Below are 121,896 nucleotides of genomic sequence, written 5' to 3' on the forward strand. Positions count from 1 at the left end.
GTCTGTAGCTCTTTGGGTAATCTAGAGAGATGTAGCAAAAAAAAATTAAAAAAACCCAAAACCAACACAACCCTCCTCAGTACCACTGTCATGGAGACTGGGCGGGCAGCTGTAACAGCTACATCCAATGCTGTCTCTAGGACCAGTCTGGCTATTAACTGATCATCTCTAAGAATGGTCTGAATCTGTTCTTTTTGTGTTTCCCAGTAATGTTCCAGAAACACATTGGGTTTCCCATAATTAATAAAATTGTATTTGGTCATGACAGTTTGGTGATTTATGACTCTAAACAGTAATGTTGTCTATGATTACGTCATCTTGCCAAGCCTGATCATACGGAGTTGACTTGGCATCATGTTGCTTGCTTCGTGCATTAACCACATCCACTATGATGGAGTTGGGTTGCGGATGTTGAAAACAAAGTCTGCCTCTTTGGGTAGAGATGTAGGGGTTGGGTTTTTTGGGTTTTTTTATGTTTTGTTTTGTTTTTACACTCTGTTGCTGGATGGTGCGATGGAGGCTGGTGTCTGCCAGATGACTTTGGTAGGATCTAGAATTGCCTCATTAATTGGGAGGATAATTCTGGATGAGAATGTGGTATGCAGAATTTCCACTAACTTGTGATGTGAATCTGCCACCTCCTGTAGGGGAATCTGCAGCTCGTCTGCCACCCTCTTGGTAAGATGCAGAAAGTTCTTAAAATCTTCACCTAGTGATGAGGGGTGGGCAGCACAGCCTCATCTGGGAGAGATGAGGAGAAGTGTGCTGGAGGAGTAGCTCAGGTGCTCTGGACAGCCAGGCTGTAACAAACCATCTGGCGGACTCTCCCTGAGAGACACCGGGGATAGTCACGACATGTGTGTGTACGTCGCCCAAGAATTACAATATGACCTTGGGGGGGGAGGGAGGAAGGCGGGTATGGGCAGTGGGCTTACCTCAGGGGGCCTATACCGCGATTGTAGGTTGGATTGATGGAATTTGGGAGGACCCTTGTAGTGTGACAGTGGGCCACAATGAGGGCTGGGGAAATGATCTCCTGGCCAGTGTCAGATTCGTCAGTGGGTAAGGGTGGTGCTGACTGGGGTATTGGCAGTATACAGCCCACTGCCAAGAGCGATTCTGGGTGCTGGGATGTGCTTGATACCGGGGTCCTGGTACCAAGTAATGGGGGTTGTGGTTCTTCCCCAATCATCAGGTCTCCAGGGTACCAGAGCTCATGCAGTACCATGGGTTCATTTGGTACCACAGAGGAGTGTCTGTGGTACATTGTCAGTACCGATAGCTGGGCAGAGCACTCCCTAAATGAGAGTTTTGTTGTGCAGAAAGTTTGTTGGTGCCACTATTTTAGAGATGGTATGGTAATTGGCTCTCCCTGGGTAATGAGGCCACAGGTCTCCAGAGTACCAGAGCAGGTGTGTTACCATGGGCTCAGGTGGTACCACAGAGGAGTGTCTGTAGTACGCTGTCAGTGTCGAAGGTTGGGAAGGTGCAGAACACTTCCTAGGTGGGAGTTTTGTTGCACCTGGTACCAAAGGGTTTTTCTGTGCCACTCTCCTTAGGGGGCGGTATCGTTGCCTGAGAGCCTGACTGTGGAAGCCCCTCGGTGCTGTGGGGACGGTGCGGCAGCAGAGCTCACAGCAGGGGGCCCCTTGTCAGTGCTTCAGAGCTGCCGGGGTCGTCCTACCGAGGTGGCCGCACTGGGGAACCCCCACTGGCTGGCCAGCTACTCGGAGCCCATGTGTGGGGATCGGTGCCGACATGGCCGCACTGGGGAACCCCTCTGGCTGGCCAGCTACTCGGAGGAACTCTTTTTACAAGCCTTTCTGGGGGGGTGGGGGTCTGCTGTTTTCTCACCCCCCCCCCAAAACACACACACACACAAACTCACTCTCCTGCTGGTAATAGCTTATCCAAAGTGACCACTCTCCCTACAATGTGCATGATAACCAAAATGGCCCACCTTGATTATCATGCACATTGTAGGGAGAGTGGTCACTTTGGATAAGCTATTACCAGCAGGAGAGTGAGTTTGTGTGTGTGGTTTTTGGAGGGGGGGGGTGAGAGAACCTGGATTTGTGCTGGAAATGGCCCACCTTGCTTATCATACACATTGTAAGGAGAGTGGTCACTTTAGATAAGCTATTACCAGCAGGAGAGTGGGGTGGGAGGGGGTATTGTTTCATGGTCTCTGTGTATATAATGTCTTCTGCAGTTTCCACAGTATGCATCCGATGAAGTGAGCTGTCGGTCACGAAAGCTTATGCTCAAATAAATTGGTTAGTCTCTAAGGTGCCACAAGTACTCCTTTTCTTTTAGCCTAACTACTTTTAAGGAGAGCAAAGGTAACAAAACAAACAGTACTTATGCTAATGACACAGATAAGGAAGGGACAACTGCTCCTTCTGTCTGAGGCCAAAGGCTGTAGAGAAGGAAGTGAGGGGGGTTCGCCCTAGCCTGGAGGCTGACCAGGAGGGAGGGTGGGCACATGCGCAGGCTCAATGGGACACTGCTACCAAAAATCTCCAATTAGAGGCATAGGGACACACCTACACTACACTAGTCGAAGAAGAACAGGATTTTTTTCACCACTATACAATCATAAATTAGTATGTATTTGTTCCCTTACTAAAGGCTTTACTTTTCGGCATTTTATAATTTCTTCTGAAATTACATTAGTTTGTGCACGAAAACCTATTACATATTAAATAAATGTTCCATCAGTAGACAGTGAAACTGTCCAATCCTCCTGGTAGTTCAGAGTATTTCAAAATACCCAGAACTAAATTTTCTTCATCTGTAATGATAGCGCTGTTTTTCTTACTCAATATCTTCTCTGAAACTTTTGAATTTTGAACTAAAGGAATATTTCTAATTTTTTTCAGGTGTCTCAGTTTACAGACAGATTTGAATATATGTTGACTATTATCTAGGTTGGTTTCTCCTTCCACATCTACAACATTCTTTCATATGCTCACATATTTTAACTTTCACTGGTTTCCTCTATAGATTTGTTTTTTAGTTTTTCTTATTAAGTTCATATTCACATCAGTTTGTTTTCTTTCTAAAATGTACAGTTGTTGTTGATTAAGTTCAGCAGATTGACAAATTCTTACTTTTTTGTCCCGGATTTAGATCTAGTTCTTCTAACAAAGTCTTTTTCTTACTCTGATATCTTTTTATACCCATCCCAATTTGATCTCTTATCGTTGACTCAGATTTTGGAAATTACGTGTCTGACTTCTTATCTTTAGAGCTGAAAAATTATTCAAAAGTCTCTTGATCCATTTGATTTCTGGAGTGAAACTGAAATATTTCCAATGTTTCATGTTTCATATTCCTCAAAATGTTTAGAGAGAAACACATTGTCAGCTTTTTCTATAACAATTAAGCTCAAATGACTTATATAATAAAATTGCTATTTTAAAAAAATATTGCAGGTACTGAAGCAATCTTTTGTTCAACTTCCTCCTGAGTAGATCCTGATGCCCTCAAAATAAATCAAATTCTTGTTTAAACCTTTTCCAATTTTCTGCGGCATTTCTCGGCATTTTTAGAAGTGGAGGAACTCTTAATTGATCCATCTTATTCCATTCAAACTTGTTTTTCACTTCTGAGTAACTTTCACCTCAAGGTTTTTTGTTTTTAACTTCTGGTTCTTTTTATCACTTACCCTAGTTCTGGTACCATGTGTTGTTTTAATATGCAAGTAATTCATTGCTAGTAACTTAACCGTCTTTATTAACATATATACAGAGCATCTTAACTATCAGTTCAACCTAAAAGCAACCGCCTCCTCCCACTGTCAGCTCCCACACTCTGGAGATTCTATTCATTCTCTTAGAGCCACAGTAGCACCATAAAAAAGCACTACACTTGGGAGGGAAAAAAGGGGGCATGTTTAGTCTTGAGAAAAGAAGATTGACTGACATGAAAACAGTCTTTAAATAAGTTAAGGGCTCCTAGAAAGAGGTTGGCGATCAATTATCCTCTATGTCCACTGAATCTATGACAAGAATAAGGGAGATTTAGATTAGCTATTTGGAAAAACTTTCTAACTACAAAAGGTAGTTAAGTGCTGAAACAAGGGAGGGTGTGGAATCCTCATCATTGGAGGCGTTTAAGAACAGGTTGGACAAACACCTGTCAGGAATGGCCTAGATATATTTGGTTCTACCTCAGTGCAGGGGGTTGGACTTGATGACTTCTTTAGGGCACTTCCAACCCTATATTTCTCTGATTCCATAGGACATATTTATTCTAGTTAAAATAGAAGTGTATTTCTCCCATTACCTACAGCAGTGTCTCTTAACCTTTCCATAATATTGTACCCCTTTCAAGAGTCTGATTTGTCTTGTGTACCCCCAAGTTTCACCTCACTTAAAAACTTACAAAATCAGACACAAAAGTCTCACAGCACACTATTACTGGAAAATTGTTTACTTTTTCATTTCTACCATAAAATTATAAAATAATTCAATTGGAATATAAATATTGTACTTACATTTCAGTGTATAGTATACAGAGCAGTATAAATAACTCATTGCCTATGAAACTTTAGTTTGTATTGACTTGACTAGTGCTTTTTATGTAGCCTGTTGTAAACTATGAAAATATCTAGATGAGTTGATGTAGCCCTTGGAAGAATTCTTAGTATCTCCAAGGGTACACATACCCCTGGTTGAGAACCACTGGCCTACAGGCTTACTCAAAAGGCATTCTCTTCTGTCTGTTTTATGCTTTCTTCAGATTAGTTGTAGGGAAACAAAGGATCATATTTTCAAAAATAGCCTCTAATTTTTCATACTTAATAATTGACATGTGCAGCCACAAATCAAATACATACGCATCAGAATTCTATTATTTAAGCATGGAAAACTACCAGAAGAAATCTAGTTGTGGCTTAACAGGCCAACAGTGAGGGATACTACTTAAAAAAATATTGGATTAGCATTTGCATTGGGTTGAGGAAAATTCGGTCATGGGATTTTTCTCTCTAGCCTGTCAAAAGCATTGATGTTCACACTGATCTTGTGTCAAGAGCTGGTGCAGCTGAGCATTGAGGGAAGGAGATTATTGGCATGCCTAAAGACTGAAAAATGGAAAAGGATAAAGGACTAATTTGATCCCAAGGTGAACTGTGTTTTCCTAAGGTGATATTCAAGCTTCTTTCTGGTAAATTTTGGCAGGGAAGAGAGCTGGCCTACTTGTTCTCTTTAGCACTGGTTGAAAAACTGAGATTGGGGAACCTTATTTAGCAATCTGAAGGTATGTTATTTACAGCGGTTTGGAAGACAAATGGTTTTTTTTTGTACACTTGTAATTTTTCATGAACATTACAAATTTTTTAACTCTAAGTTTTTTTCACTGTTGCTATTTCTCAATTTCCCTGCCTTTCCCTCTGTTTTGCCTCCATTTTTTCCTTTTTTTATTTTGCCACAAAAAAGGAGGGGGGAGGGGAGGAGACAAGGGGGAAAACAATGAAAAATGGAAAATGGTGAAGAAACTTGGAGTAGAACTAGTTGTTTTCCTTCTTATCCTCTATCTTGGTGACCATTTTGTTCCTTTGGTGCCACCCAGGCACCACCAGTGTTTCAGAGACTTATTCTGGCTTGGTGAATGTCCCCTTTTGTGCCACTGTGCATACAATGGGAGAACAAGAATAGGTGTAAATATTTACTCATTGAACTACCCCCCTAAACTAATGATTAAATGTGTGTAAAAATTAACCACTTAACTTTTAGCTTACAGGTGAAAGGGTTCTTAGCTGCTTGTTAAAGAATAGGGGGGCTAGATTCTCCTTTTCACTTTGGTAAGCAAAGCAGAACTGAACTAAATGGAATGTGATTGGCATGAGGTAGGTTAAAGGCCATCTGGCTCTGTGGCACGCTTCCTTGCACTCTGGGATGCTGTTGAAACCCCATGCCAGGGCTCCATAGGGTCCAGCCAAGGATGCCCATTCAGGAGCCTGCAGGCCTATGACAGAATCATAATCAAAAAGATTTGCAACATGCAATGGTGTCAAATCCCAGCTACATCCAAAGTTGTGTCATGGCACAAAAGGGCAGGAGTAAACAAGTACATAGCACACAGCATTAGCCTCCAGCATCTGACAAGCCTTTGGTGCCTCTGAAAACTGAGTATAGCAGAACTAGAGTTTCTTTTGCGTGCTGTATTAATTATAGCAATGTAACTGAAAGGAAACCTGGCTAAAAGCACTGCAGCCACATTGGACTCGATCTTGACAATGCTAAACTGTCTTCACTCAGTGTTTAGCACATCTAAATAATTGTAGCTGTTGTACTAATTTTAAGGCATTGCATAGAGGGATCTTGTGTTCCCAACACAGCTTAGATTTTTTTTGTGGCGAATGATAAAACACCCAGCATTATTTTAGACTTAAAACACAAGCAGTTCAACGATACTCCTGATAAACAAAGATAAGAAGTTCCTAGGGGGAGTCCTGTAGAGAAGAAGTGACCTTATTTGCATTTTCTCATCTAGTTGCTGTCAGGACAGGGAGAGAAAGTTCCTCTGGAAGAACATGGAAATATCACTCTGCTAACTAGCTAGGCTTAATCTAGAATTGCTTCCCTTGCTCATGGGCAATGCAATGCAATCCAATCATTACTAAATAATCATAGAATATCAGGGTTGGAAGGGACCTAAGGAGGTCATCTAGTCCAACCCCCTGCTCAAAGCAGGACCAGTCCCCTCAAGGATTGAACTCACAACCCTGGGTTTAGCAGGCCAATGCTCAAACCACTGAGCTATCCCTCCCCCCAAAACAATGCTACCACCTGCCCGAAATGTAACCTTTGCCATGTGATGTTTAATTTAAAGACACTAGGCCACAAAATACCATGAATGAGAATTAGACTTGGTCAAAATTTTTCAAAAGAAACATGTTTTGGAAGGGAGGGGGAGAGCCATGTTAGCTTGTATCTACAAAAACAACAAGGAGTCCAGTGGCACCTTAAAGACTAAGATTTATTTGGGCATAAGATTTTGTGGGGGGTTTTTTACCCACGAAAGCTTATGCCCAAATAAATCTGTTAGTCTTTAAGCTGCCACCAGACTCCTTGTTATGTATGTGTTTGGAAGTTGCCTCCACCCTCTCAAATAAGTTCCATGTTCTGATAAAATTGTAAAATAAAGTCATTTTCCTCCTAGTGTTTTTTTTTTTTAAGTAAAAAGGTGAGGGGGAGAAGGCCATTGGAAAAGGGGGGAAATTAATTTAAAAAAAAAACCAACAGGAGCATGTTAAGACTCCAAAGCAGGGTTATGGTACACTCATAATGAAGCCAGCAGCAGCCTCGCTGTAGGCCTTGCTGGACTAGGATTAATTGGGGAAGTGCACCTTTGTCAGGGAAGGGAGTATATGCACCAGCTTTGAAGCAACTGTTTTTCAGAGACCCAGGCAATGGAGAAAAGCCAGGCCTGGGGTTAATCTTCTCCTGCTTCCAGTTTGGGGAGAGAGGTAGCTGCCAGGCCTCTGTGCATCCCAGACAGCATTTTAACATAAAGCTCATGATAGATTTCAGAGTAACAGCCGTGTTAGTCTGTATCCGCAAAAAGAACAGGAGTACTTGTGGCACCTTAGAGACTAACTAAATACATTTGTTAGTGTCTAAGGTGCCACAAGTACTCCTGTTCTTTTTGCTCATGATAGAATGCTTCATTCCATTACAAATGGCTTTCCCTTTGAAAATACACACAACGAGGATTGCATAGTAATCACAAGGGTTTAGCTTTTCAAAGCTGCCTAATTTTAGTGGAGCTTGGTTGTCTAAAGCAGCTTTGAAAATCTCAGTCAATATGTATATATTTAAGGCTTTTCCACAGTTTTTACTTGTGTGGCTTTTTATAAATGCCTAAACAAGACTGATGCACTCAAACTGCTTTTTTTCACTGCCACGTTTTTCATTTGGATTTTTTTTTTCTCCCCCATGTTTCAACTTCCTAATGGATCAGCACCCACCATGAGTATTTTGTTGTTGGTTCATTGTCATCTCTGATGTGGTAAACTCCTGAAATGTTGTTGAAATTCACTGCTGCATCACAACTGGGAGCAATACATTGCTTTTTGTCAGCATCATAAAACATGATTTGGGTATTTTATTGCTTGGCAATGGAATAGTGTTTTATTTACAAAGAGGATCGGGTAATGCAAAACTGATTCTTACTTTGGTGAATAACTCTTATACAAGTATGTACCTTGGGCCAGATTCTCCATTGCCCTGTATTGTCTGTTGCTTAGGCCTTTATACAGCGAAACATGTGTTAAAGTCCCTCCCTAATCAGCAAAGCACTTCATCCCATTGCCTTCAGTGCTTTGCTGAATCAATGTCTTATGCCTGTCCACTGTGGATACAAAATGCTTCCTATACAAGTTGCAAGGCAGTGGGGATCAGGCCAACTACATTCCCTGAGAATACTTGGGGAAGGGTTATTTATGGTAGTGAGGATTCCACAACTGGTTTCTACTAACTACCAGTAAGGTCAGTTCAGATGATATACTTGAACGTCAATTTGTGTGGTTAGCTGTTGAGTATTAACTTAAAGTATTTATTCCAAATAAAAACCAATAATGGGGACAGTTGCGTGCTACTGCTGCTGAAAGAGACCTGAGATAAACGATTGGTTTGGGAGGGGTTATACAACACCTTTACTGCAAGCCTTGGTTATTGTGTAATTACAGGCAAATTATTGACTAATTTATAATTGCGCCAGACTGATGGATAAATACACATATACAGAATGTGGTAACACTAATTTCTTAAAAGTTTGGAATTTGCTTCATGAGATAAGAAAATAAAGGGACCTGAACAAAACTTGTTTTCACCTAGTGCAGGATATAAAAACAGCACATCATTTAATGTATAATATAGCCTTTATTTTTTTTCTAAACTCTTGGAAAGTTACATAACAACCGTGCTTTAATTATGACACCAAGTATAGACATTTAAAATGCATCTTAATTTATAAATATTTTACATTTGGTCCATAGAACAGGTTGCAATTTACTAAATAATACTGTACTCTTTTAAACAGGCTCTGTATATATTTTAGAATATGTATATATTACATATATATTTTTATATAGAGATAGATTTGCTTGGTGTTCAGAGAATTCCTTATTGCAAAAACATATATGATCATACAATAATTTTTCTTCTTTAGGGTAAATACTACAAAAAGATACAGCTATTCACAGTTTACACACAGTAGTTCTACAACACTATTTTTTGTGCTATACGAGATAATAGTTTGTACAGAGCTCTGCTAAAGAGCAGGTCTGCCAAACATCTGTCAAAATTGTTTACAATCAAACATTAAATACTGCATTTTTCTTAGAACAACATGGGACTTGATTACATTAAAGAGAAAGTTGGAATTTTTATCCTTTGTCTAATGAAAATCACAATTATCATGTGTATGTATGATGTATGGGGTTTTTTTCCCCCTAAACCCTGAAAACTTACAAGACTTTTGCATTTAGGTATGAATTCAGCTATAGACATTTAGAATGTATCTTAGATTTCAGAATATTTTTACAGTTGACCTACTGTATGAAACAGTTTAGAAGTTACTAAACAATACTTTGTGATTTTATGACATAAGTTGAAATATATGTATATATATATTTTCTACAATTATGTGCTTGACATTCTGAGAATAATACCTTATTGCAAGAACATATGTTTGTCACCTTCAGACAAAAACAACAAAAAACCCAACGTTCACAGTTAGTTAATATGTTTTTCACATAGTAGTTCTACATAAATTGTGTGCTATCTAACATTGTACGTTGCACAAAAGTTTGCTGAAAAAGCATGTTTCATTGCACAGTTCTGTCGCAGTCATTTACAATCAATCATCAAATACTGCATTTTCCATAACTCTTGCCATCCTCCTTTTATAGCTGCCAAATAAGAAACACTGAATAGGGCCTGATCTTGCATTCTCTACACAGGAAGAACTTTTATTAGCTTCAGTGGGAGTTTCAGCTGTGTGGGAAATTCAGAGTAAGGGAGCTTTTTGTATTATAGCAATAACCTTGTGCCATCATCATCACCACGAATAATATATATATCAATGAAAAAAATCAAGAAAATAAAAAAATTGTCTTCAAAGTGCTAGAGCGGTCCACAACCTATAATTTACTTGTTAGTTACAAACTGTGTTGAAAGACCTTTAAACAGACTGAATACCACAGTCCATGATCTAAAGCCCTAAATTAGAATTATAGGGAGATGGTTCAATATTTAAACTATTGTTTTGGTTTCTATTTTGGTGGCAATACGATATTCTTGTTAATGGTGTAATATAAACAGAAACACTACCTGGCTTCAACTGTGACTAGTCTGTACTGCTTTAACCTGGGAATCTTAGTAAGAGCTCATAATAGTTTCATATTATTATGTATTTTGCTAAAACATTATAATGAAACATTGTGCTTCTACAATGTGTATCTGAAATTTATAAATATAAAAATAAAATGTTTTTAAAAGATACAGTATAGTTCACTATAAGACTATATTATGAGTTTGTGGAAGTAAATGCAGAAAGCTGAAGTGTAGATAATGTATTTAGCTAGTATGTAAGAAATTGTTTATACTGTATTTCTATAAATATTAATCGAACATGTATCAGGAATGGTTTATAACATACCTAAACTTAAGTTGCCTGAAAAATAATTATAAGAACCAAAAAAAGAATAGTGTTTGCTAATACGAATTTCAGGGGCGAACTTTTCATTGGAAATCTATCTGTGTACAAAATTATTTGTCTTTAAAAAACAGCTTTCAAATTTAATTGTACTTCCTGCAAAGTCAGAAATAACAGTCTTGGGATTCCGCTGTAAGAAATATTATCATTAAACTACTAAAAATCATCAGCACAAAACATCAAATTGTTATGCCAAAAGATAGATTAAAAATATCCTGCACGTTAGTTTACAAATTCCAAGATAGTTAACTCTTATTGTGAAAGGATAAAAACATTAACAGTCTGTGGATTGCCAGAAAACATAACACTTCCAACATCTGAGCCCCCCAAATGGTTTGATCGTACCCCCATCAATTCCATTATAGTGGTGATGGTCTTTTTTTTTTCTTTTGGCCACTAGAGGTAGGTAATTATATTCTCAGACATAAATTTGTGGTCATATTCAACCATTTTGTTTTTTGTTTTTCCAGAGTAGCATGTGTACCTTTCCAATTCAGAAATTTAGATATATGCCTCTTTGTTTGCGGAGTTGCTTTGCTGGGCCTGGTCCGGACCATTTTCAGGATGAGTAATGTCTTCACTTGGCTGAATCATTACTTGGATGCGCTATTTAAAAAAAAAAAGTGAGAAGAAGTCATTGAATATTTCTAAACATCTTTCTCTGGCCATTGCTGTTGAGAGACAATCCTGTCCATTCTCCCTGCTAATGCAAAGGTTTAAATATCTATGCAGTCACATTTGCTAAACATCTTAGTAACTGTCAAGGTTCCTCCCCCACTCTGAACTCTAGGGTACAGATGTGGGGACCTGCATGAAAAACCTCCTAAGCTTATCTTTACCAGCTTAGGTCAAAACTTCCCCAAGGTACAAAATATTACCCCTTGGACAGGCCGCTACCACCACCAAACTAATACTGGTTACTGGAGAAGAGCTGTTTGGACGCGTCCTTCCCCCCAAAATACTTCCCAAAACCTTGCACCCCACTTCCTGGACAAGGTTTGGTAAAAAGCCTCACCAATTTGTCTAGGTGACTACAGACCCAGACCCTTGGATCTTAAGAACAATGAACAATCCTCCCAACACTTGCACCCCCCCTTTCCTGGGAAATGTTGGATAAAAAGCCTCACCAATTTGCATAGGTGACCACAAACCCAAACCCTTGGATCTGAGAACAATGAAAAAGCATTCAGTGTTTTACAAGAAGACTTTTAATAAAAAATAGAAGTAAATAGAAATAAAGAAATCCCCCCTGTAAAATCAGGATGGTATATATCTTACAGGGTAATTAGATTCAAAAACATAGAGAACCCCTCTAGGCAAAACCTTAAGTTACAAAAAAGATACACAGACAGAAATAGTTATTCTATTCAGCACAATTCTTTTCTCAGCCATTTAAAGAAATCATAATCTAACACATACCTAGCTAGATTACTTACTAAAAGTTCTAAGACTCCATTCCTGTTCTGTCCCTGGCCAAGACGACTACAGACAGACACAGACCCTTTGTTTTTCTCCCTCCTCCCAGCTTTTGAAAGTATCTTGTCTCCTCATTGGTCATTTTGGTCAGGTGCCAGCGAGGTTACCTTTAGCTTCTTAACCCTTTACAGGTGAGAGGAGCTTTCCCCTGGCCAGGAGGGATTTCAAAGGGGTTTACCCTTCCCTTTATATTTATGACAGTAACAAACACCATTAAAAGTGAGTTTTTGGTCTCCTGTTAATCATGACAGGAATGGGAATTATTTGTAAATGGAATAAGGTGCATTAACACAAAAACTGAAGCACTCAGTTAAGGATCCTTCACTAAAGTGCTTTAGTGGAATTTGGCTTTATCAAGATGAAAAGGGTTTCTGCTACGCAAATCATACTTTTTTGGAAACAAATCTTGTTCCAATTATTGCATAAGATGCAGCCAGACATCAACGTACTTTGATGGTTTTGATTAGCTTTTGACATTGTGTTAAAGAAAACAATGTTTAATGTAGGTACGTGACAATGAAGATTTTATTCCCCCTGCCACAATGTATGGCTTTAGACCTAACTGAGCTTTAAACAATTTGTAACTTTAAACAATTTGGCTTACATTGTAGATGATTACTATACTTTTTTCCTCCCTTCATGTTTTTATTACTCATGACATATATAAAAAATAAGGTGTCAGATCCTCAGTCACTTCCTGTTGCTCACTTGAAATCATAATCCTGCACTGGTAATGTCAAAGGTCCTGAGTGAGAGTTCTTTAGCAAAAGCCTTGCAGGATTGAATCTGTGATCAGCAAGTAATTTTTAGAGCTGGTCAGAAAATGGAATTTCCATTCTGTGGGAAATCCCAACATTTAAACATTTGTTTTCGTTCTGCAAAAAAGTGAAAAATCTTGACTAGAAAATGTTGACCCTCTACAGAAGTTCACTTAGAGTTTCGGAGAAAGGTTAACATAGTTATAACTTTATCTGCATTGTTTGCCTATCTATAGTTAGCAGTCACACTCTATATTCAGTTACTACTTATAGTTTATAAAGGGTTAATAAATGTTTTAAAAATAGCTAATCAAATGTTATAGATTGTTTGTTTGAGTCCAATTTATAACTACATACAGTCTACTGCTATTCCTTTAAACATCTATAATGTCATGTCTGTAATCATTTATCAATCCTTTCTAAATAGAATTTTAAGATAAAGGGTAACCAAGTTGGTGAACTTCTGTCATGGTATCCTATAGCATGGCCGAAAAGCAGATCTGCTCCTAAGGTTCTATTTCTATGTACATATCCCAGTACTAATACTAATTAGGGAAGAGAGATTCCAAAAATATGACACACCACCATCACAGACTCAAAAAATAGAAAGTTTTTCATAGTCTTCCATGAAACATCAGTGAGGCTTTAAGGCTAAGTAAAGTCAAGTGTTTGGGCAGCAGATTTGAGCAATGTGTGAGTCATCACTAGTCAATTGAGCTTAGGGTCATCTGTCTTCTTGCAAGGATTGCTGTTTATAAACTGATTTAAGGAATATTCTAGAAAATCTGACATGAATCTGGTAAATTTTGGCCCCTACAGTCATGAGGGGAGGAAACATATATTCCTGCAATTTTGCTGAAGAAATCTTTCTCTGAAACAAGAATCACAATAAGAAAAGGAGGACTTGTGGCACCTTAGAGACTAACCAATTTATTAGAGCATAAGCTTTCGTGAGCTACAGAATGTGTCTCAGCACAGGAAGATGTAAAGTATGTGCTCAGATAAAATCTATTTGGTGATGACGTTAATAGTTATATAATGAAATATATAACATTTTGCCGTTCTATAGCAGCATCTGTCTAATGATCTCAAACAGCTTTAGAAACATTAATGGCATAAGCCTCTCAACACCTCTGTTAAACTGGAAGTGCAGTGGTTAAGAATACACTTGCAGAATGGAAAAAAAGACCTTTATTCAAGTTGTTTAATTGAAAGACTAAACAGTGGTAAAGCATAATTGTATACAATGGTCCTGATTTGGGGGGCTATTTCCCTGCTGCCAGAATAACACTGTGGGGCACTGGGCAGACAAGCATAAATTAAAGCCGCCTCCAGGCTGCTCTAACTATGTCAGGGGCCAGAACAGCTCCAAGACTGGGAGAACAAAAAAATGGACTAAGGCTTCCTTTGCTGCCACCCCTGCCCCCGCACCTCCCATCCTACACCACAGCTTATCCACACCACTGGATCTGGGACAGTATGTATGGGGATACTTTTGGGTGGTCTCAAGACAGATTTCTCTCTCTCAGGTTCAGAGATTCAGGCCAAAAGGGACCATTATGATCATCTGATTTCCTTCATGGCACAAATGATGAAACCTCACCCAGTGATTTTTGCATCAAGCCCATAACTTCTGATTGAGCTATTGCATATCATTTAGAAAAATCTCCCATCTTGAGTTAAAAATCTTCAAGTGACTGAGAATCCATCACATCCCTAGGTCTTCACTTTCCTCACTGCTGGAGGATTTTGGCAAGATCTTTCAGGGTGCAAATAATGATATTGCACAAAGCTTCTCTCCCTCCCCTAGGGAGGGGCCCACTTCAAGAGGCAGAGCTGTCACTCAGATCATGGCCTCGTGTGACATCACTATCCCAGGGAAGTTAGGAGCCTATATATCTTTTGAAGATCTAGGCCTTTCTAAATACACATTTATGATGTCACCTTCATACATGCTAAAGAAGCTGGGACGGGCAAAACCAAACACTTTGCATTGGCTTATATGTCGCCGTTCAGTGACTTGCTCAAGACAGCAGGAACAGATCCCAGACCTCCTGGCGAGGGGTCCTGTGCAGCATGCACTGGCCTATCCTGTAGCCTTTGCTCATGAGAGTAGTCTCACAAAAATAATAGGGCTACAGCATGTGGACTCCAGTTACACCATGCGGGATTTCCAGTCTCATCAAGAGCAGGGATATAGGTAGGAGTGAGCAATTTTTAATTCCTTGTGGGAATCATTATCTGTATCAACTTCTGGGGTTTTTATGTTCTTCAGCAGCAGCCAAGTCCTTCATGCATTACACAGGGAGAATTCTTATTCAACCTCACTGGGAATTTCGCCTGAGGAGGGTCTGCAAGATAAGGCAGCAGAGCCCAGATTTTCCAGTCTGCTAAGGCCACTTTGTGCTATTACATCAATGGGGCAGGAGGGAAGGAGGTGGTGGGTTGGGGTGGGCTGGGGGCTGAGTGAAGCTGAGCTCCACTGCTGTAAGGGCCGTTATGCCAGCACCACAAGTTAGAGCAGGATCCTGCTCTACATTGTGCTGAGGGCAGGCAGCCACAACCATCTCGCTGTAGCCCAGAGCAGGTTGGATGCAGTGGAGAATTTGGGCCCAGGTCTTCAGTAACGTCACAGCCAGAGCCTCAGATGGTGTCCATTTGTCTAAAGCCACTAGAGTCAAGGGAGCTATACTGAATTGCTGCTGTGGATCTGGCCCCCCAGATCCCTAGAACTACGTCAGCCTTATCACTGACATATTGTGCTGCAGCTGCCTACCGTGTTAGGAGTAAATTGCACTTATTGGGCTAACGCTCAGCCATTTTGTTTGCCATCCTCGTACTTCGTAGCTGGCAGGCTTTCAGAGCCGACATTGTTATGGTAGCAAGCTATGTTAATATCTGATGTCTTCAGAAAGCCTAAACTCTGGACAGGAAGAGTAATCATGTTTTCCACGTTCTTCCATTTGCCGCAAAAGGACTGAGCTAAGACAACTGATGCCAAAGCAACTAAGGTCACCAGTCGCATGTCAAGTATCACGGCATGTATAGCTTATAAAATATAATCATGCACACATAAATAAAAAAGACTTACCTGTTTTAAGGAGCCTTTTAAGGTAAGAAACATGTATGCCATGTAACCTGGAATCAGCACCATAGACGAGAGAGCCATGAACCAGCCAACCCCTTGGCCCCATTTTGGGAAAACATAATTGCCCATCTTGAGAGGAGTCATTTGCACAGCACTGAAGATAAACACTCCCTGAAAAAAAAATGGAAAAAAATAGTGAGACGTCTCTGTGATCTACAGTTGTCTCTGTGTTTTCCAAACCACTCTGCTGGACTTACTGGGCTCAATCCTGAGCCTGCCTCCACCCTCATGGAGAGGAGAGGAAAGCAAGGTCGGCAAAAAGTGTCCCCTTACTTCCTGCATGAGCTGCCCGCATCACCAGACCCTGCTTGGGGATGGGGGCCAGAAGCCACTGCTGCAAGGTGGAAGAACCTTGGCTCGGCCTTCTCCACCCCACCCTGTGCCAGCCAGCACTGCTGAGCCACTGCAGAAGGGGCAGTGAACCGAGGCAGGGGAACAGCTGGCATAAGTCACTTCTCCCGTAGAGGTAGGGAGAATTAGGAACTGCATTCTGGCTGAGTCCCATTTTTGGCCCTGCTCTGTGCTTACTGGGGTTAGATTACAAAACTCCAGTCCACCCCTGTGAGATGCCAAGAAGAATTAGTTTGAGGAATGGGAGGCATTTAACTGCTTTAGACTTTTTACTGTAATACCCTGGAAAATGTTAAACAGTGTAACAGTTACTAAAAGAGATGTGAATCTGCGATGTCCATAGTGGCTGCATTGGGCCAAAGTTTGACTTGTGATGACTACTAGCTCATGCCAGAAAACCAACAGCCACCTGTAGCAAGCTGATGCGGAAGTTGTCTGTCTTTGTTTAGTGTCCCTTCAAAAAACCTCCCAGGCAGGGTCCAAAGATGCTCCATGACCAGAGACCATGTTCTGGCCTAGGGGTTCAGCTTTGGTCTGCATGTTTCTGTGCGTAAATTCCTTGACCTTTTAGCATCCTCAATGCATATTCCCTAGGCAGGTTCTCTCTACTCTTAGGAATAGATCCTGGAAGGTATGCATGTGTGGAACTTAGCCAGAAGACAGAACAATGCTTTTGCAGTGTATATGATGATATAATTTAAGAGCAAGGTGTTCTTTCTCTCAAATTTTATTAGGCCTTTTTCAAAGCACCTGTCAGAATTTGGCCTATAGGGTTTTAATTAAACACACTTGTTAAAAGAACAGAGCATCCTACAATTAAACAGCTTTGGCACATATTACAGCTGTCAGCCAGGTCAGCTATAACCATTCACTCAGGTCTAAAGCATGGTAGGTAGCATCTTAGTATACCTTCATTTTGGGGCTATGTTGACAGAAACTAACTGAAAAAGAACCAGAGCTTTGGGCCAGCTACTCGCTAGTATAAAATTTCATTGCTCCATTTAAGTTGACAGAGCTACACTGATTTATACCCACTGAGGATCTGGCCACTTATTGAAGCTATAATTGCCCATACAAAGAAAACAGGTTAGATTTTTCACAAGTATGGCCAAATTTTGGTGTTTGTGCCTGCAGGGAACTGCTCCTTCCCTCTTTTGAAAATTTGTCCCTAGTTCGTTCTTATTTCAGTTGCTATCTATTGTATGCATTGGATTTAGGGGATAGATATATTGCATGGGATTCTTGTCAAGATCTTACTCCTGTTCCGTTACAAGAACTGAGGCAAGAGAACGCAGAGAGAAGAGATTGTGAGTGTGTGTGTGGCAGTTTGGGTGAATGTGCCAACTCAAAAATGTTTTGAAAGATACCATTTCAACATTTTGGCAATAGAAAGTTTGGGGTTTTTTTTGAGTTGCAATAACTTAGTCTAACTTTCTTTTAATCCTCTGTTTGTTTAAACAGGTCAAAATCAAAGCAAAAACATGTCAATTGACCTGAATTGAATGCTTTTTTGGTTTAGTGGTTCACAACAGTGACATTTTGACTCTCCATCCTAATTTGGGATGAGAGAATTTTTGAAATCTCCACTTCTCACTGGATGGGAAAACAGTTTTCTGTCCAGTTCTAGTAGGAGCACAATCTACTGCCACTTGAGGCTAAAGTGGAGTTGTTGCAGATTTTTGTCTATATCACAGAGCAAAGCATGGAATGGAAGGCCAGTACCTCCATTCACCAGGTACAATAGAACTGACTTTTGTTGGTAAGCCAGAGAAAATTTTTCAATATACTGTGTGTGGAATACCATTTGCTTTGTACCACCCTAATGCCATCTTGTACTAATTGAACTTGCACTATCAAGTGATGTCCATATAATCCCCCATTCATCTTGTTGAAAAAAATACCTTTTGATATTTAATGTAGTCATTTTTCTATAAATTCACCAAACACAAAGTCCTTTCTTTCCTAGCCTGCTGCAAGTGGCTAACACAGCATACCTCAGGGGCAACCTTGTTAACTGAATCAAGAAAGAAAGCAAAGCTCACTTTGCTCACAAGTTCAACCTTTATTTGCAAAGGCCACATGTAGAAAGTTTTACCAAAGAGGGAAATGTAAGCTGGCAGCTTTTAGATCACATTATCATCACCTGTGAACTCAACATGAATAATGGATTCCCAGAAATAAAGATTTTTACAATAAAAAGCAATTATGCTCCCCTCACTCCTTCCATTGCAATTTTTACAGTTTCCCAAACAATGTTTCTTTAATAATTATTTTCAGAGAATTGAGAAGTGGGTCACTGCATTTGGGGAATGGGTGAGTGCAAGGAACACTCAAAGTACTGTGTCAGTTCTCTTTAGTATTGTTGATTTGTTTGGCTGTGGCCTTCAGCTATTACAAATGATTGCTCATTAATCCTTTAATGAGAAAGGCACAAACTTTAACTGTACGCATGCCTTTATATATGATTCCAGAATCTGAATGCATGCATCTATATGTGTGCTGTGTCTTGCGCACAACCAAGAGCCAGTTTCGGATTCCCTCACTCACGGTGAGTGGTATCTAAGTAATCCCCCTGGTTTCAAATAGGACCACTGGTGAAGTAAGGTGTTTTTATTTCAATGTAAGGATAGCAGAATCTCCCTCTGAATATGTAATAAAGATCTTCTTTCTAAATAGGTTGTGTCCCTGTAGTGGTGGGGTCACCCGCTCCTGCCTGGAAGGGCTTAAAACAGCCCTGGGAGAGGGCTGGGGCAGGGGCAAAACCAGGCTGATTGGGAGGCAGCCTCAGCTGGGGCCATGTCCCAAACAGACCCAGCTGGCCCTATAAAAGCCAGGGAAGCCAGGAGCAGAAGGACTGTCTCTCCAGCCTGTTGAGAGGGAGGGACCTGACTGGTGGGAGCATGCCAAGGTACCTGAGGTGGAGCAGGGCTGGGGGAAGCCTAGAGGAGCTGGGGAGCTCCAGCCCGGAAACCCCCTAGGCTTCAGGCCTACTGGAAGGCCAAATAGGTACTGGGGTTGAAGAGGGCAGCCCAAGGGGTAGGCAGAGGCATCAAGTCCAAAGCCCCCCTTGCCTATGATGAGTGGTGCTTACACTGCAGTCGGCCCCAGGGAACGGGGGCTAGGTGATGACTGGCCGTGGCCATAGACTGAGGCAAGGTGGGGGTAGAGGGTTGGGGGCCCCCAGAGAGGGGAGACCCAGAGCTGTGCAGGGTACTACAGATGGCATCACCCTGGTGTGAAAGGGGGCACCGGGGACCAGGAGGGACTCGGGGCCCAGCGGCAAGCAGGACACCAGCCTGCAGAGGGCGCTCCGGAGGCTGGAACGCTAATTCCCCAGACAACCAGCAGGAGGTGCTGCAGGGGTGAGTCCCGCCCCGCCACACATGGTGGAGAATGCGGGCATAGTCGATCCGCCCCTGATACAAGGGGAAAGTGCAAGGACGGCAGGACTATTGCCCGGACATTAACAGTTGAAACAGGGGATGATGGATCCCGTATACACCAGGGTGTTCTATGGTGAGACCCCAGGTACTATCCCCTGGTGTCAGCCCCCTGGAGGAAGGGGGCTGATGACCTGCGGGGGGCCGGGATACTCAGAACAGACTATGAGAGGTGCAATGGGCTCTCCAGCAACTGATGGCCCAGCTCGCGGAGGAACAGCGGGCCTTGGTAAAGCTCCTCTGGAAGGAGTTCAGGAGGAACTGCTGAGGGAGGAGGCCAGTGCCGGGGTCAGGAGGCCTGGCACAGAACAAAGGGCTTGTTACGGCTGTGCCAGGCATAGACATATAAGACAGGACGGTCCCTACTGGGTTGGGGGCAGGGTGCCTCATCCAGACATGGGACCGCGGCAAGTCCCTCAGGCAGTCCGCTGGGTGAGGGAACCCAGGCGGCTGCGGGCCTGTGGGCTGAGGGGGCACCTATGGCGGGAGTGCTCTGCCCCAAGGAATACAGCCCAGGGCAACCCAGGGAGGGCTGGCCCAGTGAGGGACAAACCAAAGAAGCCGGGGCCTGGGGCAGGAAAGGGGCGGCAAGCCTGCCGGGAACCGGGCCACACGAAGAAGAACTGCCCCCTTGGAGGAGGGCAAACTCAGCTAGAGGCGGACGAGAGAGTGACTGACCAGCCAGTGGGCCACCCACGAGAAGTAGCAAAGGTCGCAGCCTGGATGGAAGGGACCCCACAGGAGGGCGGGACCCAGACCATCACCAGGGAGGTCTTCACTCAGGAAACCCAGACAGACTGGGCCAGGACCCAGCTGGGGGTAGAGTAGGTGGCAGCGGGAACCCAGACCTGAAGGAAGAGGGCCTGGGGGACCCTAACCTGCGTGCATGACTGGAGGCTGTGGCGGAGGCCCGAGCCTGGGAGGCCTTGGAGAAAAAGTGTGCGAGCCTGGAGGGGTGACCCTGGAGGGCTAATTTTGGGGAGCCAAGGCCAAGAGGCCCCCCTTATCCCCAGGTGTGGGGGTTTTGGGGGGGGGTGTAGTGGGGTGGTCACCCACTCCTGCCTGGAAGGGCTTAAAACAGCCCTGGGAGGGGGCTGGAGCAGGAGAAAAGCTGGGCTGATTGAGAGGCAGCCGCAGCTGGGGCCATGCCCCAAACAGACCCAGCTGGCCCTATAAAAGGCAGGGAAGCCAGGAGCAGAAGGACTGTCTCTCTAGCGAGGGAGGGACCTGGCTGCTGGGAGCATGCCAAGGTACCTGAGGTGGAGCAGGGCTGGGGGGAGGCTAGAGGAACTGGGGAGCTCCAGCCCGGAAACCCCCAGGCTGCAGGCCTACTGGAAGGCCAAATAGGTACTGCGGTTGCAGAGGGCAGCCCAGGGGGTAGTCAGAGGCAGCAGGTCCAAACCCCCCTTGCCTATGATGAGTGGTGCTTACACTGCAGTTGGCCCAGGGAATGGGGGCTAGGTGATGACTGGCTGTGGCCACAGCCTGAGGCGAGGTGGGGGGTAGAGGATTCCCCGGGGAGGAGAGACCCAGATCTGTGCAGGGTACTGCAAGTGGCAGCACCCCAGTGTGAAAGGGGGCACTGGGATCCAGGGCCCAGCAGCAAGCGGGACACTACCTTGCAGAGGGTGCTCCGGAGGCTGGAACGCTAATTCCCTGGACGACCAGCAGGAGGCACCACAGTCCCATAACCTCCAATTTATACAAGAAAACCAGATAGCAACATGTTTGTACAACAGGCATGGACTCCAATAGCAAACCATTAGCCTCCCAATTTGTAGACTTATTTCTCCATCTAGGCCTTTGATCCAGCTTCTGTGCACATACAGCCAAACACTTTATATTAAAGAATGACGTTAACATGACGCTATGCTGAAGCTTAAACCCCTCAGCCACCGGGAAATCCCATTTATTTGAAAAGTAACTTTAACTTCATCTTTTGTATTTATGCATTATGCAGTTGTTCACTACATGTTTACATAACATTGACCAATGTGAGCTAGAAGGCTTAAAAGTCTGATTTATATGTTTTTGTAATGAGTATAGTGACTTGTTATGAGCAAGCTAATGAAAAATCCTTTTGTAACTTGTAAAACTTTCAGTTTAATTGTTTTTATAACAATTGAAATGAAATGTAAATACATTTAAAATTAGTTTACTGTTTCTCCCTACTAAATATAATATATGATGCAATACAATTACATTTTTAGCTGTTATTAATAAAGTATTCGATAATTTTGTTAACATATTGGCCATAATCATAAACAAAAGTCATTAATTTGACCGGTAGAAAGGATTTTCTGAACTAAGTGAGACTGTTCCATCAAGTCTGCTTTTATCACTGGCTTCCATGCAGATTCACATTAGTATAACATCTAGCAGAATTTGGACCATTAACTTCAAATGGGACTTCCTGCATGATTCATGTGAAAATGATGTGACATTTGATTAACTATTTTTGCATCTCTACACATTCAACTCAAATTTTTAAATGTTCAGTAAGATACTCAAGCATGTGTCTGATTTTAAGCATGAGAGTAGTTTCAATAAAGTCACAAGCTTAACCTCGGATACATGCTTCCATATCTTGCTGAAATGGAGGTCTAGGCATTTATTAGAGCTGATCAGAAAACATTTCCTTCCCTTACCTATGAGAAACATCGATAGAAACAAAATTATTTAAGTCAAAACTCTCAGCAGAAATTTTAAACTTTTCATTAAAAGAAGAAAACCCCTAATGCTGAAAGCTTTTGTTTTTTAGCTTTTTGGGTTTCTAATGAAAAATTCCTAAGAAAGTGGACACTCTTTGTCTAAAATTTTCATTTTAGTCAAAACCCCAATCTTCCATTGACCAGCCCTACTGATCATGCCAGGAAAGGTGATGATCATACACTCATACACACACAAGTGGGCAATGTTTCAAGGTTTTTCTGCCTTATTTTCATGGGTTCAAATCTCAAATTTAACACTGCATCAACATTATCATTGTGTTGAGTGCCCACAGAGACAATGAGCTTGGAGATGGGAAGGTTGAGCGAGGAACAGAAAAATGGAGGGCTGAGACACTTCTGATGTAAGGAGACACAGCAATGTTCTTTACATGTTTTCTCCTCAACGTAGCCCTCTATTTCCTCCAATTTGGTTTACTGAAACTCCTTCTAGTTAAAGAAATGCTGCAGTTTGCCTCTCTCTGTTTATGTATTTCTCTGAGAGAAACAAATATGGTTCAAGCTACATCTATAGTACATGATGCACAGAAACTTGTCTGGATTTGTCAGCAAAGCAGATACCAGCAGCTGATGACACAATCTGGTGGCACAGTCATCAGAGTTCCATGAAGGAAGTGACTCCGGCTTGCAGCACTTACACATTCTGTTGTCTCTACTTGTAACGCCCGTGAAGGAATATAGTTTACAGGAAGTGGGCACTTTTGGGGCATTCTAGACTTGGAACAGGACAGCTGTATCATGTTTAACTTTACAGGATTTGCCATCTCCACCATCAAGCTACTCACCACTTCTGAAAGCATAAACCCTAGAATTCTGCAAGTCATTCGTTTCTTAGACCAATTCCAAAAGATTGGCATTCCAATTGGCATTCCAATTCCAGATTCTCCTGTCTGTCTCCTCTCTCTTACATTAGTCTTAACTGTCAGGATTTGCATAAATGTGCTAAGATAGCATGACTATATTCTAGCACATATTGAAGTCATTTATATCCTTCATATCACAGTATAACAATTTTGTTCCTTACTGCCACAATGATAGGAGTAAAGAAAGACCAGCAAAGTTTCCACCAGATGCAGGGTCTGTATCCCACCATCTCCTGGATGTTGTCATAAAATCTGTTAACGCCTAGAACATAGAAATAAAAAGAAGAAAGAAATTTTTGTCTGACAGATGACGAAAGCACAACTGGTCTGAGATAATAAAGACCCTTTTAATGCACATTCAGTAATGTGGTCAAGGAGCATTTCTCTCAAAGTCTATATAGACTATGGCAAAACTTTGCAATTAACGGAACAGGAGAAAAAATGCATGCAAATGCCATGAAAAACAGGACTTTTATATATCGTTCTCATTGCACCACATTGAGAAAGGAGGCTATGGGTCAAATCAGTGATGTTGTACCCGTTGCTGCCAGCAGTCAATTTAGCTCCATGAGTATGTTGAAAAGTTCCTTAACATCATTAGGTTGCAATGACAACACTATCATTCAGGTTAGCAAAAACTCTTCAAGCTTTGTTAGAATATAAGAGATTTAGTCTGAGATTTTCTAAAGAAGCCTTCATAATCCCAGCCTCAACTAGTAGGAGAGGGAATGAGAGGGTTCTTTAATGCCTTGTACAGATGCATTAATTGCAAACAGCAGTTTTTGTTTACATGTATGATCTACCACTATTCTGTCATCCTTCAAAAAGTGCAAACCTGCAGACCTGCACATTGTCCACATCTGGGATACCTAGTGTTACATTTCTTTCTTATTCATATGCTGGATTCATATGGTGCATTGTTCCTTTCCATCCAAACATGGTTTATTCCTATTAAAGACCTCATCCAAAGCTCATTACAAGCAATGGAAAGTCTCCCACTGACTTCTGCGGGTTTTTGATCAAGCCCACAATGCAAATCAAAGTTGCTAAATTGTTCCTGTCTGACACAGAAATGATGACTGTTGCCGTTCTGGCTTGGACATGAGGCATACGGTAGTCAGCAAAGCCCTTACATCAAGATTCATATATGGACATGACCATGCTTGGCATAAGCATGGAACTGGGGCCACAACCCAATATCAAGCTCGCAAACACCCTGGGCAGACTAGGGTGTACATTTTGTTGCCTTGCTTATGCACGGGCAGCAACTTTTTTTCGGCAAGGCTTTTAATCTTCAAAAGAAAAAAAATTGGGCCAATCTGTTCTGCATTCCTGTGTATCACTCCAGCAACGAAGAAGCAATTAGAGCTGGATCGGAAGAAAACTTCTTCATTCTAACACAGGATTACAAATAAATATGAAGACACACATGTAACACTTTCCTTCCCACAACTGCTGATATTATTCTCTGGGGTGTTTTAGAGAGTCATACACCATAGACCAAATTCTACACTAAGATGTGCATAACCTTCCGTGCCGTAAGGAGGTTGTACTCATGCAAATGAAAGCAAAATCTGGCCCCATATTTAGATAAACAGATTACTGAACAAAATGGGTCTTAATAAGTGAAACTGGCCCCTCTTTTTCACAAAATTTATAGTCTCACTACCCCATGCAGCATAAAGAGACGAACATATCACATACCATAGCACCAGGATATAGAGATACACTCAAAGAATACAAGAAACAATAGGCTCATTCCACTTGCAGAGTAGTAATCAAACAGCTTGAACACATAAATTCCACCCTATGAGATACAAGAAACAAATGACTGAAGTGAGCACATTTCACCTGATATTTGTTTTGAAGACAGGTTAAGATTTCTCATTAATATTTTTGTAGCTCTCTATTATTATTGGTTTATTTTTATTATGATTACTTTAAAATTGTAGTTTAATTTTCTGAAAAGCTATATAACGCTTAAGATTGTATTGATTGCCTTTTAAGAGATCAGTAGTTATTGAGAACTAGAATAATGTTAACCAATTAGCTTGCATATGTAAATTACAAACTCCTGATTGGCTATGCATTCAGTAATTTTTCTGAACTAATTTGCAACCAGTAAATTCATAATAATAATGATGATGATAATAATAATAATACATTTTTGTTTCATAGTGTTGTCACTTAAGGATTTCAAAGAGCCTTAGGAGCCTTGGGTGAGATTCCCAACTGCGGAAAATCAGCATAGCTCTATTGACTTCAATGTACTAATCTTTGCATCTTGAGCAAATCTTCAGAGGGTAATGATAGTTTTTGTCCAGCTCCACTTTCTGCCCTCTTTAGTATATTTCCTTATAAATATATTAACCTTATAGCCACAGTGGAGGGTTTTTTCCATTCTTCAGCTTCTTAGTGAACTTGAACAAAATGATAAACATTGTAGGTAAGCTTTCAAAATAAAAATCCCTTTATATAAAACTTACCTGAGTAATATTGGACAGTCCTATCAGATAGGAAACAACGCACACAATAGCAATGAAGATTTCTCTTCGATTGCGTAATAACTTTGGAAATTCATCCACCAAAGCTGTTATGAATCCTTCCACAGTACAGAACTGCAAGTAGAGTTACAGGTTACACACAACACAATGAAGCTGCAGTGTTAGATTTAAAGCAACATTTTCAAAAGCATTCAGTGCTGCCCCCATTGATGTCAATGGAAAATTCAGTAGGTGCAACCATAGGCCGATGCTGAACACTTCTGAAAATCCCTTTTACTGGTTATTAAAATCTATGCAAAAAAATTATCCTTTTGGCACAACTCTTACAAATTACCATATGCTCCATTATGATCAAGTGTTGTTTCTTTTGTGATGGAAGAAGAAGTGCATACAGCCTAAGCAAACAATTGTGCATGTGCTTGATTGGCATTTCTTACATGAAGAACATTAAATATATGCATAAAAGCTTGCCAGACTGGGCACCTCAACTGGAAGGTGAAAAACTCAGGGTTGGATCCTTATTTGGTGTATATCACCGTAGCTCCATTCAGTCAATGGAATAATGCCAATCTACACCAGCTGAGGATCTGAAACCCCATGGGGAAACTTAAGAAAAATTACCAACAGAAAGTTATTTCCATGATGACAACTGAAATCATGCAAGCCTGCTGTATGTGCAGTTACAGTCATTTTTAGAAGTGAAATCATGACTTAGCCAATATTTGCAGTTCTTCTTATAGTGCATGAAATGTTTCATTAATAACTGATGGAGCAGTTAGACAGAAAAAAGAAGAAAGCCTGACAGCCTGTAGACATATCTTGTTTGTAATAATATTAGAGTATCTTCCTCAGCTGTTAAAATAGCCTAGAGACAAGCTCTCTCAAGAATATTTTTGACCCAATTAATTTCACAGTAGTTCCCCAGAGTGAATGTTGTGGTTTATAGTTTTTCAATGAACTCCAGGCTTGACAAAGGAAATAGCAAAAATAAGAATCTTTGGTTTCTTTTCATATCTCTTGGCAAAATGCCTTGCTTTTCTTTTTTGTTTTTTAAACACTTCTTGGCAAGGGCTGCAATCAATCAGTTTGGCTATCAGAAAAACACAGAATTTTGTTCTAATTAATTAAAGACTATTGCAGTACTAGTCATATGTAAGCAGTCCCACAGGTTATGTACCATCAATGCCATATGATTTAGTAATCAAATGGAGAATTGTTGTTTGCAAAGGTCCCTTACGCTGCAACTGTGTGTATGGATCCCTGCATCGATGATGAACCTCAGAATGGCTTTATACAGGACTCTTCATGCTCATGACCAGTGGCAGAATCATGGTCTACAAAGGTATTTTGTAAATTAATGGAATTTATAGAAAATGAAAATACTATCACTCCTTTGGCAATTAAAATATAAACCACCTAGTCCCTTTCTGTGATGGAAATATGTTCTTGAGGCTGTATGAAGTTTTCCAGTCTTTTTAAGCACTCCAAGTCCAGAAAAGATTTTCGCCAAAGTGATTCTTTCGCATCTTGTTTTTCAGTGCGGCAGACTGGCAGAACAGCTAAGCTCTATACTGACTATTCATTCCCAGGTGAAATTCAAGATTAAGGTTAACATGTATAAAGTTCTTCCTGGTTTAAGCCTCAGTATCTCAGAGACCTGCTTCCTTTCCACACGCTACCATGACAACTATGCTAGGCTGTCTCTCTTCTGTTTGTCCCTCAGGTGCCAGAAACAAGGTTTCTCAGTAGTAGCCATTTGCCTCTTGAATTCGCACCTATGGGTTATACTTCCAATCCTGCAATTTACTACATTTAGAATGAGATGCAAGATGGCCTCTTGGTCCATGCCTTCTGCTAGTTGTAGGTTCTCGAGTCTCCTTGCACTTGGTCTACTAGCTAGACTTTTCCAGTTATCAATTTAGCTGTTAAGTCAGGCGCTGCGGGGAGTCATAGCGTATATGATTCCTTTGTCAGGAAATATTTGTTGTGTCTAAACCTTTAAACTGTGTCCAAATATTGCCACAGTGATGGACACCTCAGAAATGTTTATAATCAACAATATAAAATTGTTATTAATTAAGGGGGAGGCCCTTTTGTTTGCAGAGTACACATCCTGCATACTGTACCTACTTTTGTTGCAGCCGCTGACTCTGAGGTTTGGAACTAGCAGTTCCTGTGGAAAGGAAAGTGGCTCAGTACCAGTTGCTGGCCTTCAGAAAATCCCAAACCCTTAGGTCCCCTCCCACAGCTGTCTACCCCATTCCACTAGAAGTGGTCCTGTACTCAATGATAGCTTACAGTGTGAAATGCACAGAAAGAGATACTGTGTGTCATTAGAAAGACAAGGTGAATCACCAATAAAAGATATTTACCTCACTCACCTTGCCTCTCCAATATCCTGGCGCCAACATGGCTACAACAACACTGCATGCTGTGTGTCATGTCATACATATGACAGAAAATAATTAGCCTTCCTTAGTAAGTATTTTAAAAGAATCAACAGTAAGCAACATTACCTGGCTGTCAATTCCAAGCATAAGCAACATGGAGAAGAACAGAATTGCCCACAATGGAGAGATAGGTAACTGTGTCACGGCTTCTGGATAAGCTAAAAATGCCAGTCCAGGACCTGGTAACAGAAACAAGAGATGGGTTATTAATTGTATATCTTTATTTTAGCTTTGATACAATGCAACAGGATGGTCAGGGTATTTGCACTCTATGGTACTTCTGTTTTAGATTTGTTTGCCAGTCTGAAGACTAATGAGGTGCAACTTGGGGTGGGATAGTGAGATCAGGGAAATAATAGAGAGAAAATAGACTCCTCTATAGAGAAAGAAGTAAGTGGTACCTCAGGTTCAAACGTTTTAAATTAGATGTAATTCAAAATGCTGCTCCTAAAAGGCTGCCTTTATGAGTTTCAATACTGCAAATATGCTTGCCTCTCTGGGATAGAATTTGCATCTTCAGTCTCCTTGTGAACTCTCTCTGCCTTGAACCTACACTCAAACAGCTGGTGATAGCTGCAACAGCCAGAACAGTCCTTAGGAAATGTGGAGACACTTCCCCTCTGATGTATGCAGAACAATAGATAAAAGGAATATAAAAGATAGCTCTGATGGAGATGCAGATTCACTTTCCAGTATTAAGAATAGGACCATTTGCTATTTCATGGAATGATTTCTATTGCAATATACATTACTCTAACATAAGAAGTGTCTTCTGACAGTCATCAGGGCCAGATACTTCAGAGAGAATGAACAGAACAGGGCAATTTTGAATGATCCATCCCGTCGTCCAGCACCAGCTTCTGGCAGTTGGAGGTTTAGGGGCACCCGGAGCACAAGGTTGCATTCCTGGCCATGTGGGTAATAGCCACTGATGGACCTATCCTATATGAATTTATCTAATTATTGTTTGAACTCAGTTCACAACATCCCCTGGCAACGAGTTTCACAGGATGACTTCGCACTATGTGAATAAGTACTTCCTTTTGTTAGTTTTAAACCTTCTGCCTATTAATTTTATCTAGTGATGACTAGTTCTTGTGTTATATGAAGGGGTAAGTAGCATTTTCCTATTCACTTTCTCCAAACCATTCATGATTTTATCAACCTCTACCATATTCCCTCTTAAACATCGCTTTTCTAAGATGAATAGTCTGAGTCTTTTTAATCTTTCCTCATGTGGAAGGTGCTCCATGCCCCTTATCATTTTCTTTGACCTTCTCTGTACCTTTTCCAATTCTAATATATCTTTTTTGAGAGGAAGCAACCAGAACTGCACACTGTATTCAAGGTGTGGGCATACATTGGATTTATATAGTGGCATTAAGATATTTTCTGTTTTATTATCTATTCCTTTCCTAATGGTTCCGAACATTCTGCTCGCTTTTTTGACTGCTGCTGTACATTGAGCAGATGTATTCAGGGAACTATCCACGATCACTCAAAGATCTTCTTGAGTGGTAACAGCTAATTTAGAACCCACAATTTTGTATTTGTAGTTGTGATAATTGTTTCCAATGTGCATTACTTTGCATTTTTCAGCATTGAATTTCAGCTGCTCTTTTGTTGCCCAGTCACCTAGTTTAGGGAGATCCTTCTGTAATGTTTCACTTTCAGCTTTGGACTTAACTATCTTGAGTAATTTTGTGTCAACTGCAAATTTTGCCACGTCACTGTTCACTCCTTTGTCCAGATCATTTATGAATACGTAGAACAGCACTGGTCCCAGTATGCTTGGTCTTTTTACTATGAAACACAAGAAGTGGAAGGTGACGGGGGAAATGACCCTTATTAAAAAAGGAAAGAGTGTGTTTTTGTTGTCTCAGCACATTGGGAACTAGCTGTTCATAGGCTGATGGAGAAACTCATAGTAGTCTAAAGTAATCATAGAAATAAAATTGGAGTGCCTCTTCCTCAAGTGGACATCCTAGTTATTAACTGTAAATTCAATATAATCCTTATTCAGTTTTCACAGAAAATAACTACATTTGTGATAACTGGCAGGGACATACTGTAGCTTTTCGAACAGCGAAGCAGCAAACATTAGATATCTGAATGTTATCATCTTCCAAGATGCTTACCTTCCAATGTCCTCATTGCATATACTTCGACCTTTGCTGATCAGCATTATTAAATATGATTGGAATGCCTCCCACATGGCAAAAATCCCAGAAAGAGAAATATGCCCTTGCTTTTGCTGTGTTCATGTGCATCAATCAAACACAAAGCAAAGGTTGTGATGGTAGTGTCTTTAAAACTCTCACTTCATACTACTTTTTACAAAATGAAACTGGAGCATTTAGAGAAAATGATGTCAGGAATAAATATATCAAGACTCAAAGAGCAAATATTTCAGATGGCAATTTGCAACCCCGTCAAAAAAGATGTGATGAATTATCAAGCCTACATGTTTAAAAAGAATATTAGAGGTGGGCCCAACCCAATACAGCAGATCTGAATTGCTCCATAATTTTGGGTTGTGGATTCTGAACTAGGATCTGCATCCACATTTGGGGGTTGGTTCCTATCTCTGGACCAGACCAAAAATCCCAGCTTGAACTAATGCGCTTATAATTACTGTGTATGAAATCCACATGTGGACCCAAGCTCCTTTCTAATAATGATGATGCTCTATACCTAACAAAAGGGAGCAAATATTATTCATAGCTTAATCCAAATCACAGTCTGATTATATATATAAAGGAGGATATGAACCACATTTTTTCCAGTGTTGCTTCATGAGTTGAGGAGCAAAACAGAGTCTGCTTCCAAAATCAAATCCCAGCAGGAACATGGAACTGCCAAACCAGATCTGGCTATTGCACAGCATCTGTAGTGTAATTGTCAAATGAAATATACATAATATTCCAAAAGCCAGAGCCATAGCAAATATCATAAGATGCCTTTCCCAATTTATGTAGCCTATCTCCTGTTCGTAAAATCTAAGGAATGCCATCTGGCTGGTATTTTTCATTACTATTTGCATATTCTATTATACCAACAACACTGAGAGAAGTAGCATTACAGCACTATACAAACCACAGAGTCATGTGCTCTCTGATTCTACAGAAAGGCTCTTTACAAGAGCAGCTGCTGATAATATTGACTAAAATCGAAGTCCAAAGACAGCCATATCATAGTTTCATGATACTGCATATTACTTTTTTAGAATCAAGGAGATGTGAAGCTCTGAATATGTGGAAGAAATTTTTTTGACAAATAATACATGGTACCTGTTTTGGATTTTAAGGACTATATCAACATTAGAAGAGTTTACTTCAAGATTAGAAACCAACACAGCTCTCTGAACTAGTTCACTTCTGCCTTAACTCTCTCTCCACTGTCCATACATCACTGGGTAAAGTAGTATTTTGGACCAAAAAAAAAAAAACCCAAACATAATTATGACACAAAACAAACATTACTAGCCCAGTCATAATCTCTTAGCAGATTAACTGTGATTTACTTAACATAGAGTCCTTTCTTTGTAAACTGGGCTGAAAGGGGGGGGGGGGGGAGGGGGCTAAATACAGGAAGGTCATTTAATAATTTCCCTGTAAGTGTACTGCTGTCATAACTACTCTGTAATTGTGGGTCACTCTGGTATTTGCCTGATATTTTAAAAATGTAAGAACCAAACTGTAAAGAGAGAATGACCCACTCTGAAACATTCTTGCTGTTTCTGTTTCCTTTCTGCTCATCTCACATCGTAAGGAAGAGCCCACGAGATTTTGCCAAGAGTTGCTAAGTGCACCTGTAAGAATACATATAGTAGCAGATGCACACTCCTATTTTTCAGCATGAAGCAGCTACAGCTGTTAGTTTATCAATCAAAACTTACTTTAATAAGTTAAAGTGACTAATTATCCTATATAATAAAATTGATGTAATATATATATTGGACATATATGCATATTTGAGTCTACTGAACAAAAAGAATGGGCGAGCAGAAGTCAAAGAACATCATTGCTATTAGAGTTGTGCTCGTCTGGCTGCTTTTGCTTCCTAAAGGTATGAGAGAGCATTTTTGGTTTTAAGTCCTATGGATGTGTAACTTCCAAGTTTTGCTTTGAGATTGTTTGAATTCTTGAACCCATGTCTGTCAAAGCAAAGATCTCAGAAAGTGCACACACACACAAAGGTGAATACTGTAGTCAATTTTAACAGCTGCAGCTACTCAATGAACTGCTTCACTATTTTTTTTAAACCTTCAAGAACCTGACAATTTCAAAGCAAAATTCACTTGATTTTGAGTCAAAACTATGGAAAAACTGACTCATGCAGTTTCAGTACAAACCCATGAACTGACCCAGGTTTATTCCATAGAGCATCCAAGTCCACTTGAAACTGACAACTACATTCTTACGATCCTCAAAGAGCCTCTGAATTAACAGGGAGCTTGTGTGGCAAATTACTTATTACAAGAAAATTATTATTGAACTGGTGTTACGGCATACGCTCAGTACCACCTCTGAAGATACTACAGTTTGGACTAGGAGTGTGTGAATTGCAGTGTGCACCAAAATGCTGCAGAGTGTGAATGCTGTGAACATGAACTGTTTGAAGAGGAGTATGCTAATGCGAACTAGGAACCTTACAGTCACACCTGCAGTCTCCACATGCGGGAGTTAAAGTGCAGAGCTTTGTTGGACATGGCTTTTCACACCCCCATATTCCAAACTGTGGGGCACAGCAGACAAGCCCGAGGACTGCTCTTATTTTGCACTCGCAGTTTCTCTTTTCTATATCTCTGCATCAGAGATTTTTTCACACACACACACACACACTCACTAACCTCAAGCCAACCAAGTTTCATGAGGTTCCAGGTTTCCTTTCAAACATTTCACAGATATCTGAACAGTATGAGACAAAGCTGGTATTTCTGTTTAAAATAATTCAGTGCATATTAATTAGTATCCCCCCCAAAATAAAAAAATAAATAAAAAGCTAGATAGTAAACCATTTAACTTTGTATTAAAGTTTGATTTAGAAATGGTTTATAATGGGTTAATAAATGACTAATAGATTTTCTGAGCATGTTACAGACATGAATACTTTGTGTTACAGATCGCTATAAGCACATCAATAGAAGGTGTTAGTAATAAGCCATCTATTGACCTATTGGACTGTATGATGACGGATTAGCAATGTATTAAAACATCTATTAACCCTTTGTAAACTATAAATGGAAGTTGACTGCACAGCTTAACACATTAAACTCTCTTACATTTCCTTGACTGTAGAAATGGTAGCCATTTGAACAAAGCCTGGAAATTCAGCTGGCTATCATTTCCTGCTTCAATATTCTATATGTAATATCCATGCCAAATGGATCTGATCAGTGTTTTTCTTATCCCTCGTCTATAAAACCATTCTGTGATATTCCCAGAAGGGACAATTATAGGTGGAATAATCAGAACAGAAACAGTCTTCTCCTGTTATATTGTCTGAACTTCCTGCTGACACACCAACCCAGCCTCCTTTCAGGCTGCACTTAATAGAGTCATTGTTAGCTAGCAGCGGGAGTGCAGGAAAAGGATTATTGTGGACATCTTCGAACTCAGAGTCTGGTCTTCAGGTGCACTGAAAGCTGGTGTCTAACTTCACTCCTAAAACCCAGGTCTCTGGCATGGTAGCACCATGCACTGCTTCTGGACCACTCTGATAGCTATTACCAGAGTCCCAGAGCACATCTGCATAAATCAAGTCATGCTCTGCCAATTTGTCTTCAGCACATTATTAGCATTTTGATATAAACCATTACCTCAGTGAGCAAATTTTACAGTTTTCTCTACTATTTGTAAATGGTAACTTTAAACTAGGATGTTTCAAGTAATGGTCCAATAGGCTTAGTGAGAACAAGCAAAAATTCACATGGATTTTAGTGTGCAAAGGAGTTTCTCTTGCTATACCAAGCAGAAGGAAAGATATATTAACACTACGTGTGTGTGTCAGAGCTATGTTCATGTATTTAAAGATGACTTAGAAGATACTTCAAAGGGCTTCTCATAAAATGAGCTCTATGGACCCATGGTGTCAAATACAGTTATGGGGAGAGTTAAGGTCACTGGGCTCTGGATTTTTCTCCCCCTGGAACACCAAGTCCAATATCATGGTAAGTTCCAGTCCAAGACCATTTCTGTTGCCAGAATTACATGAACAGCAGTAAAGTCATTTTTCAGAGTAGCAGCCATGTTAGTCTGTATCCGCAAAAAGAAAAGGAGGACTTGTGGCACCTTAGAGACTAACAAATTTATTTTGAGCATAAGCTTTCGTGAGCTACAGCTCACTTCATCAGATGCAAATCATTGCAATCCTATAATGACAAGGATGTGAAGACCAGATGACCATCTTCAGTTTCTAAGATTCTCTGGAAGGATACGGAAATAATACTGTGTTTGAAGAATTATCGAAAAAAGACATTTACAAACTTTAAAATTCCACCAATTGACATAAAGGCCTAAAGGTCAGCAAACCTAAATTACAATGTAAAAGAGATTGCAAGACAATACGTTGTTTTAGGATAGCTAAAAATCTAAGGAAAGTGCATTTTATATAAGTATTTATTTACTAGCTTGCTATGGACAAGCTAGGGTAATTACAATTAAGTTATTAAAGTAAATCCATATTTAGAGACCTAAATAAAATTGGCCTGTTTTTTAAATGCACTTAGGAACTGCAGCTACCACTGAAATGAATGACAGCAGCCGGTGCTGAGCACCTGTGAATAATCAAGCTATTTATTTAGGCCTGGATTCACAAAGGGACTTTAAGCATTGCAATGCTCAGTGTCACAATTTTTAGGTGTCTAGAAAACACAGGAACAACACTGCAATTCACAAAGCCTGAGTTAGACACCTAGGCTCCCTATACAATACATTGGGGGAGAGACATTTAAGCATGGTAGGTGGGTAACTACCTAAGTTAGCCAGTGGGAGATGCTGATGACAGGGGTATGTCTTAAGCCCTGCCCCCCTCATGGAGATCATAGAATCATAGAATCATAGAATATCAGGGTTGGAAGGGACCCCTGAAGGTCATCTAGTCCAACCCCCTGCTCGAAGCAGGACCAATTCCCAGTTAAATAAGTGCCAAGAAGCACTTATCTCTGTTTGCAATCCATGAACTCCTCCCCTGGAGTCAGGTGGCTTAGGCCTGTAAGCAGTTTCTTGTGAAAGTGGGTCAGGTCCCTGCCACGCTCCACAGAGAACAGCCAGAGGAGGTGGGGGTGATGCTGCCCATCTTAGAACCTTTAGTATAGTATTAATAGGACTCACCTGAGATTTGGGAGACTAAAGTTGAGTTCTCTCCACTACCTGAGGGGGAGAAAGGATTTGAACAGAGGTCTCCCACACCCCTAACAGAATGTTCTAACCACTGAGCCATGGGGATCTTCTGATGGAAAGTCATTGGAGTTGCGGGGACTGGATCCTGGGTCTTCCAAGGTGGGTGACCCAACCACCAGGCTTCACAGTGATGCTCACACACTCTCTAGCCCAAGGACAATTTAATTATTTATCCACAGTGGAACAGCTTCAACAGGAGAGTTTGAGAGAGCCCCTCCTAGCACAATGGGTAGAGCACTCACCTGAGAAAAAGACCCCTGTTCAAATCCTCTTGCCTCCTCAGACAGGGGAGAATTAAACCTGAGTCTCCCACATCCCAAGGCAGTGCTCTAACCACTGGGATAACAGTTATAAGCAGGATATGGCCACCACTACCTCTGGCCTGATTTTGAACAGGACCCGATCCAGTAGGTGGTGACTGAGCGTGAGTATTGGATCAGGCCCTGCACATGAGCGAGGCGGACAAATGCCTGTCTTCCCCTGCTCTGTGGATTGCTCTGGGACTTAGGCATGAGACAGACGACTGGGTGCCTAGAGTGAGGCAGCAGTGCAGTTGCCCAAACACAGGAAGGAAGTCTTACTGCAAACACATAGGCACCAAGTGAGTTTAGAGATCTATACTGTTCATGGCAGCCTAGCAGGACTTTTGTGGACCACAGTGGAGCCTAAAATGTGGACTTGAGTGCCTACAGACCTTTGTGCTCTGAGCCTGAGGTGCCTTAGAATGCATTTAGGAGCCTAATGTTTGGCACCCAGGTTTGGAATCGTTGGCAACTGTTCACAGGCGCCACTGGAAAACTTTACTCAGTCACATAGAAATCAAGTGCACAACTCAAGAAGGTTATTTCTCACACCACTGACTTTCACAGCCATCACATGGGAACTTTACATGTCCTTACAGGTTTCTGGCTTATTCCTCTGTACTTATATTCTGCTTAAGACAGTTAATGTTCTTGGGATTCAAGTTCTATTCATTAGAAGACCAGAAGGTATTTATAATTGGGTTATTCATAATAACATGGTAAGACATACTACTCTGGTGTCCCTCAACCAGTGACTTATAGTTATCAGCATGTTCCTCCTTGAGGTTACAGTTACTGTTTATCTGTATGGATATCTGGCATGGCAACTGAGTCATGGCAAGCATCAGCTCTAGTAAGCTAAGCTTTTTCACTTGAGGTCAAGTCAGTGAATTTCAAGCAAAATACAACAGATTCCTGCTAACCAGGATTCCCAGCTTATTATCCTAATAAAACAACTGTCCGGATAAGGGGCCCAATCCTGTTCCCACTGCTAATAGAAGTTTTGCCATTGACTTGGAGAGGCACAGGGTCGTGTCCCTAGAAAATAAGTCAGTAAGGAAAAACTAATGCTGGATTGGAAAGTCTGACAATAAAATAATGAATGAATGAGTAAAAACAGACAAATGGAACTGATTGTCACTGCATTTTCATCTGTATTTATTCTACTTTGGGAACCACCTCAGCAAAGGGTTGTTGCTCAGATTTTCACACCTGTTTAACACCCAGTTAAGCACCAGACTGCCTGAACGTGTCCCCATTTGTTAATACTGTCTCCTGTAAGTAGCAGTCCCTGTCATCCATTCTCCTTAGCACAAGCTGAATCCCTAGTAGGTGCCCTAAGAGCTGGGTTTGCTAGTAAGCGACTCAGTTAGGCAGTCATCCCATTCAATGTTAACTGCTTTAGGGGCCTATACTGGACTGGACTGCCTTGAGAGACTTGAAACAATTCATATTCATCTCTCTCTCTCTGTATAAGGTGCAACTGAGTTAACAAGGAGCTGAAGGGCCTAATGGGGAAATATTAAATATGTTGATAATCATTTGTGATCAAAAATTTGTCAATAATCAGTAACAAATTAATAAATAACCAATAATCAATAGAATTTTTCATTGCAATTACAAGTTCAATGAGTAACATTCCCTCAAGTTCAGATTTGTTCAACAACAACTGACTTTGATTAATACATCCAATGAAAGCTGACTTATCCCAACAGTTAGTAAGACAGCACATGCACAGAGAGGCACATAATTAATAAAAGCTATGGAAGAACATCCCTGTAGTTTTTCATACAGAATCATAGAATATTAGGGTTGGAAGAGACCTCAGGAGGTCATCTAGTCCAATCCCCTGCTCAAAGCAGGACCAACACCAACTAAATCATCCCAGCCAGGGCTTTGTCACGCCAGGCCTTAAAAACCTCAAAGGATGGAGATTCCACCACCTCCCTAGGTAGGCCATTCCAGTGCTTCACCACCCCCCTAGTGAAACAGTGTTTCCTAATATCCAAACTAGACCTCCCCCACTGAAGCTTGAGACCATTGCTTCTTGTTCTGTCATTTGCCACCAGTGAGAACAACCTAGCTCCATCCTCTTTGGAACTCCCCTTCAGGTAGTTGAAGGCTGCTGTCAAATCCCCCCTCACTCTTCTCTTCTGCATACTAAATAACCCCAGTTCCCTCAGCCTCCCCTCATAAGTCATGTGCCCCAGCCTCCTAATAATTTTCACTGCCCTCCGTTGACTCTCTCCAATTTGTCCAAATCCCTTCTGTAGTGGGAGGTGGGGCGCAAAACTGGATGCAATACTCCAGGTGTGGCCTCACCAGTGCCGAATAGAGGGGAATAATCATTTCCCTCGATCCGCTGGCAATGCTCCTACTAATGCAGCCCAATATGCCGTTAGCCTTCCTGGCAACAAGGGGTCACTGCTGACTCATATCCAGCTTCTCATCCACTGTAATCGCCAGGTCCTTTTCTGCAGCATTGCTGCTTAGCCAGTCAGTCCCCAGCCTGTAGCAGTGCATGGGATTCTTCCTTCCTAAGTGCACAACTATGCACTTGTCCTTGTTGAATCTCATCAGATTTCTTTTGGCCCAATCCTCCAATTTGTCTAGGTCACTCTGGACCCTATCCCTACCCTCAAGCTTATCTACCTCTCCCCCCAGTTTATTGTCATCTGCAAACTTGCTGAGGGTGCAATTAATCCCATCATCCAGATCATTAATAAAGATGAAGAAAACCAGCCCCAGGATCAACCACTGGGACATTCCGCTTGATACTGGTGCCAACTAGACATCGAGCTCTTGATCACTACCCGTTGAGCCTGACAATTGAGCCAGCTTTCTATCCACCTTATAGTCCATTCATCCAATCCATACTTGTTTAACTTGCTGGCAAGAATACTGTGGGACACTATCAAAAGCTTTGCTAAAGTCAAGATATATCACATCCACTGCTTTCCCCATATCCACAGAGCCAGTTATCTCATCATAGACGGTAATCAGGTTGGTCAGGCATGACTTGTCCTTGGTGAATCCATGTTGACTGTTCTTGATCACCTTCCTCTCCTCCAAGTGCTTCAAAATGGATTCCTTGAGGACCTGCTCCATGATTTTGCTGAGGACTGAAGTGAGGCTGACCGGTCTTTCTTCCCTTTTTAAAATATGGGCATTATATTTTCCTTTTTCCAATCATCCGGGACCTCCCCCAATCGCCACAAATTTTTAGAGATAATGGCCAATGGCTCTGCAATCACATCAGCCAACTTCCTCAGCACCCTTGCATTCATTAGCTCTGGACCAGCTTTTCTAAATAGTCCTTAACTGGTTCTTTCACCACTGAGGGCTGCTCACCTCCTCCCCATACTGTGTTGCCCGGTGCAGCAGTCTGGGAGCTGACCTTGTCTGTGAAGACCAAGGCAAAAAAAGCATTGAGTACTTCAGCTTTTTCCACATCATGTGTCACTAGGTTGCCTCCCCCATTCAGTAAGGGTCCCATACTTTCCCTGACCTTCTTCTTGTTGCTAACATACCTGTCAAAACCCTTCTTGTTACCCTTCACATCCCTTGCTAGCTGCAACTCCAATCGTTCCTTGGCCTTCCTGCTTACACCACTGCATGCTTGAGCAATATTTTTATACTCCTCCCTAGTCATTTGTCCATATTTCCACATATTGTAAGCTTCCTTTTTGAGTTTAAGCTCACCGAAGATTTCACTGTTAAGCCAAGTTGGTCGCCTCCCATATTTGCTATTCTTTCTGCACATCAGGATGGTTTGTTCCTGCACCCTCAATAAGGCTTCTTTAAAATACAGCCAGCTCTCCTGGACTCCTTTCCCTCTCATGTTAGCCTCCTTGGGGATCCTGCCCATCAGTTCCCTAAGAGAGTCAAAGTCTGCTTTTCTGAAGTTCGGGGTCTGTATTTTGCTACTCTCCTTTCTTCCTTTTGTGAGGAACCTGAACTCAACCATCTCATCGTCACTGCTCCCTAGGTTGCCACCCACTTCTACTTCTCCTACCAATTCTTCCTGGTTGTAAGCAGCAGGTCAAGAGGAGCATGGCCCCTAGTTGGTTCCTCCAGCATTTGTACCAGGAAGTTGTCCCCAGCACTCTCCAAAAACTTCCTGGATTGTCTGTGCATTGCTGTATTGCTCTCCCAGCAGATGTCAGGGTGATTGAAGTCCCCCATTAGAACCAGGGCCTGTGATCTGGAAACTTCAGTTAGTTGTCCAAAGAAAGCCTCGTCTACCTCATCCTTCTGAAACGGTGGTCTATAGCACACGCCCACCATGACATCACTCTTGTTGTACTCGCCTCTAAACTTAACCCAAAGACTCTCAACAAGCTTTTCTCCAGTTTCATACTGGAGCTCTGAGCAATCATACCGCTCTCTTACATAGAATGCAACTCCTCCACTTTTCCTCCCATATCTGTCCTTCCTGAACAGTTTATATCCACAGCACACGTCCAGTCTGAAGGATGGTCTTTCTTCCTAATAATTTCTTGGGAGTAATTATATCCTTGTTGCCCTTCATTCTTTATTATTCTGGCCAGGGCCATTGTTAGGCATATGCAGCATACGCCACTGCTAGGGCACCCAAAAATTTAGGGCACCCTTGGGTCTTAGTGTCCACCCACCCACCTGTTCCTATCCCTGTTCTGACCCTTCCTGCAGGCTCCCAACACAGCTGGCTGCTGCAGCCTGTTGAGTCTTCCTCCAGAGGGGATCTAGTACTTAAAAGGGAAAAAGCCTTCCAGCCTGCAAGACCTATTAGCACAACATTGAAAGTTTTCAGAGGAACAGCCGTGTTAGTCTGTATTCGCAAAAAGAAAAGGAGTACTTGTGGCACCTTAGAGACTAACCAATTTATTTGAGCATGAGCTTTCCTGAGCTACATTGAAAGTGTTAAAGGGCCATTCAAGTGGTAATGAAGCCCTTTAGCGGGCATTTGCCAACCCCCAGGTAGATACTGTCAGTTTCTTAATTTACTGACAAAAACAGTTGTGCATTACTGCAATATTTACTTTACTCAGAACATGTTAGTCTACAGGACCTTCGTTTAAAATTTGCTTTAAAAATATTTCATTAGTGTGTTGCTGAAGATTATAAAATCACATCTGTAAAAAATCCTTGCATAGATGTTTAGATGCCCAATCTAAGTATTCATCTTTAGCCTTAAATGCTTGGACCGTCAGACATAGTTTTTAAAATAAATCCTTTAAAAGACCACCCTTATCTAAAATACACATAGGAGCCCGGGTTGCCGTCGGGCATAGGGGCACCGGTTTAATAATACTGCATAGGGCACCATAAATCCTAAGGATGACCCTGATTCTGGCCCCTGATGATTGCCTCTTTTGGTACACACAGGTTGTGCAAATGTTTGGAACAAAAATGGTGAAACCAGCCTGATTTTGTTGGAAACTCAAAGTAGGATTGTGGAAAACTTTCTCAATATCACAAGTTTTCTGAGTGAACCTGAGATGATTCGTGGTTTAGCTCCAAACCAGGTGGAAACATGAATATTTCAACTAATCTTCACTTTTATTTTTAGTTCATTGAAATAAACTAAGCAAAATCTCAAAGGTATTTCCAAAGTTCCCTGTTCCATTGCAACTTTCCAACTGTCTCAACACCTGCTAGTTAGTCCTTTCATATGGCCTTTACTGGATAATGTAATCCGTTATAAATCTTGGTGTTAGTACATTGTAAAATTACATTTCAAAATAGGTTAAGGGTTACTACACAATGAAATTCCATTCTTCATTAATAACATCAGCCACACTATCAGAGGCTCGTTCACCTGCACATCCACCAATGTGATATATGCCATCATGTGCCAGCAATGCCCCTCTGCCATATACATTGGTCAAACTGGACAGTCTCTACGTAAAAGAATAAATGGACACAAATCAGATGTCAAGAATTATAACATTCATAAACCAGTCGGAGAACACTTCAATCTCTCTGGTCACGCAATCACAGACATGAAGGTCGCTATCTTAAAACAAAAAAACTTCAAATCCAGACTCCAGCGAGAAACTGCTGAATTGGAATTCATTTGCAAATTGGATACTATTAATTTAGGCTTAAATAGAGACTGGGAGTGGCTAAGTCATTATGCAAGGTAGCCTGTTTCCTCTTGTTTTTTCCTACCCCCCCCCCCCAGATGTTCTGGTTTAACTTGGATTTAAAGTTGAAGAGTGGTCAGTTTGGATGAACTATTACCAGCAGGAGAGTGAGTTTGTGTGTGTATGGGGGTGGGGGGGATGTGAGAAAACCTGGATTTGTGCAGGAAATAGCCCAACTTGATTGTCATGCACATTGTGTAAAGAGTTGTCACTTTGGATGGGCTATCACCAGCAGGAGAGTGAATTTGTGTGGGGGGGTGGAGGGTGAGAAAACCTGGATTTGTGCTAGAAATGGCCCACCTGATGATCACTTTAGATAAGCTATTACCAGCAGGACAGTGGGGTGGGAGTAGGTATTGTTTCATATTCTCTGTGTATATATAAAGCCTGCTGCAGTTTCCACGATATGCATCTGAGGAAGTGAGCTGTAGCTCACGAAAGCTTATGCTCTAATAAATTGGTTAGTCTCTAAGGTGCCACAAGTCCTCCTTTTCATTCTTCATTAGACATCTTTATCTTAACTGCAAAGCAGCATGGGAGTCTTGCGCTCCAGCAAGCCCTATAATCTTTCTTGGACTATCTTAAATGTGAACAAATAATTAAATGGAATTATTGGATAAAATATATATTGCTGCAAACAGACTAATGGATGCCACTGAATTGCTTAAAGAAATAGGTTGCCTACCTGATGCTGCAACATCTTCAAGAGGCCTCTTTGTGACATTAGCCATGAATCCAACAATAGAGAAGATGACAAAGCCAGCAAACATACTTGTGCATGAATTTATGCAGCACACTATGATGGAATCCCTGAAACAAAGAAAGAGGTACATTAGACTAATAAACAAAGTAATATTGATTACCTTCCAGGATTTCTATTATCCTCATTGAGAGATGGTCTTATGGTTAAGGCACTTGACTGGGGACTCAGCACTTCTGGATTCAGTTTTTTGACATACTTTCTCTGTGACCTTGGACAAGTCACATAATTTCTCTGGGTCTCAATTCCCTATTAGTAAAATGGGGATATTACTACTTTGGTCTTTTCTATTTAGATTCTTTGATCTTAGGACCCAGAAATGTTTCTTGCTACGTATTTGTACAGCCCCCAGCACAGTAAGGCCCTGATCTCAGTAGGGATGTCTAAGTCCTACTATAATACATATAACAATACATTTACCTGTAAACATTGTTGTGGAAAGGGTTGTAACTTCCAAGAGCAATCAGTGAACCAAGACCCAAACCATAGGAGAAAAAAATCTGAGTGGCAGCATCGAGCCAGACCTAATTGGAGAAAGCAAATTTTTTTACTATGTGTAGATGTACACTTTGGTGGCTGCTTAGGTACTTTGTTAATGGTGAGCAATTAGCATGGAACTTTGGTTTACAAGGATTAAATGTTTACCTCAGAATCAGAAAGCTTACTGAAGTTAGGAGTGATATAGAATAAAATGCCTTCCTTTGCCCCAGGCAGTGTCACTCCACGGAAGAACAGGATTACCAGCATGATGTATGGATAAGTAGCAGAGAAATATACCACCTAATAGAAAGAAACAAGGAATTGTAAGCATGGAGTTAGAATGGGCTCTTTGCATTAACTTTCAGTAGCTTTAGCTATTTGCTTCACAAAAATACAGTGATAGGAACCCAGATTTGTTTTTCAATCTGCAATACTAGGCAAGGGTCAAATTTGGTGGGGAAGTGACGGTATACTGCTCTTTATTCCCATACACCAGGTCCAGAATCCTCTACTTACCAAATGTAAATAACATCCCCCTCCAACTGCTCTGCCACCTGCTCTTAGGGCCAGAGGCTGGGGAGAGGTCAGGGTTGCCCCTGAGGCACTGGTTCACACTGCTCTTGTCCTCATTGCTGGCAGTGTGAGCACCAGCACTGTCATGCAGAGCTCTGCCTGGAGGAGAGCACCATATGCCTCTGTTCTTCCCATCCCGTGAGCTCTATCCCTACATCAGGCAGAGGGGAGAGGTGGAAGACATTTGTTGGTGACAGAATTGCCCTGCAGTGGATCTTGACACCATCTGGCTTCCAAAAGCCCTGGGATAGATTGTTGGGAAGACAGGCCACAAAAATGGATTAGCTGCCTCCTTGGAAAGTATGAAAGGAGGAGGAGAAGGGAAATTCTGGATTGCAGCCATTTTCTTTGAACAAGCTAAATCCAACTATCAGCTTAACCTGAAAGTGGAGCATGGCTCTTACTGACCAGTAAGAAGGCCTTCAGTTGGCCACATCAAAGTTTATGTGCGAAGTTCACTTAAGTGCAGTATGGTAACATCACTAGAGTGGAGTCTGAATCTGACAACTATACTATGGCTATGTCTTCACTACCGCTGGATCAATGCACCAGGGGTTGATTTAGCAGGTCTAGCGAACACCCGCTAAATTGATGGCAGAGCGCTCTCCAGTCAACCCCGGTACTCCATCTAGAACAAGAAGAGTAAGGTAAGTCAATGGGAGAGTGTCTCCCGTTGACCCAGCGCTGTGTAGACACTGCAGTAAGTCAACCTAAGCTACGTCGACCTAGGTTGACTTACCACAGTAGCGTAGACATAGCCTTAGTTCTCTCTTCAGATAAGTGACAAATCGTCTGCATGTTGTCATCAGTCTATATGAAGGGAGCAGACATACACTTAGCAGTCACTAAATTGGCTCCTTTCAGTTATGTGTATTTTGCTGCCTAATGATAGTGTTTTATATCTTGTTGGTGTGCCAAATCCTGGTCCCCTGCAATGTCCAATGTGGGGACTGATGGTGTAGAATCCTGCACCCCAACCCAGCAGTAGGCTGCAGCTGCTCCTACAGACAATGAGCTGCAGCAGCACATACCTCCATGGCATTTCTTCCCAGGACTTGCTAATTTGGGGAGATGTTTTTTAGTCACAGAAGAGGTAGTGGGCACAACATAAGAACACGGTGAAGCCCAAGGGTCTATGTTAAATGCTGTTCCCAGTCCCAGGTCATCCCCAGGGAAGTAGGGAGGGAGTAGTCCTTACCTTCCCTGAAGCGCAATGACAGCAATTTTGACTGGCCCCAGCAAGGGCTGTGCAAGGGGGAAAGGCTCTTTGTACCTCTTCCAACCCAGCGTGCAGCTGCATAAAGGCCAGGCCTCAGAATTATACTGTAGCTACATTTCAAATTCATGTAGTTAATGTACAGTGAATGTAGTTTTTGGTAAATACACTGAAATTATATTACTATCACCAGCGGATATTCATAGTATAGGTACATAGTAATGAGAATACAGGAGTGTTGGAAAGTGTAAGTCCTTGTGGCAGAGTTAAGGTTTAACATAAGGCCTTAATTGTCTAGTATGGGATTTATAGGTATTAATGGTCACAGAAGACCCTGAATGAGAATTTCAAAACTGTTGCATGTTTCAGGGGGTTTTTTTTTGCCTGATTCTCATGTATTCTAAGGCTGTTTTAGCTTGCCCTGGCAGGCTAAAGGGGCCTCAAACTGGATGTTACCAACCTGCTCCCCTTTAAACTGCCATTGTGGTGCAAGGAAGCCTTAGGGTAGCTAAGAATCAAGTCCTTAAACTATAACCTCCCCCCCACACACACACACACAGCTGCTTCATTAAGCAGGCACTTACTTGTTGATCCAAAGTATGAAGTTGTGAATTTCTTCTTATGCACAGGATTTTATGCAAAGTACAGGTGACAGGTACAGGTAGATTACTAAACATATTGGGCCAGATTCACCAACTGTGGTGCAGGGAGGTGTACATCACATCTACATCCATTTTACATGGTTTTAAATTGACGCATTTTTCGTGAAGCTTTCCATTATTTTTGTATGGACATTTTTAGTCATTGTTTGCAGTGTTGTAGCTGTGTTGGTTCCAGGAGATGAGTGGGCAACTGCCCACTTCATTTTAAGTGGAGTTCTACAACGTGTGTGAACTCTTATGCTGAACAGTCTGTCCCATTTTGTATTTAGCTGGGACACTCTAATTGCCTTCTCCAGAGCTGAGGAAGAGCTCTGTGAAGCTTGAAAGCTTGCCCCTTTCACCAATAGAGGTTGATGCTACAAAAGACATTCCCTCACCCATCTGGTGTCTCTCTCTCATTGTTAGTAATTATCAAGTAATTTTTGAATAATTATCAAAACCCTTCATACCCTGTTACAAAGAGATCCAAGGGTGAAAAAATAGAAGATTTTATACTTTATAGTAACGCAGCATTCAATATCTCAGAGGGATTTTCCAGCAAGTGGGCTGTCACTAGTACATCTTACCTTATGAATTTTCAGAATACTTGGTTGAGCAAACTAGGCACAGTTTCAGTGTAAGAGCGTGTACAACAGTTCTAAATCTTACCTTTCCTGTCCAGCCTACCCCCTTCCAGATGCAAAAATACACTAGAATCCAGGCAATTGCCAGTGTAATCGCTAATGGCCATCGGATTTGCCCTGGCTTTTCCAGTCCATCTGTCATTTGGTGCATGTTGCGTCTAGAATCAGCAAAAAGAATGGTGCATTTGACAACTGCTTATTCCAAAGTGAGTATGTATATGTATTATAACAAGCTGAACTATGCATATGCACACAAATGATGTATAGAGATTCTGCTCTGCTTACTCCCAAAATTCGACCACAGCACTTGTCATGTTGGTGGTATTTGCTATGCTGTAATTGGAGAAACAGCACTCTGTGTTCCATGAGTTTCCACAGTGTCTCCAAGGAAGAGTCTATTTAAAAAGAAAAAATATGAGTCAAACTACTGACAATGTTTTACAAGTAAGAATTACCTCAGTGATATCCTCTGACTAGGAATGACAGCTGACTCGAAAACTAATGTAGGTTGAGTTCTGCACTGCACGTATGTCCCTGGGAGAATGCCTGCCATAAAAGTTATTTTTCTTCTCTATTATATGAATCAAATGTAAAAATGTTTCCTCCTTTCTTCACCATATCAGCCAAAAATGTTTCAGAATCAGCTATGCCTCTCACAATGTGAGAGTGTATTGACAGTTCTTTAAGCTATGGCTGCCCTGGAGAGGACCTCAAGAGTCATTGTTACATTAAAGGTAATGAAATGTGACTATTGTTGAGCACGCCATTTCCAAAGGTTTCAGTTTTCCTCTCAGACTGAGGAGGAGAGATGTTTACAGGAACTTGAACTACAGCTGATATTTTCCAGTGGTATTTTATACAACAGTGTTCATTACTTTAAGAATTGATGTTTTGATAAAAACCAGAATCCAGTGACTGAATATCTATGCAAGTAATTTTGGACAATGTTGATCTCAATAAAATATATACCCTGTTGATAGTCATACTTTTGGAAGCCAGTGATTTTATATATTATTGCAGACTACTGCACATGTTACAGCATACAGAGTGACAGGTTTCAGAGTAACAGCCGTGTTAGTCTGTATTCGCAAAAAGAAAAGGAGTACTTGTGGCACCTTAGAGACTAACCAATTTATTTGAGCATGAGCTTTCGTGAGCTACAGCTCACTTCATCGGATGCATACCGTGGAAACTGCATACAGAGTGAGTTTTTCAGAGACTTCACGAGAATTGAAAATCAAAATACTCCAATTTAGACCCCAATCCTACACTCCCAGCATATACCAGACTACCAACAACTTTGTCTTATGAAGAACATGTTATGTAAAATCCAGAAAATGTTATGTGCAAATAGAATATAGTCACAAACAAATAAACTTGGTTCTTTATGAGGGCCAATTGCCCAGAGCTGAAAGCAATCTTGAGCAGAATTGAGTGGGAGGAAAAAATAAAAGTGTGAATGATACTTGGGAATTGTTTAAGAACGCTTTAAGAAAATGTTTAAGAAAGCTGAAAGGTATCAATGACAAAAAAAAAATCTATGGCCAGTAAGGTTAAGGAAAATAGGAAGAAATTCTTTAAATGCATCATCAACAAACAAAATCCTAACATTGGTATTGAATCATAGTCTCAGAGAACCATAGGGTTAAAAGTGACCGCAAGGGTCATCTAGTCTAACCCCCTGCCAAGACATAGGATTTGTTGTGTCTAAACCATCCAAGACAGATGGCTATCCAGCCTCCTTTTGAAAACCTCCAGTGAAGGAACTTCCATGACTTCCCTAGACAGTCTGTTCCATTGTCGTATTGGTTTTACAGTTAGGAAGTTTTTCCTGAGATTTAATCTAAATCTACAATGCTATAATTTGAACCCATTGCCTCTTGTCCTGCCCTCTGTAGTAAGAGAGAACAATTTTTCTCCATCTTTCTAATGGCAGCCTTTCAAGTATATTAAGATTGCTATCATGTCCCCTCTTAATCTCTTTTCCAAACTAACCATACCCAGTTCCTCCAGCCTTTGCCCATATGGCTTGCATTCCATCATTTTGATCATACTTGTCACTCACCTCTGGATCCTTTCCAGTTTCTCTAAGTCTTTTTTATACAGCGGTGGCCAAAACTGGACACACTACTCCAGCTGAGGCCTAACCAGCGCCAAGTAGAGTGGTACTATCACCTCTGGTGACTTGAATGTTATGCCTCTGTCACTGCAACCCAAAATTGCATTTGATTTTTTTTTGCCACAGCATTGCACTGATGACTCATGTTGAGGTTGTGACCTACCACAACTTCCAGTTATCCCACATTCTGTATTTGTGTATTTGGTTTATCTTCCCTAAGTGTAGCACCTGACATTTGTCTTTGTTGAATTTCATTTTGTTGTTTATAGCCCAGTTCTCCAATTTATCAAGATCCCTTTCAATTTTATTTCTATCCTCCAAAACGTTTGCAACCTCCCCTAGCTTTGTGCCATTTGCAAATTTGATCAGTATACTCTCTATTCCTACATCCAGGTCATTAATAAAGATGTTAAATAATACTGGACCCAGAACAGATCTCTGCGGAACCCCACTTGAGACCTCCCTCCTATCTGACATCATTCCATTAATAGTTACTCTTTGTTTGTAGCTGTATAACCAATTATGTATCCACTTAATGGTAGTTCCACTGAGCCCCCATTTCTTCAGCTTACTTATGAGAATGTCACGTGGGACTGTGGCAAAAGTCTTGCTAAAGTCCAGGTATATTATGTCCACTGCATTCCCCCTATCACCAAACCAGTTACCTTGTCAAAGAAGGCAATCAAGCTGATTTGGCATGATTTGTTCTTGTTAAATCTATGCTGGCTGCTAGTGATCACCCCTTCATCCTCCAAGTGTTTGCAAATGGAATCTTTTATACATTGCTCTAGTAGGTTCCCAGGTATCAAGGTCAATATTATATTTGTTCAATATTAGATAATGATGGTACAATTGTCAATCATGAGTGAAAAAAGCAGAAGTTTTCAATAAATATTTACGTTCTGTATTTGTAAAGAAGCAGGATGATGTATTCATATCTTACAGCGATAAGGAAATACTTTCTATTCCATTAATAACTGGGAAGGACGTTAAACAGAAACTGTTAAAGTCAAACCTTTTAAAATCAACAGGACACCCACGAGTATTAAAAGAATTGGCTGAGGGGCTCTCTGAATCACTAAAATTGATTGTTAATAAATCTTGGAACACTGGGAAAGTTCCAGAGGACTGGAAAAAAACTTCATGTTGCACAAATATTTTAAAAGAGTTAATGGGATGACCTAGGACATTATAGGCTGGTTGGCCTGATATAAATGCTGGGCAAGATCATGAAAAGACTGATATGGGATGCAAGCAGTAAAGAAATAAAGGATGGTGAAGAAACAAATTTGATGCCTTTTTGAGATTACAGTTTTGATTGATAAAGGCTGCTGTATTGACTTAACAGACTTAGACTTTTGTGAAGCATTTGACTTAGTCCCATAAAAAATCAGCACTACACAAAATCAGTATAGTGCAAATTAAATTGCTCAACAACTGGTTAGCTAATAAAAAGAACAGGAGCATAAGCTTTCTTGGGCTACAGCCCACTTCATCGGATTCATAGAATGGAACATGTACTAAGATATACATATTCCATTCTATGCATCCGATGAAGTGGGCTGTAGCCCACAAAAGCTTGTGCTCTAATAAATTGGTTAGTCTCTAAGGTGCCACAAGTACTCCTGTTCTTTTTGCGGATACAGACTAACACGGCTGCTACTCTGAAACCTGGTTAGCTGATATATCTCAAAGTAATTACTGTATAAATAAATGGGGAATTATCCTATGGAGTGTTTCTAGTGGGATTCTACAGGAACCTGTTCTTGACTCAATGCTATTCAATATCTTTATCAATAATCTGGAAGAAAATATAAAATCATTTCTAGTAAAATTTGCAGATCACACAAAAAATGGTGGAGAGGTAAATAATGATGAGGACAGGTCAGTTACACATGCTGATCTGGACTGTTTGGTCAAGTACACCTTTGTCTGAAAAATGTGCACTTTAATACAGCTAAATGCCAGTCTTATATCTAGCAACAAAGAACTTGCGTCACACTTACAGGATGGGAGACAATATTCTGAAATGGAGTGACACTGAAAAGAACTTAGGGATAATGGTAGATAGCCAACTGGACAAGTAGGTAAGAGAACACACACAATCTCTGGATGCATAAGAGGAGGAATTTCAAGTAGGAGTAGAGAGGTCGTATTATCTCTGTATACAGCGTTACCAAGGTCATTACTGAAATATCGTGTCCAGTTCTTAAGTCCCTATTTCAAAAATAATGTTGAAAAACTGGAAAGGGTTCAACAAAAGAGCTGCAAGAATTATTCAAGGTCTGGAAAATATGCCTCATAGTGAGACACTCAAGAACCTCATTTTATTTAGTTTATCCAAGAGAAGTTTAAGAGGTAATTTGATTATGGTCTACACGTACCTACATGGGGAAGACATTTCTGATATTAGATACAACAGAAAAAGCCTAACAAGATCCAGTGGTTGGAAGCTGAAGCTAGACCAATTCAGACTAATAATAAGGCCCAATTTTTTTTTTTAGTGGTGAGGGTAACTGACCATTGGAACAACTCACTTAGGAATGCTCAAATAAATTGGTTAGTCTCTAAGGTGCCACAAGGACTCCTTTTCTTTTTGGTGGATTCTCTGTCACTTGCAGTCTTTAAATCAAGACAAAAAGATATGATATAGCTGAAACAGACATTATGAGTTTGATGCAGAAATTACTGAGTGACGTTCTATGGCCTGTGTTATACGGGAGCTCAGATTAGATGACCATAATTGTCCCATCTGGCCTTAAATCTATGAATCATGAAAACACCTTAAGTCCCTAACTAACGAGGTTGTCCAGAAACAAGATGCAAGTTCTGATGGAGTCTGTATTCATTTCAATTTAGTATGTTTGGAAAGTGGCTTTACCAAATTGTATTTTCTACCCATTTTTTAAAATTTATAGAAAACAAAAGTTTCTTAAATATGAACTATAGAAAATAATGAGAAGCAAAGTAAAGCTTCCTTAGAAAAGCCAAGTCAAAAGAGACTAATGAAAGCTGCATTCAGAATTTCCATTGTGGCATGCACAATACTGAACAACACCACAACAACCTGAGCCAGATTCTTGGCTCTGCCATGGCCCCTTTCAGACACTTCAGTGGCACAAATTAGTCATACAGCTGGTCTAACTGATCTCCTTAAGTTTCCCCCTATATAGATGATTCCTGGGTAGTACAGAACCATGCTTCCTGGGCCTCCGCATTGGTGGGGGGCATGGTTGGAGTACCACTGCACTTTGGCAATCCGTGGCTTCCAAAAGACCTCTCTGGAGTTACAAACTGCCTTGAGGCTGCTCTAAAGTGCACTGAGGGGAACTGAACCAGTCTCAGGATTGGAGAACCACAAAGGTGCAGAGAAGCTATCTTTGTCCTCCCCCACCCAGTTTTCTGCTGAACAGAGCTTGGCCAGCCCAGAGAATCTGGGCCTCTATCTTATAACAACATGGCAGCATAGAGAAAAATATTTCTAAAGAGGAGTTGTTGTTCTGTGCTGACCAAGTGCTACATTGTTGTTTGTATCTTTCTTTCTGTTTGGGGGAGGAGGGTGGAACATCTTTGTAAATAAGGAACACAAGATCAGACTTGTTTTACCCATACTTGCTCTCATGAGAACTAAATGGAAGGCATCTCATACAATCTATAGATCACACATATGGGTGAAATACCACTTGAATTTCTATGAAATTCCATTCAGCATATAGTGGAAGAGAATGAAGATTGATTTAGACTGCGCTCTACAAGAAGTATGTTATCCTCAGGCAAAACTCTCATTCATTTTAATAGGAGTTTTTATTGGGTAATAACTTCATAAAAACTGCCTGATTGGGTCCAGTTGTACAGCAATGGTGCTTAATACATTATTAATAATAAATATGAAATTAATAAGTCCAAAATGTCAATGTGCCAACTGTAGTTCCAGTTATAATAGACTTTTATTTTAGTGATATTGTTTGTTGACAAAAACAACACTCAACTTTAGAGCTCATTTAAATTTTTCAACTGCAATATTTTTCTGATGAAAAATAGGGTTTCGTTGAACACAATATTTTGACAACATTTTTGGTCTCTAGACAGCATTTTGACAACACTTTTGAAATTTTGAAATGAAACAAAAACTTATGTCAAACTGAAATTTGTTTTGTTTCAGTTTTTGAAAACCAAAAACATTTTGAATTTCCTTTTCCCCGATTTTTCTGCCTTCTTTTTCCCCACTAAGTGCAACAAAATGAATAATGTCTAAAGTTTTTTTCTCCATCACTTTTTCCACTGTATCTTTTCAAAACTTTGTTAACATTGGAAAAGTTACAGAATGGCAAAAGGAAAAATGAAACAATGCAACATTGTCACTTTAACTTTTCCAAAATGTGAGAAGTTTTGAGAAATTACAGAATAAAAAAGGAGAAAAGGGAAGAGAAAAAAAGAGGTGGGTGTCTAAGGGACGCTAGACTTCATTCATTCCATACAATCATGATTGAAAATAGAGAGAAAAAATCTAAAATTCCCATATTTTGGAAATTTTTGGCTTTTATTAAAACTGAATCCAAATGAAATTTTCACCGAGTTTCATTTTGTAATTTTTTTGAATGAAAAACTGTGAATAAATTTTTTTCATTCTAAATTTTTTTGGGGAAAAAGGGAGTTTTTGTGTACTTTGTTTATGTTTTTTAAACTTTCTCTACTTAAATAAAAGAGGTTCCATTCAATTTAGTTCTCAAAAAGATTATTTTTTAAATCCACAATGATGTTTACAAGGAGGTGGATTGGATTAAGCAGCTATCAGCTATCAGCAACAAGTTTTTGCTTCTTCTATTAAAACAAAAGTAAACACACACTTACAGTAGTAAATGAATTATATAGGTAATATATGGCCCAAGAAATAATCACAATGTAGTAAATATTTAGCCAAAAGGACAGGACAGCAGCTGCTAACCCCACACCTGCAGGAAAACAAAACAAAACACAGTGAATATTAAAGATTTTTCTACTATTCTTGGCAATGTTTTTAACAACATCAGCACTAATACAAATGGTGGCATACAAAGGGGAAACATCATACGCAGAACAATTACATTGTATTGATTTATTGATCATGCACCCAGTTGAAACTCTAGAATTAACATTATAACAAGTGGACACTAATTTTGGGTGATTCATGTTTTGGGTGCCCAAACTGAGACACCTGATTCCTGATTTTGTGACATGATAAACACTTGCAGCTTCTATTGACTTCCACTGGAGTTGTGGTGCTTAGCACTTCTGAAAATAACGAAAACAAACATCTCCTAGGTGCCTCTAATTGGCACCCAAAACTAGTGGGTAATTTTGAAAAAATGAGGCCTAGTTGTATGTGCAGTACTATGTTTCAGTACATATGAACAGACTTCCAACCCACAACCCCACACACTCTATCACACTGCTTCCTCAAGTAAGTCACCACACCTCAACCCTGGTACCTCAGAAAATGCCTGTGGACATAGAATGAGTATCCCGCAGTAGCCAGCAAACTCAGGCTATGTCGGACCAAAGGCAGGGAGCAGAGTTGTGGGCTATCCACTGAGAATGCCCCACCCTCAGCTCCCCACGGGAACCCCTTGAGGGACTGTATGACATTCAAGCTGATCTCAGAGGTACATGGGACCCAAAGCATAAAAGACAGTTGACCAAAGTCAGTACTTTGAATTGTGCCTGGAGAAGATCTGGTGTACACTGTAGAGCACAGATGTAATGTGTTATCTGGGAAAGACCATTATGTAAGCTGTAACCTGCATCACCTGAATTTTCCAAGATGCTCTCCGGCTGTAGTCCTATTGCAGTAATCCAGACAAGAGGGGGACAAGGTGGGAGTAAGTACGGGGAAAGTCACACACATAGATGGCAATGCAGGAAAGCTAAAATGTATACTGTAGTGTGGAGCAGAACTAACTTTTGAATACATATTTGAAACTTGTTTCATTTCAGGTTTCACTACTAACCCAAAGCCTTCGCTCTGGGTGCTGTGGTTTCATTTACAACCAAGACAAAACTCACAGTTTCTCATTGTTGGCATCTCAAACCAGGAAAAACTAAGAAGTTTGGACTAAGTTTTGCTCTGAGGTTCAAACTTAAAGTTATTCTATTGGGGCCTCTAGGCATTATTGTAATGCAAGTAATAATATTAATAAATAATAGGGGCTGAAAACCCATATGAACCAGGATAAAAGGAGGTTGTCTGACACGGCTATGAACTGAAACCATTATGTTTTATACCTCCTCCACACAGTACTATTCAAAACAATCTTTACTATTCTATATTTTGTCAGAAATATAAAATTTATAAGACTAAGTAAAACATTTATTCTGAGATTTTCAGAACTACTCAAGAAATTTCGATGCCCAACTTCTATTAATTTTACTGGAATCAGTGTCTAAATCCTTTAGATGACTTTGAAAGTTTCAGCCCCACTTCAGAAAATCAGATGTTTCTTTAAAAAAATGAGCAAAGTAAAAATGAAGGAACATTGTATCTGCTCTGTAAGTGCTTTGAACAGCTTCTGTGACCTAGAAGTATCAGAACGGTAGATATTAATACAAATCTCATATTGTACCTTTAAACATTGGAGCAAGCTTCCAGACTCCAAGGCCTCCTACAGATGTGAACTGACCAAGGGAACATTCCAAAAGGAATAGTGGAACTCCAGCAAAAATTAAAGTAAGGAAATATGGAATCAGGAATGCTCCTAAAAGGAATACAGTAAGTGGTCCATTACAGTGAAAAGTCATCTTAAATCTACATTTTTATGAAGAGTCCAATACTTCCATAGCTATTATACAGCAGATTTTTTTTCATTTTTATTTTGATTATTCAAAATTGCTAACATGCATGAATGCCTTTCTGAACAACTAGTAGCCCAAAGAGGTAGAAAGCCAAGGAGAAAAGGACTTCACCTAATATAATTTGGATTGCTTGCTTTTAAAATAGTTCAGGTGGCACAAAGGGGAAGGAAAGTAGCTGGATCTGGCTGGATGAGAGTTACCCTGCCATGGGGAAGCTCACAGTTGGTGTAGCCAGCCCTCGCACCATCTCCCCACAAATTCAGCCCAGGTGTAGTGGCTGAGGAGGCGGCACTGCAATGTGCTCCAGCTCTGATTAATTAAAGTTGCTGGGCCCCAGGCTGCTCTGACCTCCACAGGCCCCACAGCAGTGAAATCCACCCTGAGAATCAAGGAGCTATAACCAGTTCCTTGATGGCACCCTTCCTGCAACACCAAGCAAACAATTAATTTTCTTATTTTTATTGATGGAAAAAAGATTAGCAGCAACTTATACTTTAATGTTAAAATGAACATTTTGTGGGGCATTTTAGTCTAAATAGATACTGCAGGCTACAAGCATAAAATAAAATGTGTACCTCCACCATTCTTGCCACAAAGGTATGGAAATCGCCACACATTCCCCAAGCCAATGGCATAACCCACACAGGACATAAGAAAGTCAAATCTTCCTTTCCAGGTGTCTCGGTCTGGAATATCTGTTTTCTTCTTCTGTACTTTCACTACCAAGGTTTTAGGCTTGTCATTGGTGATGGAAGCATCACTAAGTTCAGTGGAGATTTGTCCATCTGCAACTTTCGTTCCATTCGTTGCCATGTCTCTGGGTTTAGCTGGAGAGGCTCTGGGAGGCAGACGAGAAATTTCAGCACCAGTCCACGTGGACAGCAGCTTTGCGGCTTTTGATTACCCAACTAGGGGGGTAAGAGTTTGGCAAAATAAAAAAATGCTGGAATAGTTTGTGATCCAATCAAAAATCCCAGAATCAGCTTCTTTATTAATCTGTAAGACATAAGATCAAAACAGAATTCAGAGGTGCTTCTACTGTAACCTCTTGTTTGAAGCCTGATCCAAAGCTGATGAGACGATGTCCATTGATTTAATAGCCTTTAAATTGAGGCCTTTCCTTATGAAAGCTACTTTTGCTGTATGTTTTATCTAAGGGCTTGATCCTGCCTTATGGGAGGTTTGGTGTTGACTCAATGGTAGCAGGATCAAAGGTAAAATAGTGAGAGAGAAAACGTGAAACTACATAGTCAGCTTCAGATCTCATGCTTCTCTAAACATGCATTAAACAATTCCAATAGCACAGCATAACATTTTTTCAGAAAGTGGTGGTACACACTGACTTTATCTTATGCTCCAAGAAAAGCAGCAGAGTGGTGGCAACAGTCATGAAAATTAAACAAAGGCTCTTCACACATCCCAAGTAATGCCCATGCTTTAATAAAGATTAGGAATATTTTTGTCAGCTAGAATTTGGAGCAGTTTCACCTGCAGAAAATAGGAGTTTAACATCAATTTACAGGTTGGTCAGGGACCCAGCATTTCCATATTCCAGTGCATAATTTTGCTCATAGGCATGACGTGTCAATAATGAAATTGCTGCTTTAAGAGTTTAAAAGAGGAATGTTTTCATTGTTCAAATTTTAACAAATCAGTGACATTGTACATTTACATGTTAAAGATTTATTCCCATGATAATTGCAGGTTCTCTTTATTTGCAGGGAGCCATCATGACTATCCCAGTGTTATTTTCTACAGATAATTGCGGCCCTCTTATTATTAAGACGATGCATTTATAACAGCACCTTTGATCCAGGAGACTCCCAAAGGAATTTGCAAATAGTAGGCTACATTGAACCACAAGGCTCAACCCTTAAAGGCTGAAGTAAAGTAAGGCACACACTTACATATTCTTACAATTAACGGCTAGCATACAGAGCGCAGATGATTCACTCCACCTTGTAATTTAAGGTAACTGGCTATAATGATCACACTATCCTTGCCCTGTATTTTCTGGTATGGGTTACACCCTTGGGCCTTTTAAACAGCATTTGCTAGTATTGAATTAATCATTTTGCACAGCTTTACCATGTCCATGTTACTCTTTTGTGGCCTCGGTACACACAAGACAAGCAGCAGAAAATAGGCATGACTGTACTATAAATAACTTGTGACATCTTCTGCAAAGTGCTAAGCATCTGCAATTCCTATTGACTTCAATGCACCAGTCTCCATTCATTTTCCATCCAGGTTCCCCCCCAGCCAACCCATGGCTTGGACCTTACCACCCACCCCCCTCGTAAGAGGGTTAAGGTGAGCTATAAGAATGAGGTGGGATTGGCTCTCTGCCATACCAATCATAGGTGTCCCCAACCCAGCTCCTCTGTTCCATTCCTTTATCCAGCACCTCCTTTTAAGTCCTTTACCAGGCTATTTATCTGGTCACTGGATGCCTTCCCTATGAAGTACCTGCACTGGACTTCCGCCCCACATTTACAAAATAAGTTGTGACATATAGCCTACCACCTTTTCTTTTTACCAGAAAAGGTCCTTCCTGACACCAGCTGTGGGGAAGGTGAAAAAACCTCACTCCACCGCAGCCAATCTGGTGGTGTGAGAAAAATTCCTTCCCAGCCCCACCTAAAAAGGAGCGACTAGTACAATGCCCACAGGAGGTCCTAACCCAACCTGGTATTCACCACCTCTAGGGGAGGGAGGGTGGGTGCTGCCTTGCCTGCGTGCGGAAAAAGGGGCTTCCAACACCCAGGGCTTGCACCTTTATAGCCTTCTGACCTCACATTCCTGGGGGGTGGGGGGGAGGGGAAGTCAGCGCTGCAAAGCTGACCACCATTCACCTTTTGCAGCAGTTTCTGATCTCATTTCTCTCCTCTCCCCCCACACACACCATAAAGCAATGCTGCCTTCCCTTGACAAGCCCAGATAACGTTCCCCCCTCTTTAAGTGTCGTGGGCCATTTCTTCCATCACAAATTCACACAACTTTATCATTGCAGAATGACTGCTTGGGAGTGCGTGGCTTCTCAGATTCATTCTTTATGGTTTCCATGCACATGGTTTTTTGGGTTTTATTATCCACATATAGAAAGAAGAAAACTGCCTGTGCCAGTCAATAGAAAAAAAATCAGAAGAGACATTTTGGGCTTATCAACCTGAACATTTGTTTTAAAACTTTCACTTTAAAATAGCAATATCTGTGCTGTGGATACAATGGTCCAAATTCCCCCTTCGACAGCTCAAGTGAAGTCAGGGGAGTGATTCATTTGGCCCAGTATTCCCTGATTCTGGCAAAAAAGAATTGTTGGGGGCTAGTTAAATACACACAAATGGTAAAATATTCACCCTACTCCATTATTTTGTAGGATTAAGGTTGAGATTTTCCCAGGAGCCTTTATGGAGACAGGTGTCCAAATCTGTGCCCATCTCCCTTAGGCTGAAATTTTCAAAGGAACTCAAGTGAGTTGGAAAGTCTGTCTCAGGACAATGGGATGGTTTTCTGAATATGGGTGTGATTCTTATGACAATAAGGAATCAAAGCTCCAACTACAGTCAACCACAGTGTGGGAAGATGCTAAGCAACCTTAAGCTGAGCAAGCTTGGGAACCCAGTTCAACCAATGCACTTCAGTCCTGACCTATAACAACTTGTGTCATTGTTCCAGTCTGCGACCACAATGGCTGAGATGGGTGTGATTTGCCTTTTGTGCCCCCTCAAACAGTTCTTTGGATGCTATTTGAACGACCTGCATTGTGACCACATTCCTGAAGCATGGCTATTAGAGAGTTTAGCACAAACTGCAGCCAAGGTAATGTAAATAAATCGGGGAGGGGAGGGACAGGAAAGAGGGAGTGCACTATTTTGCCACTTAATTAACAAAGGCATTAAATCCCCTTCTCCAAAGCTGCAAAGAGCTGTATTTCAAGGGTGCAAGAACTGGCCTCATACAACTCAAGCACACAGTGATATCAGCAACATCTGTTACAAATAGTACCCAAAATCTAGACGGTAGGATATGGAACCAATATGCTCTAGGAATTATTTTGAGGAAGATCTGTAGCCGGTGTTATACAAGAATCAGATCAGATTATCACAATGGTTCCTTTTGACCTTGGAATCTATGAAACTGAAACACATACACTAGCATATAAAAAACCAAAACTTCCTTTTAATGAACGAGCCCTCTATGTCAAGGATTCCATTAGCTTCACCCCATACTGTCCACTGTGTCCCTCCCTGGAGTGTAACAGCTCCTAGGTCCCGGCTCAAGGCCATGTTCTAGCAGCTTAGCTCTATGAAATTCTAAAGAAACATTGCCTTACACACACGCATGCACACAGTTGGCCTGATCTAACTTTCATTGCCTCTTTCCATTGACTTGAGTGGTAGCCGAATTAAGCCTATTGTGAAAGCTTTTGCTAGAATTCTATTTCTACTGGTGAACTATGTTCAAAGGATAGGTTTCAGAGTAGCAGCACACCATGTGTAAGCAACATACCAAAGTAGACTTGGTGCATGAAACTGGGATTGCTGAATCTATTCAAATTGGTCACCTCCCATACCGTGATATCCACAAGCAAGCTCCTCTTAGGGCCAAAATATCATAGCATCATTTACTGCCTGCATAAGTGACCTCTTTACTATGCAATACACATATGCAAAATATGATGCTATACTGCATGTACTATTTTACCACACACATTCATTTGGGCCAGATTTTGAAAGGTCCTTAGGTGCCTAAAGATGAAGATAGGGACCTAGTGGGATTTTCAGGAGTCCTCGACTCCTATCAATAAGATAAGTAATAAGATAATAAGATAATAAGAAGTAAAACTAAGGTCCTGGGTGCTTATTGCATTATAAATCCCATGGAATGTTTCTGGTAGGGGTGATAACTTGGTACCCTAGCTCCACTTCAGTTGCCTAATTACTTTGTGCTTACCTAAAATTCCCCCTGCAGTTTCAGTTGGAGAACAGTCATGTGTTTAGTGTTTTGGATATCCTGATACTGAAACAAGCTTACATATAGGTCAGTCATTTTTATTTCTCTGATGATGCCAATGGCCATAGCTGCCTTATACATTTCTTTTTAGAATATGGCTTTTGCAAGCTCGTTGCCTGGTTCAGGAAGGCCCCTGCTTTAGTCATTGCAACCAGTGACTGCTGGAGGATAGAAGTGCTCTGTCCCAGGGGCAGTTCCTGGAAGGATTCTGGCTGACCCCACAGAGGCATATGCACTCATCCACCCACACAGCAGCAGACAGTACCCAAAAGCACAGCAAGCCCACTCTGCTAGGCAGACAGAAAGGGAGAGATGGCCCGAAGGCTCCAGCAGCAGCACCTCCAGTGGATGGAGGGAGAGGGAGCCCAGAGGACATCAGAGCAGCTGCTGTGCTGATCAGGGAGAGGCTGAGGAGAGAGAACCCCTAAGGCTTGGAAAGGAGAAGCTTCAAGCAAAGACTCCTTGCAGAATCAGAGTAGTTAGGGCAATTCCTGCAAGCCACTAGAGAGGGATTTGCTATACGGAGCTAGACTGCTGCATGCCAGCACTCCCTTTTGTTGAGTCCTTTTTTGAGTCTGCAGGGAGCCTGCAGTCTTCACAGCCTAGCAGATACAAGATGGGAAAGAACTGACCCATCCTGCAGCCTCTGTGGGAAACCAGCCCACCAGGCCATTGCCCTGTAGCTCAGTCTGGTACTGTAACAGTGATCACATTACAGCAATGAATGAGCTTAGAGTCACAATGCTAATAAAAACTGTGCACCATCTACTGCTGTGTGTGAATCTCCTAAATCCCGGATATAAAATACTGCCTTAAATTAAACTGAGATATAAAACACTCTGCCTCCTTTTCTCACAACACACTGATCAGACCTCCAGGTTTTTGGTTTGTTTGAGATCTAGGAGCGTTCCTCATTTGCCAAAGTGTAAAATTATTCTTTTTGCATCAGTTTATTGCTTTAGACAATAACCAGAATAATTAAAAAGACTGACTATTGTGTATCACTTATTTCTTTGATATAGTGTACTGTGTACAGTATATCACTGATGGATATGTTTTACATTGGAAAATGAACTGCTAGCAATTATCAATATTTTATGGAATGTAAGTTATTTTAGTGAAGATGATAAATTACTTGTATAAACAAGAATTCCTTTACCATTAATTACTACTTTTAATTACAAAAGAGTTGAAATTCTGAACACGCATATTATTTATAGGCAGGTTCGTAGGACCACCTATTAAGGTTTCCTGACAATTCCCATTATAAGACACTGTTTTCATTTGCTTATAATTTTGTTGATTTTAACCACTTAAGATGACTTTTTCTCCATACTAGGTGTCTGCTTGACTCCCTGTTCTCAGTGACAGTGCCTGGCTTAGAGCAGCTGAGATCAGCCATTATAAGGAAAGTCCTTCTGACTCTTTGTAGCCCCGAGCAGTTGCTCTGTGGGGATGGTGCATGTGTTTGTCTGGACTCACAAAGGAGCTGTGAGGGGACGGAGCATGCTCAATTGCTCTATGGAATGGCTTATGTGTAATCCCACCACACATAGTAGCTATGAGAGGATGGTCAGGTCAGCACTAGGGGCCGTGAGAGCCACAAGCATGCTCAGTGAGGACAGAATCTTCTGAGATTTTAGTTGCTAAGCTCCAACACATCTCTACTGAATTGCAACTTTTAAAAGGCTTCTGACTTGGCCAAATGTGGGCAGATTTTCATGGGCATGGCAAAAGGCACATCCCTGATACAAAGGCCACCTTCCTGCCAAATTTCAGCTCCCTTCTCCTGAGCACAGGGATGACAAAAGTCACCAGAATTTTTTATCATAGGCAAAATAATGTAATTTTTATTAGCCTCCTTCTTAGAAACATTTTAACTTAAATATTCCAAACAAATTTCATCTGCGCTCTCACTGACTCCTTTGCTAGCACCTCAGGGAGGAAGAGGAGGAAGCTGCCTGATTTGACTGCAGAGGGGACAGAAGCCAGACATGGGGAGGAGGAAAAGGAGTAGATTGGGACAAGAAGTCTGGTGAGATTGGAACTGAGATTGGGAGAGCAAGGGGAGATTGGGAGTCAGTTGGCTGAGAAGAGGGAAACACTGAAGTCTAATGAGGAGGTGGAGGGGGGAGACTGGAACTGGCCGGACAAGGAGACTGGGACTAGGAACCAGTGGGAAGGGAACAGGGGTAGTGGGAGAAGGATTTGACAAGGAGTTTGGGTGCAGGGAGACAACAGTGGGTGGCTTGGCAAAGAGAATGGGACAAGGAGACAGCAAGGTGGGAGACTGGGACATGGTGCTGGGAAGGGAGTGAAGGGGGCAGGAGACTGAGATTAGACAAGGAGCCCAGGGAGGGAGACTATGACTGGAAGCCAGTGTAGGGGAATAGAGAGACATTTTGCATGATGATCCCGGGGCGGGGAAACTGGGGCTAATTAGGTGAGGATACTGGCGGTAGGTATGGAGAGGGAGAGATTGGGACTCTGGCAACAATCCCAGAAGGGAAAACTAGGACTGGAACTGGGGTGAGAAGTCTGAAGAAGTGGAGACTGGGACTAGGTAGGCAAGGAGCATGGGATTGAGACAGGGAGCCTGGGGTGGCGAAGAGACAGGACTGACTCAGGAACAGGTTGGAGGGGATGGGACAGAGGGGTCAAGCTTGTGAGGAACAGGCAGAAGAATGTATGCTCACTAGAGCACACTCCCCTCTAGAACCTGGAATGGAACCATTCCTCTGTGCCAACCAAGTTGTGACACTCCCTGTCAAAGTGTCTCTCTCATCCCCCTCTGATGCTCGTCTACATAGAGGATGACAACCTACTACTGCTGTCAGTTACTCCGTTAGCTCAAGTGGCAGAATTCGGTGCAGTGGATCTAAAGAGTCCAGCTAGAGTTGGTTGGAAAAATTCCAACTAAAGATTTTTACATCAAACTTTGGTGATTTGTTAAAAATCGAAAGTGTTTCATGGAGATGGTTGGATTTTGACAAAGTTCTCACAGAAACTAGGCATTTTTCAAAACATACCTATCAGGTAGAAGATTGCGTAGTTACCTACCAGCTCACCCACCTGGATCCTTGGCATTATGTGTCTGCCTCTGAGTCAGGGACTGTAGGGCTTAAATGGTTTGTGGCAGCCTGCAAGGTGGACTGTCCCAGACCCATGGCTCCATTCCCTTTCACAAAGAATTTTGAAATTTGTAGTTTTTATTCCAAATCAGAATGAAACCACATCCCAAAATATTGAAATTCTCCACCAAACCAAATTACCATTCTCCACCCAGCTCTAGTTCCAACCCTGCTGATGAGTGTCATTATGATGAAATTTGTTTTTTTCTGTTTGCTTTTTTAGAAACCAAGGAAATCACACACACACAAAACTTATGTTAAAAGAACATTGTTAAGGTTGCAAAGGCAAGCACAAAAAGTTAGGAAATGCCAGAATTAAGGTTGCCTGTGCAATCTTAATTCAGCCCTCTTGCTCTTATGCACTGTGACAGAGTCTTTAATTGCATTGTCACATACTATTTTTTCCACTGGGCCCCTACCACATTCAGTGCATGGAATGGAACTGCTATGGGGAATCAATCCAGGCTGCGTAGTAAAGGAAGTTGTTGCCCTGTAGTATCCCTGCCTCATTTGGTGCAAAAGTTGGAAGGTGTATGGTGAATGAGGCAGGGGACTGCAAGAAGCAAAAGGACAGTCTAATGGTTAAGGCATGTGAATGCTGCCCTGGAGAACTGGATTCTACCCCTGCCTCTAGCACAGAGTTCCTATGTGATGCTAGGCGAGTCACTTAAGCGTAGGTGCTGGAACTAGGGGTGCTGCCGCACCCGCAGTCTTGAAGCGGTTTCCATCATATACAGGGTTTACAGTTTGGTTCAATGGCTCTCAGCACCCCTGCACTTAAGCCAACATTTTCACAGCTGGTCACTGACTGCATGTTCCTCATTGCCTGGGTGATCAGTCTGATACCCTGAAGTGTGATGAGCTCAGTATTCTCGACTGTACCTGAAGACAGTGGGAGCTGGGCTCTGAACATGTGAAGTGCTATATAATGGTAAGTTCTCTGAAAAATCAGTCATAAGCATCTCAAGTTGGGCACCCAAAATTAGTGTGAACTTTTTACTGACGTGAGTTCTGCACCTGTAAAATGGGAATAATACCACCCTTCCCCTCATAGAGGTGTTGTGAAGATAAGGTAATTAACATTTGTGAAGCACTTGGAGACTGAGTGATGAGCACCATAGAAAAGCCCATGAGATAATGAATTCTGTCTTCCTAGTAGAGTGTGAATGGTGTGCAGTAAATAAGCTCTAGGGCCACACATCGAACAATGAGGACAGTACAAAATATTGAATAGCTGTTCATTTAGTGAGCACCATGCACCCTGTGTACTGAATGAAGCAGGGTGTTTGTGAAAAAATAGTATGTGATCACATAATTAAAGACTAATGCATACACAGGGCTGTGGGGGTATATTAAGGTTGCACATGCAACCTTAATTCTGGAACTTCCAGATCATGGCCTGGCCTGCATTTTGGCATAAGGGAGCGAAGGTGGTATAAGGTGAATGTGCAGAGAAACAGGCTCTGCAGAGCCACGATATTGTTGCATCATGGAAGTGAGTGAAAGGGGGCAGGAAGGGGTGGAGCCCTGCCTCCATCCCACCCCACCCAATGCACCTACTAGCAAAGTTATGCCATTGCATCAGCATCACATTGTATCAGCGTATGCAGAGATGGATATAGACCTGGTCACACTTTGCTCCCTCCCCAGAGCAGCTGAGAGATGAGGAGATTCTGACTTCCCGAGCAGCAGAACAACGCTAATTGGTGACCCAACCCTTCATTTTTATCTAGTCAATGTATTTCTTTTTAACGTACTGTAGCAGGGTAGACACCCGCTCCTGCCCTGAGGGGCTTAGAACAGCCCAGGAGAGGGCTGTGGCTGGGGCAAGCAGCCCAGGCTGAGTAGGGAAGTAGGCCCTCCTTACCAGTGATGAGTGGCTTTTACACTGTAGTCTGCCCCAGTGAGTGGGGGCTAGTTGGTGACTGGCAGTAGCCTTACACTGAGGCAAGGTGGGGATAGTGGGTGTAGGGTGGACCCGGAGAGACAGTGGATGTACTGCCAGGGGGCAGTCACCCAGGAGACAAGGGGCACTGGGTCTGGGAGGGACGCGGGGCCAGCGGTAAGGCAGACCGCCGGCCTGCAGAGGGTGCTCCAGAGCCTTGTAAGCTAATTCCCAACGCAGACCAGCAGGAGGCGCCGCAGGGGTGAGTCCACTCCCTTACATGTAGCTATCAGACTACTTTGCAGAGCTGTGTTCTGGATATGATTAGCAGGTCTTTAAGCATGAGCAGAGCTATAAAGCTGACAAGTTTTCACAGAGTAGTGCCAAAATGAAAATATATAGCACCATACCAATTCAATAACCTCCATCCTTCTAAATGCAATTCTGTTGTGTCAGAAGCACTTTGCAGAAACTGTCACTTTTCAGTGACTTACAGCTCTATGAATAAAATGTATTTTGTGCTGAAACTTGATGTTGTGCATCATTGCAAGGAGCAGCACATCCCGCTAATGGTGTAGCAGCAGTGGCTGCTATACATGCTCCTCTAGCACTCAAAGCCACAAGCTAGCCCTAGGGTTGCCAAGCATCCAGTTTTCAACTGGAATGGCAGGTCAAAAAGGGACCCTGGTGGCTCCGATTGGCACTGCCAACTGGGCCGTTAAAAGTGTGGTTGGTGGCACAGCAAGGGCCCGGGGCTGAGGCAGGCTCCCTGCCTGCCCTAGCTCCGCACGGCTCCTGGAAGCGGCCACCTGATCCCTGTGGCCCTTAGGTGCATGGGCAGCTCTGCACACTGCCCATGCCCCAAGTGCCGGCTCCGCAGCTCCCATTGGCCAGGAACCGCAACCTGTGTCCGCTTGCAGACACGAGGGCAGCCACAGCCTGCAGAGCCTCAGTGATGCCCTCCGCATCCCAACCCTCTGCCACATCCCAACCCCCTGCCCCAGCCCAGAGCCCCCTCCTGTACCCCAAAACCTTCATCCCTGGCCCTACCCCAGAGCCCACAGCCCCAGCTAGAACCCTCATCCCCCTGCACACTAACCCCCTGTCCGGAGCCCTCTCCTGTACCCTGAACCCCTCATTTGTGGTCCCACACGGAGCCTGCACTTCCAGCCCAGAGCCCATAGCCCCCTGAACCCCAGCCTCATGCCTCAACCTCAGAGAAAGGGTGGGGCCTCATGGAAGGGGCGGGGCAGGTGTGTTCATTTTTGTGTGATTAGGAAATTGTCAATCCTATCTAGCCCATAGGATCTCATTCAAACTATTGTGCCCAACGGAAAATTCACAAGGTTCTCCCTGTGTGTCATCCTGTAAAAACTATGAATTACATTGAAATTACATGGGCCGAATTCAGACAGGTACAAGTGGACATAATGCAAATTTGGTGCTATATTTTCAGTATTGCCAATCCAGAGTTTAAAAATGAGTCAGGATTCAAAAATATCACGAGACTGACCTAAAAATTATGAGATTTTTTAAAACGGTATTTTGGGTTTTTACTTGCCTTCCCATTGTTGAGCCTTTAGGACCCACTTGGGCTACGTTTTCAAGATTCTCTGTAACTAGGAGGGCTAGAAACATACTTTTTCTAAAAACCTAAAGCTGAGCTTTTCCCTAATCACAGCACAGGAGTTCAGGCTTCAAGGAAAATACCAAATATCATGAGAACTGGCAATACTGCACTTCTGAGCCAAATGATGGGAGTAGCCATCTTGCTGAATGGTGTTATTATTTACAAGTTGAGATTCTGGCTGCACATTCATGCCTCCCTGGCCATTTCCAACTTTTAAACGTGGAGATATTTGGTTTTATAATTTTAATCTAAGAGAGTGGCCTCAGATCACTTAAGGGAGAATGTTACCTTCATCATCGATTCCTTATTCATAAATATGCAGGTTTTCAGCCTCGTAATAACAGGGGTGGTATCAAATAGAACCTAACAACCTACTGCTGTCATCTGCTCAAAAGCCCTGGAAACACTATGGGCCCAAATCTTGCTACCATGCAGTTGAGTAACTTTTACTCCCCCATGAGCACTGATAGGGGAAGGATAGGCTAGTGGTTAGGGACCTAGCGTGGGAGAGCAGCTTTCAATTCCCTGTTCTGCCACAGACTTCCCATGTGACTTTGGGCAAGCCATTTAGTTTCACTGTGCCTCAGTTCCCATGTGCTAAATGGGAATAACAGCACTGCCCTACCTCATGGAGGTGTTAGGATAAATATATTAAAGTCTCCTGTGCTCAGATACTGTGGTAATGGAGTCTATACAATACAATAGATAGATTGCAGGAAATCCATGCTTAGCAGTATATGGAATAAGGTCATTTTCCTTGCAGAAAATATTTTGCCAGTAACACACTGCTAACTGTTACTGAACATGCACTTGTTCAAAATAAAACTGCCTTCAAGTAAATTCACTGTCTCTTAGTTGACAGGATCTAAAATTGTTTACAATGTGGTTGTAGCCATGCTGGTCCCAGATATTAGAGAGACAAAAGGGGGGTGAGGTAATATCTTTTCTTGTACCAATGTCTGTCGGCCAAAGAGACAAGCTTTCGAGCTTCACAGAGGTCACCTGGTCTCTCTCAGAATCTAACATTAGAATTTACATAATTACTTACCCTGATAAACATATCCGTGCACATTTTCTTGGCTAACATTTGAACTCTCAAGCACAGATGACCAGAGTTTCCCCACACCAGAGGCCCCATACTGAACATGACTGGTTTGTGGAAGAAATTAACACAAACATATCTAACTTTTACCCCACAATACACATGTAAAGGAACATGAAAATGAACGCATTGCTTAGTCAGCGAGCAACCAGCTATGCACATCTATTTTAGGTTATTTGATAAAGGCCCTGATCCAGCAAAGTATGTAAGTATAGGAGTAGTGACACTAAGTCAAAAGTTAAGCATGTGCTTGAGTGTTTTGCTGGACCAGTGCTGTTAAGGCTAGAGGGTCGTATGCTCAGCAGGTAAAACTGGAGTAGCTCCGTGAATTTCAACTGAGCTACATCAAATTACACCAACTGAAGATTTGGGCCATGAGTGATTTTATAATATAAAAAAGAGACAGCATGTGAAGAATGAAGACAAAAATCAAAAGGACTGGACAGGAGCAGAAAGTTCAAGGTTTACAGCTATCAAACTGTGCATTTGGTACAATGGTTTTGTACTTGCATTTTGGTTTGATTTTGTTCTTTGCATGTTTTTATTAAAAAGGGCTTTCCTGATTCAGTGGGGTGCAAATTGTGCATTCAATACCCAGAAACATAATTTTGTTCCTTAATATTAAGTGATATAGCTGGTAGGATTGAATGTGGTTTTTCAAGTTTGTGGCCCTGGTTCTGCAATGAGTTCTGTGGGGCTCCATCTGGGTGCAGGAGTCTGCTCATGCAGGGCTCCTTGCAAGAACAGGGTCCATCTCATTAGGTGCCGCCCACTGCTGGGTGAAAAGAATGGCAACCCTAGGAACAGACAAGTGGAAGAACCTTGTGGCCTATTGGGAAAAAGCTAATGTACTCAATGCTTTTTTTGCCTCTGTTTTCACTAACAAGGTCAGCTCCCAGACTGCTGCGCTGGGCATCACAAAATGCGGAAGAGATGGCCAGCCCTCTGTGGAGATAGAGGCGGTTAGGGACTATTTAGAAAAGCTGGACGTGCACAAGTCCATGGGGCCGGACGAGTTGCATCCGAGAGTGCTGAAGGAATTGGCGGCTGTGATTGCAGAGCCACTGGCCATTATCTTTGAAAACTCGTGGCGAACCGGGGAAGTCCCGGATGACTGGAAAAAGGCTAATGTAGTGCCAATCTTTAAAAAAGGGAAGAAGGAAGATCCTGGGAACTACAGGCCAGTCAGCCTCACCTCAGTCCCTGGAAAAATCATGGAGCAGGTCCTCAAAGAATCAATTCTGAAGCACTTCCATGAGAGGAAAGTGATCAGGAACAGCCAGCATGGATTCACCAAGGGAAGGTCATGCCTGACTAATCTAATCGCCTTTTATGATGAGATTACTGGTTCTGTGGATGAAGGGAAAGCAGTGGATGTATTGTTTCTTGACTTTAGCAAAGCTTTTGACACGGTCTCCCATAGTATTCTTGTCAGCAAGTTAAGGAAGTATGGGCTAGATGAATGCACTATAAGGTAGGTAGAAAGCTGGCTAGATTGTCGGGCTCAACGGGTAGTGATCAATGGCTCCATGTCTAGTTGGCAGCCGGTATCAAGTGGAGTGCCCCAAGGGTCGGTCCTGGGGCCGGTTTTATTCAATATCTTCATAAATGATCTGGAGGATGGTGTGGATTGCACTCTCAGCAAATTTGCGGATGATACTAAACTGGGAGGAGTGGTAGATACGCTGGAGGGGAGGGATAGGATACAGAAGGACCTAGACCAATTGGAAGATTGGGCCAAAAGGAATCTGATGAGGTTCAATAAGGATAAGTGCAGGGTCCTGCACTTAGGACGGAAGAACCCAATGCACAGCTACAGACTAGGGACCGAATGGCTAGGCAGCAGTTCTGCGGAAAAGGACCTAGGGGTGACAGTGGACGAGAAGCTGGATATGAGTCAGCAGTGTGCCCTTGTTGCCAAGAAGGCCAATGGCATTTTGGGATGTATAAGTAGGGGCACAGCGAGCAGATCGAGGGACGTGATCGTTCCCCTCTATTCGACATTGGTGAGGCCTCATCTGGAGTACTGTGTCCAGTTTTGGGCCCCACACTTCAAGAAGGATGTGGATAAATTGGAGAGAGTCCAGCGAAGGGCAACAAAAATGATTAGGGGACTGGAACACATGAGTTATGAGGAGAGGCTGAGGGAGCTGGGATTGTTTAGCCTGCAGAAGAGAAGAATGAGGGGGGATTTGATAGCTGCTTTCAACTACCTGAAAGGGGGTTCCAAAGAGGATGGCTCTAGACTGTTCTCAATGGTAGCAGATGACAGAACGAGGAGTAATGGTCTCAAGTTGCAGTGGGGGAGGTTTAGATTGGATATTAGGAAAAACTTTTTCACTAAGAGGGTGGTGAAACACTGGAATGCGTTACCTAGGGAGGTGGTAGAATCTCCTTCGTTAGAGGTTTTTAAGGTCAGGCTTGACAAAGCCCTGGCTGGGATGATTTAACTGGGAATTGGTCCTGCTTTGAGCAGGGGGTTGGACTAGATGACCTTCTGGGGTCCCTTCCAACCCTGATATTCTATGATTCTATGATTCTATGATTTGGGCACAGTAATAATTCAAACCAGTCTATTTCTATGTGGTTTTCACATCTGCCAGCAGACGGCAGACAACAAAAGTGGTGATGAAATGGAGATTATGTACCATGAAAATGGGTACAGGTGAGTCACATCATATACGCATTTAACTTACGTGAATTCAACTACATGCACCCGGCACAAAAAAAAAAGAAAAATAACAAGATACCCGTAAATAGTGTGGGCTATTCCATCCACCATTCCACTCAATGAGCGTATGCCCCAGAGTGAGCGCGAGATAGAAAACATGAATCTGCTGTTCCCTCAGTCGGTCTCAGTTCCTGCGTGCCTCTCATAGTGTGAGCATCTCACTGTGCTGAGTGTGATTCTAGTGTTTAAAGAGACGTATTTTGTGTTCAACATGGCCTCTAAACGCAAGCCAACTACTTCATCTGGTGCTCAACCAAAGAAACAGCGATCTGTTCCAACGCTGGAGGAAAAAGTGGCTGTGTTGGACTTACTGAGAGATGGTATGTCGGTCTCCAACGTGGAACGTAAATATGGCCGCAATGAATCTAGCATCTGTGCCATCAAGATTCAAGAGAGAGAAATTCATCAAGCCGTGGCATCAAGTGCTCCAATAACTGCGAAGGTGATGAGGCAAGTGCGTGATAAGACTTTAGTGAAGACTGAAAAGGCATTAAACTTATGGCTGGAAGACATGAACCGTAAACATATGCCTATCGATGGCAACACGTTGTGGGAAAAGGCTCTGAGCCTCTACGCGCTGTTCAAACCTCCCACTGAAGAGGGACAGCCTTCTGATGAGAAGGAATTCAAAGCCAGCCAAGGTTGGCTTAACAGTGTTAGGAACCGCTTCAACCTCAAAAATGTGCAGACTACTGGTGAAGCTGCATCTGCCAATGAAGAATGATTTAATTTCTGAATACGATCCCCCTATGGAACGAAGCCTCAAAATCACACGTAGTATTACGGACGATTTGAGACCATATCAAGAAGTGTTTGAGCAGCTCAGGAGCCAACAGCAACAGTTGCCGATCACCATGTTTTTCAAGGAAAAACAACCAGTAGCAGATGAGCCTACGCAATCAACTTCTCAAGCTGAACCAGAAACAACCACTTCGTCTACGACTCGCTCTCCATCACCCAAGCTCTCCGTCACCTCCGTCTCCTGGATCGACATCAAGCCCTGACGACACCCTGTAATTACCCCCCTGTAATTAAAAATACAATACTGTAAAATTATATTTTGCATATGTACTCTTTATTATATACTGTATATTATTGTATACATTATACATTTATACGTTTATACATTTTACTGTACAGGGTTGTATACACAAAACCATGTACAGTATACTGTACTTTATGGGCGATTTAAGGGATTTTCAAGTGTAATTTTGACTATACATGATATTAGCATTACGCAATGACTTTAGAACCTAGCCCCTGCGTAAGATGAGACTTTTTAAAGACTGCCCACATTCCACCATGAACTCAATGGAGAGATCAAAGTGCAAATGCATCTCATACATCTCTATCATCCTACAGGGTGTTCTGCCCCTTCCACTTCTTACTCAAACTTCTCCCTTGTACCTTTTTAGGCTCTAAGCTTGTGGGCACAAAGGCAATGTCCTCCTCTCTACTTATACAGTGCCTAGCACACAGGAACCCCCCCCCCATTCTTGACTGGAGACTTTGGGTGCTACCAATATAAATAAGAAACAGTCTATATAAATGTTGAAACATTAATGTGTTTTAGCTGCCTGTAATTTATCTTTCATGCAATTGTGAGAGTCTGTTTCTGACCTTCCATCCATTCTTTACTGAGATGTGATTATCTGACGTTTTCCCCTTTCATTTAAACCACCACTTAGAAGAAATCCAGAACAGCTGAAATAATGATAGCATACTGTCAAGTCATTTTGGTTTCCATTTGACTCACTTCTACAGCTACTACTAACTACAACGTAAAAATCAATTGCAATGATTCATAAACAGGGATGCACTGGAATGGAGGCTTACAGGCCCAGTTCTGCAAAAATCTGTGTTCCCTCAACTCCCACTGAATTCAGTGTGCACTGGGTCAGCCCCTATGGGAGGAATGAATTTTCCTGGACAGGAAGTGGTAGTTCTCAACAGCTTTGGGGCTTGGTCCTATAATCCTTTTTTCAAGCCAGGCTTCCATTGGCTTTAGTGGGAGTTGAGGTAAGGGCTGGGCTTCGAGTTTGAGAAATGACATAGATTAAAAAGACTCCTTTTCTAATTTTATATGTCATATGGATGCAGATCGAAACTTCCTTGAAGCTGACAGATCGAAACTTCCCTGAAGCTGACAGCATTTAGAAAGGAGGGGGTGGGGTAGGCTTGGTTGATGATAATCTCTATTTCCTAGTCTATCAACTGACACCAGCTGCTGTTAAAGTAGTTTGTTCCAAATGCTTCTAATGTGTTATTTGGCATGTATAAATTTTAGATCCCAGCTTATCATTTTAAATAGCCCTATTTGCTGAACATTACGAAGACCAAGCCTTTGCATTATGCTCTCATGCTTCATCCACGTCATTATGTTTTATATTCCATATAAAAAGCAGGTTATAGGCACATATTACCACATATGGCTTCTTTTGGAGAAACCAGAAGGGATATGCCCTCAAACAAAATAAATTTTGATGGTTACCTTTTCAGCTACTACTTCAAGTTAAAGTCAAATTTTTTTCTATTTTATTTTCTTTGATCCTCAGGCTTCAATCCAGACCTCCAGCTTTAAATGGGATTTCGTTTTGAAATGAAAGCAGTTTAACTGGGAGCAAGAAATTCCCCATCCCCTGTCAAATCATGAATTTAAAACTACGTGCTACTGAAGTGTCTAGAAATCTATAAAACTTTCTGGCTTGAAGTGATAAGGACAAACAATCAGTAAGCTTGTTCTGGAAGTAAGAGATAAACTGAACAATTTACTTTCTTCTTGCTTCAGAAAGTAGAAGCTCAAGATAAGTTTACAAATTTTGAAAGTGGTCAATAGGTGAAAAGTGGTCATCTTTTTCTTTGAGTGGTGCCTGAATTTCATTACTCTATGGACAAAGCAAGGTATGTGTTTCTCCTCTTCTCAGTTATTAAAAGCCGGCAGCATACTTCTTGTGAAAGAAATTATGGGCCAAATTCTACTCTCAGTTACACCACTGTCACTCCAAAGTGACATTACATTACTGAGTATTTTATTGGGTGGCAGTACAGTCTGTATTATATCTCTTAAAGGAGATTATCTATCTCAGGTCAATTCCTCGAGGTGTTGCTCAGTTATTATTTGGGCAAACCTGCCATCGATATCAGTTTCATAGCTGTACAGTAGCCTCAGCAAAGTTTTTGTTAGTTGGGGCATCAAATACTCCCCACCCCCAAAGTAATTTGTCATTTTCATTAAGCAAAGAGTGTGGTGACTCCTTTAGTAAAAAGAACAAAGAATTGCTGACATACTACTTAGAATAAAAAGCAGTAATCTACAATATTTGCAAAATAAAATAAAACCACTTCATTTACTATTCTGTAGCTAGCGGGTAAAAGTTTTCCATCGTATGAGGGTATGAATGAAAAGTTATTTTATATATTTAATTTTATTTATTTTATACATTCCTTTATAAAATACCTCTGTGCAAATACAAGAATTAATATCATCACACATGGCAAACAGATATGGCCATAAAGTCCAATAACTCCAACTCCCACTTTTCCTTCTAAACCATCAATGAAACTGGTAGCAACAAAGAAACAAAGATAAGGACTTTATCCAGTGAGCACTGACACATCCATGAGAACACAACAGTTCTGAGCTGATGGCTTGAATGCGGCAACTCAATCGGCCACATTTTGTCAATTTAACTTGAATAAGCAACACTTGTTTGCATCCTGGTAGCCTCTGCAGCAGCCATACAAGTGCAGCTAGAGGCTGCATCCCCAAAACTAATCCCACACTTGCTGAGCACAGTCCCCAAACCCCAAGCTGGTGATGCTGCTCAGTACCATGTAGACCCAATGCCCACTTTGGGGGAAGATAATTTAGGCCCACAAACAGTCTATGGGGGTCAAAGTCAAAGGCTCATAACCCTAGGAAAACTAGATGTACTATCTGGGCAAGTGAAGTGTCAGGTTTCCTGTTCACCAGACCAGGCCAACAAGGTTAACTGAATGACAATCATAGCAGCTTGAGTGGTCTCAGTGGTAAGTGGAGAAGGCCTGAGCACAGCACTGGAATGGAAATGCGATTCAGATGGGAAGGGGCAGGACAAGGGGAAGGGCCTAGGTCTGACTGAGGTCAGCTACATAAACAATGGCTTGGAGAAGATGGTGGGACTGGGGAGAAGTGCACTACAAAGCTTCAGTTTCAATGCACTATCCATCTGTGCTCTGATCTCAGGTCTGTCCATTCAAAGGCAGTATTTTTTGCCAGTAAGGTAAGCAGATGCTCCAAGAAACATTTTGATTTTTAAGAGGCAGAGTAATATTTGCAATTTACAGGCCAAAGTAGATGGTTTGAAGCAAGAGGGAGAAGGCTTTGTTTGGCCTTTTCTACATGGAAAAGGTTTTTTTGTATAATCCAGGGTATTAAGTTGAACCAACATAGTTATATTGGTATAATCCCTTTTGGCGCATTTTGATTCTAGTATAAGGCCAAGCCTACATGAAAAACTTTTGCTGGTATATCAACATTCGTTAGGGGTGTAATTTTTGTCACTTCTATACTGGAAAAAGCTCTAGTGTAGACACATAGCATAAAGTGCTTTTGATGGTATAGTTTACTGTATAAACTATGCTGGCAAAAATCACATTTTTGGCAGTACAAGCGTCATTGACACAAAGAGTGTGTCAGCATAGCCATGCCAGCAAACCTTTTCTAGCATAGACCTGGCCTAAGAGTCCCTTATAGTTTAGCTAATGTTGGTTGCTTTAAGCTAGCCCACAAAATAACCTCTCATGTCCATGCATCCCCACTGACTTTAGCCTGTAACTTGCAAAGAGTTATCTCGGTATTACTATATTGGTATAACTGGTAAAACTTTGCTGTGTAGACAAATCCTCACTTGCAGTTGTTGCATAACACAGTTTGATTTCATTTTGGGAAAGAGATGGCCTCTTCTTTGCTACTTTTTAACAACCTTGTAGTTGCAAGGTTAGCTGTGTTTGCCAAGGGCCAGGAAGTTTAATTTGCTAATTTGTCCTTGATTGGCAAGCTAACCATTTTAAATGCAGGTGTATGAAAACTACTCAAAAATATTTGAAAAATATCTGGAACACAGGGCACCCAGTTGGGTTTTCTGGATTAAAAATAAATAAATATATCCATCATCCTGAATCAAATGAAGTCTGATGAAATCAAATGATGGGGAAGTCTGCACATGTGTAGAGTCAAAAGCTGATCCCCTTCCGAGAGCGTGACTTTAATAACAATTAAATTAACAATAACAAAATACATCTCCTATCATCTCCCCAAGCAGAGGGTTCTTGACAACCACTCAGCCCACACCCTAGATGCTCTTTCTTTAGATAGCTGCTCCAATTTCCCTTACATCTAGGTGGGGCTATAAACCACCCACCTCTGAATCAGCAGAACCTACTTAGCCCTTTTCCAGAAGGATCAATACCTGTCAGGGGTTACCTCTAAAATTACTCTTAAGTATCATGAAATCCACAACAAATGAGACTACAAATGTGGGTGGAATTTTCAGGAGAGCTTAGGTGACTTTCAGTGGGACTTGTGCTCCCAAATCACATAGGCACTTTTGAAAATCCCACCCTTAACCACCAGTGCATCTGCCTTTCAGGGTATGTTGCTCATGGTGGAAATACTATTCTCGTTATCCTTAGCACTGCAGTGGTACCAAGTGGATCTTAATCAAAACAAGCCCATGCCAATTTATATAGCAAAGCACACTCCAGGAGCTGGTGAAGAGGTATATGAGTGGTCCAAATGCAGATGCTTTCCATCCTTAATTAGCGCCTTGAAATGTGACCAAGGACATGTTTGGGAACACAGTCCCTTAGGAACCAGCAGCAACAGCAGGCAGCACTTAATTGACGATTGCTCTAGTGCTGCTTTGTAGGATTAGACTGAGGCTTCCGACCAGACGGCCATTATCCATAATGTTGCTCAGGTATTAGAATTTTCGCTTACATCTGAAATAAGTTATGACAGTCTCGATTCTGACTCACCCTCTCCGACTGGTGGCATTAGTGGCATTGTCATTTATATTAAACTAAATGGGCGATGGACGTACTGAAAAGAAGAGAATACAACTGAGAAACACTGGCACAATAATCTGTAACAGAACAAATGGAATGCCGAGAAATAAACGTCCTCAGGCAACCATGAAAGCAACAATATTCCATTTTAATTTACTTGAGAAAATGAGATCACAGTCTGGAAAGTGGGACAACCACATTTTCTTGCCAGGCAACCACATTTGTATTCTTAGCTGCCTGTGGATATTAGATGAGAAATATTATTCCTCAGCCTCCCTCCAGCACCTCAAAGTTATTTAACCTGTGGTTGCAGCTATTTCTCCTGCCCTCCTCCTGGCCAATCACAGCTTGATTTGGAGACATTCAAACACATTGTTAATTGAATCCTTCTGCAAGAGTGACTCATGACAAAATGCTACTAGTAATAGTTCACCCAGCAGGCTAGTGGCAAAGCCAAGAACGGAACCCAGTTCTTTTGAGTCTCAGGCCAGCACTCTATTCACTAGGCAATGTGGGTCTGCCTACCTTCAAGTAAAACTTCTTGATTGATTCTATTGGAAGTTTTGCCTAAGGACTACAGAACTGGGCCCTTTGCTTGCATCTGATGAGCTAGTGTATAATTGTGTTCAAGTACCTTACCTCTTCCTATTGCTTTATAAAATTACACGTGTTGTGTTGCTGGAAGATTAAACAATAATTCTGTTAAAGGGCTGGTTTTCTATCTGTGTACAAGTTGCATGTGTATTTATTATGTGCTATTAAGTCTGATGTTATTAAAAAGGTATAAAAATGTCATTTATGATGTACACTCTACAACCTTTGAGATTATTCATCTTTTCCTGCCAAATTAATATGTTTTGTCAATGGCTCATTTCATTTGTAGGGAACTAGCTCAGGGATCTGATCTTTAGACTTGGGATAATTCTGAAGAATTCAAGATCTCTGTGAAAGCCAAACAACTTGAACATCCCTCTTTTTATGAGCTTTCAGTTTTTGCCCAATGAAGGGCTACATAATTGCCTGCAATTGCAGTTCCAACTACAGCGAACCATATGCAGCAGCTCTCCCATGGAAACATTTAGAGCTAAAACTTAATTAGCCTCCCTGATTAAATGGCAGTTCATAACCATTACTTCTTTCAACTATGGAGTGCAGTTTCCCTTGAATACTCTTCTTTCCAGGATAAATGAAGACCATTCATCACGAAGAAGTTAGAAGAACAGATTCCCAGCCTCATTTAAAATCTTCTGCACAGAACTTCCATTCCTGAGCTTTGTCTCACTGACTCTCTGCAAGACAGTATACTACAGATCACAAACATCACTGTTATACCTTAATAGGGAACTTCAGTACTTGAAAAGGGCTCCCACAGACAACGCAATTTCAAATGGCTATTATGTAAAAAAATGAGTAACTAAACCCCAAAGTGTCTATGTTCCTGAAACCCAATGTACTCCCACTGTTTCCTATGCTTGCTTAGTACTGCTAAAATAATCATGACAAAGAAGATTATCTCTTTATTGGAACAACTGGGATTATGGCAGCCCTCAGGAACTCTGAATTGGAAGGATGAAGTTAAGCAAAAGTAGCAGTAACCTTAAGGGGTAAGACCAGATTTTTAAAAGTTTTTAGGCACTTAAAGATGCAAATAGGTGCCTTGTGCAATTTTTCAAAAGCATGTAAGCAGTTACCTCCCACCAGTGGGACCTCTCTGGAATACTTAACTCATAATGAGTTGGTGCTTTTGAAAATCCCACTAGGCATTTATCTGCATCTTTAGCATTTAAATACCTTTAAAGTTGGACCCAAAATCACCACTGCAAGGTTTTTGTTTGTGCCTTTATGACTCTTAAAGGGTATACAGATTAATTCTAATTTAGTATTAAGTGGATCATTCCAATAGCTAACCCTTATGGATATGGTGATAGCACTTTTCTAGATAATGCCTCTTCATGCGGTTTAACTGTTCTTATTTTCTAATTTAGCATTAAAATGTGAATTTTAATTTAAAATAAAAATATAGAAGGATTAATCTATGATCGCATGAGTGAATACTGTAAATGTGAACAAAATTTAAACTAAAAATCACTAACAGTAAAGCAATGGATAGGACATCACAACCTATTCAGTTCCATGATGCCATATTCCAGCTGGTGACACAAGAACATAAGAACAGCCATACTGTGTCAGACCAAAGGTCCATCTAGCCCAATATCCTGTCTTCCAATAGTGGCCAATGCCAGCTGTCCCAGAGGCAATGAACGGAACAGTAATCATCAAGTGATCCATTCTCTGTCGCCCATTCCCAGCTTCTGGCAAACAGAGGATAGGGACACCACCCCATCCATCCTGGCTAACAGCCTATCGTCCATGAATTTATCTAGTTCTTTTTTGAACCCTGTTATAGTCTTGGCCTTCACATCATCCTGTGGCAAACAGTTCCACAGGTTGACTGTGCATTGTGTGAAGAAATACTTCCTTTTGTTTGTTTTAAACCTGATGCCTATTAATTTCATTTGGTGACCTCTAGTTCTTATGTTATGAGGAGTAAAAACACTTCCTTATTTACTTTCTTCACATCAGTCATGATTTTATAGACCTCAATCATATCTCCCCTTAGTGGTCTCTTTACCAAGCTAAAAAGTCCCAGTCTTATTAATCTCTCCTCATATGGCAACTGTTCTATACCCCTAATAGTTTTTGTTGCCCTTTTCTGAACCTTTTCCAATTCCAATACATCTTTTTTGAGATGTGGCGACCACAACTGCATGCAGTGTTCAAGATGTGGGCATACCATGGATTTATATAGCGGCAATACGATATTGTCTGTATTATCATCTATCCCTTTCTTAATGATTCCCAACGTTCTGTTAGCTTTTTTGTCTGCCGCTGCACATTGAGTGGATGTTTTCAGAGAACTATCCACAATGACTCCAAGATCTCTTTCTTGAGTGGTAACAGCTAATTTAGACCCCACCATTTTATATATACCGTATATCATATGTACCTGCCAGCAAACCTTTAGACAGAGCTGCAATGTGGGCAGCAGCTCTCCTGATTTTAATCACCTACAGAAAGGCTGCTAAGCATTACAGTCCCATTCACATAGCTTGTTTGGAGTCCACAGATCTGATTGGCACTTTTAGAATCTCAGGTAGTGCAAACAGAACAATGATGACAGAAGGAATCCCCAAGAATAGTTGACAACTCTCATGATATTTCGTGTTTTTCTTAAAACTTCAGCTCCTGTGATGACATTCAGCGGGGGGAAAAGGTAAGTTTCTAGCCATCATGGCTGCGGAGAAAAGCTTGGGGAATCATAAACCTTAAAGCTCCCATTTGAGAGAGCAAGTTTCTCAAACTCCTCTCCCCAACAGTAGGCGAGAGTAAATCTTGCTCAGAAGAGGGGGAAGGAGGAACAAAGAGAGTGGGACGAATGTGGTGCATCCACACAGAATTCCCCAGCAACAGTAAGACATCATCACATTCATAAGCAACATTCTGGTGAATCCTGGTGGGACGGGTTGTTGCGGAGGTCTTGGGGGCACAGGAGGAGAGGAGTACTGAGGGGGGGGTTGGAAGAAGGTGTTTATTTCTGAGGACATGTTGGAAGTTCAGAGGAGCCAAGGGGTTGGGGACAGGAAGAGGAATGAGCGTGTTATGGGGGACGAGGAAACATTCTGGCAGCTAGAGGAGGAACAGTTCTATAAGGACACAGTGCAGGAGGGCTATTACACAGTATACTGGGGCCAAACAGGAGTGTGCCAGGATATATGATAGAGGAGGAGGTATTATAGGAGGAGTGGGAGTTTTTTGGGGGGGCATAATGAAGCAGAGGGGCTCGTGAAGGATAGTTTTGTAGGGGGAGTTAAAGGATTTTTGGACAGCCAAGCAGAACGGCTACCTCTGTAGCTAGCTAGTGACTGGGACACCAGCTCAGGACAATTAAGTCCTTATGCATTTAAACTTTTAAGCACTCCATCAACTTAGCTCTGAGCTGCCTTCCCAGCCCCTGGCCAGGCACTGAATAAGCATCTCTGTCCAGGCTCCAAATTACAGCCAAGCAACAGAGCCTCAGTGGGGGACTCCAGGAGAGAGTTTCCCTGCCTTCTCCAGCCCACCAAGGCTTCCTATGTCTTTCTGGAGGGGAATGTTGAGAGCCAGAGAGGATTAGAGACTGCAGCAGGATCTCCCTTGCCTAGGAACAAGGCTGTACTTGAGGGCTGCAGCCTGGTCTATGAGGAAGAGGGAACCCCTATGCTATGCCAGAAGTCCAGCTGCAGTACAACTCTTTCAGTTTACACTACTTGAACTCCCCTCCTCCCTGCAGCCCCAACTCCTTCCTGATCTCAATTCTGCTAGTCAGCCCTTGTTCCCTATTGGGGAAGGGAGGTTCCAGGGAGAAGGAGATGAGGCATCTGGGTGTGTCAAGGAGGGAGCAGGAGAAGGCAGCAGAATCAGATGCATCTCTCAACATTCACACATTTGCCCTCCTCTCCCAGCCCATCATGCCTGCCCTCATCCCCACTGGACTCTCAAGAACAAGGGGTGTCACACATGCAGCTCTGCAAACCTTGACATCTCTGCGGCCGGATGGACTGAGGTGGGAGGCAGTGGAAGTGTTGTGGACAGCAGGGACAGAGGGTGTAGAGGAGATGGCAGGATATAAGAGGATTTAGGGGAGGAGCCAAATGCCCATGAGCAGGTGTCAAAGGGGAATCAGCTTTAGGGGTTGGTGGAAGTCTTCAAGTGTCAAGACCACACAGCTGACTCCTTAGCTTGCCTGCCCGCCCGCCCATGCAAGTGAATATCATTCAGTTTTCAAATCCTGATACCATAAGGAATTTTTGGTTTTGAAGTACAAGGCCGGGGGCGGGGGGGAGGTGTGTGTGTGTGTGTGTGTGTGGATTGGCCGTACAACAGGATTCTGGCTGCCACCCTAATAAGTGCAGCACATCTTTGAGTTTGCAGGCTTTTTGCTAACACAAAACAACAAAGGAAAATTATACTACGGCAATATTCTTTCATCATGCTGAAATATTATCCTGGGAGAAGTGAAATATCTGTGTGCCAAGGATGAATACTTCTTAATTTGACAATAGTCTAGAATACTAGCCAGAATGCTAGAATAGTGTCAGATGGGATGTAAAGGAGAGATAATTATGAAATTTAGCATTTAAAATCCCATCTGGATGGATTTTACAGTCAAAATGTCTTCTGGGATTTGGCCAGGCCTGCCCACATTGGGCCCGTAAAAGCCTGCAGGTCAAATTTACATAAGTGCAATTGCTTATTTACATAAATTTGAATATTCACTGCCTGTTGGGAACCAAAGTACTTTTTTTCTCCACATCTTCAGGGGCAGATGGCCTGTTTCCCCTGCAGCAACTTCACAGCTAGCTCTGCTCCCTTCCCCACTCCCTCTCTTCCTCTTAGAGTCCCCATCACCGTCTCTCACCCCATTTCTCTCGCTGTTCCTCCTCCCCTGAGATCTCTGAGCCTCACTCAAAGCTCCCACTTGTGTCCCACTGTATTATATAAACAATCAAGAACAATGTGCTTCCTTACTATATTACTCTGAACAGCAGGGGGAGTCTCCTCTTCATAGCCTACATGAACAGGACTCATCTCTCTATTGCTCCCATTCTATTCAATGTCACTGTTTCTATTTGCATCCCTGAAGTCCTGATATTTTTTGGAGGGAGGCCTAAGGTATCTCACAAGAGCCTGAGGTTAAGAATGTGTGTGTTTGGATAGAAAATGTGCAATGCCTCATTTATGATTTTAGTATAATTTCAGCTACTTGGCAGTGGCACACAGGACTGCTTGCTTGATATTAGAACCTCTGGGACAACATAAAGTACTCATTACATAGCCTCATTGTTGATCAACTCTTTTGATTTTCAGACATAATTTATCCAAACTGCTTCAAAGCCAAACTGTCTAATATATTTCTCCCTAGGAATTCCTGCACACGCATTATTACACATAGATACTGCTTTATACGCTGGGTGGATTCTTTCTATGACCATATTCCTCACAAAAAGTCCATCTTTTGGATGAGATCCAAAAGTAACATCAGAATAATCTGTGGCCATAAAAGATCCCTTGGCATTTTTCTAGAGTTAACCCCAGACCCCTGGTTAATTCCAACTCAGGTAATTATATTCTGTCTACTTAAATTTACCCTGTGCTGTTAAGCAGCTGTTGTAATCTCAAGATATGACTGCTGTTGTATCCTGATTACTGGAAGCTCCTAAATCAAAGCACTGAGACTTAATATTGAGTAACATAACTATGAGCTTTATTGCTCATGTCTACACTACATAGGTATTCACAAAGCTCTTACTAAACTCTTTTCTGGCATCAGCTGGCTGGGTCTAGTAGAAATCATGGGATGAATTCTCTACAGCCACACTTTCCCCCCAAAACCTTGATCAGGAACCTTCAGGGCATGTCAGTAGTACATTACAATTGGCTTTCAGTGCTGCATAAAATCATCCTTATCTCCCTCTCTCACAAGGGTGTAGAATATTTAGTTACTATAGAAGTCCACGACAATAAACATATTTTATTACAAGAAATAATTCCAAAGAGAGGTAATTGTTCCAAACCAGGTAAGAATTTATTTTTTCTTTTCTTTTGTTTTCTGGTTCTATTGGGAAGTGGGTCACCACATTTGGGGGCAAAGGAAAAGCAAAATATTGAACTACACCAGAGATCAGGCTGCTTAGTTCTGCTTCATTACAAAGCAGCTTATTTTGCAAAGAAACAAACAAGAGAAATAAGGATCGACGACTACAAAGACAACTAGAAAATGTTTTGCAGATGACAAAATCATTCTGCATTTGTCTCACTACCCACTAACTCCATGCAGCTTGGAAATGAGGGATGCATTTATGCTTTGAAAAGTGACTCTAAAAATGGCATCTGGGATTCCATTTTCATTGTGCCTGATTTGCCTTTGCTCAGTTTACCAGTAAAAAAGAATGGTTTTCATACCATCAGCCTTGCAAATGCATCCTGGGATCTGAAAACAAAGCTGTGTTCATTCTGGCTCACGTATCCTCATCAAGGCTAGGAATCTGTTATACTGTCTGCATTTGTCATGGACTTTTGTGATTTTTGCAATTTAAAAGCAGATTGATGGATGTTCCATAGTGTGTAGAACTGCATTAGCTCACTTAAAAAAAAAAGTTTCCAGCCTATACGGCTATTTAGACAATCTTTCAAACATGAATCAAGTGTAAGTGATACAATGCTGTCTTCCCAAGTCCTACCAGTCTGCAAAGCTTCAGCAGAGCATTCCATAGTCTATGTGAAGTATGGATTTTCCCAATATGAATGAAGGTTTGTGCTAATTTTTATTAATTCTGAAACACAATTTTGTTTCTGATGCAGCAAAATACTTAAGCCCTAATTCAGGAAAGTGGCTAAGCACTTCTTTAAGTTAATTAAATTCGATTAGTCTTTGACTTAAAGTCAGCTTTGATTTAAACCAATAGGATTTAAGCACATTCTTAAAGTTCAGTAAATGCTTCAGGTTTTACTTTACTGAATGGGCCCAGACACCAGATGGCTGCTCTGGTGATTAAGGCACTGGACAGTGTCTCAAAACATCTTGGTTCAACAGATCTCCCTGTCACAGGCCTCCAAGCAGAGACTTGCTTTCTGGGCAGGTCACCATTTCTGTATCTGAGTTGCCATTTGTAAAATGGGGATAATAATTCGTCTTTATTATTTCTGGTACTGTAACCCCTAGGATCCTCAGCCATAGACCAGGACCCCACTGTACTAGGCACTGTATAAACACAAAGGCAATCATTGCTTCCCACCACCCTTTGTTGGTCTTATTTATAAGATACAAATACTGTAATAATATATATTTTTAATGCCCTGTGATTTGTTTTGTTCGGCTATGATTCTGATTTTTCCCAACTTTCTGCTATGACGCTGCTGTGCATCTTCCAATACTTTGACATGACAAACCACCTTATGTGTAATAATGGCACTGAAACCATGAAAGTCATAGGTTTGAAGCTGGGTTAGTTAATGATTCTGCAAATGATGTTCCAATCAAAAAATAATCCAGCTCACTCTCCCACATTTATATTAGCTCTGTAGTGAAAACAGGAGTAAAATAGTCAATAAAGCAAGCAATGTTGTTGTAGCTGTGTAGGTCCCAGGATATTAGCAGGACAAGATGGGTGAGGTAATATCTTTTATTGGACCAACTTTGGTTGGTGAAAGAGACAAGCTTTTGAGCTACACAGAGCTCTTCTTCAGGTAAAGCAAGCAGGCATGGTTCAGAATTCCCATGGGAAGCTGATCTGGTCAGTAGGAAAAGATCCTTTTTAAATCAGTTGCTTTTCTACCCATATTTTAACCATAGCTGCACTACAAAAAAGAAATATATATGAAAAAGGAAAAGCACACATGCTGTGCAATAAATGGACCTAGACTGAATCAGAACCCTCAACCTTCAGATTCCTCCCTTCTCTCTAATGGAGGGAACTAGATTAGCCCAGGAGCCTGGCAAAATCAAGAAATTGCTTAATTTCTGTGTGTGTGTAGTGGGGGGTGTTTAAAGGGTGATATTATAGAAGATCTCTAGCAGAATCATACATATTCAGAAACCAGAAATCAATTTAAAGGAAGAGACAGAGACTAGAAGGAGCAGTGTTCTGGTTACCTTCATAGTAAGTTGCACAAAGTTCTGAGGTGTTACAGTAACAATGAGTAGTCAGTGACAACATTTATGTCACAGTTTCATGTTAATTGCACATGTTTTCACCTTCCGTGGTCCACTAACACTCACTTAAAGAATTCCAGCTCCCAGATGTCACCTCTTCTGGACAGAGATCAATGTCACTCCCTTCTGACCAGGATCTTAAGGCTGCTCAGCTCCCTGGATTTACGCTCTGATATCCCCAGCAAGCCAGACTGCCTAAACAGGCCAGTACCTGCACTTTGTTAGCTCTTTGAAGCCTAGGACCAGTGTACTGCCTGCAATTACACATAACCACAAGTTTCTTCTAAACAAGCACATTTATTCTTAAGCATTACAGAGAAACATATTAAAACAATACAAATTCCTACACACATGCTATAAAGCTCACTAAAGGTCACCCTAACTCTAGCCTAGGGCTCTGGTAGGTGTTAGTCGTTCAAAACTTGTTTTATCCCTGTGGTTACAAGTCCATCTGTCTTAGATCCAGAATGAGAACACAGGCTGAGCAGATCAGTCATTTCTTTAATCAGCTTGGGCCTTTGATCTTGGCCTTCTGCAGGTAACCAGCAGACAATGACCATCTCCCCAAGGCATAGCTTCAAAAGGCTGGGTTTTCACATAACCAGAGGTGAGGAATTTTCATTAACCACTCCCTAGGGAATCTTCTGGAAATCCATTTAACATTTATTATCCCCCAAATCCATCTTGTCTGGCACATTTTCAATATAGTCTTTTGAAATCCCAGTTCTAACATTAGTCTCCTGTCCCCACCCCACCGAAAGATTGCCTACAATCCTAGCCCACAATAATACATAAACTTAACAAAATACGATCTTTCAATGATACTGCAGGAAATTGCCATATCGATCACATTATGGTAGCAATAAGCAGATCAGTGATAACATTTCCTGACAAAATCCCAGCACCCAGATACAACTAGGACAGGTGGCCCTACTTGGCATGCCTCAATTGAATTTTTATGAGTGTGAGGGCAGAAAGAGGATAGCTTATGTTCCAGCCCCAAAGAACTTACACTCTGAGCATTAGATGGGATGCTAGTGAGGGGAACAGGGGTGTAGCGATGAGTTGAGGAAGGATAAAGATTACAGAAATATGATGACATAGAAACTCAGTATATGCACATGCACATCTTCATGGGTCAGTAAATTTTGTTTGTTTTATAAAAATTATGAGAACAAAACTGTAATATAGTGAACATAATTGACTCACATATTGTGGGTATTTAATTAAGCCTTATAACAACACAGTGACGCAAGCAAGATAGCATTATTCTGTCTATATAATTGGAAAAATGAGAAACAGATTTTAAGTGATCTGACCAAAGACACACAGCAAGGCAATGTCAGAACCACCATAGTGCTTAAGTTTCCTGGTTTCCACAATTAAGGTAAACCCACTGGACCTACTCAAGAATCTTAATTCAATAGGTTTTTAAACCAACAAAAGCCATGACATTCAGTATTAAGCTATGATCCTGGCAGTCCAAGTGCCAGCTCATGCCAAGGCCCTGGGCCTTACTGAACACTGACCAATGCATAGCTGGAAACCACTCTAGTTCACATGTGTTAGTATTGGTGAAATAGATATTAGAGTTATAAGAACATATTTAATGTGTAGACTTTATGGAACGCTTATAGGATGCTGCATATATTAATCCTACTTATAATATCTGTATCCTGGGTTATAAAGTAGTGTTTAAATGTTTGCTCTGTAACTATAAAAATATTTGCTAAGAGTGTAAATTCCCCATAGTCAGGGGAAAAGCATTACCAAGTGTGAGATGCTAGTTTACAAGAGGTGTTGTCTCCTCCCCAACAAAAGAAGCTCTACAGACATCAGATCAGCCATTGTGGACAAAAGACTTTTCTGATTGCTTCTCCCACACTCCTGAAGAAAGTAAGTGCGCAAGCCCATGTCCCCTCACAGCTTGAATGCTGAGGGAAGGGAACAAAAATGTCTGTTAAGGGGAAATTGTTATCTTTATGCTGTCTGCACTCTGAGGAGCAAAGATTCCTAAACATAAACAAGAGATTCCCAAGCTGCTTGGCTTGAGTTAGCCATAAAGGACATAAAACTTGCTTATTATAGAAGCTTCTATTACCTTTTGAACGTAAGATTGTAACTCACTTCTGTGTATGTTTACTTGCTTTAACCATGCAAATAACTTCTCATTTCTTTTTCCTAGTTAATAAACCTTTAGTTAGTTTGTCACAGGGCTGGTTACAAGTGCTGTCTTTGGTCTGAGATCAGAGTACAATTGACCTGGGGTAAGTAACTGGTCCTTTGGGACTGGGAGTAACCTGAATAATATTGTCATTTTTGGTGTGAGGAACCATCTATCACAGAGGCAGGCTTGCCTGGGTGGCATGATAGATCAGAGTACCCCAGGGAAATGTCTGTGGCTTCCTATTAAGGCTGCTATGGTGCTTTAGGAGTTCACATTTGTTACTTGGTTGGTGAAATCTAAGTATAGAACACACAACCAGTTTGTGGTTCATGCTGTGTTTCTTGACCGTCCGCCCTGAGGTTGGCACTCATGGTCATGAGCCACTCCAGACCGCGTGACATAAGGTTTCCAGCAAGATTTTACCCCTCCCACATATATATTACACATACACTGAAGCCTAAATTCATGTGTTAGTGTACAACCCAGCACAGAAACAGAGGGGAGGTGGCTAGCAACTCTGATCCTGGAGTTGCTGTATAATAGCCAGGGCATAGGAATGCCCTATAAATGCCACCTTCTATTCCCTTCTATCCTTGGCATGCCCCCTGCATGAGATGTGGGCAGAGAACCAGACAGCAGGCAGAAGTATTCCTCTTTAGGGCCATTTTGCATCCATTATTCCAGTGCAGAGGTGAATTCCTCCCGTACAGCAAAACTAGAAATGTTCCACTTAATAGAGAAAGTGATAACCTAGACTCAGGAAGCCTGGATTCTGCTCTCAGTTATATATCCACATCCTCAATTCATACTGATGGCCTAACCAATGATTCTGGATGCCTTGCATGGACTAACCAAGGGAAAAATTTAGTCCAGTGAGTCTGTAATTTATAAAGTGACCTATTCTGAATCCCAGTATTGCTCCTGCAAATCCTCCAGCCCAAGCCATCTGAAGGAAATATGATTTCTTCTTTGGAAGTGAAATTAACGCTGGAAGGGAAAGGATTTTTAAGCCTAATACTTGTCCCAAGATGACAATGTCCCACACTAAAGTGCTGGGCCCATGTTCATTGGTGGCATGAGCAGATGCAACTCCTTTGATTTCAATGAAGAGACTCAACACCACAGATACCAATGGAATTACACCTGCTTATGCCACTGGGAAGCTTGGCTCCTTGCCAAACAATTAACGTTTTAAAAGCAATTGCTGCACCTGCGCATCCCTGTGAATATAGGACATAAAAGATAAAAAGGAATCCATTTCTTCCTTTCATTTTCTTTGGTCTTTTCCTCATTCCAATCTCAAGGTTGATCCAAGCTACAGAATTAAGAATGTTACATTGATACCTATTTATCTGTATTTACTTTTTCACCAGTGATTTACTTTCTGAAATATATCCTTCCCCACACCCAAGTAAAAATTCTACTTCTGAACATCTGTTTGGTTGTGATTGATTTCCTGTGTCTTCTCTTCAGAGGGAAGCTCTTATCACACTGTAAAATATTGCAAGCAGGAAAGATACATTAGCTTTTACGAGGCAGTGCCTTCCCAAGACAGCAAACATTAAGCCTGAGATAAAGATACCCTTGAATTAATGCATAGAAAGCATTATATAAAAGTGGTCCCAAATGGCTATACATGGTAAAAAATATAAATGGAGAAAACAAGCAGATTTGCTTGGCTAATGCGTATCAGCTACTTTGTGTGCAGTGCATGTTACACATCTTATATGACTGTTCTTTCCTTCCCTAATTTATCATCTGACTAAAGCCATCAATCAGTATAACAGAACCAGCGAAGATTCACTACCATCCATTAAAATTAATTGTGCAAATTAAGGGCCTGATCCTATTAAGGGCAGTGCATCCACAAATTCCATTGAGGGCACTCAGCACGTTGCAAGATTGACTTGGAACGGACACTGACTGATCAGAACAAGTTTTTATAAAACCTAAGACCAAAGGAAATGTTTCCGTGATAGATCTACTTATTTAAATCCATTAAAAATGTAAACAAGTAATGTACTCCTGACAGAATTCTGCACACACAAAAATAAAAAATTGTGCACATGATATTTAAAAATTCTGCAAAATTCTGCATATTTTATTCGTCAATAAATAAACATGGAAAAGCAGGCAAATAATAAAATCAGCTCAGGCATTACTTGTAACAGAGGGGCTCATGCTGCCCTCCACTTCTCTGAATGGAGTGTAGCAAAACAGTGCTGATGTATCCTGAGGAGAAGGGACAAGGGCCAGGCACACTGCATGCTCTCTCCTTCTCTCTACCTCACAATAGCCCTTACATCTTTACTTAATGACAGGTTTCAGAGTAGCCGCCATGTTAGTCTGTATCCGCAAAAAGAACAGGAGTACTTGTGGCACCTTGTGGATACAGACTAACACGGCTGCTACTCGGAAACGTGTCATTCTGCAAGGCACTGAATTTAGCTGTATGGAATGGAAATCCATCAACTTCATGAAAATACTTGTACAGATACAGACAAACATCATCTTCCTTTCCAAATGCAAACAGACGGACATCATACCAAAAGGACTAAAGGTATAAATTTGTTAGTCTCTAAGGTGCCACAAGTTCTCCTGTTCTTTTTATCCTTACTTAAGTAGTTTTAACAGTCCTAGAATGACAAGGGAAGAAGCCACTGTCAGCAGTTTTGTGCCCTTCCCCCGGTGTCTCCAGGCAATGGCTAGCACAGTAGTTATCTATGCCTACTTCACTACTGGCTGAACAAGTAGTAATTCAAGACCTAACTTACATTGTCCCCATTCTGAAGGGAACTTTGCTCAGGTATAAGGTGTCAGGAGAGAGCAGTGGCCAGAGGAGGCCAAGTGGGGATGAGGATTCTCCTCCCAGTGGATTCCCATGATATATGGTGTGGGGAAGCCGTACACCCTGTTTCTTTTGCATTCTCAATAGTCCCTCTCACCTGAAGGGATTTCAAGGGAACTATGATGTGTGTTATGGAGTTTGAGCCCCCCAAACCTTCTCCCATGGGTATAATCTGGCCATGGCTAAGTGAATCTGTTGTTCACATCTGTGTGTTTTAACCTGACACTCTCTCTGGGAATTTCTTTAGTGCACCTTAGGCTTTAGTAACCAGTGCCATCTTGGGGAGAGGTGTGGGACATGCACTGGTGCAAGTGGTTGGAGATATTCTGCCCAAATGCTTCCTGGTCCCTAAAAAGGTTGTAAGCCAGTGGGCAAAATCACCAGTTAGAAAAGTAGAACAAAGCTCCCAGCTCAAGACCCTTTCCTCCACAGTGGCTTTATTTTCCAACACAGGAGTTCCATAATAAGAGCAAATAAATGGAAAATAACCACCTATGGTTTTCCAAGCTTCCACTAGCTGGAAGACGAGAGACCCACACTACACATTGCCGACTAGGGACCTCTGCTACCACTGCCTCAGAAGCAGAAAACCTTGTATCTAGTTTCCTGCAGTGTATGTGATTAGGCGACCTACGACTACAGCTCCCAGTTTAAAGGGCCCAAGGGCCATTAACAGGTGCACTGGCATATGTGTATTTCCCACCCAGCCCCCCAAAAAATCAAATGCCCTGTTACCAGAGTATGTGCAAGAGCAGAATCTGCTACACACTTTAACAAGGTCTAGGTTGACTCCCCGCAGTATCAGCCTAAGACTACTGGTTAGTATAGAAGATTATGAGGCGAGGGGCTCATCCAGCCACACTCCCTCCAGTATTCCTTGTAGTGCTGGTACTCCCACAACTTTCTCTCAGGGAGCTCACTCAGGGACTCTGGCTGTTTTCTGCACAGCTGCCCCTACTCCTCCCTGATGCAACCAAGCAAAACAAGTAAAAATATGGCCTTCTGTAGGATTGTACTACATAGGGAGAGCCCAGTGCTGCATTCTTTGCACACACAAACAACCAAAGAATTTTCAGCTATGATGGGGACTCAGGTCCATTAAGAAAATAATTGCAAGCAGTAACTCATATCACAAAGGCCAATGAGCTTCCATCACGTGGTGGTAAATCAGGATCAGACAGGAATCAGTAACTACACATGAAAAGGTTCTATCTCCCATTACCAATCCTTGAAAACAGTCTCTCTCTTCTCGGATTTTAAAAACAAATCCCCGCGTCTTGTCTGCTTGGTCTCAGGAAATTTTCAAGAGTGACATCTCTCGTTTAGACACACGACAACTTTTCAGATCCTGAGTTTGAACAGGGCCTCAACTTGACCTCCAGTTTTGCACCTTCCATTTTGCAGATACAAACGACAGACACAGATTTGTGTCTGCAGTTTTATGAATGCTTAAGTGAAGCCTTTTGGATATAACTACTTGACTGTTCCTCCACAGAGATGCTGGGGCAACCAGGTAGTTTCAAAAAACAAAACAAAACAAAAAAGCCCTAAAAGTGAAAAACATAAATTTTACTGAAAGTGTCACAGTGCTGAAAAATATAAATTTAATGCCAAGTAATGTTCTTTTTGCTCACGATTAACTCTTTGTTTGAGAAAGTCACCCATCAACATTTCTGATGAATTCCCAATACATTCTACAGCAGTACTAGGTGTTGAGAAAACCCTACTCATTGCACTACAGACCTATAAAGGCCTACCTACTTATATGGATCCCCATTCTACCTTGATCTCGGTTTTATCATGTTGTTGGAAAAGGACACTCATTACTAAGCAATATTCCTCTGTGAGGACACTAACATTAGTGCAATGATCCTCCCACTTTATGTTGAGGATTTTCTGAAGAAAGAGCTGGTGCTGGTGTTCCAAGTTTTTCAGGTATTTTCTGTGTGTCACCCAAGTCTCACAACCATAGAGGAGAGTTGGGATTACCACCGCTTTATAAACTAAAAGTCTAATATGTGTTCTGATATTGTGGTTGTTGAACACCCGGTGAGACAGTCTGCCAAAGCCAAGGCTAGCACAGCAAATTCTGTGCTGGATTTCAACCTCTATGTCTCCCCTCTGTGAAAGATGACTGCCAAGACAGGCAAAGTGTTCTACATTTTCCAGTTCTTTTTTGTTGATGTAGATCTTCCTTGCTGGGTCTGATGATTGCCTGGGGACTGGCTGGTGGAGAACTTTTGTTTTGCCGATTTTCAGAGTTAGCCCTAGGCTTTTGTAAGCTTCAGAGAAGCAATTACGGGATCTTTGTAGATCCTCCTTTGAGTGTGCAACTACAGCACAATCATCTGCATATTGAAGTTCAGTTATTGTTGCCGATATTAATATCTGCTGTCATACACAACCTCCTTCACAAACAGATGTAGGATGGAAATCTGAGCCTCAATTTTAAATACTAAGGAAGAGAAAGAAGGAGCTCTGTAATATGTTCCATTAGCCATGTCTCAGCCTCCTCTTCCTGTTCTGGGAACAAATCAGATAATTGAAAGGTCTGAAGGTTTGTCTAAATTGTGTTTCAATTTTGTCCGTGTATCTCCAAATATTTTTTATTTATGTCAAACCAGACGTCCACTGAGATTGTGATCATTTATCATTTGTTAAGTCCCTCTGAATCCCTCTTCGATTGTTTTGTAAACTTAATTCCACTCTGGAATCTCTCGTGTAAAATAATCTTCAATAGTCTTCATGGTAAGTGCAAATTTTAATATACTTGTAGTAATCAAAAGCAAAGACACAGCCTTCCTTTAGAGTTCCACTGAGGCCACTGTAAAGCGAAGCAATAATCCTCTTTCAGTCAACCAACCAAGAAGAGAAGATGAAGTTCCACTAGGTGCTCTGCACACTCTCTAAATCCCAAGGAGAAAGCAACAATACCTAACACACTCAGATACCAGGGGCCTTAGATTATTGACCTAAGTAGTATTCTTAGCTCTTCCTTTCATTTATGTTTGAGAAAATGGCAAAACAAAACAAACAAAAAACCATGACACACCTGACATACTTTTTGACTGTATTTTTAGATGGCTTCTTCAGTAACTTGGACACAGTGGCCCAGATTCTCAGCTGGTGAAAATCAGTGTTGCTCCATTGATTTGCGTGGAACAATGCTACCTTACAGCAGCTAAGAATCTGGCCTACTGTTCTGTGGTTTTCTCTTCAGATGGATGAATGCATTTTTCCATGTTTGGTTGTTTGTACCTATTGTCAGGTCATTCTTTTGTGTGCAACCAACAGTTTTGCTTCTGATTCTCTTCATTCTTTCTTTAATTTTCCTTCAACTCCATCATTTGGAGCATCCAGCAGTGGAACTGCAAGTTTAAATCTGTCTGGGAACAATGTCAATCATTTCTTTAAATTGCTCATTTTGTGCTACATTGACAATGTTGTTAGTATAAAAGAAGATTGCAACTTTTTTATCTTTGCCTTTCTCTTGTTTTCATGGCATAATCTCCTGCCCATCCTTGTCTTTTTTTTCCCGGGGTCTTGACAACAAATGGAGTGTACTCCTGAATGAAGCTGACATTGAAGTATGGCTGGCAGGCCTGGAAGAAGCATTTAAATTATCACTGGGGCTACATTTCAATAACAACAATGGCTTGAAAATGTCTAACTTTTGGGATGATCGAACTCAAAGCTCTTGAACATCACTAGAAAAGTTTCATTCAGTGACACATTTGATCTTGAAGAATGCAAAGACACTGATTTTCTGCATCTTTTGAGATGATCACCTGTACTTTTTAGCTTTTTACTTAACTCTTGACAGTGTTTACATTTTACTTCAGAAAGTGCATGTTTGTATTGGTTCAGTTCTGTCACTTGATTCTTAAAACTTTAGGTATGTTACGCAAATGTATACATAGATGTATGGGAATCCCTAAACTCTGATCTCCCTTCTTGTGGTATTTATTAGCAACTTTCACATTCACTACCATTAGACTGACAAACAACCACTGTGGATTCATCACAGTGAAGACTGAAAAACAAGATGGTCAGATAAGCTTTACAAAGACCTGCAAGATCAGATGTCAACCCTACTTTCCACAAGTTTCTAGATTTTAGCCCCCTCAATAGTTTACAGTTGCAGGGCTCTGCAGTATACTCACAATACGCAGCTTCTGTGGTTATCAAGTGCATCTGGCTCTCTTCAACATTTAATCAGCCATAAGGACCACTTATTGCTTCATATATTTCAATATTGTAAATGTCACCCCTATGACATAATAAATATACTAATGGCCAGTTTGTGTCTGGCCCCAGTGCTGGTGAGCATGGTAGGATGAAGAGGACACAAAGATCAAAGACAACAGCAGTCCCCATTCTCAAGGTAGTGCAGAGAGTACTCCCTCCTAACAGTAAGGGGGCAGGGTGGAAGCAGGCTTATGGCCTCACATCTCTTCCCACCAGGCTATGGAGCTGGGTGTCAGCACATCAGGGAGAAGGCTGCCAACTGTGCCAAAAATACTGGTGTATACGATGTCAAGATCCTCCATGTATTCCATAAATGCATAGGGGGGAATTCACCCTTCTGACCCCAGTTGGATGTGCTGATTTTCTGTAGTTTTGAGAGAGAGAGAGTGCACACACATACACACCACAAGCAAAGGCCTTCCTAGAGCATGTTGTTGTATTTCATACCAGTTGAAGTAAACAGCTCAGTCTTCAAATTATTCAGGTTTTCTCATTCGACATCATTAGACTGGGTACTAGGTGAGCTGCTAGAATACAGTTGGAATGACTCTGACCCAAATGAATATATGGCTTTCATTTGCAATGTTAGCTGCAAATCTTGGGAAGGAATGGCCTATAAAGGGTGGATCAAGCAAGAAAGCAACATCAGGAAACAGAAAAACGTGCTGCTAACTTAGCACTGTCACTAATTCAGATACAGATGCTAAATGAACAATAGTGGCCATTCTCTAGAGATGATAAGGAAGTGACAAGAGTTAACTGTGCCATTACCACATGTCAATGTGAAGCTAATAAGACATGGTACTGTGTTGTTCCTATGACTGACCCCTATTTCCATTTGGGTTCACAGCCTTTGTTAAGCTATATATCACAAATGCCATCTTATTTCAGCCTGTTAGTTTGTTTTCCTCCTGGCAAAGGAATCATTTGTCTTCTGGGCCTTGAACCAAAGAATCTAGTTGCTGGACCCACTGCTAAATGGAAAGCCAATGACTCTTTTAGCAATTTTTATCTTATGGATGCCTAAACTTTCTAATCAAAGCAACCAGCAGTGTAAAACGCAGTGTAAAACGGAATATTGGGAAAATATCTAAAGGTAAGAAAAGATACAAACTACACTGTGTGTTCACTGAAAATTATACAGATATGTGGTTAAGAGCCGGACTTCTTACACGGGGCCTGATTCTCCACTCACTGACACAAGCGGTCTCATTAACTTTAATGAGACTGCTTATGTGAGTAAGTACTCCTCAAAATGAATATGAGATGTAGGTCTTGGCCAATATGTGTATAATTGTGAATGCATTAGAAACTTGGTTTTTACTCAAGCAGAACATCCATGGACTTCAATGGTTCTAATTTCAACATAAATTCTGCATAAGAAGAGACTATCAGAATTTGGCCCTTAGAGGGATATACAGTCATAGATATATGACAACCATCAGTTCCAATGGTTGTGAACTCTGCAAAAGGAATGGTAATTGTAATGGTTCTACTTAAACACAGTAGGTTCTGAAAGCATCAGATCCTTGTAAGTCTTTGAAATAGAGTACAAACACAAAAGGTTATCCTTCACGAGAATATCTTATGATGGGTCACAGGATCCAAAACAATGTAACAGTGCCTCAAACTATGGTCTCTTCATTCAGTATTAAACAATACAAAGAATTTGATCAGACATTTAATATCAAGCAAAAACAAATTCTAGGTGTGTGAAAATATTGCTGCCCAAAATCCAACAACTTCAAATAGACTTAAAAAAAAAAACCCGCTTGGTATCTTTTATAAGTTTAATCCATTTTATTAGGAGTTTCATAAGTCAGCAATGAAATTAACTAGGCACTTTGCTAGTTAGCAATGGAAGGATTTAAGAACAGGGATAATAGCAAAAGGAAGAATTGAATTCACAGAGTCTGAGCACTGCATTTTAAATTACTTGTACTAATGAACTAAGTTACACAACCCAGCAAGTAATTATTGGAGATAACTAACATTTCCAAATCTATCCTCTCCAGCAATCATCTCAAACTGATAATATTCAATAAGTAATCAAAACAAAGAACCCCAATATTCATATCTGTGCAGGGTTGATGCCATAAACCATAAATTCAATTTCAACGTTATAGCTATACTTCTGAGAGTGAAAAATTACATTCAAACAATGCCAGAGTCCCTAAACTGCATGCAACTGACCCAAAAGATTTATAAGATGCACAGTGTCAAATGCTGCCTTAAAAAGTCAAGCTATAAAGAACAAGGTAATGTTTAATTCAAATCTATGACTGGTAAAGGCAAGTAAGTGTATAGTTTACCACACTCTCCCAGGGGTTCAGCACTGGGAGGGCAGATTAATTTGCATTCAGATTCCCTAGGATGCCCTGAATCAGTCAATGTCCTGAACAAGACCAGTCCCTGGCAAGTACTACCCAATCTTGGGCAACAGTGGACCCCCTGATAGAACGAGGCTTAAAGGCACATTGTGGTGTTGTGACTCCCATGGGGAAGATTTTATTCCTCCAGGGTCGTGAGTCTGAGTTACTGCCAGGGAACGAATCTGACCAACTGAGCTCATGGGCCCAATTCTCATCTGATGTAACTAAGTGTAGCTTCAGTGACTCCAATGGAGCCTTGCTGATTTACACCTCCAGAGGAGCTGGTCCTACGTGTCTTTTTTTTTTTGCCAGCTATTACCTTTTCTTAATTTAGGACCCAGAAATTGCTGAACATGGAACTTTTAGTGAAACAAGTCATTTTTTAAAATAAAATTCAGACACTTTTTGATAAAATAATCAATATTGTGAAAAAGGGCCACTGACGAATTCTTTCCTGAGTGAATGATCCATCTGGGCAAAGGCCTTTCGATATTGTGATAAATGTGAATGTCAAGCATTAAACGAACAAAATTTAAAAAAGACTAAAACAAAACTAAACTTGGCCAAACAGGATTTGTTAAACCAGAAGTTCCATTGATTTTGGCTCCCTCTTTAGCTTTTGAATCATTTGTGAACCTGTCCTGTTAGCTGTGAATGTTTTCATTGTGTGTGCAAATGTTCACCAAATATATTGAATGAATATAGTAACATGTCAAACAAATTCTAATCTGGCCAAGCCTAGACGAGAGTACACCAATAATGATACAAAGAGGAGGAACACTGAGGAATGAGGACAAGGTAGAACACATCTGGATGACAAGATGCTTTGCTAAATATCATGGGCCTGATCACACACCCACAGAAGACAATGGCAGAATTACCATTGGCTTCAGTTGCACAGAATCAGCCTAGAAGTGCCACCTGAAGTGGCTTCCTGGGGGCTAAGGCTCATATCCACAATAGTACTCAGGCACCTAACTCCCACCTGAATTAAATATCTTTGAGGATCTGGTCTAGGTATACAGGTTAATGATTTTAGTTTATTTCACCACTGGATACCTGGGCCAAATTCTGATCTGTTGGAGCTCACAGACAAAGTGGAGTTTGGTGGTCTCAGCCTAGTTTTCATTTGTGCACCTCAGAAACCACCACATAATTTGGTATCTCTAGGGATCTGCTCAAAAGAAGCCCAGGACTCTAAGTGTAGGGTTAATCCAGATCAAGAGCCACGTGGGGAAGCAGGCACAGTCCTGCTAATAGTGGGTGAAATTTATACTCGCTCACAAGGCCTATGCACCACTTACATCCCGCTTGAGCCCCATTTTGAGGATTTAAATGGGACAGAAGTGCCTTGTGCTGTCACTCGGCACACAGGAGAATGTCCTTCAGTAGATGCGTTGTTTTAGCCAACACTGTTAGCCCTTTGTTTTCAGGAGTATTTGAAAAATAGTGTGGGAATACAATGTGAATTAGAGGACTAAAAAGAGTCACTGTGAATACTGATGATGAAATATCATTTAACTCAATTAGAAAAAGCCCACAGTAATTATAGGATCATATCTGGTATAAACTACCCTTATAATAATGCCCAACGAAAACAAAAAAAAATCAAACCAAAACAAAATACAGTTAGTTTTCAAGGTACTCTAGATTCAGAGATGTTTTGGATGCAGTTAGTCTGCTTAGTAAACCACAATTACTTCGTAGCTGGAACATGCATTATAAAATACAACATTTATATGAATACTCAAAACTCTTGCAATCAATATGCAGCACAGATCTCTTCACTATAGCAGGTACATTATCTTGTATGGCACATGCCCGGTTACCAAGGCAACCAGTATCCTTCAACCAACTCTATTATTATGGCTATTACAGACTTTTAGAATCTCTGGTGTCGAAGCCATCACTCAGGGCTACTTTGTGTTAATAACCCTCAAGGATAGATGCAAGTGGAAAAGGAAAAAATACAGAAAACTCTACTTTGCTGATAAACAGTATTAGAAGCCAGAGGTGGCCTGGGAAATTAAATTCAATCAGCTAAGGGGAAGCAACTCTTATATAACAATCTTTATTAAGTCAGACAAATGTAGTGACAGTTCATTGCAGACATTCAATGCTGAAGATGAATCACTGTCTCAGTAAATCTGATGGTGGAGAATGGCTATGGTACGAATTATATGAAAGATAAAAATCTTTCTGCTAATCTGTAGCATTGCAATATTAACTTCTCATTACTGCAGATATCAAACATGCCTATGAAAAATGATTGAAGTAAGCTATAAATGTATCAACAAAATGAAGGAAGAAAATTATTTTGATTTTACCTTTTCATGTTGTCTATTGAATTTGGAGAGTTTTGATGTGCTACTATCAAATTTATTATCTTTACAGTATAATCTGAATTTGATTAATATAAATTGTCCCAGAATACTTTGGGAAAGCATTCTATATCAATAATTGCCCAGGCCATTTTCGTATATAAGCATTTCCACATCAAAGCATTCCTGCAACCTCATTATGCTCTGTACAGCTTAATACAAAGCCTCCCTGAGCCACCAACCGGGGAATTTCAGGCAGAAAATAAGTAACCTAATTTATTAAAACAACCCTTGCCAAATCATCCAATAAGTTGCTAGCTAGAAAATGTGAACTACATGCTGGGCAGGGTAGGAAGGATGATGCTTTGAAAGCAGTGTTTTGTGGGCTCTATGAAAAGCTCAGACGCCCTCTACACTAGGAAATTTACTGATTGCTGACAAAAAGGTTTCTGACCTTGTGCAGAATATTTCTGATCCCTACTTACCCTTAACTTTTGCTCAGCACTGTTTCCGAAACCATGGGTATACTGAACTAGTTCTGAACATAATTTGTCCTTGACTATGCTGTCTACATCTAGCACCAGTTGTCAGCAAGAGGCAAAATGCCTACTGTGAGCCACAGAGTCATTCTGCAGAGTTAACACATCATTGAGATGAACAGAATCATTCCACACCTCTCTCAAGACCCATTACCCCCATAGGGCCATAGAAGAACCAGGGTGGTTCCTGGAGAGTGTGGGGACAGGACTTGGAAAGCTCACTCATCAGATGCACAAGCATAGTGCCCTGTGGAGTCCAGCTCCATATGGGATCCCTGTGCACTCCTTGAGTAGCAGCTGGGTAGTGGCTCCACTCATGCAATATGGACTATTGTGTGCTCAGGCTGGAATTACAATTTGGACTTTAAGCAGTTCACGACTGCCTACTGTTTGAGGCTGGTTGGCTGCAGATACATGAAGACAGCACTACACTGGGGTCACATTTGGAAGGTTTTCTTTCCATTGCCTACATGAAAATTCAAATACTCCAGAGGTTGACATGAAACTTGCCTATGCACCCTTGGCCAGTGAGTTTGTTAAGCACTGAGAAAAGTCAACAGAAAAATCACTTCATATGTTCACCAAAAACATTAACATCATACATTTCTGACCCAATTATCAGTCAGACTTGAGCTTGGCCTCCCTTGCTGCCCATATTTTTTGCTGTCCATATTTTAGTTAACAGGAGGCAATCTACTGCTTAGTCTGCTAAGCACCCAGTTTCAGGCACAAATCTGGTACATAGCTGTCCAAGTGCTAGATATGTGGCAACAATTAACTGCAGGCAAAATGTCTGCATTGCAACAGGAATTAGGCCATCATGTGAGCCATATAAACTTAAAACATCTTTAAAGTTTGCACTGAAAGCTCACCCTGTCCTTCGATTTTAGGGCCAGATTCCAAACTCCATACTCATACAAAACTCCTAGTGAAATCAACAGGCCAAAGCTTGCTCTTAAGTTACACCAATATAGTCCAGAGCAAAATTTGGCCTGGAGTAAGAACTTAGGGCAATATTGTACCTAACCCTTACAAAAGTAAACAATGAGAGGTAGAGGTTACAAAGAGCTTCCCAATCACCCTTACACAGGCCATGTAAGAGCTGAGCAAACTTCCAGCCTCTGTGCCAGTGGGGATACTCGGAATGCTCCCTCTCTGTGCTATTGGGGGAGCAAAGTATTGCTAAGGGGTTGGGGAAGGGTTGCACCAGATGGCTGGCCACCCAAAGGGGAGTAAACTAGTATACTGTACTCCACAAAGAGACAATAATGGTTGCACAGGCTTTGTGCATTCAGAAGTGCCCCCAAAGAAGAATGACTCGTGAGTTATCCTTTACTGTGGGATGTGTGCACTCTGAACAGTCAAGCCCTTAAAGAATCTGGCCTGAGTAAATACTGCTATCATTCATTTAAAAAATTTAAATATTTAAAAACATTAATAGCTGTAGCTTGTTTATTTTGTTGAACTAATAGTGGCTTTATACATAAGATTAGCATTAACAACAGCATTAATACTAAACTAAATTAGGATTCAGAATATCTTAACCTTTTTCACTCTACTGAAAAGGAGGAACATATCAAGTGAATAACACACACATACTACTTGAGGGTCCATCCCCCCACTATCCTTCTAGTTATATAAACAAATAATTTAGATAATAAAATGTTCATTTTAGTTTCCGCAGGTTTTGGGATTATACATATTTTCCCCAGAAGCAACCCCCCCTGGTCATTCGGAATTATTTAAATTATAATTAAAAGCATTCATCTGATTGTATCTACCCCTTGCTGGTGTTTATAACATTTACTCTTACACAAGGCTGCAAAGCCTCTGCATGTTTTCAGTAATGTCTGTGCTGATCATCAGTACAGTAGGAGGAATCTGTGCATCTCTGCCATGCTGAATGTCTCCTTAGGCTTTCAATGGCCTGAAAAGAAATTCAGGAAAAGAAAAACATACCCAACAGTGTTCTCTTGCTGTTGACCAAAGATGGAGGCCATGCTTTTAAACCCTAAAATGTTTCCAACGTCCAGGATTAGCATCTCAACTTCACTATAAACATTCGGAAAGAAAATAAAGTCACTTGGTGGAAAAATGAGATTATAGTAGTGAAAAATTTAAAAGACATGCCAGACAGATACCATCCCCCTGTAGGCAGCATATCATTTATGAGACTGATGCTATACGCCCACTTTAGCCAGAAAAATCTAGTTAGCTAATAACAGTCCCAAGATTCTGATTCGTAAGGACATCTTACTACATCTCTCTGACCCGGCAAGTATCAATTCTGAGTTCTAAAGACACTTAAATTGCAATAGAAATATAACAATTCCACACACCACATAAAAACAGTACACTTTTACATGGCATATATCAAGGTTCCTTCCCCACTCTGAACTCTAGGGTACAGATGTGGGGACCTGCATGAAAACCCCCTAAGCTTATTTTTACCAGCTTAGGTTAAAACTTCCCCAGGGTACAAACTAGTTTTCCTTTTGTCCCTGGACTTTATTGCTGTCACCACCAAGCGTCTCACAAATATAACCGGGAAAGAGCCCACTTGGAAACGTCTTTCTCCCCAAAATCCCCCCAAGCCATACATCCCCTTTCCTGGGGAAGGCTTGATAAAAATCCTCACCAATTTGCATAGGTGAACACAGACCCAAACCCTTGGATCTTAAGAACAATGAAAAAGCAATCAGGTTCTTAAAAGAAGAATTTTAATTGAAGAAAAAGTAAAAGAATCACCTCTGTAAAATCAGGATGGTAAATACCTTACAGGGTAATCAGATTCAAAACATAGAGAATCCCTCGAGGCAAAACATTAAGTTACAAAAAGACACAAAAACCGGAATATACATTCCATTCAGCACAACTTATTTTATCAGCCATTTAAACAAAACAGAATCGAACGCACATCTAACTAGATTGCTTATTAATCCTTTACAGGACTTCTGACCTGCATTCCTGCTCTAGTCCCAGAGAAAGAAAAACACAGACAGAGAGAACCCTTTGTTTTCCCCTCTCCCCAGCTTTGAAAGTATCTTGTCTCCTCATTGGTCATTTTGGTCAGGTGCCAGCGAGGTTATCTTTAGCTTCTTAACCCTTTACAGGTGAAAGGTTTTTTTCCCCTGGCCAGGAGGGATTTAAAGGTGGTTAGCCTTCCCTTTATATTTATGACATGCCCCCCAAATCACAGATAGGGTGAAACGCTGGCTGAGATTCTTCCTGGAGCTCTAGGAGAAAACAGAGTTAATAAGACACATGCACCTCTAAATATACTACCAAGTATATAAAGACTAACAATATTTTCCACATCTCAAGGACGATTTTAACCAGTTGATTCTGGGAAACTTTCATGGGAGAGTGCATCAGTCACTTTGTTAGAAGCTCCTGAGATGTGTTGTATGTCGAAATCAAAATCTTGGAGAACTAAACTCCACCGAATAAGTTTTTTGTTATTTCCCGTGGCTGTACGAAGCCACTATAGCGCAGCATGGTCGGTTTGCAGGTGGAAACGCCGTCCCCAAATGTATGGGCGTAGCTTTTTCAGAGCATAGACAATAGTGTAACATTCTTTTTCACTGACTGACCAGTTGCTTTCCCTCTCAGACAGCTTCTTGCTGAGAAACCCTATAGGGTGGAATTCTTGATCCGGTCCTTCCTGCATTAAAACTGCTCCTACACCACGCTTGGATGCATCTGTGATTACTAGGAACGGTTTGTCAAAGTCTGGGGCCCTTAGTACAGGGTCAGACATGAGTGTCGCTTTAAGCTGGTTAAAGGCTTTCTGATACTCTTCGGTCCACTGAACGACATTTGGCTGTTTCTTTTTGGTTAGGTCTGTCAGTGGGGCGGCGATTTGGTTGTATTGTGGTACAAATCACCTGTAATATCCGGCCAAACCAAAGAAGGATTGGACCTGTTTCTCTGACTTTGGGACAGGCCACTTTTGGATAGCATCCACTTTGGCCTGTAGGGGGTTGATAGTTCCTTGACCCACCTGGTATCCAAGGTAAGTCACTCTGCTTAGGCCTATTTGACACTTCTTAGCCTTAACAATTAGTCCTGCCTCCCTTATGTGCTCAAAGACTTTTTGTAGATGTTCCAGGTGTTCTGCCCAGGAATCCGAAAATATGGCCACATTGTCAAGGTAGGCGACTGCATATTCACCTAATCCCGCTAGGAGACCATCTACAAGTCTTTGGAAGGTGGCAGGTGCATTCCGCAGCCCAAAAGGGAGTACATTAGATTCATACAGCCCGACATGTGTGGTGAAGTCTGACCTTTCCTTGGCGGATTCATCTAGTGGTACCTGCCAGTACCCCTTGGTTAAGTCCAAGGTAGAGATGAACTGGGCCCGTCCCAGTTTCTCTAACAGTTCATCTGTGCGTGACATTGGATAGTTGTCTGTGCGAGTTACAGCATTTAGCTTACGGTAGTCCACGCAAAAACGTATCTCCCCATCTGGTTTCGGAACTAGAACCACTGGAGATGCCCATGCACTGCCAAAGGGGCAGACTACACCCATCTGTAACATATCCTGGATCTCCCGTTCTATAGCAGTTTTAGTTTGAGGAGACACCTGGTAAAGTTGAACTTTAATTGGGCGAGCATTACCTGTGTCAATGGAGTGGTATGCCCATTCAGTCAGTCCTGGGGTAGCTGAGAATGTCGGCGCGTAGCTAGCGCACAGCTCCTTGATCTGCTGTCGCTGCATACGCCCAAGGGTCATGGAGAGGTTCACCTTTTCCACGGCACCAGCACTTTTCCCTTCATAGTAGACACCTTCAGGCCACTCAGCGTCATCTCCTCCCTGGGCTGTAAACTGACAAACCTTTAAATTCTCTGGAATAAAAGAGCTTTAGAGAATTAATATGGTACACCTTAGGCTTTCGGTTTGAGGTGGGGAATGCTATGAGATAATTAACACCTCCCAGGCGCTCCTGGACAGTGAATGGCCCTTCCCATGACGTTTCCATTTTATGGGCCTCGAGTGCCTTTAAGACCATGACCTGGTCCCCTACTTTGAAGGGACGCTCTCTGGCATGTTTATCATACCAGGCTTTTTGCTCTTTTTGAGCATCATTTAGGTTTTCTTTAGCAAGGACTAAAGAGGTTCGGAGGGTGTTTTGAAGGTTGGTTACAAAGTCCAGAATGTTAGTTCCTGGAGAAGGTGTAAACCCCTCCCATTGCTGCTTCACAAATTGTAATGGCCCCTTAACCTCGCAGCCATATACAAGTTCAAATGGTGAATACCCTAAACTGGGATGTGGTAAAGCTCTGTAGGCAAGAGCAACTGCTGCAACACTAGGTCCCAATCATTGGAGTGCTCATTTACGAATTTACGTATCATGGCCCCCAAAGTCCCATTAAATTTCTCCACCAGGCCATTTGTTTGATGATGGTAAGGGGTGCCAACTCAGTGATTCACCCCATGAGCTTCCCAAAGGCTTTCCATAGTTCCTGCCAGGAAATTAGTTCCTGCATCTGTGAGGATGTCGGAGGGCCAACCTACCCTGGCAAAAATGTCTGCTAGTGCCTGGCACACACTTTTAGCCTTGGTGTAGCTCAGAGCTACTGCTTCTGGCCATCGGGTGGCAAAATCCATGAAAGTCAGTATGTACTGCTTTCCTCTGGGTGTCTTTTTCGGAAAAGGACCCAGAATATCCACAGCTACTCGCAGAAATGGAACTTCAATGATGGGGAGTGGCTGGAGAGGGGCTTTGACCTGGTTTTGGGGTTTTCCCACTCTCTGGCATACTTCACAAGACCGGACATAGGTAGAAACATCCTTGCCCATTCCCTCCCAGTGGAATGACCCCCCCAAACGGTCTTTGGTCCTGTTCACCCCAGCATGGCCACTAGGATGATCGTGGGCTAAGCACAAGAGCTTGACCCGGTACTTAGTTGGAACTACCAACTGTCTCTGAGGATGCCAGTCTTCCTGGTGTCCACCAGAAAGAGTTTCCTTGTACAAAAGTCCTCTTTCTACAACAAACCTGGATCGATTAGAAGAGCTGAGAGGCGGTGGGTTGCTCCGTGCCACCGTCCAAGCTCTCTGGAGGCATTCATCTGCTTCCTGTTTGGTCTGGAACTCTTCCCTTGATGCTGGAGACATCAGTTCCTCATTGGATTGTGGACCTAGGCTTGGTCCCTCTGGAAGCGATGTAGGGGATGGGGCTGTTTCTGTTGACTGTGAACCACTCTCCGCTGGTGCACTATGTTGGGTTTCAGGCTCGGGCTGAGCCTCTTGTGTAGGGTTATCTGCTGCTGCTGGTACAGGTTCGGTGGGGCCCTCTGGTGTTGGGGTTGCAAGTACTGGATTCAGTGTTGGCAATGGGTCTGGTGCTGGTTGTTCCGCCAGTTCCAGTTCTGGGACTGGCTCTGTCTGGGTCTCTGGGACTGGATCCACTACTGCTGTTACAGATGCTGGCATGGGGTCCAGTTCCATCACCTCTGACCAGGTCCTGGTAGAAGTTTCCGGAACAGAGCTAGGCGTGACGGCTTGCTTAGCCTTGCTGTGGGTGACCATTCCCACCCTCTTGGCTAGCTTCACATGATTGGCCAAGTCTTCCCCCAACAGCATGGGGATGGGATAATCATCATATACTGCAAAAGACCACATTCCTGACCAGCCCTTGTACTGGACAGGCAACTTGGCTGTAGGCAAATTGAAAGAGTTAGACTTGAAGGGTTGAATTGTCACTTGGATCTCTGGGTTGATTAAATTGGGGTCCACTAAGGAAGCATGGATAGCCGACACTTGCACTCTGGTGTCCCTCACGTGGTGACCTTCTTCCCGCCCACACTCACAGTTTCCCTATGCTCCAAGGGTATCTGGGAGGTATCTGGACCTGAAGACCTCTGGTGTGATTCCGGTGCAATGAACTGTAATCTGTTGGGGTTCTTGGGGTAGTTGGCCTATACGTGCCCCGGCTCACTACATTTAAAACATCATCCAGTTGACGGATCACTGGGGCAAGGTGGGTTGCTGGAGAACAGTGAGGCAGGACGACAAGGTGTCTGGAGTATTCCTTGGTGCGTAGTTGGGGCCTCGGGCTGCCCCGGGTAGTAGGGGGTGGTCTGAGGGTTTCCCTTCGGGTATCCGCTCCAAGTGCAACCAGGGTTGTTCCTCTCTCCTCCCTCCACCCGTTTTGTTCCGGCTTGCCCCACCTCTCTGGCGGTCTGGGACTACTCGTATTGATCAGCATAAGAAGCAAGACTTTCTGCAGAGTCTATTTCCTTATCCCATAAACACCTTTATTTCCTCCTTGGACATATTCAGGAATTGCTCCTGAGCTATCAAATCATGCATTCCGTTAAAGCTAGTGACACCCCTTCCTTGGATCCATTTATCTAACAGATCCTTCATCTGGTTTAGTTAAGCCACATTACTTAGTCGAGGCCCTCTCTTAAGGGTTCAAAATTTTACTCTGTACGTTTCAGATGTAATTTGAAATTGCTTTAAAACCAAATCCTTGAACTTATTATAGTCAGAAGCCTCATCAATAGGCATCTTATTGAATATGTCCAGAGCTCTTCCAGTCAATTTTGCGACCAATGTGGTCATCTTGTGAGCTTCAGGAATTTTATGGAGAATGCACAGTCTCTCAAAGGTGAGAAAATATTCAGCAATATCACTGGATTCATTATACTGTGGACACAGTCGCTCCCATTTGTGGATTGTTGGGGAAGGATTGTTAGGGTTATCCAGTAGATTCTGCTCAGCCCTTACCTTCTCCATCTCCAGTGCATGCTTCCTCTCTTTTTCCTTCTCCTCCATTTCTTTTTCCCTTGCCTCCATAACACTCCTGTGAGCAGTCTCTAGGGCTTTTTCTGCCTCTTTCGCTGCCTCCAGTCTGGTTAACTCCAATTTGTGTTGTGCCTTGGTTTCTGTCATGTTAGCCTCTCTGTTTTTAACTAACTTTACACCCGAGAGTTAGAAATAAAACAAAACAAACAAAAAATCTTGGCTTGTCAAATATATATATATATATATGTTGTGCTGTAACCGGATACCTATGTTCTCTGATAGTGATTGCCAGCCTACAGAAAAATCCTAAAAAAAAAAACCCAAAACCAACACCTTTGTCTCCAGGCAAATAGACAGAAAACCCCTCTAGTTGCTCTTAGGTTAAAAAGAAATCAACTTCAGGTCTGTGAAGACTTGTGAATTTCCCTGCAGGAGGTTAACTACCCTGCCTATAAGTAGAGAAAACTCCAGTTCACAAAAGACAATTCCCTTTTGTCTATGCTCTGCCTCCCAAGCAGAGACAAAAAAAAAAAAACCTCTAACTGCTTTCAGCTTAAAACCTGCTTTCCAGCAGCCCAAAGGAAAAAAAATATTTTCCTTTAAAAAAATCCATGCTTCTGGTTCAAAAAATCTCAAATTGATGTCAAAATTATTTCAAGTTAATCCCACCACTCTGCCACCATGTCAAGGTTCCTTCCCCACTCTGAACTCTAGGGTACAGATGTGGGGACCTGCATGAAAACCCCCTAAGCTTATTTTTACCAGCTTAGGTTAAAACTTCCCCAGGGTACAAACTAGTTTTCCTTTTGTCCCTGTATTTTATTGCTGCCACCACCAAGCATCTCACAAATATAACCGGGAAAGAGTCTGCTTGGAAACGTCTTTCCCCACCAAAATCCTCCCAAACCCTACACTCCCTTTCCTGGGAAAGGCTTGATAAAAATCCTCACCAATTTGCATAGGTGAACACAGACCCAAACCCTTGGATCTAAAGAACAATGAAAAAGCAATCAGGTTCTTAAAAGAAGAATTTTAATTGAAGAAAAAGTAAAAGAATCACCTCTGTAAAATCAGGATGGTAAATACGTTACCGGGTAATCAGATGTGACCTGGGCACAAAAAGTGGGAGTGTGCTAATAAAGTTTGCAGATGATACAAAGCTGGGAGGTATTGCTAATTTAGAGAAGGACAGGGATACCCTACAGGAGGATCTGGATGACCTTGTAAACTGGAGTAATAGGAATAGGATGAAATTTAATAGTGAGAAGTGTAAGGTCATGCATTTAGGGATTAATAACAAGAATTTTAGTTATAAGCTAGGGACGCATCAACTAGAAGTAACAGAGGAGGAAAAGGACCTTGGAGTATTGGTTGATCATAGGATGACTATGAGCTGCCAATGTGATATGGCTGTGAAACAAGCTAATGTCGTCTTGGGATGCATCAGGAGAGGTATTTCCAGTAGGGATAAGGAGGTTTTAGTACCGTTATATAAGGCACTGGTGAGACCTCACCTGGAATACTGTGTGCAGTTCTGGTCTCCCATGTTTAAGAAGGATGAATTCAAACTGGAACAGGTACAGAGAAGGGCTACTAGGATGATCCGAGGAATGGAAAACTTGTCTTATGAAAGGAGACTCAGGGAGCTTGGCTTGTTTAGCCTAACTAAAAGAAGGTTGAGGGGAGATATGATTGCTCTCTATAAATATATCAGAGGGATAAATACCAGAGAGGGAGAGGAATTATTTAAACTCAGTACTAATGTGGACACAAGAACAAATGGATATAAACTGGCCACTAGGAAATTTAGATTAGAAATTAGACGAAGGTTTCTAACCATCAGAGGAGTGAAGTTTTGGAATAGCCTTCCGAGGGAAGTAGTGGGGGCAAAAGATCTATCTTGCTTTAAGATTAAACTCAATAAGTTTATGGAGGAGATGGTATGATGGGATAACATGGTTTTGGTAATTAAATATTCATGGTAAATAGGCCCAATGGCCTGTGATGGGTTTTTAGATGGGGTAAGATCCAAGTTACCCGGGAAAGAATTTTCTGTAGTATCTGGCTGATGAATCTTGCCCATATGCTCAGGGTTTAGCTGATCGCCATATTTGGGGTCGGGAAGGAATTTTCCTCCAGGGCAGATTGGAAGGCCCTGGAGGTTTTTCGCCTTCCTCTGTAGCATGGGGCACGGGTCACTTGCTGGAGGATTCTCTGCTCCTTGAGGTCTTCAAACTACAATTTGAGGACTTCAATAGCACAGATATAGGTGTGAGGTCTTTTTTAGGAGTGGTGGGTGAAATTCTGTGGCCTGCATTGTGCAGGAGGTCAGACTAGATGATCATAATGGTCCCTTCTGACCTAAATATCTATGAATCTATGATTCAAAACACAGAGAATCCCTCGAGGCAAAACCTTAAGTTACAAAAAGACACAAAAACCGGAATATACATTCCATTCAGCACAACTTATTTTATCAGCCATTTAAACAAAACAGAATCGAACGCACATCTAACTAGATTGCTTATTAATCCTTTACAGGACTTCTGACCTGCATTCCTGCTCTGGTCCCAGCAAAAGAAAAACACAGACAGAGAGAACCCTTTGTTTTCCCCTCTCCCCAGCTTTGAAAGTATCTTGTCTCCTCATTGGTCATTTTGGTCAGGTGCCAGCAAGGTTATCTTTAGCTTCTTAACCCTTTACAGGTGAAAGGTTTTTTTCCTCTGGCCAGGAGAGATTTAAAGGTGGTTAGCCTTTCCTTTATATTTATGACAGCATATATTCAGAAAACACATATCTGAAAAGAGGTTCACATCTTGGGGTCAGTTGTGTCACTTTACTTCATGAAGAGAGATGAATAAGTAAATGGAAGTTTTGCTTGCAGAAGGAATGCAGGATCAGCCCTTGTGATAGAAAATCTTATATTTCTATTCTCTCCCTTAAATGCAACAAAGATATGGAATGTAACAGACATACAGTCTGTCTGAAAAGGTATATTTACTTTTTAAAATGAAACTTCCCAAGCAAATAGGTTTCTGACATGTACTCTTGCCTCCAATTCAATATTCAACCATTCCAAAAGAGGCTCTTCTTCCTTTTTACTGTGCACAGTTTTGCTTTTGTCACTTAGTTTATGGAGCTATATAATTAACTATTATATATAGACTGGTCAGACACTGCAAAGGCAAAATATTCCAATATCAAAAGGAAATTAATATTTTTTTCTATTTAAAAAAAAATCTTTACTCCCTTCCTTATGTATCCTTCTTATAATATTTGCTGTGTTTTTAAGAAGTGGTGTAAAAAAAGAAAGGTAAAAACTTGACCAGATTTTCCCATATATTAAATATTTTTCATAAAATATGATAATAAAAATCATATAGCTTAAAAGTACAGATGTCGGGCTTGATTTGACTTATGGTATATCTTTAGATCTGATGGATCATTCAAATTTATATTCATTAACCTATTTTTAAACAAGGATAATTCCATAGCTTAGGTTACAGTCAGGCTTAAGTAACAGTGTGAAGGCTATAATAAATAAATAAATAACTGGATTTCTTGCTAATAAAATTGTGAGAGTAAAAGTTAAACATTTATTCACTATTTGAAGTGACTAAAAATGTATTGTAGTCAAACATTGTAGTGTTTTTAATTCATTGTCCAGCAACAGATATTCTTTTTGAGATGCAATTCGGTGCCTGGAAATGATTTCAGAACAATAAACATGGAAATGAGTCTCTGGCTTATTGAGATTTAAATCTTAAAGTTAGATTGTCAAAACCTACATCTGAATCTATGTAGTGGATAATGCCTACTTCAAGTCAGGTAGAAATACGGTTTTGATTTATTTACTCTATTTCCATGAACAACATTTGCACATCTGGATTTCTTAAGAGCAAGACAAATATTCCATTTACAAAATGCTGAAGTGAATACTGTAAGTGATTTAGTAGCTAGTGTGCAACATTTGCCTTTTACCACAGAATCTACACCTTCTGTGCATTCCAGGTTTCCAAATGAAAATACATCTGACGGGTTTTGTATTGCAGAACTATGAGTGAACCAATATGAAAGCAGAATTATAGCTAAAACCTGCAGTGTCTCTTCATGTTAAAAGCTGATCACACTGGCAGTGTGAGAAATTGGAACAGAAACATAAAGAGATCAGAATTTAAATTGTCTGACTATGTTGGGCCTATTACCCTGAGCTAAATCCAAAGTATTGACACGAAAGCTAATGAAGTTACTCCAGGTATTACTGTTATTGAGCGGTATTTAGTCCCTGGCTTGCAGATTACACAGTTACCACTGCCGATACTGTCAGCACCCTCATTTTCACAAGCTTGTGTATTTGCCTAATTTTAAATAATTGTTAAAATCATTACAAATTCATTTTGCATAGCCACAGAATATCCCTACAAAATGCTAGTGTTTCTTTGCAATCTCACACATTTCGTTGCTAACACTACTATTTACAAATTGATGTTTGAACTTCTTGGTACTTTGAATTTGTGAAGGAAAAAACTGAAAATAATTTTTAAATAATTTTCAGCACTAGTAAATTTAGGACCAAATCCTGAAAGAAAACGTCCCCTGAAGTTAACAGAAGTTTTGCATCAATTAGTCAAGTTGATTTGCTCCCTTATCTAAGGAGACATAAGAACTTTTGGTTTATCTGAAAGAAACACACTTCTAAAGTGTGGCTATACATTTTGTTCCTATTAAGTGAACCAGTAAAAACAGTGTGAAGAAGTCTCATGTTCTATGATGAATTCCTTTATAAAATAAACATGGAAAAATACTAAAAGATGTTTTAGGAACAGTAGTAACCAATTCAATGTCTAAATTTATTCTGATTTAGAGCCTAAAACAAAAATGGAAAACAAACATAAAATTTGCTGCCTATTCATATCCTTTGCAGATTAAGATAATTCTTTAGAGAGCAAATGGAACAGAATATTTCAGTCACTGTGCTGTTTTTACTTTTGAAATGTATTAATTTGTGTTAACTATCAGACATAACATAGATACGGTAACTGTTGATTTGCATCAAGTTCTGCTTTACATCCTTTTGTATTTTTACATAATATAATACAAAAACTGCACATCTTGTTTACTATCATTAAATCAGTACAATGACAAGACATGACTGCCTCATTTTCATTTTCTTCAACAATTGCCACAACTGACCTTGTTTTTCCAAAATGAAAATGTTCATTGTTCTTCTCTGTTTGGCCAAGTCGGTGCGGTCATCTCATGTTCAAGAAGGTCATTATTGCAGTAACAGTCTCTAGTAGAAAGCATTCAGAAAAGGTTCTGAGATGCTTGGCTTTCCATATTTTATATAACCAAATATGTCACTGCATTACAGCACAACCATGTAAATGTCATTGGTGATCATCTAAAATTCAGTCAGAAGGCATAGATGTTTCACAAAGTCCAAACCCATCTTTTGTTTTCAATGTACAATGCAGGCACAAGCTAGAAGATTCACAGCATGTGGCCAATCCTGAGAGGAGAGTGAAAAGAAATTTCCATGGAATATTATCAAATCAGGATTCTCTCTAACACTAGGGTTCTATCGTTTGTTTGTCATACCTGAGTCATTCTAGAACAGGTTTACAGCTCATGAAAATTCATTATTTCATGCAAGATGGGTGCAGACAGGCTTATGGGATTTATTTAGAAATGTATCTGGCACCAATAACGTGTGGGTGCCTATCATTTATGGATTCAATTATAAAACAACCATCCCCCTTGCTTGTTAACAATGCCCATGCCCAATCACTACTCAACAGTTCCTAATACAACACTGGTGAACTACCGAAGTTGACAGGCCTGATGATGTAAGATTTCTGTGTCTTAAGTAAATAAGTTGATATCATTAATTCAACTCAACACCAGCTCTTGCATTGAGATTAGCCTGCCCATGGTTATTAAATCATTGGCTTCTTTTGAAATGTAGTTCCAGGATATTCACCGAACTTGGTGGTTGTCTTTGAGAATCAAAGATGAGAGCAGTAACTGCAATCGCCAGGATGGTGCTTGTAAGAGGTTGGCTTCATTCTTTAACTCCTTCCAAACCCCAATAAAGAACCAACAGCAACATGAAGATCACCTCTTTTCCCTGTCTTTCATCATGCGCAATACTTTATAAAGAGAGAGATAAAGCAAAATTTACGCGCACACACACACACAAATGAAATAAAAGCCTTCCAAGTTTATTAAGAACAGTTCACTTAACCTGATGGCTGAATCTCAGAATTATTTCAAATTTATCATATACAATTAATGATTAAGATAAAAGAGTGTATAAAATAAGCTGCATGTGATTTATCTTATACTTATAGAATTCTATAAATATTCATAGATCTGTGCAAAAATACCCAGGCTGCTCTATAAACCAGCAGCCTACCCCAGCCATCATTTAAATGACATGTCTTTCCTTTTAAAACCCTTGCTTTAGTGTAATAAATATGATACCAAAATTTTGTACTAAAAATTAAAAATTGTAGCAGATTACCTTATGAAAAACAATGAAGTTTTCTTACAAGAATTTAAATTAAAGAACAATTCCATTATAAACGGGGCTTACTATAATCAGAATTACAATGTTCACACAATAATGCACTGAAAGACTTTAGGATTTTGCTCTGCTTCTCAATAAACCGAGTTTCATTAAATCTAAGCTTATGATAGGAGAATTCTGCTGTATTAATACAACTGTATCAGAGTTTCAACTATTTTAATTAGAGTTTATAGTCATCAACATAGAAAACTAACATTGCAATTATCATCAGATTATACCCAGTTACAGTTATGGCTAATATTTTGGTTTGATTGGTATTTTTTGGGGGGGAAAAAGCTTTCAAATATATTTGTGCTTAATGATCAACATTTGCCAACCTGGGTGCCTAAACTTAGGTATCCAAACATAAATAAAAGTGGCCTGATTTTCAGAAGTGCTGAACTTCCACAAATCCAAATGAAGTGAGTGTAAACTGAATATGCTCAGCACCTTTGAAAATCAAGTCACCTTTGCTTAGGTGCCTAAACATGGATTTAGCAGCACCAAGTTTGAAAATATTGGTCAATGTCTCCACTTCTAGATACATGATTAAACTTCAAATGGGGAGAATGTAAGTCCTTAAATTCTAAGTCGATCAGGATCAGTCCATTGCTCCTTCATGTCCCACCCTGGCTTCCAAAAAGGAATGTCTTTTTTGCTGGAACTCAGTGTTATTCACTGGAATTTGCCATGCAGGTCAGGCAATCCCCTGAAGGGAAGGGAGAATTTTAAGACATGCATATCAAATCTCATTACTGTTCTTTTATGAGAATCAATCAAATGAAGGATGTGATGATGTCATTATGACATCATCTACTTAGGGATTAAAAATTCATCGCTTCTTAGCAATTGAATCTGTCCAATAGAGAACAAAGAAAGCACTGGAAGAGGTTATGATCTGCTCCATTTACTGTAGGATAAACTAATCATTTCCTTCAATTGTGAAGTCCTGAAAAACAAGGCATGTGGTAGTTTAATTCTACCTGTTGTTTCAAATAATAAGATAGTTCTATTTTTTCCTATACCTTATGTCAATACAACTGCTTTCTTATTAGCTATTTGAGAAAAAACAAGTAACAAATTTGTTCCTTTCCTGGTATTTTCTTTTGGTTTTTTTTTTGTCAATTTCCAAACATCTAATGCCCCCAAACCTTTTTCTACAGATGAGCGGCATCTGCCTCTAAGGAAAAGGCTCATGAGCTGCATACAAAGATAATCTTTTTTTTTTTTTTTTAAGAAAAATCTTTATTTTAAAATAAACCCCAATAATCTCATACTTCTGAAGTCAAGTGGCCCTAAGTCCAACAGCAGAAAAGTAGAAATTACACTAGCTATATTAATTCTAATAAAATAAGCTAGAAACATCCATTCTACAAGGCTCTGATATCTGTAGAGAGATTCTATGAAGCTTCTTTCTTCCTTAAAAGAAAAGAAAAAAAGCTTTGTTCATGAAAAAGAAATTTGTCATGCTATTTCTGGTGGCTATTTCTGGGCATCCAAAAAGGGTTACATGCCTGGAATCTATGCCTGACCTGATTTTCTTTAAAGTTCACTCATCTCTATTGAGAACATAGATTTAAATAAGTTCAAATGCAGCTAAGCAAAGAAAATAAGTGAATTGAAATTACAAGTCTTGGATACACACTAACAAGCTATAAATATGTTACTAAGCTCTCTCTATGTTTTCAAATCAGTGTGTTTTTTAATTACAGACCAAAACTGAAGCACAATCACATTGATTTAAAATGTTATTTCATCTTCTGCAAAAATACTTTTAGTAAGACACTGGAAAATTTAATGTCAGCATATCTAGAGTGTCATAGGGTGAGGGTTGCATGTTTTCCAGATACAAATGATTCAAATAATATCCAAAGAATGCTCAACTTACTCTTGAAAAAAACTTTGCTCTTCATTTTTGTTCAATAGATTTCTTTATAAAACAGTGCAATGTTTTGTAGCTTGTTAAACAGTTCTAAACAATGACTAATTAATTTTTTAAATGAACATAGTTCACCTATTTTTGTCCAAGAACTGTTTCATACATAACAAAGGACTGACAATACACAAGTTACATTTAACAGACAAGAAAACATCTAGAGATATAATTTTGTAAAACAAAATCTTATTTCCAGCACTTTCACTGTACATATTGTTAAACAGACACAGTTCACTCTTTTCAAACATTAACACCATCAACTGAAGTTCATGAACATATTGAGCTGAATGAACAATCTCTTTAAAATCCAGATGCAGACTGCTCTGTCAACCATTCCCATAGCATCTCATTTGAAATGTGTGTCTTCATAGAACATTTGTCACATCCCAATGCATTGTTTAGAGAAAAATATTCCAACCACCACTATCTAAGTCTCCAATACCGCCTCACCATCCTTTCTCAAACAATAAAAAAAACAACTCAAACAAAAATAAAAAGGTGAAGAGCATCAGAACCATCAATGCCTATTTTTTTGTAAACAGGTGAACTATCATGTTCATTAAATAAAAGTGATATAAACAGTAGTTCTTTAGTGTAAGAGTCTGATATTTTAGTCATTCAAGTTAACAACACTTATTTGTTTCATGTTGACACTTTTTTTCTCCTTTCACCCTGTCTACTTCAATAGAACAAAGATTTCATGTTAACAAGAAATCAGTGTTTAGCTCAGTGAATAACAAAATGAGGAACAGAGAGAACTGATTCAGTTCTTCCTAGGGCCTTAAGAGTGCCTGTACCTAATTACTTCTGCAATCCAAAATGTGTAGGTAAAATCAAGTTAGGCTGGGGTTAACCACCTTCAAGCAGTCACCCTCTGGGGAGAAAACTGGGAACAGGAATGACTTTATACTGGCATTAGGCAAATTCCTGTTCATTGACCTTCATTACCAAAGCTCTTGGCATCTAGGAGCATCTCAAGCATTCTGTGCCACTGTTGATAACATTGTGGAGGAAAACAACATGACAGGGTGCAAATAGGGAGAAAATAGGAAATGTTCAGCAAATAGCTCAGCAAGAAGACAAATCTATGTGATAGACTGACATGCAGTATTCTTAACAGGTGTTTGGTGGTTGCTTTACATACATATAATAAATAATTTATGCATGTGCAGCAAAGGTAGTTATTAACTCTAAATCTATAACCTGGTCTTTTAAATGAGGGAATAGTCCCCTAAGATTTGATATAATGAAATCTAAGATTATAGCTACTAACAGGATTACAGTGTCAATTCCACCTTAGTTGCCTTTTTATAGTAGCCAATAGTCTTAGATTCCCTTTTTGCAACTGTCCACAATTTGATATTGTTGGATATAAGCCCCTCTCTCTCTCTAAGATGTAGCTACCTGCAGTTACATTATAAGTGTTATTTATAGATGGGAATAGAAACTGAGCTTGATATTTAGTTCACCCTGTAGAAAATCCTAAATTTTAAGCAAAGCCATTTTTTTGCACATCTCACAAAGCATTAAAATAGCTTGTGAACCAAACTTTTAGAAACATCTCACCCCTTACATGCTAGAAACACTGGATGTGTTTTCAAAAATTCTGCATTTTCAGAACTGCACAAGCAAACAAAGATCATTCCCAAGATATCATACGCCCCACAAGGTACCACAGGGCGTAAAGAAACTTCAGGCAAGTGGCACAGACATAGAGATCTCGCTCCAGCCTCGCTGACACAGAGCTGGCCTGAGAGCAGGTTCAAGCGAGAGGCATGAGCAGGACAGGTAGATGCCACAGGTAGAGGCTATTCTCGGGGCAGGACCGCCGGGTCCCCATGCATTACAAAGTGCCAGTAACGGGCTCGCTGGGGGTTTGTCCTCACCGGAGAGACCCGTGAGTGTAACCGACCCAACCAACACCCCAAAGCCCGACGCTTCTCCGTCCACCCGCCCCCGGCGCCAGCCAAGCACCCCGGGACGGCTGGGCGCGGAGAAAGCGCCAAGCAGCAGCTCTCGGTGGGGCAGCTGCTGCGGGACCGCACGCACCTACCTGCCGGGCTCCCGAGGAGGCTGCTGCTGCCGCGGCCGCCGCTGCTGGCGGAGGTGCCGGAGCCCGCCCGCGCTGCTCGCCCTGCCCGACAGGACTGTTCATGGAAAGCTCGGCGCCGGCTGCACACTCCGGGCTCTGGCTCGCCCTCCCCGCGCAGCACGCGCGAGCCCACCCGGAGGAGGGGAGCCGGGCCGAGCGGCCCCGCCCCCACCGCCTGGGTCCTACACCTGGGTGCGGGGGCCGGCCCCCGCCACCTCGCCCGGGGGCCCCGCGCCGCAGCTTGGGCCCCTTCCGAGAACCGGGGGGGGGGGGGGGCGGGTCTCCAGGACAGCCCCCGGCCCGGCCGGGACCCTGCGCCAGGCACGCGCCCAGCGGGGCGGCCTCGACGGGCGTGTGCCCCGGACAGCGGGCCCCGGCGCAGGACTGCGGGGACAGGGGCAGCGGCGCTGTGGGGGGAGGGGCGCTGGGCGGGGTGCTGCGGGCGAGGTGAGAAGGAGACTCAGCAGGTGCAGATCAGAGACAGCAGCAAAGCGGGGGCAGGCGCTGGGGGTGATTGTGGGAGCGGGGCAAAGGAGCAGCTCAGGGGGCAGCGGGGGAGTGCCCCCCCCCAAACGCACTGAGGAGGTGACGGGCCAAGTGGAGGACAGACCGGCGGGGGAGGAGTGTAGGCTAGACTGGACGCAGGGGAAAAGGTTCTGCTATGGTTTGAGAGATGTCCCCCTTTCCACCAGGAGAGACCATGGGCAGTATGGAGATTTGCTGTCCCCCAGCAGACTCTTCCCAGGCAAGAGCAGCTCTGGAGAGGTGGCTGCTAGACTGAGGGGGTTCTACCTGGTGGCGGGATCCAGGTCTAGCTCACTGGGAGGGTCTGGAGCACAGCTACCTCTGACCCCCTCCTGTATTTGTCTAGATGCCAACAAGCCCAGAGCAATCATGTTTTTATGTTTATTCCCACCTCCCCCCCCCCCGCCCGTTCCTCAGACTTTGTCAACTGCTGGAAATGGCCCACCTTGGTTATCACGACAAAAGGTCCCCCGCTCTCCTGGTGGTAATAGCTCACCTTGACTGATCACTCTCCTTACAGTGTGTATGGTAACACCCCTTGTTTCATGTTCTCTCTGTATATAAATCTCCCCCCTGTATTTTCCACAGCATACATCCAATGAAGTGAGCTGTAGCTCACAAAAGCTTATGCTCAGATAAAGTGGTTAGTCTCTAAGGTGCCACAAGTACTCCTTTTCTTTTTGTGAATACAGACTAATACAGCTGCTACTCTGAAACCTGTCATATTTTTCATGGCAGCCGTATAGTTATAACTAGCATTGTTTACTTTGTACTGAGAATTTAAAAAAAAAAAAAAACCCCAAAACCCCCTTCCTGTTATTCATGCTCTGCAGTCCCCCTGCCACAGGCCTTTACACAGATGTTCCAGAAATGGTTTTTCCAGCTCATGAAAATTTCCTAATTTCAAATTTTTTTCCCCATCCTGCATTAGGACAAAAAGATGAATTCTTGAAAAATTTGTAAGAAATTGTGATTCATTAAAGTCGTTTTGATCAATTGAAACATTAGTAAAAAAACCCAAATTGTTTTAACAGTTAGCTTAAATTTCTAAATGAAAAGTTGGTCCAAACCCACAACCAAAATTTTATTTAAAAATATCAAAAGACCTCTCCACAATTTAAAAAAAATTCTTTCCAACCTTTTTTAGAGTTGAAAAATTCATTGAAGCTGACAGTTTTCACAAAAAGTTTCAGTTTCAACAAATCAGCATTTCCCAATGATAAAACGTTTTATTGAAAAATTCCTAACCAGCTCTATTTATAAGGCATGTATAAATGCATAAAGTGGTGGTAAGTCACTGATGTAGTACCTGATAGTATCAAAAACACTCTTCCTTGTCAGAAATGTCTGAGTTAAAAGCCAAAATGTTCTGCTATGTAACTGAATTTCACAAACAACAGTTAGACTATAGCTATTTGTGAGAAGTGACATCTAGAAAAAAAGTGTGTTGACTCCCGAAGGGTCCATTTGAAATGAGTGGAAGATGTGACAACTAATAACAGGATTTCAGCAAGAGAAATGGAGGACATCTTCCAGGGGTTTTTCCGAGATAAGTCAGTTTATGTTATTTCAGATAAGGTCCTAGTTTTGCTAATCTTTGGGAAAGCTGCTTTCTTTTTGCAGCTGTGTCAGCTTTGTTTTTGACCAAGCTGCCAAAATAGGCACATTTTAATGAGTACCTCAACCATGATTTCTCTATTCTGCTGATCCTTCAAAAAGGAAGCAAGCAAGCAATTGAAGTGTGTGTCTAAACATCATAGAGGTGTTTACTCACCATTTACTATATGATGGTATTTTCTGATCCTCTGAATTCAACACTAAGAAAATGTAGGGTAAATAGCATACCAGATTAATGCCATAGTGCTGGAAGAAGTTACTAACGTGGTAGCCTCTTTCAATAGGTTTAATCACTGGTGCTGAATGTTTCTTGTGTTGCAACCTGTCAAAAGAGATGAAGGTTTGGGAAACTAGTCAAAATGCAGTGATGGAGATACAACCAACCATGGGGCCATATACACTAAAGTTCTTACAGTGGGCCAAAATCTGCCTTGAAGTATGTATGAGTAATTCTTATTGATTTCAGAAAGTATCACCTGCAACTATCTGAGGACAGACTACTGAACGATAAGACCATGGGAGTTTTGCATGAATAAGTACTGAGTAAGGACTTCAGTATATGGCCCTAATCCCTTTTTCCCCTCCCTATACACATTTCTACAGCGACATAAAATGAATTTTTAGTTTCTTGAGCAAGTAGTTTTACTACCCCCCCCAAAAAAAAAAGTATGTCAGATAGTGTGTTTGTAAAGTATTTAGCGTGTCCAGGGCAGCAACCTTCTTTTACTGGGCTTACACACTGGATCCCTGATCCTGACTGTGTCCTCTTGGCACAACCATCATACACCTAACTTGTTATGGATGCTACTGGGAAAAATAATGTTATTATGCTTTGGAAGGACTTCTAAGGAGGAAGACATTCATGCATGTCAGTTCTAGTCATGACCTTTCTTGACATTTGCTGGAAAGGACAGCAAATGTATCCATACATTAGCTCGGCTCTTCAAGACCATATAGCTGGAAGATTGGATTATTATTGCTAATTTAGGCCATTGATTGAGGTGGAGTCAGCTGCTTCTTACCTTAGAACAATAGTGAATTAGTCTCCATTTTTATAGGTTTACATTC

General features: G+C 41.3%; 1 protein-coding gene across 6 annotated transcripts; it reads right to left on the reverse strand.

Annotated features, from left to right (window-relative positions):
- Window positions 1–8,871: 8,871 nt before the first annotated feature.
- SLC6A1 (solute carrier family 6 member 1) lies at window positions 8,872–118,866 on the reverse strand. Of its 6 annotated transcripts, XM_073352310.2 has the most exons (18): window positions 118,648–118,866; window positions 114,071–114,239; window positions 113,281–113,599; window positions 104,952–105,179; window positions 56,117–56,537; window positions 55,313–55,444; window positions 53,565–53,665; window positions 46,880–46,989; window positions 46,620–46,752; window positions 43,686–43,820; window positions 43,461–43,564; window positions 42,966–43,090; window positions 28,514–28,626; window positions 25,980–26,111; window positions 25,198–25,300; window positions 23,655–23,755; window positions 16,054–16,221; window positions 8,872–11,334 (listed from the first exon to the last, which is right to left on the reverse strand). In XM_073352310.2, exons 5-18 carry the CDS (start codon window positions 56,352–56,354, stop codon window positions 11,230–11,232), a joined length of 1,800 nt encoding a protein of 599 aa, XP_073208411.1. In that variant the 5' UTR covers window positions 56,355–56,537; window positions 104,952–105,179; window positions 113,281–113,599; window positions 114,071–114,239; window positions 118,648–118,866; the 3' UTR covers window positions 8,872–11,229. The 6 variants fall into 6 exon arrangements, with proteins under 6 accessions (XP_073208411.1, XP_073208410.1, XP_073208413.1 ...); XM_073352309.2 differs by lacking the exon at window positions 104,952–105,179; XM_073352312.2 differs by lacking the exon at window positions 104,952–105,179 and having other exon boundaries at window positions 118,644–118,866.
- Between the last annotated feature and the right edge of the window lie 3,030 nt (window positions 118,867–121,896).

Source organism: Lepidochelys kempii, chromosome 7 (assembly GCF_965140285.1).
Source record: "Lepidochelys kempii isolate rLepKem1 chromosome 7, rLepKem1.hap1, whole genome shotgun sequence".
Lineage (NCBI taxonomy): Eukaryota > Metazoa > Chordata > Testudines > Cheloniidae > Lepidochelys > Lepidochelys kempii.

What these genes read in the sequence shown, in the direction of transcription:
- SLC6A1 (XM_073352311.2), bottom strand. Translation starts at nt 56,354, where the DNA reads ATGGCAACGAATGGAACGAAAGTTGCAGATGGACAAATCTCCACTGAA. An exon ending in TTGTGGCAAGAATGGTGGAG is followed by an intron (nt 55,445 to 56,116) that starts GTACACATTTTA and finishes TATTCCTTTTAG; the next exon opens with GAGCATTCCTGATTCCATAT. An exon ending in TAAAAGGCTCCTTAAAACAG is followed by an intron (nt 11,335 to 16,053) that starts GTAAGTCTTTTT and finishes TTTTTTAAATAG; the next exon opens with CGCATCCAAGTAATGATTCA.